Source organism: Sorex fumeus, unplaced genomic scaffold, assembly GCF_029834395.1.
Source record: "Sorex fumeus unplaced genomic scaffold, SorFum_2.1 ptg000265l, whole genome shotgun sequence".
Taxonomy (NCBI): domain Eukaryota; kingdom Metazoa; phylum Chordata; class Mammalia; order Eulipotyphla; family Soricidae; genus Sorex; species Sorex fumeus.
This window is the reverse complement of record NW_026606322.1, coordinates 23,858,208-23,960,091: the sequence shown is the minus strand read 5'-3', so window position 1 is coordinate 23,960,091 and position 101,884 is coordinate 23,858,208. Positions and strand designations below refer to the sequence as shown.

At 43.6% G+C, this 101,884-nt stretch overlaps 4 protein-coding genes across 7 annotated transcripts; 2 read left to right on the top strand and 2 right to left on the bottom strand.

The window, feature by feature from the left end:
- Window positions 1-1,521: 1,521 nt before the first annotated feature.
- TRMT10C (tRNA methyltransferase 10C, mitochondrial RNase P subunit) lies at window positions 1,522-6,663 on the top strand. 3 transcript variants are annotated; one of them, XM_056109237.1, is made up of 4 exons: window positions 1,586-1,606; window positions 2,554-2,690; window positions 3,008-3,073; window positions 5,344-6,663. In XM_056109237.1, exons 2-4 carry the CDS (start codon window positions 2,677-2,679, stop codon window positions 6,617-6,619), a joined length of 1,356 nt encoding a protein of 451 aa, XP_055965212.1. In that variant the 5' UTR covers window positions 1,586-1,606; window positions 2,554-2,676; the 3' UTR covers window positions 6,620-6,663. The 3 variants fall into 3 exon arrangements, with proteins under 3 accessions (XP_055965213.1, XP_055965214.1, XP_055965212.1); XM_056109238.1 differs by lacking the exon at window positions 2,554-2,690 and having other exon boundaries at window positions 1,522-1,606; XM_056109239.1 differs by lacking the exons at window positions 2,554-2,690; window positions 3,008-3,073 and having other exon boundaries at window positions 1,548-1,606.
- Window positions 6,664-14,410: 7,747 nt separating this feature from the next.
- PCNP (PEST proteolytic signal containing nuclear protein) lies at window positions 14,411-31,027 on the top strand. Of its 2 annotated transcripts, XM_056109242.1 has the most exons (6): window positions 14,490-14,547; window positions 17,952-18,014; window positions 20,517-20,679; window positions 24,213-24,287; window positions 26,020-26,075; window positions 29,246-31,027. In XM_056109242.1, exons 2-6 carry the CDS (start codon window positions 17,986-17,988, stop codon window positions 29,370-29,372), a joined length of 450 nt encoding a protein of 149 aa, XP_055965217.1. In that variant the 5' UTR covers window positions 14,490-14,547; window positions 17,952-17,985; the 3' UTR covers window positions 29,373-31,027. The 2 variants fall into 2 exon arrangements, with proteins under 2 accessions (XP_055965216.1, XP_055965217.1); XM_056109241.1 differs by lacking the exon at window positions 17,952-18,014 and having other exon boundaries at window positions 14,411-14,547; window positions 20,465-20,679.
- A 5,332-nt stretch (window positions 31,028-36,359) lies between these two features.
- ZBTB11 (zinc finger and BTB domain containing 11) lies at window positions 36,360-69,242 on the bottom strand. The gene is made up of 11 exons (XM_056109233.1): window positions 68,659-69,242; window positions 53,234-53,469; window positions 51,777-52,008; window positions 49,730-50,559; window positions 48,966-49,142; window positions 46,388-46,633; window positions 44,566-44,710; window positions 42,190-42,307; window positions 40,534-40,692; window positions 40,037-40,212; window positions 36,360-38,428 (listed from the first exon to the last, which is right to left on the bottom strand). The coding sequence occupies exons 1-11, from the start codon at window positions 68,966-68,968 to the stop codon at window positions 37,911-37,913; spliced, it is 3,147 nt and encodes a 1,048-aa protein (XP_055965208.1). The 5' UTR covers window positions 68,969-69,242; the 3' UTR covers window positions 36,360-37,910.
- A 4,348-nt stretch (window positions 69,243-73,590) lies between these two features.
- On the bottom strand, window positions 73,591-78,458 carry RPL24 (ribosomal protein L24). The gene is made up of 6 exons (XM_056109243.1): window positions 78,383-78,458; window positions 78,173-78,248; window positions 77,564-77,674; window positions 75,180-75,316; window positions 74,757-74,820; window positions 73,591-73,707 (listed from the first exon to the last, which is right to left on the bottom strand). Exons 1-6 carry the CDS (start codon window positions 78,385-78,387, stop codon window positions 73,627-73,629), a joined length of 474 nt encoding a protein of 157 aa, XP_055965218.1. The 5' UTR covers window positions 78,388-78,458; the 3' UTR covers window positions 73,591-73,626.
- Window positions 78,459-101,884: the final 23,426 nt, after the last annotated feature.

Here is a 101,884-nt window from a genome sequence, read left to right as displayed (position 1 = left end):
ATAAACTATCAACTATTCCTGAGGTTATGCAGGAAGGACAGAACAGTGTTATCCTACACCCAACTTTGTTACTTTGTTCAACACTTCTCATTTAAAAGACTGCCCTTTCCCCCATCACAGCATAATAGATGAAAACACTGCTGTCAAAACGCAGTCAAGGGGCTGGAGCAATAGCACAACGGGTAGGGTGTTTGCCTTGCATGCGGCCCACCCGGGTTCCATTCCCAGCATTCCATATGGTCCCCCGAGCACCGTCAGGGGTAATTCCTGAGCGCAGAGCTAGGAGTAACCCCTGTGCATTGCCAGGTGTGACCCAAAAAGAAAAAAAAAAGCAGTCAAAAAACTTTCAAAACACAGGCTGAAATCAGCCCCAGAGGCCATCGATTTACAGCCAAGCACCTTAACTTCGTTTTACAGCAAACTTCCTTTGGGGCAGGGGTGAAGGGGAAGGAAAGCCAGCAAGCAAGATTTAGCCTTGTGACTAGTTCCAACCTTTGCCACAAGTTCAGGTGGCAAATTGATAAAAAAAAAACCAGGGTAGTAAGTTAAATTCCGGCCAGAGCGACAGTACGTACAGCATTTAGGGCTTTTGCCTTGCACGGGGCCGACCCGGGTTCGATCCCCAGCATCCCATATGATCCCCCAAGCACCGCCAGGAGTACTTCCTAAGTGCAAAGCCAGGAGTGACCCCTGACCCAAAAGCAAAAACAAACAAACAAGTTAAATTCCTAGCAAAATGTAAATTCCTAGCATTCATTCATTCATTCATTCATCCTGTTATTCGTCGATTGCTTCGAGCAGGCCCCAGTAAGTCTCTTTCATCCTAGCCCTGTGATTATACTCAAGGCTCTTTAGGAGAATGAGACCCATCATTGTTACTGGTATTTGGCATATTTGGTACGCCATGGGAGTTTGCCAGACTCTGCCCTGTGGGCAGGCTACATTTGGTAGCCTGCAAGTTTGTCCAAAGTAGGAATGAGATAATAAGAATGAGATAATAAATTCCTAGCATAGAGGTGTTTAAAGCTGAGTGAGCCTATGAAAAACGTCATTTTGTACATGCTTGTTTTTTTTTTGTTTGTTTTGCTTTTTGGGTCACACCCGGCAATGCACAGGGCTTACTCCTGGCTCTGCACTCAGGAGTTACTCCTGGCGGTGCTCTGGGGACCATATGGGATGGTGGGAATCGAACCCGGGTCGGCCACGTGCAAGGCAAACGCCCTACCCGCTGTGCTATTGCTCCAGCCCCAGTTTGTACATGCTTGTAAATACCGAGACCGTCAGTGATTTCAGAGTAATAGGGGAACAGAAACACACGTGCTGGAAGTCTGTCAAGCTTAAGAGCAAAAGCCAGGGCTTGGGCACCAAATCAAGCCTCCGGCGGGACGGCGGTTCCTGCGCATGACGTCATCTGGCAGCGCCGGAGCGGGGAGGCGGGATTTCCAGGTGGCCGCGGGGTCACAGGTTAGAGAGCGTTGGCGCAGGGAGTTGATTGGTCAGCGTCCCTGCGGCGAGGGAGACTCCTGGGCCGCGCTTCCTGACGGTGCCTCGCTGGTTCAGGGGACCTTGCGGGGTGCACCGGTTGGAGCCTCGGCCTGCATTCCTGGTATGAGCGTGTCTCTTGTGGTCTCTTTGCTTGTTGGGCTGGGAGGACTCGAGTGAGACCCGGCCTCCCGGACTCTCGGCGGACCATGTGCTGTCATCCGGGCCCAGACCCGAGAGAGCCCCGTGCTTTCAGGACTAGCTGTCAAGCCGGGCCCAAGCAGTGTCTGCCGAAAGGAGATCTTCGTTTTCTCTTTTTCAATTGGGGTGGTGGTAGTTTCGTTTCTGTAACATCTTAAAAAGTCTCTACCAGTTTCAAAAACCTTTTGTTTTTCATATTGAAACTTAGAACCTAACTATTTCGGGGAGTCCAAAGGAAAAATGTAATTTTTCGTTAAGACGTTTGTTGAAGACAGACCGTACAGCGCTTAGCTTGCATGTACTGACCCGGTTCGATTCCTGGCACTGCAGTCCTACTAGAACTGCAATGTGTGACCTAAATCCTCCCCACCACCTACAAAATGTTTGAATTACACCGCCAGGAGTAACTTCTGAGTGCAGAGCCAGGAGTAATTTATTTTTTGTGTGTATGCCGAAAATTTTGGTACAGCATAGCTGCACCATCACGCTGCATCCCCAACCTGAGCATGATGAAACATGACCTTGAAAGATTACTGTGAGCCACCCCAAAACCCAAAAGGAGAGAGAGAACAAAAGGGAATGCCGTGCCACAGAGGCAGGGGGGGAGGGGGGGTGGGAGGGATACTGGGATCGGTGGTGGTGGGAAACGGGCACCGGTGGAGGGATGGGTATTTGATCATTGTATAATTGAAACCCAAGCACAAAAATTTGTAAGTCTACAACTGTACCTCATGGTGTCTCACTAATAAAAATTTTAAAAAATAATAAATAATTTTAAAAAAAGAAAGAAAGATTACTGTGAACCACATACAGATCAGCATAGGGTTCACTGTTAACACAGTCCTTGACCTGATCGCATTTACCATCTAGTGGGACAAATAAGTAACCAGGCAATTACAAGACAACACTACAAGTGCTGATAACAAGGCGCAGGATGCAGTAAGAGTTGAAAGGAGAAATGCTTGAGCTCCAGTATGAAGACTTAACCTAGAGATGCATATGATCAGGTAAACGGTGATTTCATGAAAAACATTATATGCCATATTTAACTTGGCAGCAAGTGAGCCTTTGAAAAGATAACAGGATATTAAATGTATTTGCACAGGCCCCATTTGGCTAAGAAATGGATAACGGGGCCAGAGCAATAGTACAGCAGGTAGGGCCTTGCATGTAGGCCTTGCATGTGATCCACCCAGGTTGGATTCCAGAATCCCTCCCTAAATCCCCCCCAACATACATACACCCCCAGGCCAGGTTGCACTCAGCCTATTGTACTATCTTCTGGTCTGTTTTTAAGATCTGCTTGTTTCTGTTATTTTTACAGTGGTGGGGATCAAACGCAGATCCTACATGCAAGGGCTCTACCACTGAGCTACTTTGAGCCACATTGGTATGTATGCAGAGGATACTCCCATCTTGGTGCTTGGAGGTGGGAGAATCACTCCCAGTGGTGCTGCAGTGTTGAACCTAGGCCTTCTGCATGCAATTCATCTGTTTCAGCCCTTTGAGCTATCTCCATGCCCCCCGTTTTGTTTTTAATCAGCTAATTACATCTTTGGGTCTCAAATTTATTCTTACAATGTAAGGAGGTTTAACTTTTCATTGTGTTTTTGTTGTTGTTATTTTTGTTTTGGGCCACACCTGACTGTGCCCAGAGCTTCTCACTCTGCAGTCAGCAATCATTCCTGCGGGCTCAGGGTATCCTATGGGGATGCCAGGGATTGAACCCGGGTTGGACATATTCAAGGTAACCACCCTACCCTGAGCATCACCAATTGGGGCCTAAAAACATATTGGGCTGGAGCAATAGTACAATGGATAGTGCTTTTGTCTTGTATGCAGCTGATCCAGGTTTGATCCCTGGCACCCCCCCCCCCCACCACCACCACCACCGCCAGCACCACCAGGAGTAATTCCTGAGTGCAGAGCCAGGAGTAACTCAAAAAGATCAAATAAAAGAAAAAAAAAGATAAATCATTAGTTCAGGATCAGAGAGATAGTACAGCAGTTTAGGTGCTTTCTTTGAATGCAGCTTACCTGGACTTAATGCCTGGCACCACATATGGTCCACCAAGCCCTGAAAGCAGTGATCTCAGAGCACAGAGTCAGAAGTGAGTCTTTAGCACTGCCAGTTGTGGTTTTAAAACAAAACAAAAAGAATTAAATCATAGTATAGCAGTTTCTAAGTCCTTTACATTAAGTTGCCTTCTAGTCTATAAGTTTTCTGTCATTTGGCTTCAAATATTGTTCATGTATAGAGTCTTGTCTTTTTGCCTGTATTCCAACGTAATACAGTTTGGAGAAGAATACAGGCAGCATCATAACTTTAGCCATTGGGGTGTTATGAAACTTTATTAGCACTACATTGATCTTTTAGGCCCCTCTTAACAATTTTTAGGGATGGGGCTAGAGCAATAGCACAGCAGGTAGGGGATTTGCCTTGCACGTGGCCAACCTGGGTTTGATTCCCAGCATCCCATAGGTCTCCTAAGCACTGCCAGGAGTAATTCCTGAGTACAAAACCAGGGTTAACCCCTGTGCTTCGCCAGGTATGACCCAAAAAGAAAAAAAATTTTTTTTCTAGTATACCTTTTGCCTAATAGTAAGAGAGGCCCTCCCGTTGATCATCGATTTGCTCCAGCGGGCCCAGTAACGTCTCCATTGGAGACTTTGTTGTTACTGTGTCTGGCATATCGAATACTCTCGGTAGCTTGCCGGGCTCTCCGAGAGGGGCGGAGGAATCGAACTCGGGTCGGCCATGTTGGCTGCGTGCAAGGCAGACGCCCTACCCACTGTGCTATCGCTCCAGCCCAATAGTAAGATTCATCTAAAATAAGAATGCAATTAAGTTTACTTTTTTTGTTTTTGTTTCTTTTGTTTGTTTGTTTTGTTTTTGGGTCACACCTGGCTACGCACAGGGATTACTCCTAGCTCATGCACTCAGGAATTGGTGCTTGGGGGACCATATAGGATGCTGGGAATTGAACCAAGGTCGGCCACATATGAGGCAAATGCCCAAATGCCCTACCCGCTGTGCTATTGCTCCAGCCCCAGAATACAATTAAGTTTAAAACTTAGTTTCATGAGTAAAATAAAATTTAAGGTGTGAGTCTAGGAAAATTAGTATTGCAGCAAATCGTAATAAGGATGCTATGAATATGACTCAGTGGAAAGTTGTACCAAAATTTCACTTTGTTGGGGCCAGAGTGATAGTACAATAGGCAAGGCATCCACCCTGCACACAGCCAACCCTGATTGGATCCCTGGCATACCTTATGGTCCCCCAAGCCCTGCCAGGAGTGATTCCTGAATGCAGAGCCTGAGCAAGCCTGAGCATGACTGGGTATAGCCCAAAAACAAAAACAAAAGTTTTACAGAGTGTTTCAGAAATTGCATTTTTGGGTCTCAAGTCTCAAATTCATTCTTGTACTGTTTTTTTTGTGGGGGTGGGGGTGTTACACCCAGTGATGCACAGGGGTCACTCCTGGTTTTGCACTCAGGAATTACTCCTGGTGATGCTCAGGGGACCATATGGGATGCTGGGAATCGAACCTGGGTCGGCCAGGTGGAAGGGAAACACCTTACCCGCTGTGCTATCGCTCCAGCCCCACGTTCTTGTACTGTTGAGAGATATAACTTTTCATTCTTTGTCTTTTACAGGCATTCTGTTGTGTTTTTTCTTAAAATGAGTGTCAGTTTTACTTTCTTAAGATCTTCTGCCAGACTTTTGGCTCCATTTTTTCTTCAAAAGAAAAAAAAGACCATATATTCAACAATCCTGCAAAGATACGTATCTTCCAGCACACCATCTGTGCCCTCTCCTAATAAGGAAAGCACATTACCCCCTGAAGAACTGGAGTTGGATAGGTGGAAAATTACAATGAAATCTAGCGTGCAAGAAGATGATGTTTCTGCAGTTTCAGGTAACAAGGAAGAAGATCCCCTAGCTGCTACCAGGGAATTAATTGAGATGTGGAGATTGCTTGGCAGAGAAGTACCAGAAGTCATCAGTGAAGAAGAGCTCAAAACGATTATGGAATGTCCTTCTAAATCAGCAAAGAAAAAATATTTGAAATACTTGTACATTAGAGAAAAGGCAAAAAAAGCTAAGCAAATTAAAAAGGAAATGAAAGCAGAAGCAATGGAAAAGGCAAGAAATGACAGGCTACTAGAAAGTGCTCAGGAAGATAAACAACAAAATTTTCTTTTTCTACGACTTTGGGATAGGAATATGAACATCGCAATGGGCTGGAAGGGTATCCAGGCCATGCAGTTTGGACAACCGTTGGTATTTGACATGGCTTACGATGAGTACATGAAACCAAGAGAAATGCAGCATACCATCTCCCAACTATTAGAAAGTGAAGGATGGAACAGAAGAAATATTGATCCTTTTCATATTCATTTCTGCAATCTTAAAGTAGATGGTGCTTATCATAGAGAGTTGGTTAAACGTTACGGAGAAAAATGGGATAAACTGCTTTTAACAACAACAGAAAAGTCTTTTGTAGATTTATTTCCAAAGGATAGTATCATATATTTAACTGCCGATTCTCCCAATGTTATGACTTCATTCAAGCATGACAAAGTTTATATAGTGGGATCTTTTGTTGATAAAAATATACACCCAGGCATGTCCCTAGCTAAGGCAAAACGATTGAATCTGGCAACAGAATGCCTTCCATTAGATAAGTATTTACAGTGGGAAACTGGTACCAAAAATCTCACCTTAGATCAAATGATACGGATTTTGTTATGTCTAAAAAACACTGGTAGTTGGAAAGAGGCTCTGAAGTTTGTTCCTATGAGAAAACACACTGGCTATATGGAGATTTCTCATCATTCTCAAGACCTGATAAACAGACTAAAGAAATTAAAGACTTTTAATAAATTTCCAAGAGGTTCTCTGAAAAGTCACACACGCAAAAATAGGTGATGTGAGAGGATTTGATAGTTTAAAAAGTAAATGGGTTGAATATACAGTCTTTTTTGGTCTGTTTCTTTCCTGTATGAAATTCACTTTCTTAAAAAAAAAGGAATTCACTTTCTTTTAAAGGTCTTCCAGTTAAGTATCTGTAAATCTTTGTAAATGCATTTTGTTTACTATTTTAAAAACTTGAAAATTAGAGTTGAAGTTCCTTTTAACCCAGTGTAACAATTATACCATTGGTATGACATTTCTGTGAATACTTAAGATTCTCAGACTTTTTCTAAATGTTTAGCCGATCAAACTGTAGCACTATAGCACTGTCCTCCCATAGTTCATCAATTTGCTTGAGCAGGCACCGGTAACATCTCCATTGTGAGACTTGTTACTGTTTTTGGCATATTGAATATGCCATAGGGAGCTTGCCAGGCTCTGCCGTGTGGGCCGGATACTCTCAGTAGCTTGCTGGGCTCTCTGAGAGGGGCAGAGGAATCTAACCTGTGTCGTCGCATATTGAAATTGAAGAGGGCTGGAGAGATGGTACATGGGCTAATGGGCTTGCCTTGCGTTCAGCTAACCTCAGTTCTATCTCTGGCACAGTCTGCCTCCTAAAATACACAGAAAAGATTCCTAAGCTTCAAGTTGAGAGACATTTATTAAAGTAACATTTGGTATTGTATTGGGCATAATACAGTCTCTAAGGTGTACTGTCTAGTTAAATCTTGGTTAAATAAAAGGCCAGGACATTGCTTGGCATGATTGTTATTTTTAAAAAATTAGTTTGAAGGTAAAACTCATGCTTATAAAACTGGGGGCCACACCTGGTGGTGTCACAGCTTACTTCTGGCTCTGCAGTCAGGGATCACTCTTTGAAGCTTGGGGGACCGTATCAGGTGCTGAGGGTTAACCCTGTTCAGCTGTGTGCAAAGGCAAGTACTTTACCCACAGTCCTGGACAACCGTACACTATTTTGTTATATTGGATAGGGAGCACAGCTGGTGATTCTAGACTTATTCCTGGCTCTGTGATCAGGGATCACTAGAATTCTAGAGAGGCTCAGTGGGACCATATGTGGAGCTAGGAACCAAACTCAAGTTGGCAGCATCAAAAACTTACTGTTGGTTTTTGTTTGGGGGCCACAACCAGTGGTGCTCAGGGAATCACTACTGGTGAGGATCAAGAGACCATTTTGGGTGCCAGGGATCAAACCCTTGACCACGGGCAAGGCTGCACCCTAACCTTTGTACTATCTGGTCTCAAAACTCATTTCTTGGCATGAGAAAAAATGAGGGCTTTTTTGATGAATACAGCAGTTTCCTATCAATGTAAATGAATTTCATGTTCTACAAAACTTTTCTCTGGCCATCTGATCTGAGTGAAAGCTGCACTGTTTAGAGATTGTGTCCCCAATCACAACTGATTACAACTAAATGAATGCTTCTCTTTCAAGCTTAGATATGGACATCTAAAGACAGGCCATGGGCTGGAGCGATAGCACAGCAGGTAGGGCATTTGCCTTGCAAGCGGCTGACCCGGGTTTGATTCCCAGCATCCCATATGGTCCCCTGAGCTGCCTCCAGGAGTAATTCCTGAGTATAGAGCCAGGAATAACTCTTGTCCATCGCCAGGTGTGACCTAAAAAGCCAAAAAAAAAAAAAAAAAAAAGGCCAGTCAATTCTTTATCAAGGTGTTTTGATTTAAGAACTAAAATTTGTCAGTCCCTTTCTGGTGTTGGGTTTTGACAAACAGAGAGTGGGGGTGGAGAGAATACAGAAGGGGAGGTGCTTGCTTTGTATGCTGTAAGTTATTGCTGAGCACAGAGCCAGGAATAGCCCCTAAGCATCACTGGGTATGGCCCCAACACCTAAAACATGGAAGAAACATGACTGTCTTTTTCTTTTAAGAAAATACAACCACAGGGCTGGAGAGAGTACAGCGGGTAGGGCGTTTGCCTTGCCTGCGGCCGACCTGGGTTTGATCCCGGCATCCCATATGGTCCCCCAAGCATCACAAGGAGTAATTCCTATGTGCAGAAGCAGGAGTAACCCTTGAGCATCTCTGGGTGTGGCCCAAAAAGAAAAAAATACAACCACAGTAAAACGGAAGGTTACACATAGAAGTGAACAATTTAGAAAGCTGTTCAAATTCCTGCTTTCAGTTATCCCCAAGGTCTCTCTATAGATTTGTCTTTAGCATTGACTACATACCTCAGGCAGTAACTTGATATCCCTGTAATAAAGAGTCCCTTTTGGTGGGTGGGAGTGGGGGTCTAAGCCAGTCTGAGATGGGCTTATGCCAGCTGCTATCGAGGTTTTTTTGTTTTGATTTGGTGCCACACGTGTCAATACTCGGGGTTAATCCTGGCAGTGTTCGGGGGACCATATGGGATGCCTGGACTCAAACCCAGGTTGATTATGTGCAAGGTAAATCCCCTACCCGCTGAACTATCACAACCATCCCAAGTCAATATACTTAGGAAAATAGGTACTTAGTAGTTTTCTAAAAAATTGGTAGTTTCCTAAGAAAATTAATTTTAGGAACCATATTAATTATATGGTTGCACTATTAGGATTTTTGAAAACATGGGAAATAGAACTATGTGGTCAAATAGTGTGATAAATGTTATCTGATACATTGCGGAGGACGGGCACACCTGGCAGTGCTTCGGGGACAGTGTGGTGCCAGAGATTGAATCCATATCCTTGACTACAAGGCATGTGTTAAAACCTTTAAAACAACTCCAACATGCCCCAAAAAGTTGGACCTAAAAAATTGGGGTTGGAGAGTTCCCCTAGCAGTGTTTATTGACTAGGGGTCACTTCTGGCAATACTTGGCCAGGTACTGAAAACCTAAAAGTTTGGTACTGAGACCCCGCAATGTGATGATGATTGGCCTCAGTGGTGCACAGGGCCATGTGGGGTCAGGGATTGAACTCAGCAAAGCATGTGCTCCAGATCTCTGAGATGATTTCCAAACCCATCCCTAATTTTTCTCTTGGTTTTGGGGCCACACACGGTGGTGCTCAGGGATAGTGTGTGGCTGGCTCAGGTTCAACTCCCAGTACCACACTGGGTCCCCTGAGCACCGCCAGGAGAGATCTCTGAGCATAGATCCAGAAGTAAGTCCTGAGCACTACTAAGTGTGGCCCCCAAACCAAAAATAATCTTAAAAGTACAAAAATGGAAAAATAAGGAATTTCTAATTTGAATTCAGATCAGAAAAGGCCTTTAGAAGGTTATACATATAGCTTAAAATACATGGAAGATAAAACAATGGTAAAGAATAAGGGATTCGGAGAGATGGCAAGTCAAGCTGCTAAAATTCACAAGTACACTCCTGTCCTAGGTGAAAACTCTGGAGCACCCCCACGTGGAGAGGCAGGCCAAGTCCTCACCTTGCTGAAGCCCTGCAGCCACATCCACACCCCAAAGCTGCTGCCATGCCAACAGCCCAGTTTCACTGCCCCCTACTTTTGGAAGCCCTGGCAGCCACACACACACATCCTACAGCATCTGCCATGTAAACTCATTGGCCCAGTTTTACAGATCCTGCAGTTCCTGGGGTGATAACTTCGAATTCCACAATACTGAAATTTCAGTAGAAGCACATCATATTAAATGGAAAAGTAACACAGAAGCCAACTAAGTTCAATAAACAAAAATAACACAGGAGCCTCTACTGGCAACAAATACCTTAGTAAATCCTCAGACAAGGACTTAAAGACCCCATGGTGAGATGCAACAATTTTTATAAGTTTTCATTTACTGAAATAGTTTTCAATAATTACAGCAGCCATTTAGTTGTACCCTGGGTGAGAGCGACAGCACAGCAGTAGGGCGTTCGCCTTACAAGCGGCCAACATGGCCAACCCGAGTTCGATTCCTCCGCCCCTCTCGGAGAGCCCGGCAAGCTACCGAGAGTATTCGATATGCCAAACACAGTAACAACAAAGTCTCCAATGGAGACGTTACTGGGCCCGCTCGAGCAAATCGACGATCAACGGGAGGGCCTTTACCTTTACCTTTTATTTAGTTGTACCAAGCAATATAAAATAATTTACTTTGTGCTTGCTATAAGGGCAGTAGGGGAGGGTGAGTGGAAAACTGGGGAAAATGGGGGAGGAAAGGTCACATTGGTGGTGGGACTGGTGTAAAACAAAAATTAAAAAAAGAAGGGCGTAAGGGATTAAGAGACATAGATAGAGCTCAATGGGCCAAGCACATGCTCCGCACACAGGAGACCCAGGCTCAGTCCCTTCCATTGCATAACTTTCATTTATGCCAATATTGGACATGGCACAAAAACCAGATTAAAACCCGAATGGGATGGGAGATCATCAGTGGGCTAGAGAATATGCTTTGTATGCTGGAGCCTGGGTTTGGGTCCTATCCCCAGCACCACTAAACACTGAGACCATTTTCTTTTCAAATAGCCAAACAGTAGTTGAAGGGAAGTGGGGGTGGGGATACCAGCTCTGTTCAGTGATCATTTCTGTGGGATTCTCGAAGTGCCAGGAATGGAACCCTGGTCAGCTGCATACAAGCAAGCTATGTTATCTGCTGTACTACTTCTCCAGCTCAGTATTTGTGTAAAGTAGCATGTTCTAGGCATTCAATGTTATTGTATCACATCCACCATCAAAGTGCCAATTTCCCTCCACCAATAAATTATTTCTAAGACTTATCTAATGTTTACAAACCACAGTGGCTATTATTTGAATAGGTCTTTTTTTCTGGGGGGGGGGGGAAGGGGGTTGGATCACACCCGGAGATGCTCAGGGGCTACTCCTGGCTCTGTACTCAGGAATTACTCCTGGTGATGCTCGAGGAACCATATGTGATGCCAGGGATCAAACCTGGGTTGACTGTGTGCAAGGCAAATGCCCTCTGCTGTACTGTCATTCCAGCCCCCTGAATAGCTCTTTAGAGACTACTAATAATATTTTCTCCTAAACAAGTGCCCATCATGAATCAGGCACTGTACTTACAATTTGTTCGTTTGTGGGCCACATCTAGTGATGTTCCTGGGCTCTCTCAACTGTGGTAGGGGTCACTCCTGGTAGTGCTTGGTATACTATATGGTGCTGGGATCAAACATGGGTATCCAGCACAGAAAGCATGTGCCCAGCCTGTTAGGCTCTCTCTTCAGTCCTGTATTTACAAGGTTTACCTGATTGATTTCACTTAGTATCATAAGCTTAGAAACATTAGTATATTTTTGTAGTTAAAACAAATTCAGACCTTGAGCACCACTAGTTTGTGTGGTTGTGGTCAACAACCCTCTCCCTCCTCCTGCCTGGGGGGAGAGGGGAATTCAGTCAGATTATAGTTCAAGTTCACAAATTAAGCAGATAAGTTATAATTTAATTTCAATAATGTTTAAGGCAGTATTACTGCCCTTTGCCCTGCACCATACTGCCTTTTCATTTCCTAACTCATTTATATGGGGTTACTGAAGGTTGCATTAATTATCTCAGTGGATGTTCATTGAGTTTGAGACAATTTAGGTTGGGAGAAAATGGGGAGAGAAAATAGGCATAATATGACCTAATGGAACCCTTAGGGAAACAGTATAATATCTTCCCTACTTCACCTCTACAAGTATAGTATACGTAACTTCACCTACTACTAAATGTATGCGACCTCTCTGAACTTCTTTTTCCTTATTTTAAAATACAGGCATCAGGCCGAAGTGATAGTACAGAGGGTAGGGCGCTTGCCTTGTAAGCAGTGGATGCCAGTTCAATCCCTGGCATCCCATATGGTCCCCCAAGTATCACCAGGAGTAATTCCTGAGTGCAGAGTCAGGATTAACACCTGAGCATCATGGGCTGTGACCCAAAAAGCAAAACAATAACAATAAAAATTTAAATATAGGTATGTCTAAAGTATAATTACACATCAAAATCTCAGGGGTTTTTATTTATTTATTTATTTATTTATTTATTTATTTATAGCCAGGAGTATGTTTCAAGAGGGTTCTTGGGCTGGAGTGATAGTACAGTGGGTAGGGCGTTTGCCTTGCATGCAGCTGATCCCGGTGGATTCCCAACATCCCATATGGTCCCCAGAGCACCGCTAGCTAGGAGTAATACCTAAGTGCAAAGCCAGGAGCAACCCCTGTGCATCGCTGGGTGTGGACCCCCCCAAAAGAAAAAGATTCTCATGAATAGGTTCAGGGTTCAATCACCCACACAATCTCAACTATAAGCATGAATCTTACTGATTAATTTGGAAGTCATATCTGGAGGAAATGAAACAAACAAGGACCTGCTTAATGTTTTAAAATATTTTCTGAGCATTTGACATACACCTTCATAAGTGATGGGGCACGACTTCAAATCATTACCAATTCACCCTGCCTATGGGAAACTTTTTCACTCCTCAGACTTGAAGCCTTTAATATCATCCAAAAATACCAAGAATCTTTCCTACATGAAATGCTCAGTACCAAGCACTATAAATACGATTTTTAACTGGTATTGCTACTAAAAATACTTCTGGGGCTGGAGCGATGATACAATGGGTAAAGTTCTTGCTTTGCACGTGGCCGACCAGGTGGCATCCCATATGGTCCCCAGAGCACCGCTAGGGGCAATTCCTCAGCACAATCAGGAATAACCCCTGAGCATCTCCAGGTGCAGCTCAAAAAGCAAAACCGAAACAAACAACTCCTAAGCCAATTAGGAAGGCAAACTTTTGTTTCATAAACGCAGGATGAAGGAAGTACAAAGAATGACATATCGAAGCCATCTCACATGAGGTCTGATAACCCCCTGAATGAGGTAATATTAATTTTATCTCACAGCACTCAAGGTTCATTCAGTCAGTCAAGGAAAGATCAGGCAGTCAAAGCCAAAGCGTGACTCGTTAAGACTAAATTCTCCAACACTGTATCTCACAGGTCAAACCTACAAATTTCCGGTTCTCCCAGCAAGGAATCAACATCGTACATGTGGCAAGGGGATGGCATCAATACAATGAAAAGGAAATGTGAGGCTTCAAAAGTAGAACAGCGATGGTGGTGGAGGGATGGGTATTCCATCATTGTATGACTGAAATGTAAGTACGAAAGTTTGCAAGTCTGTAGCTGTATCTCAGGGTGATTCATTAATTTAAAAAAAAATAATGGGGGGGGGAATAAAAATAAAATAAAATAAAAACAAAACAAAAAAATAGAACAGCGGCCAGTATAAGGCATTCTGCAAACCTTGGTAATCCCCTGAAGGTTTCCAAGTAAGGGAGGTGTAACTGCAGTTTTAAGTGACTTGATACAGAAATTTCGGGACGTCACAGGAATTTTATCTCTTAGTTGCGTAACCTCGGATAAGTATCTTTGGCCTCAAGTCTCTCACTGCCGAGTGAAGAACGGTTAGATGTTTTTCATTTTCTGAAAGGTTAACGATCGTGGAGAGTAAACGCGTGTCTGGCGGCAGAGGGCACTCCACAAAAGCCGATCTCCACAGAAGGGGGTGGGGGTGGTGAAGAATACGGAACTACATTTTTTGGAGTAGGCACACGGGCTCCAAGGAGAGGAAAGGTCCCGCCGGCTCCAGCGGCAACCCCACCCGGGACTGTGAGACCCCCTTGGCCAACCCGCATCCCACCCCCACCAGTGCCACCCTCACTTCTCCGCGCCGGCGACTCTCTCAAACGAGTCCTCCCGGGTGACCACGCAACCCTCTCCGCCCAGCGCCCGGAGACCGCCCCCCTCGATGACGTCGCCGCCAGGGCGGTTTCCGGCCGGGGCGGCGTCGCCTTCCGAAGGGCCCCTCTAGGCTGCCACCTCGCGGGCCCGCTCCGGTACTCCGTGGCCGCTGGGCGGGGCCGTGACGTCCTTGGCGTGGCTGCAGGGGAGGCCGCGGCGGGGAAAATGGCGGACGGGAAGGCGGGAGAAGACAAGCCCGAGAAGCCGCAGCGAGCTGGAGCCGCCGGAGGTGAACACAACCCCAGCGTCGCGGGCTGCGTGGGGGAGAGATTCGGGCGTTTCTTTTTGAGTTCCCGGGGTGGGGGTGGGGGGCGGCGGGGAGAAAACGGGCGTAGGTGCTGGGCCCTGACGAGCCTCGGGCGCGCCTGGCGCGGCCCGCGGGGATCCTCCGGGATCCGCCGCGCTCCCGGCCGCGGTGGGGGGCGGGGGGGGAGAGACGGCGTCTGCTCCCGGCCCCCGCGGAGGCCCCGCTTGTAGTAGACCCAGATAGGCGGCAGTTGAGGGGGAGGCAGAGGAGTCGGGGTGGGACCGGGGGAGCCGCCGCCGCCGCGGAGACCCGCCGCACACAAAACCCGCGCACGGACTCACGGTGCGAGCGAGCGAGCGACCGCCCGCCCGGCTGGCTCTGGCCGCTCGCCGAGTTTCCGAGGCCCGGCCCGGCCCTGCCCTCACACCTCGTCGGGGAGGAGCTGCCCCGCGCCCCCCGCGGGCCTTGGCTTTTTTGCAGTTTCTCTTTTTTTCCCCGTTTCCTTTCTTTCCAGGCCCGACTGCGAAGCCCTTGAACGAGGTGGCGGGCGGGGGGAGGGGGGCCGGATAGCGCGAGCGATGTTGGCCCGCGCGGGCTTGAGCTTTGCTAGGGCCTAAAAGGGGTTTTTTGTTGTTGTTGTTACCGTTGCCCACTCCCCCACCCCCCCGCCAAAGTTCAGCTGTCGCCATCCAGCCGCACGGCCAGCTAATTCGGACGAGGCTAGAGTGACTCTTCTTTTTTTTTTTTTTAATTAGGATTATTATAATCATTTTGGTCACGATGTGATTCGGACTCCCCCCCCCCACACACACACATACACACACACTCCCCCTCGCCCAGCAGACGTTGGGGACTTCTTGAGGGCGAAGGAAAAAAGAAAAAAAAAAAAAGAAACCTCAGCTCCGGGAGGGCCCCGAGGAGCGCATCCCGAAGGCCGGAGCCCCGCAGCACGCTTTCTGCGGTGGCCCGCGAGCGCCACAGTTCGAGCCCCGGCACCGCAAGGCCCTGGGGAGGACCGAGGCTGCAGGAGCACCTCCGGGTGTGGCCCCCCAAAACCGAACACTGCAAAAAAAAGGGAAGATTTTGCACGGCTTCCCGACTCCCTCCCCTTAGTCTGACCGAGGCCTGCGACTTAACACATGCGAGCCGCGGCCAATCAACGGCCTGAGAACGGTTTGAGTGTTAACTCTGTTCCAACTCCCTGAAAAGTGTCGAAACGGAGAAAAATACCGGGAGAATAACTATGTGAGGTCAACTCTTAGGACCTACTCCCAAAAGTGATAGCTACCCTTTTTTTTTTGCGGGTGGTGGGATTTGTTTATTTGGGGGGGGGGGCCCACACCAACCAGGGCTCAGGGCCAGCTCCTGGCTATGTGCCCAGGGGAACGGAAACATAAGGGGTGCCAGGAGTCAAACCCCGTTGGCCGAGTGCAAGGCAAGCGCTCTACACGCTGTATTATTGCTCCAGCGCTCAAACATGACATTTAATACGAATTGTCTTGGGAACAGAAACGGTAAATTTAAGCTGCTTTTGGTCCCCAAATTGCCCCCCTCACCCCCCTCCCCTTTTTTGATTCTGGGTCTCATTCAGCGGTGCTCACAGTGCTTCTGCCTCTGCACTCAGAAATTATTGCTGGTGGTGCTCGGGGGACCATATGGGGTGCCTGGGATCAAATGTAGGTTGGCCGCCTGCAAGGCCAGCGCCCTACCCCTCTAAGAATTTCCTTTAAAAAAAAAAAGCAGACATGTACAGGGCTGTCAGTTGAGCTGAATTCTTTCTGTACATACTTTAATGTGGTAGTTTATGAAACACTTGCAGCTCTCTTAGTATGATCTCTGTAAGGATTCTTTCTTTTTTCCTCGAATTTTTCGGGTGCGGGAGGTGTGGATATTTGCCTTGCATGTGTCAGGTGCCAAGTTACATCCCAGCATCACAGCAACAAAATCTTAGGGGGGTGGGAATTGTCAAGTTAAATCACATGGGGGGAAAAAGGAGTATTTTGAGTACAAACAGATGTGTGTTACAAAGAATCTTTTCTGGAGGTCAGGAAGATAGCTCCAAGGGCCAGAGCTGAAGGCACAGAAAGGCACTGAGTTCTGGGCACCAGTAGGATCTTGGCCAGCTCATCTGAGAGCACCCACTCCACTTCCCCCCGTGTCCAGCCTGGTAGCCCCCATCACCTTGGATGTTGCCCAAAACCCTTTGCCCAGAAAACACCAGAATGTAATATTGGGACTGGAGGGGTATTATCGTGGTAGGACTCCTGCCTTGTAGCCACCAATCTAGGTTTGAGGCCAGCACCCCCCTATATGATCCTTTCAGTGCGACCAGGAGTAACGACTGAGCAGTGTCAGATGTGGGCCCTCTGTCCCCCCAATATTTAATACTAAAGATCTAAATGATTTAGTAGTAAATAGGCACTGATTTTGAAACACTTTCAGGGATTTACCTAATATTTTTTTTAAATCCTTTCGAACCATTCATTAAATTATAAATACATTGTCATGAAATGACTTATGTAGTTAACATGAGTTTGTATTAATGAGAACCATGCTTTGCTTGTCAGTCATCGACCATCACCCCAAGCACTACAGTATGTGAGCCAGTTTGAGTAAATTTTGGGGTTTTTTTCCCCCCTTTTGCTAAATTTTTTGTAGCTCATTGAAGTCTTTTAGGAAGGTTTGCTAAAATATTTGTCACCTTGGGCTATTTTAGCTTACCTAAAATAGCTATTTTGTTTGTTTGGGGCCCACTTGGGTAGACCCCCATGCACACATTGATGCTGAGGGACAGAGTGGTGTCTGATGGAACTGGGGACTCCTGTGTGCTTTGTATGCCCTCTGACCTTTGAGTCATCTCCCTGATAGCTTGGGGTGTTTTTTTGAATTTTTTATTTTTTGCTTTTTGGGTCACACCTGGCAATGTTCAGGGATTACTCTTGGCTCTGCACTCAGGAATTACTCCTGGCAGTGCTCGGGAACCCATATTGGATGCTGGGAATCAAACCTGGTTCGGCCATGTGCAAGGCAAATGCCCTACCCGCTGTGCTATTGCTCCAGCCCCGATAGCTTGGGATTTTTTAATTTTTAAAAATTTTTTTGGCTTTTTGGGTCACACCCGGCGATGCTCAGGGATTACTCCTGGCTTTGCACTCAAGGAATTACTCCTGGTGGTTCTTAGGGGACCATATGGGGTGCTGGGAATCGAACCTGGGTCGGCCATGTGCAAGGCAAACACCCTACCCGCTGTGCTATCACTCCAGCCCCAATAGCTTGGGATTTTTAATAAAAATTTTACTATGCCGCATGCGAAGACCACTACTTCCTTATTTTAAGAGGCATAGTAGGCAGCCCTAATAATAAGGTACTTTCACACCCTTTTTCAGATGAATATGTTACCAGAATGTAAATGGATCACGAATGGTGCTCTTAGAGACAAATTATATTAGGTAATTTTTAAATTATATTTTTGGTTGTTAATGGCGTTGACTTTCATGGGATCTATCTAAATATTACTGCACACCGCCACCACCACCTCAAATGTGCTCATGACTTGCAGCAAGTATCCATCCCTATGTCACCTCCAGTGTAATCATCTTTCCCCTATAGGTATTGTTTTTCAGACGCTTGAGCACTGCAGAGCCCGCCTCCCTAATAACTCCATTAAAAAAAAATGCTAGTAATTTGATTTCATTACACATCTTTTTGCTTGGGAAGAGTGCAGATTAGATAAAATTCCTCTAAGGTATTTCTAGATAGAAATTCAGATAATCTGCTATAATCTGTTCTTATACATTAATGATTTTCTTAAAAATTGTTTTTAGGAGCCAGAGTGATAGTACAGTGGGTAAGATGCTTGCCTTGCACATGGCCAGTCTAGATTCTGTCTCCGGCATCTCCTATGCAGCACGAGGAGTGACTCCTGAGCATCAATGTGTGTAGCCAAAGAAGGGGGGAAACTTTGTTTTTAAATGGATGACCTTTATTTGTTCTTTACATTAAAGCATAGTACCTGGGAGATGGTTCAGAGGTCTGGAACGCAGGCTGAGGTTCTGTGTTTGATCCTTGGTACCATCTGATTCCCCAGCTCCTTGTGTGTGGCCCTGGTGGCCCTGGGTACCCCCACCCCCCTTATCACCAGTCAGAAGCAATACCCCATCTCTGCCAGATCGGCTAACTCCCCTGTGGCATTGTGGGGAGTGATCTGGGACCTTTCAGTACTGGGGAGGCCCACACAATTTTCAAAAAACTTTTTGAAATGTAAATTATAATTAACCTATTTCACATTTATTGATCCATGGTTATCCTGACATTTTTTTTCTATGACCCCATCCCAAAATATAGAATAGCTCTTTAAATTCCTGACTAAAAATCTGCAGATATTATAGTCTGTGTTGTGTTTAAAGGAAAACACTTAATGGACTTAGAAATTTTTCCTTTTTTTTTTTTTTGGCCACACCCAGTGGCCCAGGACTTATTCCTACTCTCCACTCAAGGATCACTCCTGGTGAGCTCAGGACCCTATACGATGTTGGGGATTGAACCCAGATTGTCCGAGTGCAAGGCAAACACCTTACCAGCTATACTATCTCTGGTCCCTAGATATAGGAATTAATGTTGATACTAATAATGTTGATGGTGTATTTCAAAACATACAAGATTAAAATAATTTTATTTTGGCTGTTGGGGATACACCCAGGATGCTCAGGGGTTCCTCCTTGGTCTGCACTCAGGAATTACTTCTGATGGTATTCAGGAGACCATACAACATGCCAGGGATTGAACTTGGATCAGCAAGCACCCTACCCACAGTAGCCCTATTTACTGTAGTAGCTCTCCAGCCCCTATGTTTTTGTTTGGTTTTGGGTCACTTCAGCTGTAAAGAGTGTCATAGAGCTTTCAGCTGTTTCCCTAGCCCAGACATAATGTGTTTAATCTTTACTGTAGAGGAATAGTAGGTGGTCTTAGCAGTTTGACTCTTCATAGACTATGAGGTATGAAAATTGAGCTGGTATTTATTTTGGGGCCACATCCAGTGTAGCCCAGAGGCTTCTCCTGGCATTGTGCTCAGGAGTGGTCCCTGGTGACGTTTGGGGAACCATATGTATTGCCAGGGATTTAAACCAGGGTCAACCACATACAAGACAAGTGCCTTCTGTTCTCATTCTCTGGCCCTTCTTTAAAAATTCTTTTTCTTTTTTTCCTCTTTTTAGTTGTGTTTTTTGTGTTGCCACTGGCTGTGCTTAGGGCTTACTCCTAGGTCTTTGCTCAGGGATCACTTCTGACAGGGTTCAGGACCATCTGTAATGCTGGGGATTGAACCTAGGTCAGCTACATGCAAGGCAAGCACCTTACCAGCTGTACTGTCTCTCTGGCCTCTAAAGTTCTTGGCCGCTCAATATTATGTCAGATGTACATTAAGGGCATGTTACTCAAGAAAGTTAAACTTAAGTAGAGTAATGATGGCTGTTCATAATTTGGTATTTTGTATAACTAAAATTGAATATTAGAATTTATTAATCAAATGTATTACAGTGTCACTAGTTACAAGCTTGATTGCATAGAATTTAATTTCCAGAAAGGAAAAGCTCTTAAATTATTGAACAGATTATTTGATAGTGTTAAATCGAAGGGGTTTTGATTTAATTTTTGTGAAATCTATATTTATAATTTTAAATTGCTCTGTATTTTATGCTAGTTAATTCATGGGAACCTCTTCTACTGCCACACAATCTCAGTTCCTGCTGTATACTCTAACAAACAGTGGAAGAGACTGTTGGGTCAGTAGGTGACAACTGCAGAGGTATCTTCCTTATAACGATGCTTTTTGAGGTTGCTGCTCCCATCAATCTGCTCAGTAAAAATAGCTCATCTTGGTAAGTTGTTTCGACTTCACCAGGACCTGAAGAAGAAGCAGAAAAACCTGTGAAAACTAAGACTGTTTCTTCCAGTAATGGAGGGGAAAGTTCCAGTCGCAGCGCTGAGAAGCGATCAGCTGAAGAAGAAGCTGCAGACCTCCCAACAAAGCCTACAAAGATCTCCAAGTTTGGATTTGCCATAGGTAGTCAGACGACAAAGAAAGCCTCAGCTATATCCATCAAACTTGGATCGAGTGTGAGTTGTTACTTTATATATCATGTTTATAAGGAGTCTTTAGAATTTTCGTTTTTGTTTCTTCAGGAAACCACCTTTTACCAAGAGAAAGTTAAAATTAAAAATTTGAATTGGTACTTCGATTTCTCTGCCCCTCTCGGAGAGCCCAGCAAGCTACTGAGAGTATCTCACCCACACGGCAAGCTACCCGTGACATATTTGATATGCCAAAAACAGTAACAGTAAGTCTCAAAATTTGTTGTGAGACGTTACTGGTGCCCGCTCGAGCAAATCGATGAACAACGGGAGGACAGGACAGAACTTGAACTTATTTGTATTTAAGACTATTCTGTTCAAGAGATGTCTGAATTGTATCTCAACATAACTTTTTAAAATTAAGTTCGAAAGATGAGAAGAATCAACTGTTATGGGGAGTATAGGATTTATTTTTTCTTTTAAGTAATAGCTTTGGGGCTAGAGCACATGGTTTGTATTCAGGAGTCAGGGTTCAGTCCTAGGTACCACATTGTACCTCCACAGTGACAGGGAAGACCTCAAGCACAGAGCTAGGTATAGCCTCTGATAACTGGGTATGTCCCGCTCTCCTCTCCCCCAAATAATTAAATAGAGTGATAGCATTTTTGTAACTTGAACAAAATTTGAAGTATTTTCAGAATTTCTTTCTTGGAGGGGGCTCTCCAGACAATGTTCAGGGGTTCCTGGGGCCACTCTATCTCTGGAAATAAGTTATCATAAAGGATAACTACTGCATGGCTTCCTAATATAGCAGAGTTACAAATGGATATTAAATGCTATGTATTGTCGGAAGCTCTTTACAGATCAACTTTTGAGCCCCTTTTTTTGCTGTACTGTTTTGACAATTTATCGTGACTTGGATTGAACTCAGATCCCATGAGTGGATGAAGTGGAATACCTATGCTTCACCACTTAGCTATGGCCCCGGACTATTGAGCCCTTGTTTTAAGATAGTGTTTGGCGGGGGAGGGTGCCACCTGATGATGCTTAGCTGTGAACCCTGGCAGTGCTTAGTAGGCACTATGTGAGGTGCTGAGGAGTCTTAAAAGGAATCAGACACATGTAACATAGTACATTGCCTCCTATATGGTGTCTCAGGCCCCTGAGATCATGTTTTTACCGCTTGAACTATTTTCCCTTGGCAGTGTTTGAGGTCTTCTCTTCCCCCTCCCCTGTTTTTGGGCCACACTAGTAGCGCTCAGGGATTACTCCTCATTGCTTGGGAGACCAGACCATATAGGGTTTTGAGGATCAAACCCGCTTGGCTGTGTTCAGGTCTACTCTTTTCTTCCTTCTTTGGGCATCACTCCCTTGCAGTGCTAAGGATACTGTGTGGTGTTGGGAATTGAACTTAGAACTCCTTCATGCAAAGCATTTGTTTCAGTCCTTTGAACCATCTCCCTAGTCCTTTTTTTTTTTGACCACAGAGGGCCCAGTTCTCAGGGGTCCAGTTCTCAGGGGTCATTCCTGGTGTGTTCAGGGAACCACAGAATGAATGTTGGGGACCAAACCCAGGGCCCACTCTTCCTAGGATTCTTAAGTCTCCTAAGGGTTATACATTTTTATGGTGAGGGTGGGGGTGTTGGGGACCACACCTAGTCGTGCTCGGGGCTTACACCTGGTGAAACTTGGAGACCTAAGTGCTAAGAATTAATGGCACTATTGATTGAACCTGGGTTGGACACATGTACTGCAAATGCCCTACCCGCAGTACTGTGACTCTTGCCAGGGCTTGCATCTTTTAAGCTGTCTCTCCCCTCAGGTTTCCCTTTTAGAAATATATCACCACTCTTGGGGCTGGAGAGGTAGTACATAGGATAGGACACTTGCCTTGCATGCAGCTGGTCCGAGTTTGATCCCCAGCATTCTATTTGGTCACCAGAGAACTTGCAGGAGTGCAGAGTCTAGAGTAACCCATGACCATTGCCTGGTGTCGCCCAAGAAATAAAAATATACCACTCTCGTACCAACATACAGAATTGGAGAAAAAACACAGAAGATGGGGAGATTGTTTGAGCAGTAGTTAGGATAAGTATTGCTAAACAACCTCAGAGATTGGTAGTATGGAACGCAGAGGGACATTAAGCTCTAGTTGATAGAACTGTAAAGTATAATGTGCAAGTTGATGAAAAGGTTTTCTGACACGGATATATCAGAACACCGCGAAGGGGCCTGAGAGATGGTATAGCAGGTGGAGTGCTTGACTTGCATGCATCTGATCCGGGTTCGATCCCTGGCATCCCTTATGGTCCTCCGAGCAACCCCTGAGTATCGCTGGGTGTGACCCAAAAAGAAAGCGGGGGGAAAAAGTAGTTACTAAAATCAGATGTAGTCCGCTAGTCACTTGTGACCTGACATAACAGGGTTGCTGGGGTCTAAGTAAGTGAGGGAACACTGGATAAAAGAAACTGTATGAAGCACTGGCCAGGCTAAAGAACAGAATTTTATCTAGTAGAAAGATGAGTCTCAGTGGCTTTTATGTTTTCAAGGCACACTGTACTTAATTTTAGTGCTAACATGAAGTTTTCTTATCTATACCTGCTAGCCTTAGCTCAGTTTTAATTTGTATTATTGAAGATTGTAACTTGAAAATATTTTGTAGGAGGAAAATAAATGGGACATTTACAATTACGTACTTTTTTCTTGTTTTGTTTTGTTTTTTGCTTTTTGGGGAACACCCGGTGATGCACAGCGTTTACTCCTGGCTCTGTACTCAGGAATTACTCCTGGCGGTGCTCAGGGTACCATATGGGATGCTGGGAATCGAACCTGGGTTGGCTGTGTGCAAGGCAAATGCCCTCCCTACCTGTTGTGCTATTGCACCAGCCCCAGTACTGAAAATTTTTAATGTTTTCCACCTCACCAAAGTGCCCACAATCTTTTCTTTTTTTTTTTTTTTTTGCTTTTTGGGTCACACCCGGTGGTGCTCAGGGGTTACTCTTGGCTCTGCACTCAGGAATTACTCCTGGCAGTGCACAGGGGACCATATGGTATGCTGGGAATCGAACCCGGGTCGGCCGCGTGCAAGGCAAATGCCCTACCCGCCTTGCTATGAATCCAGCCCCAGTGCCCACGGTCTTTCATCACTATCCTTATGGTATTTAAAGTCGATCTTTTCCTTCCCCAATTCCCTCCACTGCTTGGTGATTTCAGTTTTGTGCTCAAGAAGCCAAAGATTTGTCATTCAATAATGTTTTCTTGTTTTGTAATACCCACATTTTCTGCCCTTTGTTTTGTTTTAAATTTTGAAAAGATATGGACTAATCTGGCGCTGCTCCAGTGCTAGAAGAATCTGCAATGCTGGGTTCCACTAGGTCTCCTGTGTGCAAAGCAAACTGTTGGCCAGTGAGCTATCCTTTTATCCCAAACCCACATATTTTAGAAAGAGAATGAATTTTTTTCAGAATTCTGGGTTTCTTACTATATAAGTGCTTGTGGAAACAAATCAAATCCTTGAAGATAAATTATATCAATCAAGTTTATGTAAAATGTGATACTCTTCAATGTTTCTTCTTCAGAAGCCTAAAGAAACAGTTCCAACTCTTGCTCCAAAAACACTTTCAGTAGCAGCAGCTTTTAATGAAGATGAAGATGTAAGTCATACTTTTTATTTTATTTTAATCTTCTCATTTTTAAGGATTATATTATAGGTCATATTGATGGTTCTTGTGGATTTTATTTGTAACTCAGTAGGGTTTTTTGTGACAAAATTGGTTTTTTTAATTGTCTGATTAAACTATTAATTACCTATATATTTGGCTTCATTTCTGTGTTTTAGTGTATTACAAGGAAAAGATTTCCCATACCACTTTTTCATTTAAGGTTGGGGAGGAGTTGGGTAGCACTGGCTGGTACTTGAACTATTCCTGGGTATCTGCTCAGGAGTGTCCTCTGGTAATTTTATATCAGATGCTGGGACTATACCCTGCATGACAGGGCAGGCACCTTAACCCCTATGTTATCTCTTTGGCCTTATATTATTGTTAAATGGCTTTGGGGATTTGTTTTGTTTCTTTTGCTTTTGGGCCACACCCAGTGGTACTTGTGTGGGGAGCATACTGACTCTGCATTCTGGGGTCACTTTGGGTCATTAAATGGTTTTGGGAGTTGAACCCAGTTTGGCTACGTGCAAGCCTAGCACACTACCCATTGTACTATATCTCCGATCATTATTTTTATTTTATTTTTTTTCTTTTTGGGTCACACCTGGCGATACACAGGGGTTACTACTGGCTCTGCACTCAGGACTTACTCCTGGCAGTGCTCAGGGGACCATATGGATGCTGGGAATCGAACCCAGGTTGGCTGCGTGCAAGGCAAATGCCCTGCCTGCTGTGCTATCTCTCCAGCCCCCTATCTCTGATCATTATTTTTAAAATGGAAAGTATAGGTTCATGGTTTCTTTTTGGTTTTGGATTTCGGGTGACACACAGTAGTTGCTCAAGAGCTGTGCCTGCTCTGTGCTTTGGAGTCATTTTCATTGTTCAGAGGACCATGTGCTGGGATTGAACCCAGGCCTCTCTAATGCAAAAAGTGTGCACTCAAACTGCAACACCCAAGAGGAGAGAGAGAACAAAAGGGAATGCCCTGCCACAGAGGGAGGGATACTGGGACCCGTGGTAGTGGGAAACGGGCACTGGTGGAGGGATGGGTATTTGATCATTGTATAATTGAAACCCAAGCACAAAAATTTGTAAGTCTACAACTGTACCTCATGGTGTTTCACTAATAAAAATTTTTAAAAAAGAGGTAATTAATATTCACTTGGAACCTCTAGAATGCTAAAATTTCAGAGTAAGGTTTGTTATATATATTTGGTATATAATTTTGATCAGAAAAAAGTATCTTTCCTATTCTTGAAGCTTGAGGTTTTCTCGGTCCTATTTAGCACAATATTGTAATAAATTAATAAATAATAAGAAATATAATTAATAGCACAATATTTTAAAAAGCATGTACTCAGCTGGTTGTGCTCTTTTGCTGTTCCCTATTTTTATTTATTATTGGTATATATATATTTTTTTGCTTTTTTGAGTCACACCCAATGATCCTTGGCTTACTTCTGGCTCTGCACTCCGGAATTACTCCTGGCAGTGCTCTGGAGACCATGTGGGATGCCAAGGATCAAACCTGGGTTGGCCATGTGCAAGGCAAATGCCCTCCTGCTGTACTGTCACTCTGGCCCTTATTGTTTTTAGAGAGAGTGTATATTAAAACATTCAACCCGGTGTGTAACACATAGTAAACAAAATGGTTACCAGTATTTATACTGAAGGACTTAGAAATAAAAATAAAATTCATACTAGGTTTTCTTTTTCCCTCTAGAGTGAACCAGAGGAAATGCCTCCAGAAGCAAAGATGAGGATGAAGAATATTGGAAGGTATTAACATTTTTTCATAAATATTAGAGAATAATTAAGGAAGATGCAAAATCCAAGTAATCTTTCGTTGTTAAGACTTTTCTTGTTCATTTGGGTGGAACAGGTGTTATTCGTTTGGTTTTGGTTTGGGGGTCTACACTTGGCTGTGCCTCGGGGATCACTCCTGGTGGGGCTCAGGACCATATGAAATGCCAGGGATCGAACCCATGTTGGCCATATGCACAGCAAGTACTTCACTGGCTATATTATCTCTCCAGCCCCAAAACAATTTTTGTCTGCATGTTTTGTTGTACTGCACATTGAACTGAAGGTCTTACGTATAGAAGGCTTGTGCTTCACTGCTGTGCCATATCCCAATGCTAATAGTGGTAGTTTGTGAGCTGATCATTCTGGTAAGAGAAAGAAAAACTTGTTAAGAAAGAACAGTTCAGGGGCTGGGGCTGGAGAGATAGCACGGCAGGTAGGGTGTTTGCCTTGCATGCAGCTGACCCGGGTTCGATTCCCAGCATCCCATATGGTCTCCTGAGCACTGCCAGGAGTAAGTCCTGAATGCAGAGCCAGGAGTAACCCCTGTGCATCACTGGGTGTGACGCCAAAAAAAAAAATTTAATTTGTTTGTTTGGGTTTTTTTTCCCCCCCGCTTTTTGGGTCACACCTGGCGATGCACAGGGGTTACTCCTAGCTCTGCACTCAGGAGTTATCCTGGTGGTGCTCAAGGGACCATATGGGATGCTGGGAATTGAGCCTGGTCAGCCGCATGCAAGGCAAACGCCCTAATTGCTGTGCTATCTCTCCAGACCCAATCTGGGTTTGTTGTTGTTCCAGACACTTTTTAATGAGAAATAGCTAGGGGGGGGAAATGTCAGATTTTAAGTGTAAGTTTTGACTATAAAAGAAAAGGACTTTCACAGACATGAGTGTGATCCCTAGAGTTAAGCTTGCCTTTACCACCCCCCCAAAAAAAAATTGGATAATGGAGCTTCATTCATTTATGATAAAGTTTCTATCATTTTATCTTCTGTATTTGTACTTTGAACATAAATAACCCATACTTTTCACATTTCTATCAACTCTTAAATAATTGCTAAATTATTATACAATAATCTGTATTTAGGCTTTTAGTTATGGTTCAGTGGGAACATAGGCAATTGCTTTAATATTAAACATAGGCCATATGCTTTTTGGGGGGGTACTTTTTGGCTTTTTAGGTCACACCCGGGTTTAGGTCACATAACATCACTGAGTGATGCTCAGGGGACCATATGGGATGCCAGCAATCAAACCCGGGTCGGCTGCTTGCAAGGCAAACATCCTATCCGTTGTCCTATCGATCTGGCCCCATATGCCTTTCAATACTGAGACCGGTCTGATCCAAATTTTTATGAGTACTGATGGCAAGCCACCAACTTGATTTCATGATCTTATATGAATGGGGTGCAGTCAACAATGTTAAAAATTAAACTTAAAAATTAAATATTAAACAGTGGTTGGCCCAGAGTATAATTAATTTTTTTCCCAAAAATGTTTTAATAAGTTTTCTTTAAGTTCTGTTGTGGGGGCCGGAGCAATAGTACAGTGCGTAGGGTATTTGCCTTGTACACAAATGACCCAGGTTCAACCCCCAGCATCCCATGTGGTCCCCTGAGCACCTCTAGGAATAATTCCTGAGTGCATAGCCTGTTGTAATCCGAAAAGCCAAAAAAAAAAAAATACTTGTTGTGGTTGGCAACCTATTTGAAATTCTAGGACAGCATCTGTAGAAGATGTATTTAAGAAATTCATATGAGTTTCATGTGCTGTGATGTGCAGCCTATTTTTATAATGAGCACAAATGTAGATTCGGTATGGGCAAGGGTATAACTCAGTGGTAGAAAACATGCCTGAAGCTCTGAATTTAATCCCAAGCATTGTGAAACAGAATTTCGAAAACCCCCCCAGTAGGGGCCAAAGAGATCGTATAGCAGATAAAGCGCTGGTCTGACACACTCCCAACCCAAGTTCAATGCTAGAGTTCACTCCGAGTTCCATCAGGGATGATTCCTTAGTGCAGAGCCAGGAGTGTGCACTGTTGAGCGCTGCTTGGTATGACCCAAAACACAAAGATAAAGATAATACTGGGGGGGCGGGGTTGTGGGAGGGATATGGGGATCATTGGTGGTGGAGAATGGGCACTGGCGGAGAGATGGGTATTTGATCATTGTGTAACTGGAACCCAAGCACAAAATTTTTTAAGTCTACAACTGTACCTCATGGTGTTTCACTAATAAAAATTAAAATATATATATATACATTCATTTCATTTCATCATCCTGTTATTCGTCAATTGCCTCGAGCAGGCCCCAGTAACGTCTCTTTCATCTTAGCCCTGAGATTATATTCAACGCTCTTTAGGAGAATGAGACCCATCATTGTTACTGGTATTTGGCATATTGGGTACGCCACGGGGAGTTTGCCAGACTCTGCCCTGTGGGCAGGCTACATTCGATAGCCTGCAAGTTTGTCCAAAGTAGGAATGAGACAATAAGATGTCATAAAAAAGTTCTGATAAGATGTTGCGCGGCCGCGCAGTTCCAGAATCCGGATTTTATAGTCTCTGAGTCTTGGCCGCTGATGGGATTACACGGCGCCAGGGGGCCAGGTGGTGGGTGTGACCCCTGCCTACTGGAATTTGGAGGATCTGGGTGGAAGATGCTCGACTCCAATCCGAGTAGGCTTGGAGGTCTCGGCCCCGGAACCCGCGTGGCTTTGTCCCTCTGCCAGTACTTTCATGTGTGCGGAGAGTGGTCTCAGCTTGGTGGTGGCTGGTCCTGGAGGTCTTCGGCTGCCGGAGCCCTGGTCGGGGCGGGGAGGAAAGCTCAACCCGCTCCCCTCCAAGGGGCCCCGGGAAGGAACACCCAGGCGCGGGGGCAGAAGACTGCACTGTTCTCGTCCGGGATCTGGATTTTATTTTTATATATATACATATATATTTAAAAAGCACAGCGACTCATTCTCCCAGATCCTGGTATCGCAACCCATCTCTCGCTTGAGAAAAGTTGGTATAGTGCTATGAAGTTCAGGAAGTTACTTTCATAATAACTATAACAATACACTTTAAAGAAATGTATATTGAGTTAAATCCTACCACCACGAAGCCTTTAACTTTGAATGTACTTTCTCTTTTAAAACAGGGATACGCCAACATCAGCTGGACCAAACTCCTTCAATAAAGGAAAACATGGGTTTTCTGATAACCAGAAGCTCTGGGAGAGAAATATAAAGTCTCATCTTGGAAATGTCCATGACCAAGACAATTAAATGATGTGTTTTGAAATTGGGGTTATGGGGTGGGTGTAAAGTTAAAAGGAACAGTTTCCTTTTTTAAAGAATGGTATAAGACTATCTTTGGAGCCGCCTCTTTTTTTTTTCTCTTTTTTTTTTTTTAAAGATTGAGTGGTACACTAATAAATGAGAGTTTGAAATTAGAGGTAATTTATGTTTTATATGCAGATTTCAAGACATTTGCTAATTTTGTAGTTTCATGTGATTAGTTTCCAAAGGTTACATATAATAAAATCAGAAATGGTACCTTTTTAAGAATTACATATTTTTTTAGACACAATTATTAGCACACAAGAGGGAAGCAACAAGTTTTTGTCTATTTAAACTGTAAACAATTAATCTCTTAACTCCCTTATTAGCTAAACTGTCTGGCTCCCAGGAACAGCCTTATAAAGAGGGGAGTACTGTATTGGGAGGAAAATGTTATGACCTATTGACTGAACATAAATTAGATAAAATTAAATAATTAGCTTTTTTTTTTTTCCCCTAATGGACATTTGTTTTGTTTCAAGTCATCATAGGACTAGATATTGCATTGCTATCAGTGGATACAGATGCTTAGCTCTTTTTAAAAAAATAAATTTATGTCAACTTGAGTATTTGAAATAGCCCACTTCACCTTAATGGGTCTTGTCTGCCTTCATTAGTCTTCAAACAACATTTGCTACCAAAGTAAATCAGTATTTTGAATGTGCTTCTCTTGGTTTTTGTTATTAGCTAGTTTCTGTAAGCATTTCCACCAGAATTTGAGGAAAATCATAAGGAAGCTGTTTCTTTTAAATTACAGACCACCACCAAAAATTTAAATGTACATAAATACTTAAATATTAGGGTGTTTTTATTTTCAAAGAGGTAGAAACACCAAAAAAGGAAAAATCGGAAATGTATGGAGATGGAAAATGAGAAGATGCACTTTCCTGTAATTTTGTCAAAAACATTTAAGTTACTAACTTGCGAAATACATCTTGATTTGGGCTTAATACAGGTTTTATTTAATATAATAATGTGCTTCATTTTAAGTGTATACATGCCAGTGTCCTCTTAAAAGCACATTTTATTTACTGGAAGCAAAATAATGGCATCTTCAAGCATATTTTACGGATCTTGACCATATATACTTTGTTAGATTGTAGAGGGTTTTTTTTTTTTATATTTTTGTATTGTATATGGATTTTTTTTTATGTGACAGTTAAACATCTTTAAAACATAGTCACAGATAAAAGAAACATGTATAATGCTTAAAAACTACAATGTTAAATTTGGAGGCAGCTTCTGACTTGGATTGGTGGTAACTACTCACTGAACTCAAAATAGGTAATAACTCCAGAGAAGCAGCCTGTATATATTCCTAACACTTCTGTTCACTTACATTTAAGTTTAGTGTAAGCCCCAAGTAAAACAATGGAAATGTATATAGGACTATTCTTACATGATTTAATTTTATCAGGATTCATAAATTTAACTTGCTTTAATGTAGGCAAACTTTTTGTTTTAGTTCATTTCATTGTTAAAGTTTAACATCCTCTCCAACATGTTCTTTTGATTCAGATGAGTTACTAACCTAGGTTGGGAGAGAGAAATGACTGAAATGAATGTCTTTACTAAAATACCAATAAATTTGTCAAACTCCATTAGTGTTACTATTTTCTTACACCATTTCATTGTATGGATGTTTTTGCTTTGTTTGGGGGTCACATCCAGAAGTACCAATGGCTATTTCCAGTGAGATGCTCTGGGAGCAAGAGGTGTCAGCAGTCAAACCGAGGGTTCCCTCATGACAACATACACTCGAGCCCCAGCATTTGTTCTAGTCCACGTTGTTGGCCACAGTAATGGGAGATTGTAAGATTATATTCTGGCATCTCAATAAGCATGTAGTGGATCAGAGAACTAGTAACAACAGGTAGGGCACTTGCCTTGCCAGTATCCCAAAGGGTTCCCCCAAACGCTGCTGGGAATGATCACTGAGCACAGAGCCAGGAATAACTCCTGAGCATGCCAGGTGTGGCTCCAAAACTTTATTTTTTTTTTAAAGCACATTGAGTTAAAGTATCTCAGGCTGGAAAAGAATCTAAATCTCTACTGTCAACATGTCGTTTTTATGTTGTACTGTTTACTAGAAGAAATTTTGACTTGTCTACCATCCTTTAGCGCTTATAATTCCCCCCAGTAAGTCCTGTCACTGTCACTGTCCTCCCATTGTTCATAGATTTGCTTGAGCGGGCCCAGTAATGTCTCCATTGTGACAATTGTTACGTGTTTGGTATATCTAATACGTCACGGGTAGCTTGCCAGGCTCTCCAAGAGGGGCGGAAGAATCAAACTCGTCGGCCATGTTGGCTGCTTGCAAAGCAATCGCCCTACCCACTGTGCTATCGCTCCAGCCCAGTAAGTCCTATCTTAGTTAAATTAAAAGACTGAATTACACTAGAATTAAAGCTCATTCCTAGGGTCTGAAGGAGGCTGAAGTGATGCAATATATGCCTAATCCATATAAGGGCTTGAATTTGAATTTATCACCTAACGGCCTGTGGAGGCTACAGATACATACCAAACTGATGGGGCCTGCATATCTCAGTGTGAGAGTACTGCTGGGTGTGACTCATTTTTGAAACTCGATAAAATTATCACTAGAGTAATTACAAATAATGGCTAGGAGGTTCAAATACTTTTCATAATTATGCTACAGAGGGACAGGTAAGTGCCTGTTAAGTGAAGATAACTTTTAAATTGAATCACCTGAGGTAGTTACAAAGTTGTTCATGATTGAGTTTCAGTCATACAATATTCCAATACTCATTCTTTTTCCAGTACACATTTCCTGCCACCAATGTCTCCAATTTCCCTTCTGTCCCTGCAGCCTTCCTCTATGGCAGACCTCTCCCTCTTTCTCCCTTTCTCCCTCTCTCCCCCTACCTCCCTCTCTCCTTCTCCATCTTGCAGTAATTACTGAAAGGGTATCATGGATATCACTTTTCAGCACTCAGTTCTTGTGCAGAGCGATCGTTTTCCAACGATCATTGTGAATAGTGGGTGTTTTTGGTTTTTTGCTTTTTGGGTCACACAGCGATGCACAGAAGTTACTGCTGACTCATGCACGCAGGAATTACTTCTGGCCGTTCTCGGGGGACCATATGGGATGCTGGAAATTGAACCCGGGTTGGATGTGTGCAAGGCAAAAGCCCTACTCGCTGTGCTACTGCTCCAGCCCAATAGTGGTTTGTTTTCTGTACTCTTCTTCCCCTTGTGGCAAGCTTCTGCTGTCTTTGGGTGTACACATACTATGTTTTTAATCCTGCAAGCATTCTAAGCTTGTCCCTGTCTCTGACTCATTCAGCATGATTCTCTCCATGTCCATCCATGTATACACAAGTTTCATGACTTCATTTTTCCTAACAGCTGTGAAGTGTTTCATTGTGTAGATGTAGCAAAGTTTCTTAACTCATCTGTTCATGGGCACTTGGGTTGTTTCCAGATTCTGGTTATTGTGAACAGTGCTGCGGTGAACATAGTGCAGGTGGCTTTTTCTGCATGGTGTTTATGGGCCAGTAGGGTGGTATTACTGGGTCATATGGAAACTTAATTTCTAGTTTTTTGAGGTATGTCACATTACTTTCCAGAAAGATGGGGCCAATCAGCATTCCCACCAGCAGTTAATGAGTTCTCTACATCCACTCCAGTACTGGTTCTTTTTCATGTGTGCCAGTCTCTGGCTTGATATGGTTTCTTATTTTGATTTGCATCTCACCGATAAATAGTAATGTAGAGCACTTTTTTTGTTTTTCTTTTGGGGGGGCTCACACCCAGCGATACTCAGGGGTTACTCCTGGCTCTGCACTCAGGAATTATTTCTGGTGGTGCTTGGGGGAATCGTGGAATCCTGGGGATTGAACCTGGGTGGGCCACGTGCAAGGCAAATGCCCTACTCATGTACTATCGCTCCCAGCCCCTGTAGAACACTTTCATGTGCCTTTTGGCCATTTGTATTTCTTTGAGAAAGTTCCTGTTCATCTTTTCTCCCAGGAAGATCACTTTTTAGCATTTTATTTTGCAACTTTTCAGATATAAACACTGCAAAGACATTAAAGATAATACACTTCCCATATTCTCTGAATGTTAACATTGTATAGAACCACAGGACAACTGACAAAATCAGAAAATTTGATCAATTACAATGATGCTTGTGTCCAGGAATCAGAGATTTTTGTTTCAGGCTTCAGAGATGTGGGAAAGCACTTATCTTGCATGTCAGGCTCTGTGTTTTTTGAAAGAGCCAGAAAGAAGTGGGGAGAGAGGGGACGGCATAGTACTAATTTAAAAAAATTAGTAAGTTTTAACTTTTCAGTCTCATCTGGGATGCTTTAGTGTTTTAAAGTATAGGCTAATTATAAAAGATCTTTTAAGTCTTGCCATGTTTCTTCATGATTAGAAACCACAATGCCATCATCATCATCATCATCATAATAAGGCCCTCCCGTTGTTCATCGATTTGCTCGAGCGGGCCCAGTAACGTCTCCATTGGTGACTTTGTTGTTACTGTTTGGCATATCGAATATGTCACGGGGAGCTTGCCAGGCTCTGCCATTTTTTTTTTCATTTGGGGGACCCACCCGGTAGTGCTCAGAAGCTATTTCTAGCTCTGTTTAGAAGGTGACTCCTGGTGTGCTCAATGGGAACCATATGTCGCACCAGGGATTTGGAATCAGCTTCACACAAGCCAAGTGCCTTAAACAACTTATTTGTTCTAAGGGTATCATTAAACAGTATTAATTTATCTGTAGTAGTAATGTTAATTTTTTTTTCCACTTGGGATTTCCCACCATAAAAATCCTATTTCCAAGCAATACCACTTCTGAGAATATACCCTGGGGGCCCAAAACACACAGCACAAACATCATCTGCACTTCGATGTTCATTGCAGTATCATGAGTGAAATGAATTAGGAGAGGGATAGGAATAGAATGACAGCATTCATTTGTGGGATATAATAGTATTAGACTAATATTCAAGGTAAGGTGGTAAGGCCCAAAAGGAAAGAGACAGAGAGAAAAGTGTCTGCCATAGTGGGTGGGGGTGGGGGGGGTGGAAGGGAAACTGACCATTGGTGGAAAAAGTACACTGGTCAAAGGATGGGTGTTGGAACATTATGACTTAAATCCAATCATGAACAACTTTGTGAATGAGCAATAGCACAGCGGTAGGGCATTTGCCTTACAAGCGGCCAACATGACCCACCCGAGTTCGATTCCTCCGCCCCTCTCGGAGAGCCCGGCAAGCTACCGAGAGTATCTTGCCCACACGACAGAGCCTGGCAAGCTACCCGTGACGTATTCGATATGCCAAACACAGTAACAAGTCTCATGATGGAGACGTTACTGGGCCCGCTCGAGCAAATTGATGAACAATGGGAGGACCGTGACCGTGATCACTATGATTAAAAAGGAATGGGGAAATCCTGTTCCTTGGGCCAGAAAGATGGCACAGTGCATAGGGCACTTGCCTTGTGCCTTGCATGTGGCAAACCAAGGTACAATCCCTGACACCCAGTATGGTTCCCTTAACATTGACAGGAGTAAGCTCTGAGCACTGCCAGGTGTGTTCCAAAACCAAAAACTTGTTTCTCATCGTGCTTTTGTCCACTATAATTGTGCATGGCCTTTTCCTGAAACAATTGGTGTAGTAATTTGACAAATATTTTTACCTCATTCTTCTAGAAAAATTGTGGTTGAGGTAACATGGGTATAGTAGTGTTTACATTTGTTTTTGTTTGTTTGGTTTTTTTTTTTGGTCACACCCACCAAAACTCAGGCCTTACTCCTGGCTCTGCATTCAGGAATTATTCCTGGCAGAGCTTGGTGGACCTTATGGGATGTAGAGGATTGAACTCTGGTCAGTGCTTGCAAGGCAAACACCCTACCGAATGTGCAACCACTCCAGACCCTACATTTGTATTTGTGTACAAGTTACTCCTCTTTTTTTTTCCCCCCCTCCAGAAGTTTCTCTCATCCATTCTTTTCCCCAATAGTAGTACCAGAGTGGCGCGTTCAGGGGCCCAGGAAAAGGCCCAAGTGAACTGTTCAGCCTGTAGAATTGGCCTTGGGGTTGTATGGTGCCATGGCCAGGGGCCCTGTAGTGCTTGGCAAGTCAAGCACTGCCAAGAAACTCAGCCACGTATGCTATGCTTTGCTCTACACATGCACCATATCCCCTACTCCAAAGATTTCGGGGAGGGCATACCTGACCATGCTCATGGTTTCTAGCTCTGCTCAGTGGTCACTTCTGACAGTGCTCCAGGGACAATAAGTGGTGCTAGGAATCGAATCATGGTTGGCTATGTGCAAAGCAAATACCTTAACCCCAGTATTTTTTTCTCTGGTCCCAGAATTTAGTGGCTGGGATGGGGGTTCCCACAAGGCACTATTCATGTTTGTGTGCTCATGAGGAACAGCTGGAGGTGTTCAGAGAACTATATGGGATGCCAGAGATCTGACCAAAGATTTTTACTTTGTTCATACCTGGCAGTACTCAGATCTTAGTCCTCACTCTGTGCTCAGGGATCATTCCTGGTGGGCTCAGAGGGACCAAATGAGATGCTGGGGATTAAACCAGGGTCGGACATGTGCACTGCAAATGCCCTACCCACTGTTCTAACTCTGGCCCCTCAAAGATTATTTTTTAATGTATTCAATTCCTCCTTTAAAATATCAAGTAACAATTTATGAATTTAAAGTAATGGATTCCATGGGACGTCATAAGAATGCCTGGCCGCCCACCTACGAGATTGTCCGAGCTCTTGGTCAAGACCCTGAACGAACGGTTTGAGGCTCTTCGTGTTCCTGGAGCAAGCCATTGGGCTACACCAGCACACGACAGGGACGAATGGAGACATTACTGGTGCCCACTAGAGCAAATCAATGAGCAACTGGGCGACAGGTGATACAAGTGAAAGTAATGGCAGCTCAATGGCATTTAAACAAGATTCAACATGTTTTATTTACATATTTATGACATACATTTATGGTCTTAAACAACTAAATCTAACAATGGAGAGAATGGAACATAAAAGACACAATTTCATTTTTAATCAGGTTAAAGTATTTTCTCTATAAACAAGCAGCCGATTATAAAGTTAGACTGTCAACACGCTTGAAACAGAAAATCAGTCAGAGTTACTGAAACAATAGGAAATTTGCAAATTCAAAATTACATATGCAGGTATAGTGCATGCAAGGTGTCAGATTTATTCTTTCTCTTTTAAGCCATTTTTAAACTAAATTGGAAGAATTATCTTAATATATATACATCAAGGCACATTCTTTTCTTGTGCTTTAGGAATGATTTACATGTGAATTGCTAATATCTCAATTTTACACATTATAATAGCTTCTAATACTTGAAAGCCTAATTTTAACAATTATAGCTTGAGTGGTAGTTTCCCAGAGGAGAGAAATGTAGCAGCCCCCCAAAAGTTATTCTAAAAACCAGAAAATTGCATAACTTAAAGAGGTGGGCATTTAAAAATTAAATGCAAATAATGTAGAGTTTCAACAATTTGGTGGACCATAATCAATTTATTTTAGTATTTATAATGAGGGCTGTATTGAAGATTTTTTAATTCTGAAATTATTTGACAATTACATAGTATCTACAGGACCACTGTAGATGTCTATATTGCTATTTCTATTTCTAAATTGCAGTTTTTCAACAAAATCAAGCAGACATGATACAAAAGCTGCAAACATACCAAACCTAGTTTTAACTTACTCATTCTTTAGAATAAACTTTTTTTCCCTTTCATTTATTGTCCTACATTATCAAGGAGAAATTTCCCATCAACAATGTTTAATTACAACATTCTTTGCTCATGGTCAATTTACTTGCCTTGAAGAGATAGTATAATAAGGCTTTTGTAGGCATTTCATGCACTAACAGCATTTTAAAATTATTTATTTAAGGGTTCCCCATATGGGTAAGTACACTGTGCAAACTTGATCACAATATGTAACGCATTAAGTGCTTTAAAATAGAAAAATTCTTGACTTTATGGAATTAAGGAATTCAACAATCAAGAATCACAGACTTGAAGCATTTAAAAAAATGTAATATCCCTATGCATCCTACTAAAATGCTTTATATTAGAATTTTCTTTGTAGTCCATAAACAGGGAAAGTCACAGAACCTGTATATTTTGAGAATAAAAGAGTGGATTACTTTTAAACTCAAAATATATGTGAAAATGTAAATGAAACTAGTTTTTAATACAGTCCTTTATAAACATTAATTCATTAAAAAGTATACCATGATAATCTACTGCCATCATATAGATTTGTTTCAATTTTTTTTACACAAATAAACTTTTCTACAGCAGCCATGAGCCAAGCTGGAAATACTTCAACATCACCAAATAGCCCAGAGCCTTGCCATACACACCGAAGCAGATAGTCACACAGTATTGTAAACAAGTATTGTGATTTCAGTACATATCAGATGTCATTTTCCCCTCCATTACTATTTTCATTCCGCTTCTGAAATATGTGCCACCTCTACTTCAACAGTTTGAATAGCCTCTGCAACTTCAGAGAGCTTCTGTCCTTGCTGTTGTGCCAACACGTAATTCACCACTTGCATAATACTTTGGTCAGAAAGTGTAGACACTAACGGACACTCTTCAGTAGCTGCAACAGCTTCAAGAGCTTCCATAGTTTCTCCAGTCACTACGACAGTCTCAATTTCTTGAGGACCACTGTGTTCTTGTTCCTGCATGTCTGCCGTTAAGATACTGACAGCATGTTCCACTTGAGTTCCTTGGTCGTGAAACTGAAGAGTATCTTTTTGCAGCATAATTTTGCAAGGCACATAATCTCTGTGGAACTTCGTCATATGTTTACGGAGTGTTCGAGCATCTATGTAGGCCTCGCTACATACTGGACAAACGTAGGGCCGTTCACCGGTGTGTGTCCTGACGTGGCGTTTTAGAGATCGGGCATCTGCCCAAGCTACTCCACACGTTAAGCATTCAAATGGCTTAACTCCTATTGACCAAAATAAATAAATTAATAAATAATAAGTAAAGAAAGGAAGCTTCAGATTTATTTATAGTAGCCAATAAGCCAAGCTTGTTTGTGAAAACCCAGGATTTTCCAAGGGTGGTCACAGGGGAGAGAAGGGAGAGAACAACTGATCTCATAGGAAGGAAACAAGGTCAGAAGTGGGCCACAATCAAAGAGCTGAGAAACAACTGAGCCAGGATTTAATGGTTTGCGTCAGGAAGCAGGTTATTTCACTGAAAGCTCTGAAGACGTTCCCATGGACAGACGTTACTGAGATTAGGGGCCGGTCAGAAGTGGGCCACAATCAAAGAGTTGAGAAATAACTGAGCCAGGATTTAATGGTTTGCGTCTGGAAGCAGGTCCTTTCACTGAAAGCTCTGAAGACATTCCCAAGGACAGTCTCCATGAGACTGAGGGCCAGAACAGTAACAGAGGGGTAAAACAATTGCCTTGCACACAACCAACCTGGTTTCAATCCCTGGCACCCCAGATGGTTCCCCAAGCACCACCAGGAGTAATTCTCGAGTCAGAACCCATGATCATCACTCACCAAGTGTCACTCCTACCCCTCTCTCCCCCCAAAAAAAGTTACTGAGACAAATCTGAGTTTCTGGGTAGTCTTAGTTGACCTTCATAGCAACCCCTGGGTACAAAAATAACGGGACAGAGGTCCCATCAGGCCCGCTCAGCATATAAATATTGCAACAAAGGTTTGGAATACAGAATACATGCCTTGCAAAGTATGGACAAAGGTTTGATCTTGATTCTGGGTACCAAAAGGAAAACAGCTCACTGAAAGGCAATCAAGCTCTTCATTGCCAGTTCTGATTTCCTAGCAGGACTCCTAGAGGGACTCATAACTTTTAAAAGGTTTTAACACCAGGAGTAAATCCTGAGTACAGATCCACTAGTGACCCCTGAAAATAGCCATGTGTGGTAAAACAAAAGCAAAAACACCCAAACCAAAAAATAAAGGTTTTAAAATACATTTTATCTGTGTATTGTCTATTTTATGTACCAAAAATCTTGTAAAAATTTCTCAGGTGTGTGGAGTTCAAGCCCAATTCAATCAGCCTAATCAGTGGCTGAATAAATAGCAGTACTCCTACATTAATAAAAAGGAAAAAAAATTTCTCAGGTGAAAAAGGTTCAAGAGTGGAATAGATTTAAGAAGCCGTATCTAGGCAAGGGAGCTGGTAAAGAGAATTTCTTGGACTGGAGAGGTAATGGAGCAGGTAAGGTGTTTGCCTAATCTGGGTTTGAGCTCCAGTGCTCCATATGGTCCCTGAGCCCCACCAAGAGAGATCCCTGAGCACTGAACCAGGAGTAAGCTCTGAGTACCACTGTGTGTGGTCCCAAAACAAAAACAGGAAAGAAAAATCACCAAAAAACTGCCTTTTACTTTATATATGCTCAGTATTTTTTGTGTTGGGGCTATCTATAGTGGTGCTCTGGGATTTCTCCCAGCAGAGCTCAGAGGATCTTGCATTGCTGGGAAGCAAACCTGGGCCCCCAGAATATACAGCATGTGTCCAGTCCCTTGAGCTACTGCCCCAGCGATGTACATCTATACAGTATCAAGTGTAATACCTCCATGGTTGTTCATGTGTCTCCTATACTCTCTCAACTGTGTGAATTTTCTTCCACATTGTTCACATATCCGTTCCAGGTTTTGCTTTGCTCTTCCCTTTTTTCCATGGGTAGCTTTTTTCACATGTCTTCTGAACAACGCTTTTTCATAAAATTCTTTGCCACATATATTACACCTACAAAAGAATGGAAAAAGAATTATTTTCCAAAGTACTAGCATCCATAACAAATCCATTTAAGAAGCTGAAGGAAAAATAAAAAAGTAATCCAAGTACAGGGGCTGGAGCAATAGTACAGCGGGTAGGGCGTTTTCCTTGCATGCGGCTGACCCGGGTTCGATTCCCAGCATCCCATATGGTCCCCCGAGCACTGCCAGGAGTGATTCCTGAGTGTAATGCCAAAAGTAACCCCTGAGCATCGCCGGGTGTGACCCAAAAAGGAAAAAAAAAGCAATTAAAGTACAGACAGACAATTCAGTCCTCCTCAAATTTACTTACCTGTAAGGTTCAGTGACAGAATGAGATTTCACATGGGAATACCAATCTTTCTTCCAGCTATAGCATTTATCACAAAACTGACATTGGAACGGCTTTACACCAAGATGTTTATTCATGTGCTGGCGAAGATCTCTAGCTTCAAAGAAACTTTTTTCACATCTGCAATAATAAACCATGTAACTGTTAAACGTATTCTTTTAAAAACAAATTTTCAATGACTTGGCATATTCTTAAATTTCTAAAACTCCACTAGATTATGCCCCTAATTTGAGACACCAATACTGGCTTTGTAAATATCAGGTGGTGCTCAGGACTTACTCCTGGCTCATAACTCCTGCAGGGCTTGAGGGGATAATATTGGGAGCCAGGGATTGAACCCAGGTCAGCCACATGCAAGGCAAGCGCCCTACCCATTGTAATATAGCCCCTCTTTAATTATTTTAGCTCTAGAATAGCTCTAGAACAATAAACATTTTAAACAGCCATCCAGAGCTCCCAGAGGTGAGTCAGGAACAGTTCAAAGGCCTGGAGTACATGGCTGGCAAAAGAAACCTTGGGTTCAATTCTTTGGTATCACATGGTCCCCAAGCACTACTGGAGTGGTCCTGTTTATCCTCAGTACTGCTGGGCCTGAACAGCACTGGGTTATGTTATCACTGAGAGCTGTTCTTAGGACCCTTGAGACAACCCCATCTAAAAAAAGGCACATCTTAAAATGACTTTCTATGGCTTTCTATTAAAGGTATGTATAAATGTGGCTTATAGGCTTTAAAAAGTTAAAACAAACAAATAACAAAAACCAAAAAAAAACCAAACAAAAAACAAAGAACAAAAAACAAACAGAAAGGTTAAATAAAACACCAACTAGTAGCAAACAGTTCCCTCCACCAAAAGACACTGATTATAATCAAGAGTAAGCGAATAACAGTTTAAAATTTCCACGGGTGAGGGGGTGAAGGTGGGCACATGGACTCCAAGCAGTGCTCCGGAAGCCCAGGTCATGCCCAGTGATACTGAGCCCCGTTGTCTGGGCCCATGAATGAGTGCTCAAGCCCAGCAATGACAACGTGGTGTCGAGGAGGTGGAGGCTGTGCTGTGCAGGGTAAACCCATGGTCTTTGTGTTCAAAGAGTACATTGTCTCCCCAGCCAAATTTCACCTCACCTCATATATATAATCTGATATGTAATATTAACATTTATGTGGAAACATTATATATGCACATAAACATTTCACTTGTAAATTCATTTTTACTTGCGTATTTCAATTCTGCATTACAGAGATGAACTAGTCACCTCAATGTTTTTTCAGGTTCTGGATTTAACCTCGGGCTACACACATGGGAAGTATGTGCTCTACCAACTAAGTTATTCACCCCCTCAAACAGTATCTTTTAAAAATAATTATTTTGTTTGTTTGTTTTGTTTGTGGGTCACACCCAGTGATGCTCAGAGCTCACTCCTGGCCCTGCGCTTAGTAGTTAATCCTGATGTTACTTGGGAGAACCATTTGGGACACCAGAGACTAAATCCAGGTTGGCCACATTCAAGATAAGCACCCTCCTCACTATACTATTGCTTCTGTCCTGAAAATAACTTTTGAATAAATCAAGAACATAAAAATAAATGATTGAATGGGTCACATACTAAATACTTACTGAGTACAGTGATAACCTCGAACCTCAGGCTTTGGTTGATGTTTTTTCAGGTGCTTGCTCAGTCCAGAGCCCCTGTGAAAAGACTTTCCGCAAACTGAGCAAAGGTACTTTGACTCACCTATAAAAGATAAAAATCATGTCATAAATCCAGCAATCATGTATTCTTCCAACAGAATGTTTCTATGTCTTATTTCAGAAGTTATTTTCTAAAGGAATCATGGAAGCTGTACCATTTGCCAGCTACCTTCTAACAACAAACTGTTAAAAATCCCCTTTTCTGGGGACAGGGAGAGCACATGGATTAAGGCACTTGCCTTATATGCAGATGGTCCAGCTCAGTCCCTGGCACCACATAATCCCCATCACTACAGGGTCCACGAAGGTGCAGCCCAAGCTCCCCTCCCCTCAAAAACAAAAACAAAAAAAAACTTACAATAAAATGAATTCAAATCACAATTTCCATACTAGAGTACTGGCAAGATTACTACCCAGAGAATTTGTCATGCTTAAGCAATTATCTGAATTATAACAATATACAGTTGAAAACAAACTGCAAAGACAACTCTTCACTAAGTCCATATGACTGCTTTAAATATATGAAAATAATTATTTGTAAGCTAAAATTCCCAACAAAATTTTAAGGCACAAACACATGACCATTTCTTTAGGTAACTTAATCTAAATGATGTGTAATGCTGGGGATACTGGGGTAGAACACAAACCTTATATGTGTGAAGTCATGGGTATGAGCCCTAGGAACATATTAATAAAAATAAATTGTGCATGACGCTTATTCATTTTTCTACATGAGAGAAACAGTATTTCTGTGGTTTTGGGAAATGCTGTGGAACCATGCAGTAACAAGGACACTCAGATTAGGTCCACTCCTTGGAAGGCATGTGCTCCAGACCTTCGAGCTCGCTCGCCAGCCCTTTTTTTAAAAATACAAGTTAGCCGGTTGTGAGGGCCGAGGACACAGCTGACAGGCTGGCATGCATGCTTTCCTTAGGAGGCCCGAGTTCAGTCACCACATGCTCTTCCAGCATCACCAAGAGCAAGTCCCAAGCATGGAATCAGGCGTACGCCCTGCTCACTGACAGGCATGTCCCCCAAGCCAAAACTAAATTTAAAAAAAGACTAGTTTTAAGGCAAGCCCTTTTGGTTTTTTGTTTGTTTTGGAGACACACCTATCTGTATGTACTCAGGGCTAACTTCTGGCTTTGTGCTCAAGAAACACTTTTTTTTATTTTTTATTTTTATTTTGGCGGGGAGGAGGTCACACCTGGCGATGCTCAGGAGTTACTTCTGGCTCTGCACTCAGGAATTACTCCTGGTAGTGCACTGGTGGTCATATGGAATGGCGGGGATCGAACCCAGGTTGGCCGCGAGCAAGGCAAATGCTCTACCCACTGTGCTATCACTCCAGGAATCATTTCTGGTAGGCTTGGGGACCACATGGGGTGCTGGGGACCAAATGTGGGTTGTCCCATGCAAGACAAGTGCCATATTCATGGTACTATCTCTCCAATCCTTTAAGAAAAGCTTTAAGTTTACTCTTAATTTAAAATCTGTACATGCAGTCATCTCTGTATCACTATGGTTCTAAAAAATGATAGCTCCGTCCATTTTGAGGCAAAAGGAATTAAAAGGACCACCACGAAAGGAACTCTCAACACTACTTGTCAAAATAATCTCAAAACCAGGACATGGGAAAATCAGCCACAGTAGCCACACTGACAGGTTCTTGTTCCCAGACCCAAGTCCAGATGCGAGAGGCAGTCTGAACACATAAAGTAATAACCCAGAGGGGACAAAAAGACTCTTCCCATTTTCACTGGTTCCCAGGAGCCACTTTACAATTGTGACCTCAGAAGAAAATGGCCAACAAAGGGGAGGAAAGTGCATGTCGGCAATACTTCTCATAACGTTGGTCCAGCATATTTGACTATAAAGAATGCCTAGGCTCTTGGGCCAGAGCAGAGGTACAGCAGGTAGGGCTCTTGCCTTGCACACAGCTGAGCCAGGATCGATCCCTGGCATCCCCTACGTCCCCCAATCCCGTCAGGAGTACTCCCTGAGCACAGAGCCAGAAGTAAGCCCTGAGCCTCCCTGGGTGTCGCCCAAAACCAAAATCAACTATGAAAAAAGAAGCCTAGGTTTCATCTCTTGGGGCAGTGTGACAAACTTTGTCCTGCCTTCTCACCTTATTTCTCTCTACTGTGTGTTCTCCTAATAAACTCTTTTTGCCTAAAGAACTCCTGATGCATTCATTCTTTCACAAACTCATGTTTCTGGTAGCCAAAAACCCCCAAAAGCAAAAGCCATATTAATAGACAGTCATATAATACATGGCTGTCTATATTAGTTTATTATTACCTGTGTGAATACTCATATGTTCTTGAAGACTCCTTTTGGTAACAAATGATTTATCACAGAGTTCACACTGAAACTGCTTTTGAGACTGATGAAGACTCTGGTGTAATTTTAGACCATGTTTGTAGATGAATGTCTTTCCACAGACCTAAAACAACACAAATATTTTATTTTTCACCAAACCAGGAGGTGCTCGGGACTTACTCCTAGCTCTGAGCTCAAGGATTTCTCCTGGCAGTACTCAGGAGACCACATAGGCTGCCAAGGATTGTACCTGGGCTGCCCTTAGGCAAGTAAGTGCCTCGCTTGCTGTACTATCTCTCAAGCCCTTACACAGCACCAGCATTTAAAGCAGTGAAATAAAGGGAGGACAGAGAAATTAGTATGCTATTTCAGATTTTAAAATCTGTAAAGTGACAGTAAATACTGAAACAAGTATCATCAAATTAATTAGCTGATAATCTGATTCAAAACTTGCAATCAATTATTTTTCTAACAATCATGTGATCATTGGAGAAACAGTATCCCAAAACCCTGCTATCCATGTGAGATTAATAAAATAGACATGTAACAGAGAGTTTTACAAAGTATCAGAGCAATATTACATTGCCTTGACAATTTCTAAACACTTTTTTCCTTTTTTCTCCCTTATTGTCTATGGATCACACATTTTGAGTGGTGCTATAATAGGCAAGATACCCAAGTAAGTAAATAAATAATTTGTAAGTAACATGTTCAGGGAATCATCTAAATCCCAGCTCTAAGAACATAATCTCTCTTTTTGGTCTTTCTTGTCTCCATATTCATTCTCTCTCTCTCTCTCTCTCTCTCTCTCTCTCTCTCTCTAAGAATTGTGTATCAATTCCTATTGCCACTGACGGTTCCCTAAGTTCCTACAGGAGTGCTTCCTGAGCACAAAATCAGGAGCAAGTACTGAGCACAGCCAAATGTGGCCCCCCCCAAATGAACAAAACAACAAAAAACTCAAAACAGAATCAGTTGAAGAGTTCATTGTACACATTTATATTTTACTGATTATTATAAAAAGTTAAATACCCCAAAGCTCATTAATCAGTGGATGTTTTATGCAGAAATCATAGCTGAAATAATCTCAGTCTGCAGTTCTTGAAAAAGACACAAAGCTTGGGCAGGATTTCTGTTAAGGAGATCTGTTTAATACAGATCCTTTCCAGTTCAGACTGGTCCTGCTGAAGGTTAAAGGATAACAGGGAGGAGTAAGTAGCTGCTTATTCTCACCAGTTATCTTGTGAATACCCAACATTCCATTTCAAATTATAACTTTAGATAGCATATGACACAACTTCTGAATGACCCTTGACCTAGGCAAAAGACCTGAAGGCATATATAGTTCTCTGTATATTTTACAAAAGTGAAGCAGAACCAATCTTATCATCAGTTAAATTCCAATATTCTTTTCCCTCCCCCTGCTTTTTGGGTGACACCTGGTGATGCACAGGGGTTACTCCTGGCTCATGTTCTCAGGAAGTACGCCTGGCAGTGTTCAGGGAGACCATGTGGGATGCTGGGAATCAAACCCGGGTCAGCCACATGCAAGGCAAATGCCCTACTCACCGTGCTATTGCTCCAGCCCCCAAATTCCAATATTTAACTATAAAGTAAATACATGGAGCCAGAGTGACAGGACAGCAGGTAGAGCACTTGCCGATCCAGGTTTGATACCCCATATGGTTTCCCAAGCCCACCAGGAGTGATTCCTGAGTACAGAATCATCCTGAAAACTGGGTGTGCCCCCCCAAACAAAAAATGAAAACAACAACCACCAAAAGTAAATGTAAGGCTTTACCTGGCATGCATGTGGCTTCACACCCGTGTGCTTTAACATATGTATGCGAAGAGAATATAATTTAGGTAACGTTCTTCCACAGATGGAACATATAAATTCTCGTTTTGTTCTGCCCTTCTCAGATGATGTTCCTGATGCTTCATTAGATGTGGAATTAGAAGAGGATGAAGTTGATGCATCTTTTTTGGTATGTCGAATGAGGTGAGCTCGCAAGGAGGCACTGTATTGAAACTGCTTTTTACACAACTATAATAAAAAATATGAAAGCTCTGACTAAATAAACATTTACATTACAAATATAACATTGCCAATGTGAAACTGAACTTCACATTATTGAAACTCATTTAAACTCATATTCCAAATGTCCATTTCTTGTAATTTTTATACAAACCTTCATACTCTTTACACAAGCCACTAAATCTACATATGACATAAAACAGAGGGTTTTTTTAAAAAAAAAAACCACTGCTCTGTGAACCAGCGAGGATTTACATATATAAAAGGGTTGAAAACCAAAATAATAATAATAATAATAATAATAATAATAATAAATAATAATAAATTTTTAAAAAATGGTTGAAAACCACTGAGCAGATATGCTGGTCCCCAGATTTAAAATGCATATGCTAGGGGCTGGAGTGATAGCACAATGGGTAGGGCATTTGCCATGCACGCGGCCAAGCTGGGTTCGATTTCCAGCAGCCCATATGGTCCCCTGAGCACTGCCAGGAGTGATTCCTGAGTGCAAAAGCCAGGAGTAACCCTTATGCATCGTCGGGTGTGACCCAAAAAGCCAATAAATAAATAAATAAAATGCATATGCTAGGCGCTGGAGTGACAGTACAGCAGGTAGGGCATTTGCCTTGCATGCAGCCAAGCTGGGTTCGATTCCCAGAATCCCATGTGGTCCCCCAGCACCGCCAGGAGTAATTCCTGAATGCATGAGCCAAGAGTAACCCCTGAGCGTCACTGGGTATGACCCAAAAAGCAAAAAAAAAAAAAAGCATATGCTAGGTACCACATCAGAGATGAAAGGAATGGCCCAAAGGGAAGGATAACAATCTAACCAGAGGGAGAGGGCTTGTATGATTGGAAAAAAAAATTTTTTTTACATTTTTAAGCTATATGAGTATTCTCTTTGAACTTTGAACTTTGTTAAGTAGCATGAATGGAAAATGACTCTTAACTCCTTTACTTTCTAAGATTCCTATTATTCTACTTTCTCAATATACATTGAATCATAATTTTGATGAGAATAAAATCATTTTGCAGAGCCTGGCAAGCTACCCGTAACGTATTCGATATGCCAAACAGAGTAACCTATTTTTGCCACATAACACATGACATGCCCAAGATCATGTAATGATACTATTAGGTATTGGAATATGAAAATTTAGGGGCTGGAGAGTAGGATAGTGGGTAGCACATTTACCTTGCACACAGCAGTCCCTGGCAACCCATAAAGTACACTGAGCAACTCTAGGAGTAATTCCTAAGAGCTGAACCAGAATCAACCTCAAGCATCCCTGAATGTGGTCCAGAAACAATAGAACAAAAAAAGTTTATTAAAAACCCTATTTTTTATTTTCACCTTAGCATTAGCAAGTCATGAATTATTTCTCCTGTTTCCACAGGTCCTCAGGTTTAAAAGGCTGAAAACTACTGGTTTTATAACTAAATGTTTTTCCCGAGTTCTGTGGGCCATTTATTTGGCCACAAATAAATCAAATCTGAGAAGGGTTGTTCAGGAAATAATCTTATTTAGTCAGCCAAAGCACAATCATTTAGATTTCCCATGGACACTTAAAGTCTGAGGAGGGGGCTGGAATGACAGCACAGCAGGTAGGGCATTTGCCTTGCAAGCGGCTGACCCAGGTTCAATTCCCAGCAACCCGTATGGTCCCCCAAGCACCGCCAGGAATAATTCCTGAGTGTAGAACCAGGAGTAACCCCTGTGGGTCGCCGGGTGTGACCCAAAAAGATAAATAAATAAATTAATTAAATTAGATAAAGTCTGAGGAGGATGTCATTGGGACCTTTGGTTTATAGCCAGTTTGTCGAAAGCATGAATGGGTACTACTTTGGAGTATTCAACTGATGTATGAAGCTGAGGGTGGTTTTGGGAGACTAAGTCCTTCATTTGTGTAGTCTTGACAATGACAGAAAATGCCAGGAAATTTTAGCATCTTGCTGATGCTTGAGAATTGCCTGGCCTGAGAAAGTCTTCATATGCTTATTGGAGTGGCTTCCCCAATCTCACCAATGCCAACTCTTACAGAACTGGACCCGTTTCCCTTTTCCCACGTCTCATTTATTTTGGTGTAACACCACTGCCAACAGCCTCCTAAGAGAGAGAGTTTGGTAAAACTTTTGAAACCTTATAGATCAGAAAATGGTCTCATTCTACCATCACAAGTAACTGGTAAGTTTAACTGGTTACAGATACCAAGTTGAAAACAACATAAAATATTTGAAGACATTAGGGCTGTTACAATTTTAAGATAACAATGAAACGTGAAATTGGGCCCTGTCTTGAAATTAGAGCCATCTTCGATTAGCTTTCTTTCTAGATACCTACCGGACATTTGTAATCTCTCGTTCTTTCATGTTTCAGTGTGTGTGTTATAAGGGCATACCGTCTCTGAAAAACCATTCCACATTCTCCGCATTTATGGGACAATTCTTCAGAATTCTCTTTAGCATCTCTTTTGGGCTGTTTCATTTTTTTCCCTCTTTGAACTAATTTCTGAGCCACCTAAATAAAGAATGAGAAACACAATCCAAATATTTGTTTTGATTTTTAAAGTTATGAATCATGTTATAAAAAGTTCAAACTTACATCACCTTATCAATATTGTCGGTTATTTTTGGATCTATCCCCCCAACCCTTCCTCAGTTCCCAGTGCTGGGAATCGAACACAGGTATCACACATCTCAGGCATGACCTATTTACTCATCTTTTGAGTTTTGTTTCTGTCACGCTTCGCAATGCTGGTCACTGAACCAAGGTCAACCACATGTAAGGCAAGCACCTTAATCCCTGTACTATCTCTCTGGCCCTGGAATGAGCTATTTAAAGCATTAAGTTCTTTTCTACAACCACCCTCTACCACCACCACCATTAATACCACCCCGAAGAGAATTCACATTGAGCATGTGTTTTTTCTTAGGTTTGTTTTTTTTGTAGGGAATATGTTGGCAGTTACAGGAATATAACACAGGGCATCACACATGCAAGGCAAGCACTCTACCACTGAGCTATATCCCCTGCCTAAGAATATTTTTAAAGGCAATGCTTTGAACTTTACAGCTAAATCCACAAGAGTCAGTTCCTCACCATACCTGTTGAACTGCTGACTTGGGAATGGCTTTCCGCTTCTGTAATTTTTTCTCCATTCCTTTGTGTAGTCTGATATATCCCCCTTCATTAACAGAACGCTGCCGAAGCCTGCTCTTATAAGTATCATCCTCAGGGCCCGGCTCTGTTTTCACTGTTGGTACCAGACTGTCCTCATCTTTCGAAGGCTGTTGCTCAGTATCCTGCATGTGCTCTGTAATATCTTCAGCTGGTGCATCAACTCCCATTTCTCCATCTTCTAGAGAGCTTTTGATGACATTCTCTTTTGAAAGCTCAGGATTAATATTAGTGATCGTGCCATCTTCTCTACTATATGAGGTTTCCAGTTGTTCCTGGTTACTTTTTGTTACCACATCAATGGATTCTATTACAGGAGGGGACTCAGTTATACAGCCTACAGATGACAGAGCAGCTTCAGCCTCTGAAGAAACCTGGGGCTCAGGCTGTTGTACTAGTTCTCCATTTTGCTCAGCCTCAGGCAATTCTCCATTTACCAGTAATACAATTTCACAACCCCCAAGTTCTGTAGATAAAGTTGCCGTGGTTCCCTCAGCACTAGTCACAGAAGGCGCTGGACCCTCATTCTGTTCTGGCAAGTCTTGGGTAGATGCAACTGTCTGTACTTCACCCTTCTTATATACTGTTAGCTGTTTCTCTTCCATTAGTTTGTGTACACTTTCACAGATTTCTAAAACTTCTGACATGAAAAGATGGCGAGCCAAGATAGCTACATCGGCCATGCTACAGAAGTCAAAACTTAGCACAGAAGTATAGGCAAACTCCAGCAAAGGAAGGAAACTTGCCTTACAAAAACCTGTACGGAACAAGATAGGAACAAGAGAAGTCAACTGCTAATTAAAACAACTTATAAGGACAATACATGATTCTGACAATATGCAACATGATATTATGACTAATATGTCCATTTAATCTATGCATTGAAACTCTAGGTTTCTGTTGTGTTCTGCTTGCCTCTTAAACCTTGATCAGCTCATTTCTATGAGCTGAGCCTCTCAAAGCCTAAAACGGAAAATTACTTCAGATCACAGAATTATAAGGAGCAAAGAGATAGTACAGCAGGCAGAGCATTTGTTTTGCATGACAGATTTGATCCCTGTCTCCACTGATGGTCCCCAGAGCCCACCAGAAGGATCTGGAGCCCAGAACCAAGAATAGGTAGCACCAGGTGTGTCCACAAAACAAAAACAAACACATTAACAAAAAGAGCTGTTGGAGGCAGTCATTTCCAAACTATACCTCTTAAGAACCACGGGGCTTCCTCAAATTGCCCTCAAGAAACAGCTGCTGGAGAGCAGAGGGAGACAGACAGGGTTGCAGGGTTTGTAGGGTTCTGCCAACCTGTTCCCAAATCTCACTCAGTAAATAGCTATTCTACCTTTTTTATTTCCTGTGGATTAGGGTCACACCCACTAAGTGCTCAGGGGTTCCTTGCTGTGGTGCTCTATGGAACATGAGGTGCTGGGAACCAAACCTGGGTTTATATACTGCAAGCACTTCAGCTGCAATCTCCCTGGTTCCTAGCACTCTCTACTTAATGACATGCCTATACACAAGTTTTACTGTGAAGACTTCTGACTAAAATTTTAGAAGGAACGTAGAGGGGGGGTGGGGGGGCGGGGCAGTAGTAACATTTTGGTTTGAGGCCATACCTGGCAGTGCTCAGGGGTTACTCCTGGCTCTGCACTCAGGAATTACTCCTGGTGATGCTCAGGGGACCATGTGGGATGCTGGGTTGGCAGCATGCAAAGCAAAAGCCCTACCAGCTACAGAAGTCAAAACATAGCACAAAAGTGCTAAGTAAGAGGAATGTAAGTAAGACTTTTTCTAGATCTCTACCCTGGAATCTTACTAAAATGAAGGACCCTTTACAGTTTAGCTTAACATTATAAGTGGGCTCTTCCCAAGGTAGCGTGAAGGCTGAGTCTGTGATAAACACACTGCATGAGCACACAAACATATCCCTCTTACACTGCTTATTAGAAAAGAGCAAGAATATTAGAAAATTCTTACCAGAAAGATCCACCACTGCCTCATGACTGGAAACAGCTCCTTTCTCAATAAATAGATCTCGAAAATATTCACTATTAGCTGACAAAACAGATTTATGGGCTTTGTATTCTTCTCCTTCAATTAACAAAGTAACATCACAGAACTGGTTGGAGAGTCTCTGTTCATTCAGCTGTTTTAAGACAGCCTGACAATGTTTTGGAGAAGATCTTTTCACAACTCCTTTGGTATCAACCTATCAGAGTTTGAAACCAAGAGTTTATTATATACCACTGTATTTCTACTAATAACAAAACTTAAAACACACCTTTCCCATTTAAAAGATGCCACTAATAATAAAATACTCTTATATTCTTTTTTCTTATTACTTATGTATTTAAATGAAAGGCTGTTGTAGGGGCTAAGGGCTGGAGCCCCTGCTATGCATGTAGAAGGCAAGGATTTGATCTCTGGCACCATGTGCTCCCTCGTGCAGAATAACCTATGAGTACCAATAGGTGGCCCAAAAACAAAATGAAAGAGATGCGAACTCACTCCTCTCTAGGTTTAGTCTACTTGACCCCAATGAAGACCTACATGCCATTTCTTGCCCCTTCTTTCTCCAAAATCATGTATGTTGAAACAAATGCAGGTAAAAACTAAAGACCTAGCAATCTAGTTCTGCTACATTACCCAGAGATTTTGTCCAGACATATATTGTCTACTTATACCAAAATACCATTGAAAAAGAAGAGAGGAGGGGCTGGAGCAACAGCACAGCGGGTAGGGCGTTTGCCTTGCACGCAGCCGACCCGGGTTCGATTCCCAGCATCCCATATGATCCCTTGAGTACCGCCAGGGGTAATTCCTGAGCACAGCGCCAGGAGTAACCCCCGTGCATTGCCGGGTGTGACCCAAAAAATGCAAAAAAGAAAAAGAAAAAGAAGAGAGGAAATGTGAGAATAAGAAATGAACAGGAGCATTCCTGATCAAAATTAGTTTTTGATTTTGTTGTGTTGTTCCTCGCACCCGGTGGTGCTTCAGAGTCTGTGGGGGATCAACAAATTTAGGCCTCCCTCATGTAAGAGCACGCATTTAGTCCACTGAGTTACCTCCACAGGTTCAACATTGGCATATTTTGCTGTATGTAACACAATAATTTGGCATAAACCCACTTCAATTCTTCTGTATTAGTGCCAAGCGTCATGCAGTTTCAGTGGTCTAAGAAAAAGTCCAGAGCTAGAGAGACAGCTCAATGGGTTGAGCATATAATTTGGACATGAGCATCCAGATTCCATCCCTGGTACAGCATGGTTCCTCAGCACAGTCTGGAACAACCCCAAAACCATTAAGCTAGGAGTAGACCCTGAGCAGTTTCAGGTGAAACCCTGAAACCAAAAACTAAAAAAAAAAAAAAGCAAGACTACAAATACTAATGCACTAATACAACATTCAAACGGAACCAAAAAAAGGTCACTCACAAATACAAGTTCATGTTTGGATACTGGCTTCTTTTTTGTAGATCTGGAGGCTGAACTTGGAGGTGAAGTAAAGTTGCTTAGGTCATCCTCCGATTCATTACTTTCTTCTCCAGATTCAAGGTCCAGTCCCAATTCTTCCAACATTTCTGAAGTATCTGATATTGGACGGGAGCGATCCAGTTTCTCCTGGCACTTGCTACACTGTTTAATGTAATCTTTTACTTGCTTCAATATGCCTATAATGAAAATAAAAATTAGTAAGTCAAATTTATCTCCAAGGAGATACAAGCCAAGCAGCTAAAATTCATAGACATTCCGGTCCCCGTGGCTGAAAACTCTGGGGAGCCCTTGGGAGGTGAGCGGCCAAGTACCTGCCCTGCTGAAATCTTGCCCCGGCAGCCGTGCCCAAACCTCATGCCGTACTGTGCCAAGGGCCCGACTCCATTGCTTCACTAATGGCCAAAACCACAGATCCTCAAGTCTCTGGACCATGGCTATGACACCTTCTAATTCCTCAATACTGACATTCCGGTAGGGGCACACCAAATTAAATGGGAAAGTCACAGAAGCCAACCAAACTCAACAAACAAAAACAATAATACAGAAAGCTCAACTAGCAATAAACAGCTTGGTGAATTCTTAGACAAGGGCTTAATCTTGTGATGAGATATAACAATTTTCACATAAAATTTGATTTTTGTATATTTATCGATTTTTATATTAGAGCTTTCTTATCTAGTCAATTTCAATTTAGAATTGTATTAACAGCTATGTCTTTTGTCTACATTTAAATTAAAAAATTAAAAGAAAAAATACCAGACTTATCTCCAAAGAAAAAAGAAACTTATTTTTATTTATTTTTTGCTTTTTGGGTCATACCTGGCAATGCACAGGGGTTACTTCTGGCTCTGCATTCAAGAATTACCCCTGGCAGCGCTCAGGGGGCTCTATGGGATGCTGGCAATCGAACCCGGGTCGGCAGCGTGCAAGGCAAACACTCTACCCACTGTGCTATCACTCCAGCCCCAGAAAAGAGAAATGTAAACCTACGCTTACTTTGGAAAATTGACCAGATTATAGTAATTTACACACTGAAGTATGTCTGAGTGTGTATGTTTGAGTATGTGTATGCAGACACACAGAAGGTGCACGAAGTATATGAACTTGGAGCTTTAAAATTTAAGATACCCCCTCCACCAATTAAGAGTATAGATTAGTGGACCAGAGCTATCTCAGACTCTGGAACTCATGCTTTGCAAACAGGAACACTGAGATCAATTCCCACTACCACATGGTGCCTGGAACACTTCCAGGACTGAAACCCCCGACCCCACAATAATAAGCCAAGAATAATCCTCGAGCAACAACCCCTCAAAAAAATATTACAAAGGACCCAAAGAACTGTTTTCCTGTGATCTGTTAGCTGTTCTGGAACCTCACCAAGAATGGCTATTTCATTTGGAAGAAACAACCCATATCTTCTCCCATTGGGAAAATCTCATGAATGACTTCTGGCTGGACTGGAGCAATAGCACAGCGGGTAGGGCATTTGCCTTGCATGCAGCCAACATGGCCGACCCAAGTTCGATTCCTCCGCCCCTCTCGGAGAGCCCGGCAAGCTACCGAGAGTATCTCACCCGCACGGCAGAGCCTGGCAAGCTGCCCGTGACGTATTTGATATGCCAAAAACACAGTAACAAGTCCCACAATGATACAGGGCCCCCTTGAGCAAATCGATGAACAACCGAGGACAGTGATACAGTGACTTCTGGCTAAAGGAACCAAATTAAAATTTTTTTAAGCACATCAAAAAAAAAATATTACAAATGGTATATTTTTCATTCCCATTTACTTATTTACTTTTATAATCATATAAAATTATATACTCTGACTTCCATATAAGTTACAACTCATTTATGCAGCAATAATGTGAAATTGCCTACATTCAAGTTCTGTTTTTGTTTTTCGAGTGTTAGGTTTTGGTGACACCCAGGGATGGTCAGGGGCTATTTCTGGCTCTATCTTCAGGACTATCTCATGGCCTGCATTAGTAAGTATCAAGAACAGAGATGGATATAAAGATATAAAATTAAACCATATTCCTCTTACTTTCAACCTTTATGTGTTATTCAACAATATTTCTTTAATTCTATTATACTGAATCTCTCTGTTGTATTGTCATTCAAAAATGTATGCATCTGAAATTAAATTCAGAAAACTGTTAAAAATTTGTTTTGCATTGTTTTTTGGGCCATGCCCAGTAGAGCTCAATGGGTTGCTAGGTATCAAACAGCACATCAGCTGCAAGCAAGGCAAGCAAGCACCGGACCGTACCATTTCTCCAACCCCCAACAGTATTACCATTTTAGAAGTTCTCAATGCCACTATAAAGAAATATTTCGGGGACTAAAGACAGAATAGGGGTTAAGGCACTTGCCTTGTATTCAGCTGACCCTGGTTCATCCCCAGCAGTGCAATATGCACCCCCCAGGCACAAGGCACGGCGTATGCGCTGAGCATCACCTACTGTGGCCCCAAAACAAAGCAAAACAAATTCTGGTGTTTTTTTTTTTAATTTGCCAAATATGTTTAGATTTCCTTTGGTTCACAACATAATTTAGGAAATAGTAGGCTATACAACTATCATTAAAAAGAAAATTACACAATATGGAGATTCCTCAAAAAAAGAACAGAATTCCCACATAACCCAGTCATTCTACTTATTGGCTTCTAATACTAAAAGACAAAAATTATCAAAAGGATATAATGCACACCTATGTTCACTGCAGCACTCAGTAATAGCCACAATGTGGAAACAACCCAAAAGTCTGACTATAGATTAATGGACCAAGAAGTTGTGGTGTATATTCACAATGGATACTACACAGCTGTAAAAAAAAAAAGGGGGGGAGATTAAATCATCAAATTTGCTGCAATGTGGATGAAATTGGTAATATTGTGTCAAATGAAGTCAAATACTCATCTGTGGAATAAAGAGACACAAAACAAGATAACAGAATCAAACAAACAATTCATATTGGAATACAAAACAAATTAATAAACTGGCATAAGTAAGGGAAGATGATCAGACTAGAGGTGATGCAGGGGCAGTGCTGGAGGGTAGTGGGCATGTTGGTGGTGGCTGAATGGAGTAGTTTTGTTTGATTATATTGTAAAAAATACTACTATTGTAATTTTCTAAACTACAATAAAAACTTAAAATTAAAGGTATTTACATTGTGTATAGATTTAGAAATTAAGATTATATTCTAGTTTCTAATAATAGTAAAGTTAGTAACAAGTCTGTATCACTAAGAGGAAGAGTGAGAGATTTCTAAATAATGATAGAAGGGAGTGGGAAGTTAACTCATAGGCCTGGAGCACAAGTGGGAGTCCTGCATTTAAAACTGGCACTGCATGGTGCCCTGAACACTGGGTCTTGTGCCAGGTATATCCCTCCCACAAACCCCCACCCCACCCGGAACTCATGGAAAGGCAGAATGGTCAGGGTATAGACCTCAGTGGCAGAATATGTTTTACATACATGAAGTCCTAAGCTCAATCCCTGGTACATGTGCACACATACACAAACAAAAGCAAGAAGACAGAGAAGGGACCACCAAGTAAAGGCTGCTAGGGGGGCCCACTTGGAATGAGAAATGTGGCCTGAAAGTAGACTATAGACCGAATATGATGGCCACTTAATACCTCTATTGCAAACCACAACACCCAAAAGGAGAGAGCAAAATGGAATGCCCTGCCAGAGGCGGGGTGAGGGGGATGGGGTGGTGGTGGTGGGAGGGATGTTGGGACTATTGGTGGTAAAAATGGGCACTGGTGGAGGGATGGGTACTCGATTATCATATGACTGAAACACAAGCACGAAAGTTTCTTTTTTGCTTTTTGGGTCACACCCAGAGATGCACAGGAGTTACTCTTGGTTCAAGCACTCAGGAATTACTCTTGGCGGTGCTCGGGGGACCATATGGGATGCTGGGAGTTGAACCTAGGTTGGCTATGGCTACGTGCAAGGCAAGCGCCCTACCCACTGTGCTATCTCTGCAGCCCCCAAGCATGAAAGTTTCTAAGTCTGTAACTGTACCTCATGGTGATTCACTAATAAATTAAAAAAAAAAAGCCGGAAGATAAACATTTCTAAAGACAAACAATGGTGACTGCACACAAAGTCAATGTACTTAGGGCCAGAGAGGTAGCTTAAAAGGATGAGCACATACAGAAAATGCAGAAAATACAGGGATGCTTTTCTGTATGCATCCCTGTTCAATTGTTGTTGGATTACACTGGTTGTCCTTGCTCCTCTTCACGGAGCTTAGGTTTACTGAGACGCTCCCACAACAGTGCCCGAGGCACACCCAGTTCCATCGAGCACTAATACTCCTATATTGCTTTTCTCTTTTCCTTATATCTTTTGCTTGGCTTAGCAATGTCCTTTTTGTATAGACACAAGAAGACAGTGGATGCTATGCTTTGCAACATGGGAGTTAGTTGACTCAAATATTTCCTCCTGAGCATCCATCATATTTACCTGATTTAAGCCTCAGTTGCCCTCACTTTCTAACACCCTCAAAAGGAGGATCCTGAGAAGGGACTGGATAGACCTGGGGCAAGTTGTTAGCTACGCTGGCATCGAAAGAGAACAAGCTAAGCACCATAAGCATAATAAGAGCATGGTTATGGGCCAAACTCTGTCATGACCCCAAAAAGAAGTAACTGAATTAAGGACCCTGCTGGGGTTAAGAAAGACTAACTTGAGGGTCGTAGTCTAGGATATATAGCGAGATATCCCCAGGAAGAGCCAACCTTTAAACTTAAAATAACTAGAAATATTAGAAGTAAATTTACATGATTGCTTAAATGGATTACTAGCTGAGGAAAGGATAAAGCAATACACCCTAGGTGGAAACCCATCCTTTAGCAGATCTCCTAGTAATCTGGAGTGTTTGAACCCTCAGATGAGATTTTGTCCTTGAGTTAATCTCCTAGAACTTCCCCTGAAGGAGTGGCTTTTACCTCTATTGTTTTTTTTGTTTTGTTTTGTTTTTAACTTTTTGGGTCACACTCAGTGATGCTCAAGGGTTATTCCTGGCTCTGCACTCAGGAATCACCACTCCTGGTGGTGCTCGGGGGACCAAATGGGATGCTGGGAATCGAACCGGGTAGGCTACGTGCACCACATGCAAGGCAAGCGCCCTACCCTCTGTACTATTGCACCAGCCCTCACCTCTGTTGTTATGACAATGTTCAACCCCACCTATGTGTACCTCAGTCCTTCATGACTGCTATATACTATGTTGTAAGTATATATACATTGGCAACTATCGCCCAATCTGCCTATTGTCTGTCATCTACAAACTATTCACTCGAGTCATCCTGAATAGGATTAGCAGAACACTAGATGAAGGACAATCATGTGAACAAGCTGGATTCCGAAAAGGATTCAGTACCATCGACCATATCCACACAGTAACCAAACTCATTGAGGTATCTCGGGAGTTCAAGATGCCACTCTGTCTAACGTTCATTGATTTAAAGAAGGCCTTTGATTCTGTTGAGACGGAAGCGGTCATAGAAGCCCTAGCCAATCAGGGCGTACAAACTCAATACATCAGGATCCTTCGTGAGCTCTATTGCCAAGGCCATGCTGGGAGCACTCTCCACACACTTGGATGAGCCTCACGCATAAAAGAACTGACAGAGGAACCCAGGTGTGTGGGACCCGGGGCTGAGATCTCCAAGCCTGCACAGTTTGGGACTGGACCTGCCAGTAACTAGACAGTTACACCCACCAACTGCCGTGTAACTCCAACAACGGCCAGGATCCAGAGATCATCACACTCAGCTTCTGGGAGAGAACAAGACAGAGTCTCCTACCCTATGCCTGACTGTCTCCACCAGGGCCCAACAGCTGAAGACCACCGAGGCCCAGCCAAGGCCATGCTGGGAGCACTCTCCACACACTTGGATGAGCCTCACGCATAAAAGAACTGACAGAGGAACCCAGGTGTGTGGGACCCGGGGCTGAGATCTCCAAGCCTGTACAGTTTGGGACTGGACCTGCCAGTAACTAGACAGTTACACCCACCAACTGCCGTGTAACTCCAACAACGGCCAGGATCCAGAGATTATCACACTCAGCTCCCGGAAGCGCGCGGCCGCGCAACATCTTATCATCTCATTCCTAATTCAGTCAAACTGGCAGGCTACCAAATGTAACATGCCCACACGGCAGAGTCTGGCAAACTCCCCGTGGTATACCCAATATGCCAAATACCAGTAACAATGATGGGTCTCATTCTCCTAACCCTGAAAAAGCCTTGAATATGGCACTTTAAAAAAAAAAAATCTCAGGGCTAGGACGAAGAAGACGTTACTGGCACCTGCTCGAGGCAATCGACGAACAACAGGGTGGTCGTGATCGTGATCGTGAAGGGGAAAGAAGAGACTAAAAGACTATGACTAGATGAGGAAGGATATAACGAAGGAGGATACTAGGATGATGTAACTATGATGACTGGGACTATGACCAAAATTTACAATGCTTGTGCAGTAAGGAGAGAGACTGGAATATGCCGGGGAGTAGAGAGAAATAAATTGACTACCAGTCAGCCTGAGGCCCCGTTTTTCTGTTCCTCCCTGTCCTTCGCTTTGTCCGTCCTTCGCTGTGGGTCAGCCAGGGGAATGGTTCTCGGTCACACTTGAGTCCCTTGCATGCCCCCATGCTTTTTCTTGGGAACTCAAATTCCCTTGTACCACATGGTCCCCCAGCACCCTCGGATACAGAGAGCTGGAATAGTCCCTGAATGACTAGACATGGCCCCAAAACAAAAACAAAGTTCGCTCTTCCCTCCTACTCCCAAGTAAAGCCAATGTGAATATACTTAATTGTATATTCCACCTAATTGTATACTTAGAATGGTTAAAATGATACATTTTATCATTATGGATATTTTACCATTATAAATTATAAGTAGGCATTTTAAATAGGCATGTGAACAGCAGAGAAAACATAAGAATAAAAAATTATGTGTTCACATGAGTAAAAACATTAAAAGAATAAAAGTGTTGTTAGGAAAAACTCTGTCCAAAATAAATAAGAAAACAAAAGGATTCATCAATTTTGGCAGTATTTCTAAACGGTTTGTCTACAGACAGTTTAGCATATTCTGCATGCATAGGGCTAAAGAGACTTTTAGCTGTTTTAGAGGCTGGGAATGTGACTGAGTGGTAGAATACTTGTCTGGAATCCATGAGCTGGGTTCTATTTATTATTAATAAACAAGCTATTAACTGGTGTTCAAGTGATATTGAAAAAAAAAACATTTGAACAAAGATAAAAAATAGGAAAATTACATAAAAATACTAATAAAAAATACTAAATACTAATGCATGATAACTGGTCAGCTGTCACTTATCATCCTTCAGCTTTTTTATTATTAAGGGGGCTCTTGACATATTCAGTAGGTGCTCAGGGGCTATTCCTGGCTCTGTGCTCAGAAATGACCACTGGGCAATGCTCAGAAGATCACATGTGATATTAGGGATTCAAACCATAGGCCACCACTCCTATGCTGTTTCTCCAACCCTGATAGCATCCTTAAAACAAACAAAATGCCTGGGGGGTTAAAGAGATAGTGCAGGGAGTAGGAGCTGGCCTTGCTCGTGGCCAACCCAGGTTCTAGCTCCAGCATCCCATATGATTCCCCAGGTCTGCCAGGAGTAATCCTTGAGCACAGAGCCATATGTAAACTCTGAGCATTGCAAAGTATGGCCCAAAAACAAAACCAAGGAAACAAAATGTGTCCTCCAAGTGGTACTGAAGGATATGTGTGACATGTGGTGTTAGGACTGAAATCAGGGGTGGCCTCATGCATCCAGCCTTTTGAGCTATCTTCGTATCTTCCACTCTTTTCCTTTTAAATCTAGATTTACAGATACAGATAGTCAAACTCCTTATTTCACCCAATGTTGATTCAAGTGTAACAATCTGACTTGGGTTAACTGAATTACTCAAAGGACATCAATGTGTAAATATAGTTAATTTTCTTTTTCCAAGTGGGAAGTTACTGCAACAGACTGAAATTATTCTTGCAGCAAATTCTGAGTTCACTAACCACTAACCAGTTTTGTCACCACAAAGTGCTCTCTGAGCATATGTAACTATAAAATGGGGTTAACAGTAACGGTCTTCCCTCATCCACTGTTTTTTCCCCCCATGGACTATAGAGGCCTGAAAAATATCACTTACAATAAAATATCTGAAAAGGTCAGAGAGATAGTACAATAGATAGGGAGTTTGCAATGCATGTGATAGACCGTGGTTCTAATCCAGGCATCCCATAAGGTTCCTTGAGCCCTGCCTGGCAGGAGTGAAAGAAAAAAACAAACCAGGGTCAGAGTGATGATACAGCAGATAGGGCATTTGCTTTGAATGCAGCTGACCAGGGTTCAGTCCCCGGCATCTCATATGGTCCCCCCAAGCACCGCTAGGAGTAATTCCCGAGTACAGAGCCAGTAGTAACCCCTGAACATTACTGAGAGTGACCCAAAAAGAAATATATATATACATATATAGCCCGGCAAGCTACCGAGAGTATTCGATATGCCAGACACAGTAACAACAAAGTCTCCAATGGAGACGTTACTGGGCCCGCTCTAGCAAATCGATGATCAACGGGAGGGCCTTTACCTTTACCTTTACCTATATATATATATGTATACACACACACACATGCACATGTCTGTTTTAAGAGGGGTATCACATTCACCAATATTTTTGTTGCTCTTGTTTTATTTTGAGGATAATTGTGTTGCTCAAGGGCTACTCCTAACTCAGCTCTGAGCTCTGGAGTCACTCCTGAGCTTTGAGATTACCGCTGGTGGGGATCCAACCCCAGGCTGCCCAGGGATCCATGCAAAGCCCCAAGTCCCTAACGAAACTTCTTTCTTCCTAGTCCCTAACAAAACTTTTTTACCATTATAACACCTATTTTAGTTATTACTGTCAATCTTTATTGTAACTTATTGCCTCTTTTTTTTTTTTTGTCTTTGGGCCACACTGGTGATGTTCAGGGGTCACTCCTGGCTCTGTACTCAGGAATTACTGTTAGCAGTGCTCAGGGACCGTATTGGATGCCAGAATCAAACCCAGGTCAGCTGCATGCAGGGCAAGTGCCCTACCCGCTGGATTACTATCCCTCTGGCCCCTATGCTGACCTTTTGGATAAGATGGATCAGATGATTCTTGGTAATTAAAGGAAGACTGCCCCATGCACTGAAGAATGTTTAGGAGCATTTCTGACCTCTATACAAGCAGCTCTCAACCACTCTACCCACACTACCTCAACCTACCTCAAATGTGGAAACAAAACCTGTAACAGTGATCATCCTTTAGGTACTATTTGGTCTTGTTGAAAGATACTGAAAGTAGTAACAGCAGCAGCATTAATTTATTTTTCCCCATAATCTAAATAAAAATAAATCAGTGGAGAGGTTTTGTTAAGTGCTTAAGAAATTGTTTCTTAAATTCTTCTACAGTCAACTATTACATGACTTCGCTTGGCTGATATTTGTCTACTTAAAAAAAATTTTACTTTTGTTTGTTTACTTAAAAATTTTTTTTGCTTTCTTTTGGCAGTTCTGAGGACCTAACCAATATCCTTCACTTGTATGGCATGGTTCTACCAGAGTCAGGTTTCTAGATCTCTCCTAATTTATTTGGAGGGAGAGGTTGTTGGGGCCATACCCAAGAGGTTCAGGACTAACTCCCAGCTCTGTGCTTAGGGGATAGTATTAAATGCCAGGGATTAAACCAGGCTAGGCCCTGTACTATCTCTCTAGTCCTCTTCTAATCTAATCTAATCTAATCTAATCTTTAAGAACCTGTAAAGAATCTGGCCAGAGGGTAGGGCTGATCTTCCTTCCCCAGCAAAAAGTAATTCCTGTCTGTTTTGTCTTGAGGCCACACCCGGTAGTGCTCAGGCGTTACTCCTTGCTCTGCACTCAGGGCTCACTCCTCACAGTCCTCAGGAACCATATGAATGCCAAGGATCAAATACAGATTGGCTGCATGCAGGACAAAATGCCATCTTCCCGAACTATCTCTCTGACCCACAAAGAGCAATTCTTCACTCCAGCCTGAATTTCATCACTCCTGAGAAATGGGGTGAGAAGGATTCATTCTGTGTCATGATCTCAAATGGGACTCAAGCACAGTCTGACACCTGCCAAGTAGAGCTGGTAGCACACAAGTGTTTGTGCTACAGTGGTGCTCACAGCATATGTTATCAATCCTGATGCTCCCAGGCACTTCCCTGGGTGACCAAGGTGGACAGAAAGGAAGACACAAGACTCCCCTTTAGAGACAACTACCTTCTTATCCACTTCACAAAAGTCACCTGCAACAGCAGCATTAGCTAGTTATGAAAAATGCTGTGGTGATTAAAGACCTTTAATATGGGTGCCTTATGTAACGTCAATGCTGCAAAACAGAAAAACCATCAGGGAAGTATGAATCAATTTGCAGTCTCAGTGAACCTGTCCTGGATCTTACAAATGCTAATACAGAATTAGATGCAGGACCAAGAGAATAAGAGGTGGAGGGGAGAATCAAGGACTCTTCCAATTTTGTAAAGACTTTAAACACTTAAAAAAAAAATATATATATATATATATAGGGGCCGGAGCGATAGTACAACGGGTAGGGCATTTGTCCTGCATGCGGCCGACCTGGGTCTGATCCCTGGCATCACATATGGTTCCCCGAGCACCGCCAGGAGTGATTCCTGAGTGAAGAGCCAGGAGTAACCCCCAAGCATTGCAAAGCCATACACATATATATGGCTTTGGGGGCCATACCCATACCAGTAAATAAGGTAAATCATGGTGGCATAAACTTTTGCCTAGCAACCACAATTAAACCCTGGTATTGCCCACAAATGGTGAGGCACTATCTCGAAGACCCTTAGATAGAAAGGGCCAGAAAGCTGGCCCTAGGCCAAGAGAAGGCCATGTCCCAGTGCTGTGTATGTACAGAGGCGATCCTGGCTGCCCCACACCAGTCTGAGGAGGGAGGGAGGGAGGGAAGAAGTAAGAATGGTAGGAAGAGAGAGAGGAAGGACGAAGAAGGACAGATTCTTGAAAGAGCTGTCATATAACCTAGCAATTTCATTTCTTGCTATCTACCTTCAGGACACACAGAAAAATTCTTGTGCAAGGACATATGCATGTCATTAGTCATTGCAGCAATCAGCACAATAGATAGGATATGAAATCAAACTAGGTGTCCAATGAGGACTATTTGAGCAGATAATGAAAGTGTGATATATATATACACAATAGAATACTATATAGTTACAAGGAAGGATGAAATGATGAAATTTACTGTAACTGGTTTGGAACTTGAGGATATCATTTAACTGAAGCCACAAGAAGACAAACATGACCTCACTTATCTGCGGTATGTAGAAAAACAGAACAAGGGGGTCCAAGCAATAGTACAGTAGGTAGGGTATCTGTCTTGCACCTGCCAATCCAGGTTCAATCACTGTAACCCCATAAATGGTGGCTCCCAGGGCCCACAAGGGAGTAAACTCTGAGCAGCGTCAAGTGTGACAACCCCACACACACACACAAATTTTTTTAAATAAAAAAAATAAAAATAACAGGACAAGGGACTGCAAGGTATCAAAGTGGTGATACCTGTAATTACCCTGGTCACTAGAATATAGAAATGAAAAGGACAGGGAAGGAAAGAAACTGAGGAGACGAAGAGGCAGGCAGGAGATAAGAGGGACAGGAAGCAGGGAACTCGGACACACCGGCAGTATAGAGAGCTGAGTTCAGATATAGTATATCTGAACCAGAGTCAACAACACTGAAAGCATGAGATCCTAAGTGCAATGACCAAACTTTAAAATCCATCCATCAAGGATGATGGGAGGGCATCTAGGGACTTAAGAGAAACTAACAGAGGGAAGTTGACACAGGTTATGGGACTGCTGCTGGAACCTTGTATGGCTGAAATTCAACTACAAAAAATTTTGTAAATCATGGTGCCTTCATAAAAAATTGTTTTTAGGGTTGGAGAGCTAGTACAGCAAGCAGGGGACTTGCCTTGCACATGGCCAACTCAGTTTTAATTCTGGGGATTCCATAAGGTGCCCCAAGCACCACCAGTATTAACTCCTGAGCACAGAGCCAGGAGTATGCCCCCTGAGTATTGACATGTGTGGCACCCCCACACACACAAAAAAAGTTTTTAAAAAGAAAAACAAAAATTTTCCAAACAAAAATTAAAATATGGGACAGAGCAGGTAAGGCACTTGTATTACATACTACCAAGCAGAGTTTGACCCCAGGCAATCCATTCTGTTGCCCAAGCCCTGCCTGAAGCCTCCACATTCCTGAGGGCAGAACCAGGTTAAGTCCTGAGCACCACTGGTGTGATCCAGAAACAAAACAAAAAAATCACTGCCACTGTCATCCTGCTGTTCATCGATTTACCCGAGCGGGGCACAAGTAACGTCTCCATTTGTCCAAGCCCTAATTTTTTTTTTCATTTTGTGCTCATCTTTTTTTTTTTTAATTTTTATTAGTGAGACATCATGAGGTACAGTTGTAGACTTACAAATTTTTGTGCTTGGGTTTCAATTACACAATGATCAAATACCCATCCCTCCACCAGTGCCAAGCCCTAATTTTTAAAAAATTAGAACACTAGGGGCTGGAGTGATACAGCAGAGAGGGTATTTGCCTTGCACACGGCGGACCTGGGTTCAATCCCCGGCATCCCATATGGTCCCCCAAGCACCGCCAGGAATAATTCCTGAGTGCAGAGCCAGGAGTAACCTCTGAGCATCACTGGGTGTGACCCAAAAGGCAAAAAAAAAAAAAAAGAAGAAGAAAAGGAAAGAAAAGGAACTTCCACTAACATTTTTGGGGGTGGGGGTGCTTTGAACTTCACCTGGCAGTACTCAGGGCTTATTCCTGACTCTGCACTCAGGGATCACTCCTGGGACTCTCTTGGGAGCCCAAGCAGGATGCCAAGGATTGAACCCAGGTCAGCCACCTCCAAGATTTGGTCCCTGTAACTACGTATGGTTTCCTGAAATCAGCTAGGAGTGATCCTTGAACGCAGTGTGAGAAGTAAGCTCTAAGACATGCTGGGTGCACCTCCCTACCCAAAAAGAAGGCCCAAAAGGGCAGTCTTAATTTTTTCCTCAAGATATATAATACTAAAGAATAAATCAGAATTGAGGATGTGGCTAAAGCAGGAGTGAATTGCATGCTAAGACATGATTGAGGCCCCAGGTTTGATGCCTAAAGCAGTAATAACAAAAAGTGGATTGGATATTACCCACAGATTGCCAATGCTGGGAAGTAAAATTCTGAACACTAAACCTCATATATCACCACTAAACAGTGGTTGATAATAAGAGAAATGAGGCTGGGGAGATAGGTCAATCTGCTAAGGTCAGGGTTCCATTCCCATGACATGGTCCCCTAAGCACAGTAGGGCCTAGTTCCTGAAGCACTCACTAAGCCTGGAGTAGCCCCTGAACACCAGAAAATGTGGTCTAAAAACAAAATTTAAAGACAGTGTGTAAGGCTGGGGCAATAGCACAGCGGGTAGGGCATTTGCCTTGCATGCGAGTGACCCGGGTTCAATTCCCAGCACCCCATAAGGTCCCCTGAGCACTGCCAGGGGTAATTCCTGAGTGCAGAGCCAAGAGTAACCCCTGAGCATCGCGGGGAGTGACCCAAAAAGAAAAAAAAATTTAAAAAATAAAATAAAGACAGTGTGTAACTATCAGCTGTGTGATCATTATTATTTAATGATGCTTGGTGCTTTTGGTTCTCCCGTCTGTAAAATAAATGTCTCCATCTCACAAGGATTTCGAATAAACATGTGCAAAAACTTGAGTAACGTTAATTTTAGCATGGTAGTGGGATCGGTGTTGAAATACTGAATGTAATCAACGTGAACAACCTTCTGAAAATAAAATTTAAAAAAAAAGTTAACCTTAACTTGATGCTAAGGTCATAATGTATTGGTCCTGTTTAACAAAACAACACAGGACCAATGCTAATAAAAAGCGGCAATTGGCACATTTCACAAGATATCCTTGAAGGAACTTAATTTGTAATACCTTGAAAACAGGAAAAAAAAAAAAAGGAGGGGCTATTTAATCATGGAGCTACACTGCCCTTTTTTTTGTTGTTGCTGTTGTGGTAATGAGGTTATCAAACCTAAGGCTTCCCATGGCATCCCTGATCCTGCGCTGATTTTGAAAGCCACGCAATTTTCTTTTGCAGCCACACCAGGCAGGGCTAGGGACTAGGACGTTGGGGGGAAACACGCAGAGCCGAGATTCCAACCCGGGCCTCCCGCATGAAAAGCATCGGCTCTAGCCAGCCCTCTGAGCCAAATCCCCCATCTCCACAGCCGGAAAAGCACCGTGGGAGGAAAAATAGGAAGAACCATAAAACAGTTTGTCCGAGACAAGCCTCCATAAAGAAGTTCAAGAACCGACGGGGGGGGGGGGGGGAGGACGTGGGGCGCAGAGGGGTGTGAATGAGAAAGCAAGGAAACAGGAAGCCAGGACATGTGCATTTCCTGATTCCCAACAATCACTGTAACAAGTTATCTCTTCGGGGTGGGGTGGTGTTGCCGGCACTGCATAGTAACCACGAGCTGTTCACTGTGTCAAGAGGAAACCACTGGCAACTGAACATCTGCCTCCCTTTTGCGCTTAATCCCGGCCCTCAAAAATTAAAATAATAATAATAATAATAAACGAGGTTCCAGGAGACGATGTGCACAGTCACTGAACTTAATAATCACCCCCAAGAGCCCGCAGTCGTGCCATTAAAGGATCATCCGTGCTTGCGGAGCTAGAAAACCTGGAAGCCGCGGGCCAAACCCTTAACGGAACGCGGGGCAACAGGCAGTCGGGTGGGCAGGGACCCTCCCCTCCCCACCACCCCCCCAAACCGTCAACCCAAACTGGTTCCGAAACAGCACAAAAGGCTCCGCTCCCCCTCCGCCTCCGGAACCGAAGGAAGGAGCCGCAGCGGCTGCAGCAGGCTGAAGGCTGCAGCAGGATGCAGGCGGCGGCGGCGGCGGCCGAGCCAGCGCCCCGCACCTCCCCGCCCCTCCCCGCGGCTGGCCCGGCCCCCGGGGGAAGCCCCCTTCGCCCCACCCCGGGCCAGGGCCCGCCCCCAGCTTCCCGGCCTCCTTCCTGTGGGAAGTGCGGCTCCTTTCGCGTCCCCCACCCAGCGCGCGGCGCCGGCGTGTGGGGGCGCGCGGCGAGTGCGGGCCGGGAGCCGCCGGGCTGCTGCGGCCGCATGCACCTCGCCCGCCTCGGCGACAGGTCCCCGCGACAGGTCCCCGCGGCCAGCCTCACCTCGCCACCAGTAGGTCTTGGACAGGTCGTGCCAGGTCTGATGCCGGGTGTGGTGGGTCCCGCCGGGGCCCAGGTGCGCCGCCTCGATGAGCCCCCGGCGCCGCTCGGGCTGCAGCACCACCTCGAGCTCCGCGAAGGTCTTGCGGTGGCGCTGCCGCCGCTGGTAGTACAGGGTCCCGCCGCGCACCACGTAGCAGGCGGCCGCCTTGCGGATTTTACGCTTGACATTGCCCTCGGTGCCCGGCGCGTACGGCTCGCGCTCGTTCGTCAGGTAGCGCAGGATGGCCCGGTAGCTCTCCTCGCTGGACATCGCTGCCGGGCGGCTCCCCGCGGGCGCCTGTCAGTGGCAGCGCGGGACACGGAAGACAGCGCCCGGGACCGAGGCGGCTGCAGCGGCAGCGCTGACACTGGAGGGGAGGAGCGGCACCGGCGGTGGCGAGCGCTCTTCGACGGCGCCGGCCACACGGAGGGGCGAACGGAGGAGTTGGTAACCGGGGGAACTGCACTTCTGCAGCGCGCGGGATCCGCAGGCGACTGACAAAATGGCTGCTGCACCACCGGAAGTGACGCGAACCAAGGGCACTGGGTGAGGCGCCCGGGCCCTGATTGGAGCGCATTGGTTTTCTGGCTTGCTGAAGCCGGGGGAGTGACGTCAGGACTCCGGGCAGACATTTTGGAAGCGGGTAGACCTTTCCCGGGAGGTCCAACTGCCTTGGGGCAGACATCTTAAGTCCTGGCAGCTTCCCTCTAGTAGGTTTCCCTTCTCGCCCGTGTTCTCCGCGCACGTGTACGAAGGAGCTGGTGGTCGGCTGTTAACCGGTCTTAGACACCCAGGCTCGGAAGGAAATCTACACTTTTTTTTTTTTTTACCCGACGACGCAAAAACGCCACATTTTGGGCATCTGACTTACTATATTCTAGTAAGCTAATATATTCCCGTGATGTTAGCCAGTGGACCCAAGATCAAAGGAAGCTCAATTCACCTGGATATGTAGGTTCCAGTTTACAAGTCTTATAAAATTTTAAGCCTCGTGATGGTAGGAATTACTGTCATTTCTACGGGTCAACCACTTGCTCCACAAACCAACAGAATAGGACATTTTGCTTTTTGGGTCACTCCCTGCGATGCACAGTACTCCTGGCTCATGCACTCAGGAATTACTCCTGGCAGTGCTGGGGGGGAAGAGGGGGAGCATATGGGATGCTGGAAATCGAACCCAGGTCGGCCACGTGCAAGGCAAACGCCCTACCCTCTGTGCTATCGCTCCAACCCCCAGAATAGGATTTTTCTGGAAGAATCCATTTAGAGGCGTGTGTTTTTGTTTTTTTTCTTTTTTTTTTTACAAAGGAAGGCGATCTTGTTTGGAATGGAGTAAGTAGCATTTCTCTTGTAGTTTATAGTTTAATTTACATGTTTGCATGGAGAAAGTTACCAGATTTACCTTACTAAGGTATAATGAACGTAGAGAAAGCATAAGAGACTTGAATTGCGTATTCAGTGTGTAATCGGGGTCCCATTTCAGAACCGGATGGAAGGCGTTTGGCCTCTTCTCTAGAATAAATCCCATCCAATGAAGTTTCCGCCAAAATTAAAATCACACAAGAGCTACATAGGGTGTGGGCCCTGGCAGTAGGTGTGTTTCCAGGCCTTGAGACCCCTCCTCTTACTTAGCCCTGGAATTTGCAGTCTGCAGGTAAATGGAGCAAACAGCAGGGTCACCATGATCATGCACCCTAAGGGAACTTTGTAGGAATTTTAACTGAGTAGGTACTGTCATAGGATGGGAGGGGGGGGGGGTAGGGCACAGCATGAGATAGTACAGCAGTCAGGGCATTTGCCTTGCACACTGCCAACCCAGGTTCTGTCCCTGGTACCCTGTATGGTCCTCCAAGTCCCTCCAGAAATGATCCCTGAGCACAGGACCAAGAGTTGATTCCTGAGCACAGACAGGTGTGAACCAAAAAGACAGCTACCAGGCCTGGGATAAGGCCCCATATACTATTGTTAGGGGGAAGGTGGAGGGGGTAGAAGTGACAGAACCGCCACTCCCCACATAGCACATCATAGATGGCCAGATCCAGTCTGCGCTGAACCAGCACCACCATTCTGCTTTTTAAATAAACTAAAAACTAAACATAAGGCCAGGAATAGGGCTAAAGTGGTCCCTGTTGTTTGATGCTCACACCACCACCACTTGCCAGCTGATTGAATGGTATATACAGATCCTTAAACGCATTAGGGGCAGGTTATAGTACAGGCACTTGCCTTGCATGCGAGGTGGCAGATCATAGTTCTATTCTCAGCACCAAATATGGTCCAAAGCACTGCTGGACATGAACCTCCCCAGAGCCCCCAAAGAAGTTTTAAGCAAACATGTAAAAAATACTCATGCGGAAGGAGGTGTGTTCATGGACTCCCCAGGTGGCTGTCACCCTGTCACCGCCTGAGTTTGGTGCTCTCCAGCTGAGTGTGTGGGCTGAATTGGGATGGCTGTTGGCAATGGGCAGGCAAAGGAAAAATGAGGACCAAGCTGGTTGCTTATTAGTTGCCATTTATTCAATCCCTTGCCCACACTAGGGCAAAATCAACATAAGAAAGCCCTTCCTGACTGCCCATCAGGCTCAGGGCCGAAATACCACCTAGGGGTATTCCAAAGTCCTTTCTGACTGCTTGCAGACAAAATACCTCTTAAGGTGTTTTTCTCCTTTCCTTAGTCCAATAACTCAACATCTTAATACTAGTTATTTCACTGTGGACACAGTAAGAGATACATTGAGGCTTGTAGGGCAGCTCTCCTGGGAACATCTTGCCACAGACTCAGACTCAGGACTATTGCGCTCAGGCCACACTTCAAGCAAAATCTTTATATATAGATATATGTTTCAGGGCCATACCCAGCAATGCTCAGATACTACTCTGGCTCTGCACTCAAGGGTTACTTACTCCAGGCAGACTCAGGGAACCATAGAGGACACCAGTGATTGAACTTGGAGCAGCAACATGCAAGACATTACCCACTGTACTCTCTGGCCCCTTAGGGTTTAATGAGTAAAAGCTTGTCAACCTTGCTTGCTCTAAAACTAAGTTAGAGTTATTAGTTGGGGGGGGGGGGGGGGATTGGTGCTAAAGATTGGCACTCAGTCTCACAAATAAGGTAAGCACTCTACACCTAGTTTTAACTAAAATATTAAACGAGTTTTAGTCATGCTATTTCTTATGTAAAAATAAAGCCAAAATTTTATTGTAATCTGAGTCTTAGGGCTGGAAATAGTTCAGGGGGTACTTGCCTTGCATGCAGCCAAGCTGGGTTCTATCCCTGCATCCCATATGGTCCCCAAGCACTGCCTGGAGTAACCTCTGAGCATCACTTGATGTGGTCCTAAATCAAAACCCCAGATATTGGTGTGCAAGATGTACTTTACCATTCCTTTGGTGCGTCTCCAGCCCAGCAAGGCCTGATTTTAAAATACCAATTCCATCACTCATAAAATGAAGGTATACTTCATAAAATGAAGGTATAAAGTCTAGGGGATTTCTGGTTGTTTGGGAGCCATACCAGAGGTGCTCAGGGCTCCCTCCTAGCAGGGCTCAAAGGAAGACACGAATTGCTGAGTAATGAAAGAACAAGTTATTTGTTCAACTACCATTGCTACGAAAAGGCATGCTCCTTGAAAGATGTGCCTTGGGGGCATAAAGACAGGAGAGAGAAAGGACCAATATGACAAGTTAGTAATGATCACTCTGGACAAGAACTGAGTGTTGAAAGTAAGTAAAGGGGTACATAGGACAACCTTTCAGTTATCTGTATTGCAAACCATAATGCTCAAAAGCAAAAAGTGCCTGCCAGAGGCAGGTGGGGTTGAGGGAGGAGTGGAACATTAACTGGAGACTTTGGTGGTGGGAAATGTACACTGGTGAAGGGACGTGTTAGATTATATCACTGAAACCCAATCATGAACAACCTTGTAACTATGTGCTTTCTCTGTTACTCAATTAAAAAAAAAGATAGATAGATGTGGGTCATGACCTGGGTTCTGTCCCTGGTATCCCATAGGGTCAGCCGCCGAACACTGCCAGGAATGATAATTCCTGAGTGCCAAGCCAGGAGTAAGACCTGAGTGAGCACCGCCAAGCGTGGCCCAAAAACCCAAAATAATAATAAACAGATGACTTGCTCGTTGCATCCTGCAACTTGACACAGTATGGTACTTAAGCATGTGCTCTACTATTTGAGCAATCTTCTTGGCCAATATACACTCCTTAAACATTAGGCAACATACACATGCACATTCTAAATTAATTCGAAAGTTTAGGTGATCTATTTCAGTAACAGTACTATGTCAAACTAGTTCAATCAGATACTTGTGGAACGTTAGGTAAACTACTCAAAAGTTGTGTTCTTTAAATCAGGGTTATGATTCTGGCAGGGTACACACTTTGCATACTTGAGTTTGATCCCCCACCCAGGAGAAAAATGTTACGTCTATTTCCTGAATTCAAGAGCAGATTAGATGAGTCCAACTGTGGCTTTTGTATGTATGATGCTAGAGATTTAACCCAGGGCCTCATTCAGGCAAAGCTAGCTTTAACACTGTGCCACACTGTGGTCCCAATGGATAGTTTTAACCTACTTGACTATCAGCTAAACTTAAAGTGCTGACAACCATGAACAAAAAGCAAATTCTATGTGGAGAAGGTAAATCACCAAGAAATTAATGCTAAGTTTTACCACATGTAGAGATAGTAGAGGAAAAAAATGCATCTTTTTTTGTGACCAAGTTGGATCAATTTATGTACCATCCAATGTAATACAGCCATAATAAAACAAGAACTTAAAAGGCAGTAAAGTCTATGTCATCACCCCTCTACTGTCAAGTAAAAGGTTACATTATTCCTGAGTTTTGCATTAAAAAAAAAAACACAATTTATTATAGTCAGATGTTTATTTAAAATTTGTATTGGTCAACTTAGCGTTTTCCACCAACTCGGGGAGCAGAAACCTTCACAGGCTTCACAATCTTTTGCTTAGGGGCTGCCTTTGTGGGAGCCTGTAAAAGAAAAAATGTTACATTAGCATCGAATCTTAACATATCCAAATAAAACCACCTTAATAATGAAAGTTATTATATATATAACGGGGGCCCAAAGGGCTGGAGCACATATACTGCATGTGGGAGACAGGTCTCACCCAAACAAGTGACAACAGGCGTTAATCACTGGGCATGAAAACCAACACCTCCTCCAGGACCCCACCCCCAATAAAAGGTGAAAAAAAGATACAAACTGACCCGTAGGCTAGGAATAACAACAAAAAGCCCATTTCTGGGGACCTGAGCACTCGTATGGTCCTTTCACATGGCTGACCTAGATGCGATCTCTGGCATCCCATACAGTCGCCAGAGCACTGCCAGGAATTACTCCTGAGTGCAAAATCAGGAATAACTCCTGAGCATCATCAGGCATAACCCAAAAAGCCAGTGTGTGTGTGTCGGGGGAAGAGCCAATTTCTTCATAGTATGGAACTAATAGGCTTAAAATTTCCACTTCGTTATTCTAAACTGACATAACAGTGAGAGAGACTGAGTACTGTCACTAAGACCAAATCTACTTTGCATGCCTTTCACATGGGAGCTCATAGCTGGCACCACACAGTCCTCTCAGCACCAAAGAGTCATCCTGCCTCCCATCACCCTTTATCCTTCTGGTTAGGACTGGCACCCAAAACCTGGGGAGTGGAGGAGGAAGACTCCACAAAAACCAAACCAAACCTAAGGACCCAGAGAGAAGAGATTTCAAGGGCCTAGGTACATGCTTTGACTGCAGGAGCCCAGGCCTAAGTAACCGGATGGGAGAACTCAGCACCGTCAGGTGCCCAAAAACAAGGGGCTAAGATACTCGGGCTGGAGAAGGTAGTCCCTAACACATGGGTAGGGTGTCTGCCTTGCACACGGCCAACCTGGGTTTGATGACAACTTCACCAAATATGCTGTCCCCAAATTACATTTTATCATTATCTGGAGTTACAGTAAAATCTTGCATTACAACTTATTAAATGCAACCCCCCCCCCCCCCCAAAAAAAAACCATGCAAAACTTACCTTAGCAGCAGCCATTGCTGTCTTTTTAGATGCCTGCTTTGCTTTCTTTGCTTCCTTGGCAGCCCTGTGGGTTTAAAAGGCAAAAGCACTTTGCTCCTTAAGAGTGCAAATTAACAAAGACCTAGTGTTTGTGGAAAGTGAAATTATATTCCTTACCCATCTCCATTATTTGTAAAACATTCAAAGCCCAAAGCTTGTCAATATATTTCATTAGGCTATGTAACTAGTTGGTAGCTGTAGTTTCACATAGAACTTAAGCAGATCATTTAGGTTATAAATCTGTATTTTAAAGTCTAAATATTTCTATCAAACCCCTACAAATATTATCAAAACACAACATACCAAATTAGGTTCTGTGCCTATACCCCTACACATACCCTCCCACCCCAACAGCTGAAGTCCTTGTAATGAAAGATTCCACACCTGATAGCTTGTTCCCGTTGGGCCTTTCTAACTTCAGGTTTCTGATTCCTCTTGGCCATTATATCAGCAAGAGATGCACCAGTGATGGCCCTTTGGAACTTGACTGCCCGACGAGTTCTTTTCTTCTGAATTTCTTCCTACAAAGCAAAAAAAACAAAAGCATACTCTAAATCTTGCTTTACCAATTTGAGGGAGAAATAAATTCAGAAGGATCTCTAATTGTCTTTAGCTCTTGGGCCACAGCAATGTAGTCTGTGACAGAGTACTTGCCTTGAATTGTGAAGCCCAGGATTAGACCCCTCGCCCCCAAGATCTCAAACAGTAGAAAACACCAGAGCAATAGCTTATAAATTATTCTGCACAGCCTGGCAAGCTACACGTGACATATTCGACATGCCAAACACAGTAACAAGAAGTCTCACAATAGAGACATTACTGGGCCTGCTCAAGCAAATCGATGAACAACGGGAGAACAGTGCGACAGTACTGGAGGTTAGAAAGTTGGCACCAGCCATTATCAGGCAAGGTCCCCTTTCCGTTTGTATCCTCACATGGCATAAAGGGAAGCCTCTATGGTGCTCTGCTAATAGGGGCATAATTCCAAAAGGGCTCTGCCCCTTTAGGTATCTTTGCCCAAAAGATCCCACCTCCCTTGGGACTGGAGTGATAGCACAGTGGGCAGGGTGTTTGCCTTGCACAAGGCTGACCCGAGTTTGACTCCCAGCATCCCATATGGCCCCCGCAGCACCACTAGGAGTAATTCCTGAGTGCAGAGGCAGGAGCAATCCCTGTGCATTGCCGGGTGTGACCCAAAAAGCCGGGGGGGGGGGGGGGGTCCAAATGATTCCACCTCCCAATATCAATGACATTAGGATTAAATTTCAACATGAACTGGGGGTTGGAGATGAAATAGACAAAACTCAACAGTCCTGTTTCTCTCCCCCCACTCCGGGGCATATTTATAAAAAACATACATTAAATACTGCAAAAAAGATTTTTTTTTTGCTTTTTGGGTCACACCTGGCGATGCTCAAGGGGTTACTCCTGGCTCTGCATTCAGGAATCACTACTGGCGGTGCTGGGGGAACCATATGGGATGCTGGGAATCAAACCTGGGTTGGCCATGTGCAAGGCAAACACCCTACCCACTGTGCTATCGCTCCAGCCCCAAATTCTGCAAATCTTAACACCTCCACTTATGAAGTGGTTAAACCATTTACTACAATTCTGGCCATTTTTCAGTTAATGGCCATTAAACATACGGTAACTACAAAAAAAGAAAAGGGGTTTGGAGGAAATCGTGAAAGGCACTTGCAGGTAGGCCATCAGTTTAAAGATGAATATCCCATCATATATTATCCACTGGCATATGTGAAATTTGGGTTATTTCAACTTTTTAGCCATTGTGAATGATGCTATGAACACTGGGCAAAGTCATCACAGCTTGAGCCCCTGCTCTGAACTCTTAAATATCTAAAAGCGCAATTCTTAGATCATGCATAACGTACATTTACCTCTAAACAAGACCAACTCTTCCTCCCCCCCCCCCTCCAGCACCACCTTACATGAAAGCTACTAACAAGGGTTGATTTCTCCACGGCCTTACAAACTGTGATCAAGTCCCCTTCCCAAAAAACAACGGCTAGTCTTCCCTAATGAGTGTGAAGTACACTCAAATAAAGTTAAATATAAAATTTTTCCTTCCTCTACTTTTCCATGTCCTTTCACTCAGGAAACATTCACTAAATATCCCTAACACTTCATAGGGTTCCCAAGCCTGCCAGGAGTGATCCCTGATAAAGGTCTCTCACCCAGATGCTCAATATTCTAAGTTTCCTTAATGTTGTTGCTAGTTGTCAAAATACTCAAACTCCCCCCCCCCCCCAAATAGTTCAGGTTAGGTGCCAGAGAGACAGTATAGCACATAAGGTACTTGCCTCTTACACTGCTGACCCAGATTGGACAACAGCACCTCATTAAGGTCCCCACAGATCCCTTAACACAGAGCCAGGAGTAGGTCCTAAACACCAGAGGGTATGCCCCCAAAACAAAACACAGTACCTCTAGCCAAAAGAGCACTCCAAAATCAAGTCTGGCAAAATGAGTTACTATTTTACTTTTGTCGCACCAATACCAGTATCTTAAGCACTTCCACGCTGCCAGATAATCCAAGTGTGTTTAAAAGAAAATAAATCTGACCTGCAGAGGGTTCCTTCCAAATTTCAATTCATTATTTACTATGAGTCAGCCGTTACTAATAACTGACATCAGTAATTTCCTTTCCTCATCAAGTGTATTTTCACACTTACTCATTTAAACGCATCAGCTTTACAGAGCAGCTAACAACCCCGTGAAAATCAGCGTGCATAACTTATTTCTCTTACCGACTGTCCTTTTTTGTGCTTTCTTCTGTAGAGGACAGTCCAGTTTATTTGCCGAGGATTTCTCTTGGAAAGGAATGCAGACTCGCATTTTGCATTAAGAAACTGGAAAACCTGGAAAACGTTCAAAGTAGTTACCGATTCAATTATACGATGTATAAGAGGCTGCAACTGGAAAAGCACCTGTAACATTATGGCAGCTAAATGAACTTTAGTTATGCCAAAGTCATACAACTGCCACCAAGATCTTTTTGCATTTGGTTCTGTCTTTTCCCCAAAGCACGCAAACTTAAGCTCACATAGCACAGGAATAAATGGGATGAGTATAACGTATATGTGTATATATACACATATAAAATTCCTTTTCCTTTCCCTTAGAGGCTTAATAGCCACAAATAAACCAGATCTCGGGAAACCATTCCCCACCCCACCCCCACCGGAATACTTAAGCCCCACGCCTTACTTCCGGTCTCACCCGGGATCCGAGCTCCAGAACGGCCTCACTTAGAAACTCCCGACCCAAACACGCGGGGCGAACGGAACCCCCCTGGCCCGAATCGCAGTGGGCTCTCCTTTGAGGCCCACTGGCAGCATCTTGGCGCGGCTCGTTACCTTTCCGTCGGTCCTGGCGTAACGCCTCCCGTGTCCGGGGTAGATCTTGTACCCGCTGAAACTGCACAGCTCGACCCTATCAAAGCAAAAAACGAAAACCGAAAACCCGTTAGAGAAGGTGTCGACGGCCTAAGGAAGCCACGTCCGGGGCTCGGGAGCGGGCCCCAGACCGACGATGGACACGGATTGAACATCAGGGGAGCAGCTTACTTCATGGTTGCAGCTCCCGGGAAGGACGAAAGATGGCGAAGAGAAGGAGAGGATCATGGGAAGAGACCTTATAAGACGAGGGGTGGGGTCAAGCCCTTCCTCCAATTCCCTCGGGGAGCCGCGGCGCACGGTGATGACGCAACGACCACAGCCCGCTGCGCTCATTGGCCGCCGCGGTCTTTGGCTAGAGGAGGAGGAGGAACATCCGTGGCCACGCGGTGGGGTCTTTCCAGCTGTCAGATCAGCTGTGGGCTTTGGAGTTACTCTGTATCCCGCTGCATTCGCTTGTCCCAGAGCCGTCGCCCCGCTGCAGGAAAAGCGAAGCCGCCAGGGTCCCTCCTGTCTTATAATTTTTGTGACCCGCCGTCTGGTACCCCGCAGGTTAAACTTAAAGACACATTTTTGCGACACATTTTTGCGCGACACATTTTTGCGCGAAAAGGATGTCCAAACTGTCTCAGGTCCTGCAAATCCGGTTGAGTGTGATGGCTCTTTGCATTAATTATAAATGACGTGCACGGGATGCTTTCTTGCGGCCAGGAATGATGCTAGAGCGTTTACAAGCATTAATAAGTTGCGTTTACAAAATCTGCGCTAAACGCCCAAACCGAGCACATTATGAGGGGCTGGGGAGGAGGTGGAGCGAGGGGAGAGATGATCAATGGAACGCAGGGCCACTTCTCTGCTCCTAGAGCAAAGACTGCCTGGAGGCCTTGGAAAATGGAGCTCTGGTTTAGCCCACTGGACCACCAAGCCTCCATCTCTTGATTTTTATCTACGGTGCTACCTAGATACTTGAGCATTATGGAATGGGGCAAGAGGCAATTCTTTTTTTTTTTTTACTATTGTTTTCTGCTTTTGGGGTCACAACCGTCGATACACAAGGGGTTACTCCTGGCTCTGCACTCAGGAATTACTCCTGGTGGTGTTCGGAGACTGTATGGGATGCTGGGAATCGAACCTGGGTTGGCCCGTGCAAGGCGAATGACCTACCCGCTGTGCTATCGCTCCAGCCCTAAGAGGTAATTATTTAATTTTTCTAGGGAACTAGAGGACTAGGAAGGGAAACTGAAATGTGAATTGGTTTATGCTCTCTGTATAAGCTGCCCTAAATAGGCCTTTTTATTTTTAACGACTGGAGAGATACAATGGAGTAGGGTGTTTGTCTTGCACGTGGCCAACGTGGTTCAATCCCTGGCACCCCATATGCTTCCCAAATTTTCCAGTAGTGATCCAGGAGTATAGACCCAGGAATAAAATCTAAGCACCACCAGATGTGCTCCCCCCACCACCACCACCTTTTCAGATGGGAGATTTAGTATTGGTTGAAGAGATTATGCACTAATGTGAGTGGGCAGACAGGTCTTTTTTTTTTTAATTGAATCACTGAATTACAGTTACAAAATTATTCATAATTTAGTTTCAGGTGTAGAGTAGTTCAATACCAAATCCTCCAGTGTCCACTTTGCTCCACCAATGTCCCCAGGATCCTTTCATTCCACCAGCCTTTCTTTATGGAAACAGTTCTTTTTTCTATCAGACCTGGTGGTTTACAATACTGTTAGTGATAGGGTATCACACATACCATTTTATCAACTTTCAGCACCCAAATTGGAGGTCAGTTGTTTTTATTTGGGGGCCACGCCTGGTTATACTCAGGGATTATTCCTGATAGGGTTTACAGGAACCAAATGAGATGCTGGGAACAGAACCTGGGCTGGCCCCGTGCAAGGCAAGCACACCCTGCCTGCTGTACTATTGCTCCCATCCCCTCATTTTAAGAAGCAGGGATGCTTGCCTTGCAAGCAGCTAACCTGGGTTTGAACTCTGGCAACCCAAATGGTCCTCCGAGTCCTGACAGGAGTGCTCCCTGAGTGTTTAGTCTCCCTGGGGTGGCCTGGGAGAGGCCCCCCAGGACTCTCCCCCTTGTAGCCCGCCTGGGTTCACATGGACCCGGGCCACTCCCCCGACCCAGGGCGGCCCAGGCCATGGGGCAAATGGAGGAGGAAACAAGAGCCAAGTCCGTTGGTTGATCAGTTTCATTTATTCCATTCTCCCCATGCCTGTTCCAGTCTCTCTGAGCCTCCCATCCTAGTCTCAAACCGCCCCTCATTTCTGGCTCCTCCTGTCTCTCCTGCTCATCTCTCTCTCTCTCTCTCTCTCTCTCTCTCTCTCTCTCTCTCTCTCTCTCTCTCTCTCTCCCCTCAATCCAAAATCTCAATCAACATCTTAATACTTAATACTAGTTATTTGGAGCTGGAGAGATAGCACAGTGGGTAGGGCGTTTGCCTTGCACGCGGCCAACCCAGATTCGATTCCCAGCATCCCATATGGTCCCCTGAGCACCGCCAGGAGTGACTCCTGTGTGCAGAGCCAAGAGTAACCCGTGCATCGCCAGGTGTGACCCAAAAAGCAAAATAATAAATACTAGTTATTTTTGTATGGACACAGTAAGAGATATATTGAGGCTTGTAGGACAGCTCTCCTGGGAACGTCCTTCCACAGACTCATACTACAGTGCTTAGGCCAGATTCACAAATCACAATCACAAATCATCCTGTTAATCGTCGATTACCTCGAGCAGGCCCCAGTAACGTCTCCTTCATCCTAGCCCTGAGATTATATTCAAGGCTCTTTAGGAGAATGAGACCCATTATTGTTACTGGTCATTCCTAACCCTAGCAGGGTCCAAATCTAGTTATTACTTTTTGGATCATGACAGCATTTGTCCATGACCAAGCTCTTAACTTATAGTAAAGCATTAGGTACTTTGGCCAGGCCCACCTTGATGCTAGGGTAGCACATAGCGCACTGCTTACCCTGGATCCATCCAGTCCCTCATTGGGACCCTGCCTTTGGGGGTGCTAGGAAGTAAGGGCAGCTGAGGCATAGGTAGAGAGAACAGATGCCCAGGAGGAAAATATCGTTTAGAGTCAAAGGGCTCCCACAGAAGCATAGCATTTGCTACTGTCTTCCTGTGCCCATACAAAAAGGACTTTGCTCTGAATAAACTATGCAAAAGACTTAAGAAGAGAAAAACAATATTTACAAGTCAACAGAGAACAAAGAAAGAAGTTACAGATGAACATAGGAATGGGAGCACTGTGACGGAAACAACCCAATGAACCTTAACCACCTGAGGCTATGCAGGAAGGACAAACCAATGTTCTACACCTGAACATCCGTAGGTGTGGTCCAAACACAAAACAAACCCCCCAAAATGATATAGTGGAGATCAGCAAGAAAATTTAAAGCAAGGCAAAGAGGGATTTGACAGATTTGTCAGTAGGGTTGGCCCCTTGACAGTAAACTTTAGAGAAAGAAAGCCCTAAAACAATCAAAAAATGTTCAGAGAAACAAAAAGTCATAACATAATTAAAGATGTTTGAAGAGACTAGATCTATTTTGAAAAAAGGAGTAACTTGCTCGCAACTCTAGACCTATTCAGAGCTGACCAGGAGTTGCACTCTTGTAAGAACAAACCCCCCACCCTGCCAAAACCCGAAAATCCTCTTCCCAAAGATGCTTGACATTTTCCTCCTGGAGCTGCTCAGATCCCAGCACGGTGTACGTATTCTTTACTCTCTACTCTGGAGTTTCCTATGCCTTCCTTTAGGGTATAACTGTATTGTTGTAGTTCTGGTCCCTCTCATATTTCTTTATTGTTTGGGGGCCACATCTGGCAGTGCTCAAAGCTTAGTCCTGGCTCTGCTCTCAGGGATCACTTCTAGGAGGGCTCAGAGGACCATATGGGGTGCCAGGAATCGAACCCAAGTCTGCTGCATGCAAGGCAAGCACCATACACACTTTACTATTACTCTGTCCTCCTCCTCCCATATTTCTTAAATAAAACTCATTTTATTTATGCCCTATCCTGAAATTATTTTCTGCAACATAAAGCCAAGAGCCTAAACCCAGAATCTGGAGTTGGTTCTGTTGGTTCTTTTACTGTCCTGATCTCAACCCCCACACACCTTGCTGACATATGCCAACAGCTGTCGAGAACACTTGGTACATTTGATATATTTGTCCAAACATACAGACAGATAGGGTTTCATCTAACTCTGTTTTATATCACAGATGGTTAAACAAATGTTTTTTTTCTTTTTTTTCCCCCTCCATTTTTTTTCTTCTTTTTCTTTCTTCTTTCTTTTTTTTTCCTTCTTTCTTGGTTAAACAAATGTTTGATCGTTGAAGAAGAAAAAAAACTATATTAGTCCTGCATTTAAGTTCCAAGAAAAAGACTGATGCGAGTTGAGGGTGGAGTCAGTCCTACCTTCAGGAATTTAATCTTGCAGAATTCAGAGTCCTTTCCTAAACATTTTAGGAAACTTTTTGTTTCATTGAATTTAGAAATTTTGGGGGCGGGAGAAGTGGAGGTTTAGACAACACCTGGCAATGCTCAGGATTCACTCTTAGCTACATATTCACCCTGGAGCTATTTGGTGCTCTGGGGAGCATGCCAGGGATCAAATTGGATCAGCCTTGGGCAAGGCAAGTGCCCTGTCCACTGTACTGTCTCTCCAGCCTCTTGAAATTGAAAACTAGCTCCGTAGAAGAAAAGCAGGAAGCTGTGTCTTGGGAGTTTTGCTCTGTTGTAGTACATTCTTTGGCTGGTTGTCAGTGTTCTTTAGAATATATTATATGGAGGCTGAAGAGAAAGTATGTGTGTGGGGTGGGGGGTATTTGCCTTGTACATTGCTTGACCCAGGTTTGATCCCTGGCACACTCTATGGTCCCTGGAGCCCCTCCAGGATGTGATCCTGAGCACAGAGCCACAACTAAGCCCTGAGAACTGCTGGTTATGGCCAGAAACCCTCAAAAAATACAATGTATTGTGTATATCCTATTTTAAATTGTATGCTGCATTAAAATAAGAAAAAAATGAAAAGCAAGAGAAGTAATACAGGGATTATGGAGCTTGCATTGCATGCTGCTGACTCTGATTTGATCCCCAGCACTGTATGTGGTCCCCCCAGCACTGCCAGGAGTAAGCCCTGCCATGTATGACCCTAACCCCTCCCCCCATGTCAGCAAAAACAGCAACAAAAACAGTTTACATAGTGTCATAAAGGAATATTTCCAAAAACATCCATCTAACTTTATGTTTACTTTTTCTTTAGCAGGCAAAAGATTCTGAGTTTGAAGTAACTCGGTGGTAGAATTCTTGCTTGACCTGTGTGATGAAACCTGGCATCTAACCCCAGCACTGAAAAAAAATAAAAAGATTCAGCTGTACACCATTTTCTCTTGCTCATTTAAGGAGCAATGTGCCAAAATTGGTGCTGTTGTCAGCCTCTCTGTACCTAGGAACAGAGTATTCTCTTCATTGCTTCACCAGTTTGTATGTGCTCAGCTTGTTATGTTGGTTTCCTGTGGTCATTTAACACGTTATCACTATTTCAGTAACTTAAGTCAACAGAGTTTTGTTTTTTAAATGTTTGAAACTTTATTTAAGATCAGGATTTATAAAGTTGTTCACAATACCATTGTTTCAGGTATTCAATGTTCCAACATTAATCCTACCACCAGTGGGATCCCTTCTCCACCAATATCCTTAGTGTCCCACCAATCCCTCAAGCCTGCTCCCTTCCAGGAAGATTGCTCCATGGTTGACAGCCTATCTTATAAGCTGGGAGAGAAGGCAGCTGGGATAGAGAAGGGATCACTAAGTCAACGATGTTTAGAGGGATTGTTCAAAATGGGAGATGGGTGCTAAAAGTAGGTAAAGGACTGAACATGATGGCCTCTCATGCATGCTGAGAGTAGACTCTAGACCGAACATGATTGCCACTCAATGCCTCTTTTGCAAACCACAGCACCCAAAAGGAGAGAGAGAACAAGGGGGAATGCCCTGCCGCAGAGGCAGGGTGGGATGAGGGGGACAGGGTGGGGGGGAGGGATACTGGGATCAGTGGTGGTGGAGAATGGGCACTGGTGGAGGGATGGGTACTCGATCATTGTATAACTGAAACCCAAGCACAAAAATTTGTAAATCTACAACTGTACCTCACGGTGTTTCGCTAATAAAAAACTAAATAAATAAAATGATGGCCTCTCAGTATCTGTATTACAAATCATAATGCCCCAAAATAGAGAGTATGGGGGAAATTGTCTGCCATAGAGGTAGGGGGAGGGCGGGGAGGGAGGGAGGGATACTGGGGGCATTGGTGGTGGAGAAAATGTATACTGGTGGAGGGATGGGTGTTTGATCAGTGTGTGACTGAAACTCAAACATGAAAGTTTGTAACTATAGCTTACGGTGATTTAATTAAAAAAATAATTAAAAAAAAAAAGCCTGCTCCCTTGTGGCAGGCACAGAATCATTCGCTTTAGGCCTATGCACACCTTCAGCTTATTGTGCAGGCTGAGTGAACCCCCCTCCCCTCACTTTCTCATGGAAACCCAGGACAAAATTGCAATTAAAATTTTTTTTAAAAAGCTGGAGTGATAATTCTGCGGGGAGGGCATTTGCATTGCACCGACTGACCCAGGTTCGATTCCCAGCATCCCATATGGCCCCTTGAGCACTGCCAGGAGTAATTCCTGGGTGCAGAGCCAGGAAGAAGCCCTGAACATTGCTGGTTGTGACCCTAAAAAGAAAAGAAAAAGCTTGTGTCTTTGGGCTCAATCACACACACAAAAATTTGTGTTGCTTCTTCCAACAATGTATTTCACAATGGTGTTACTAAAGTTATTGTCTGAGGATTTTCTGAGCTGTTTGGTGCTGGTTGAGCCATCTGTCTTATTTTTGCTCACTGAGTCTAGAGGAGACTTCTACAAAACTTTCCCAGCTAATTTTCTGTCCTCCTACTGGGCTGTCATTACTGTGAAATTTGGAGGTGTCTCAAATATGGAACCAGGTCAATTCAACAGCTTTCTTCGAGATGAGTCATGGAGTTGTGAAGAGGACCCATTTATGTGCCAAAGCATGGAGGTGTGGGTGGGGTGCTGGGCCTCTCAGCAGAGCAGCCACTCAGCCTGTCTCGTCCCCAGAAGGCTCCAGCATCTCTGCTCTGACCCCAGGCCACCCGGGATGATTCAGCAGCAGTGTCTCTGGGAGATTCGCCCTGTTAGATTTTCTTTTCCTGAAAGTTCTGGGGGGCCAGAAGTGTGTAATCGATATTATTGAATTAAAATGAGCTTCTTCAAAATCTCTGGAGGCCAGAGATTTTTTTGGGGTGGGGAGAGAGCTGAATAGGCTGGCGCAGCGGCTTTATCGCTGGCACCACGTGGTCTCCTGAACTCTGCTGGGGGTATCCAGAGCACTGAGCTGGGAATCACCGCCAGCACTCCCTGATGTGGCCCTAAAATCCAAAAAGAGAAGAAAAGACCCAAAATACTGATGCACAATATGCTCCTTATTATTTTGGTTTCCATCTAGACAGAAACCTTTTGACTTTCTAATTCATTAAAACTATGAAATCTGGGGCTGGACCGATAGCATAGCGGGTAGGGCGTTTGCCTTGCACGCAGCCAACATGACCGACACAGCACCCCATATGGTCCCCCGAGCACCGCCAGGAGCAATTCCTGAGTGCATGAGCCAGGAGCAACCCCTGAGCATCGCCGGGTGTGACCCAAAAACCAAAAAAAAAAAAAAAAAAAAAAAAAACAACTATGAAATCTAAGGGCCCGAATGATAGTACAGCGAATAGGGTATTTTCCTTGAACCTGGTTAGACTATCCGGGTTGATCTCCAGCAGCCCATATGGTTCCCCCAGCTCTTCTAGGAGTGATTCCTGTGTACCAAGCCAGGAGTAACCCCTGAGCATTGCTAGATGTGGCCAAAAAGCAAAATAAATACAATTCGGAGATAAAAGTTTTTTTAACTTTTAATGAAACAACATGAGATAGAATTACAGACTTACACACTTTTGTGATTACATTTCAGTCATGTAGGCAGGGGTCACACCCACCAACTGGCCCCCTGGTGCAGTGTAATCCCATCAACGGCCAAGACTCAGAGACATAAAATCCAGCTCCCGGAAGAGAGCAGCGCAGAGCCTCCTGCCCCCACGCCTGGCTATCCTCACCGGGGCCCCTTGGAGGGGAGCGGGTTGAGCTTTCCTCCCCGCCCCGACCAGGGCTCCGGCAGCCGAAGACCTCCAGAACCAGCCACCACCATGCTGAGACCACTCTCCGCACACATGAAGGTACCGGCAGAGGAACAAAGGCAAGCGGGTCCCGGGGCTGAGATCTCCAAGTCTACTCGGATCGGGGCTGAGCATCCCCCACCCAGATCCTCCAAATTCCAGTAGGCGGGGGTCACACCCAACAACTGGCCCCCTGGTGCCATGTAATCCCATCAACGGCCAAGACTCAGAGACTATAAAACCCAGCTCCCGGAACATCTTAATATCTCATTCCTACTTTGGACAAACTGGCAGGCTATCGAATGTAACCTGCCCACACAGCAGAGTCTGGCAAACTCCCCGTGTTGTACCCAATATGCCAAATACCAGTAACAATGATGGGTCTCATTCTCCTAACTCTGAAAGAGCCTTGAATATAGCACTTTTTAAAAAATCTCAGGGCTAGGATGAAGGAGACGTTACTGGGGCCTGCTCGAGGCAATCGACGAATAACAGGATGGTCGTGATCGTGATTTCAGTCATACAGTGGTCGAGTACCCATCCCTCCACCAGCGCCCAGTCTCTACCACCAATGTTCTCAGTATCCCTCCTGCCACCCCCACCCCTTTCACCCCCCTGCTTCTGTGGCAGGCACATTTCCTTTGACTCTCTCTCTCTCTCTTTGGATGTTATAGTTTGCAATTCAGGTAGTAAGTGGCCATCGTGTTTAGTCGATAGTCTACTTTCAGCACACTTCTCCCATCCCGAGTGAAGCCTCCAAGTATCCTTTGCTTGGTAGTCCCTTCTCTAGAAAGATAAATATTTTGTTTCAAACTATCATGTTTGGGGAATAAATTGTTAATATGTCAGTCGACATACAGGCGGTAAGGAGACCATTGTGAAGATGGGATCTTAGTGAATCTTGGTATCAATTGTCAAAGGAAGACAGAGAAGAAGAAGGTACATATTTGTGAGGGAAAGGGTCCCTTTGGAAATGTGGAATTCAGGCTTTCCATAGGGCTGAGAATGCAGATCAGTGACAGAGCATTTGCATTGCAAATGTAATGCATCTGCATTGCATTGCGAATGGGAAGCTCTGGGCTCTGGGCTCAACCTTGACAGCATAATTCGAAAGAAAGGGAAAGGGAAAAGACATCATAGAAAGACATTATAGAATGGTGAGGTGGATGTACCATTGTAAGGTAAATAAGTTCATAGTAATTGGGATAGGATATTTTTTTGGGCAATAGAGCTGAAAGTAGAACATGTGGGAAAGCATCATCTAGTGTCATAGACTTGTTCTCAAGAAGCACTAAGACATATTAGAGTGCAAGGTATTTGTCAGGTTTGACTTCTGTGAAAGAAGAGGAAGAAAGCAGTATTGGAAGTTAAATATATTACTGACCCCATTAAACCCCAGTCAATCCTGCCAGAATCTCTGGAATTTGCCAGAGTAGCCCTTCCAGGGCCCAATGATCAACCATAATTTTTAAAAAAACAATTTGGTGAGGGGAGGGGGACATACCCAGTGGTGCCCAGGGTGACTCCTGGCTCTGTGCTCAGGGGACTGTATGTGTTGCTGGGGACCAAACCGGGATTAGCCTCATTCAAGGCAAGTGCCTTCACTCCTGTGAAGGCCGCCCCATACTAACCTTCTTTGAACCTCCATCTTGCTTAGTTGACTGATGTGGGTTCCTCCCAGGAGGCCATGATCTAAGAGTTGCATCTCAGCAACTGAGCTGGGCCTTAATGCCAGCTGAAGGATGCTACTGACCATGAAACCCCAACATTGGACCCTCAGCATTTGTTTGAAGAAGGATCTACACGTGCATTTCTGTGTATCACCCACAGAAAATATGACTGAATGGACCAGAGAGAAAGTACAGTGGGCAGGGTGCTAGCCTTCCATGCGGTTGACCAATTCCCTGGTACCCCTTTTAGTCCTCCAAGCACCGCCAGGAGTGATTGGTCTCTGGATTCAGAGCCAGGAGTAAGCCTGAGCAGTGCTGGGTGTGGCTCCAAAGCAAAACTGAAAACTGAAAAATCCACGACTGGAATCAGCCTAAAAGAATCAGGAACTCTCAATTTGAAAGATTCTGTGAAACAGAGCAAGAGACTAAAGGCTGAGTGGGTGAGGGAGTCGTCTGGAGTGCACCGTCTGCATGCTGGAGTCCGGGGTTGGAGCCTCAGCACTCTGGTCTCCTGAGCACCCCAATAAGTGTCCCCTCCTCCCAATAAACCAAAGGACATTGGGCCAATGTGATCAAAGGAAGTGAGAGATCCATGACAGCCACTTGCTGCAGCCTGAGTTTTGATCGCTCCTGGCTTATAGCACAGAGGTTCCCCATAGCGTTGTGATGGGGGGTGGGGGTCAGGTGTTGAGCCCACCCCCTGCCATGGGCTCCAGCCCTTTGAGCTATCTCTTAAGTTCACCCTGAAGTGTTCTGAAAGTGCGGAAAGTCACATGAAGGCCACGTAAGACAATGACAGGAATACATAAACTGCTGCGGAAATGACCCTCATTGTTTTTGTTTTCCTTGAATCGAGTGCTCTTAGGAGTGGAAGGGGTCCCGGCTGTACCTCCATAATTCCCAGCGGGTTGGTCAGTTTAAGATTCTTAGGAATTGACTTCAGGGAGGACTTGGAGGGGTTGCGATGGTTTTTTTTACTGTGGAGCTACATGTGAACCTTGCATGTTATATCCTGAGTTCCTTTTCTGGCATTGCAAAACGAACAATAATAATAATAATAATAATTTTTTCCCCCTTCCAGAGAAGACTGTGTTCTCTATTGAACATGTGTGTCTCTCTCTACCTTTCCTCTCACATTTCTCTAGGTAAGTTTATTTCAATAAATTACTGTGTTCATTAAACAATGCTTATTGGGCCCAGAGGATGGTACAAAAGGCAGGGCATTTCATCACATGGGTGACTCGATTAGATCCTTGGCATTCCATATGATTCCCTGAACCCTCCAGGAGTGAGCCCTGAGCACAGAGCCAGGAGTAAGCACTGAGCACTGCAGGTGTGTCTCAAAAAAAAACTTAAAAAAATCCCAAAAAATAAAAAATAAAAGAAAGTATATAAATAGGACCTTTTTTTTACTCTGATTTTTTTTCTTTTTTTCTTTTTTTAAATGAACGTTTTTTTGGCAAGTAGGGCTCAAAAGATGCAGCTCGGCGCTGGCCCTGCCAAGGGCAATAGGGAGGACTTTTAAAGGAGTAACTTGTTAACAAGAGCAGAAAATAACCAGACTTAAAAATTATGCAGCAGGGGCCAGAGCTATAGTACAGCAGGTAGGATATTTGCCTTGCACACAACTAACCAGAGTTCAATCCCAGGCATTCCCAACAATCCCCCAAGCACCTCCAGGAGTAATCCCTGAGCATCACTGGATGTGACCCAAAAAGCAAAAAAAGAAAAAAAATTATGCAGCATTGGACTGGAGCGATAGTACAGTGGATAAGGTGATTGCCTTGCATGCAGCCAATCCGGATTTGGTCTGCCAGATGTGCCATCCTTAAAAAATTATGAAGCATTAAAAAAATATGTCGAAGCTTTATGAAAATTGTGGAGTTATGTGTTGTGTGTGTGTGTGTGTTGCAATCAAACCAGGGTCCCACACATGCAAAGCAAATGTTTGACTGCTGAAATGCATCTTTGACACTGAAATATTCTTAAAATGGAAGATCAGGGCTGGGGAAATAGCTCAAAGAGCTGGAGCATATACAGGCCTTGCATGAGTGAAGTCCAGAATTTTATTCTCAGTATTTCATGATCCCCAGAACCGTTGGACCCAAGCACTGAATCATCAGATCTACACAATCCTGTCAAGTATGGCTGGGACTTGCCTCTGCCACTTTGGGAACCCCTACACTTTCCCCTCAAAAATCATAAGGCAATTTTTCTTGAGGAATCATACCCGATGGTGCTCAAGGCTTACTCCTGGGTCTGTGCTCAGAGATCTCTTCTGACAGTGCTCAGAGGCCCATATAAGGTGCTAGGGATTGAACCTGGGTCAACCACATACAAGGCAAGCACCCTACCCATTTCACTATCTCCCTAGCTCTCATTCTTTTTTTTTTTAATGTAGGAGTACTGATATTTATTCAGCCACTGATTAGCTGATTGAATTGTGCATGAACTCCACCTTACTTTTTTTTCATTTTTTATAATTTTATTTATTGAATCACCATGAGAACAGTTACAAAGCTTTTGGGTCTATGTCTCAGTCATACAATGAAACACCCGTACCTTCACCAGTGCCCATTCTCCACCACCAAACACCCAGTATACCCCCACCCTACACCCTCCCCCTACCTGTGGGGCAGATGATTTCCACATTACTCTCTCTCTACTTTGATCACATTCAATATTTCGACACCAGACCCACCATTATTATTTGAGCCACGTGACATCTAGCTCTCATTCTTAAATCTAAATCCAACCAAGCTTTTTTAACAGTTACATGAAATAAAGGGTAAAAAGGAACATGAAATGACTCAACAGGGTTGTAATTGGCATCTGCAGTATGACTTAATTTCTTTAAAAGCATGTAAATTGAGAGCCAGAGCAATAGTACAATGAGTAGGGCACTTGCCTTGCACATAGAAAACCAAAGTTTGATTCCCAGCATCCCATATGGTCCCCTGAGCAGTGCCAGGAGTAGTTCCTGATTGAAGAGCCAGGAGTAACTCCTGAGCATTGCTGGTTGTGGCTCAAAAAAAAATTTTTTTTAAATAACCAGTGAATTGGAAGGAAAGCAGACAAGCAAATAAGAAAGATTTGAACTTATCAACAGGACCTGGTACATAATTTTCAGGGCTCAACGTAAAATGAAGTTGTGAGGGTACAGGACTGGAGCTATTTGCTGGGGGCCCAGGTTAGACCCCCAGCACTATGTGGTCCTCCAAGCACCATGGAAGCAGCCCTCAAACTAGTATGAGGGCCTCTTTTTGAAAGAGCACAGAAAAGGATCCTATTGGAAGTTATAAAATTATTAAGCTATTTTTTTTCTTTTTGTGTCACACCCAGCGGTGCTCAGGAGTTACTCCTGGCTCTGCACTCAGGAATTACTCCTGGCGGTGCTTGGGGGACCATATGGGATACTGGGGATCGAACCCAGGTCGGCTGCATGCAAGGTAAATGCCCTACCCACTGTACTATCGCTCTGGCCCCTATTAAGCTATTTTCTTTCTTCTACAATCTTAAAATCTCTTTTAACTTTTTATGGTAATTTTAAAATTGCTTTTTATTTTTAGGTTTTTTTTTTTTTAGGTGGGGAGTCCAGACCTGGTTGTGCTCAGGGCGTACTCCTGGCTTCGCACTCAGTGATCACTGCTGCGGTGCTTGGGGGACTTTGTGGGTGCTGGGGATGGAATCCAGAAAGCCGTGTACAGGCAAGCGCATTAACTGTTCTATTATCTCTCCAGCCCTGGAATTGGCTATTTGATGTCAAGCTTTTCAGGTGAGCTCATTTGCAAAATACCTCCAGCCCACACAGGTACCCAGAAGCCGGCTCTTGACTTGGCACATCAGTAGAACATGCCATGCCTACCCACCACTTCTCAAGGACCCCTCCTTAGAGTTGCTGGACCAACACCCTACACCTCATGAGAAGTAAAGAAATTGAGTCAGCCTTCTCTTTATTGCTTCCTTTTGGCCCAACCTATAGCATTGGTCAATTCCCTAGGATATTTTGTAGACCTTAATTACAGATGGGGAAGAACATCAAGCCACCGTCAGTAATGCAATGTGGTGACACCAGCTTTAGAGTTGTGGAGAAGGAGAGAAAGGGACTGATGTCATAGGAGTACAGGATCAGCAATCCTCTAGAACCCATCCCTCAAAAGTAAGAAAGCAGTAGAAAGTGGACCTGTAGGGATAGAGCACAAAGGGCTGGGGTATACACTTTTCTTTCAGGACCCCTGAATTTGATCCCAGCACTTTATAGTCTCTGAAAGAACTCAAGCACAGTTGGGTAGGCACCCCCCATCGTCACCCAAAAGAGAAAGATATTGAATATTAATTACTTAAGCATATGGACAGAGAGATGTTGATCCATTAAAAAGATAAATGGAGAGACATGTTATAAAAATTAAATTTTTATAAAGAATGTGGTGGATTTGTGAATATTCTATCTTTCAAAGTTTCTGCATAGTGGACACTTTTCATAGTAGAATTTTTGGAAGCTAATGTGAGACACCTCCTGGAAGAAACTGGTATTACAGAATGTCTCAACAGGGCAAGCGGAAAGAATGGTGTTTGTATGATTAAATAGGTAATATTATTATTATTATTATTATTATTATTATTATTATTGTTTTGCTTTTGGGGCCACACCCGGCGATGCTCAGGGGTTACTCCTAGCTCATGCACTCAGGAATTGCTCCTGGCGGTGCTCGGGGGACCATATGGGATGCTGGGAATAGAACCTGTGTTGGCCATGTTGGCTGCGTGCCCTACCCGCTGTGCTATCGCTCCAGCCCCGTTAATATTATTTTTTACATACACTATTTGTCCTCATTCACATGCCCCAGTTGTCTTTTTTTTTTTTTTTTGCCTTGTGGGTCACACCGGGCGAAGCTCACGGGTTACTCCTGGCTCTGCACTCAGGAATTACTCCTGGCAGTGCTCGGGGAACCACATGGGATGCTGGGAATCAAACCCTGGGGCTACCCCATGCAAGGCAAATGCCCTACCCGCTGTGCTATCGCTCCAGCCCCAATACCAGCTCTCTTTTTAACTAGAAATATTTCCTCTCTTTCACTGGCCAGCTTCATATTCAGAATGTACTTTGTTTTTCCCTTTTTGGGTCACACCCAGCAATGCTCAGGGGTTACTCCTGGCTTTGCACTCAGGAATTACTCCTGGCAGTGCTGAGGCGACCATATGGGATGCTGGAGATAGAACCTGGGTTGACCCCGTGTAAGGCCCTACCCGCTGTCCTATCGCTTCGGTCCCTTAGAATGTATTTTTTTTTATTAAAAATTTTTTTAATAGTGAGACATCATGAGGTACAGTTGCAGACTTACACATTTTTGTGCTTGGGTTTCAATTATACAATGATCAAATACCCATCCCTCCACCGGTGCCCATTTCCCACCACCACAGATCCCAGTATGCCTCCCACCCCCCATCCCCCCCATCCCACCCTGCCTCTGTGGCAGGGCATTCCCTTTTGTTCTCTCTCTCTTATTGGGTGTTGTGGTTTGCAAAAGAGGCAATGGGTGACAATCATGCTTGGTCTATAGTCTACTTTCCGCATGCTTCTCCTATTCTGGGAAGATCCTCCCAACACCTTTATTTGGTGTTCCCTTCTTTATCTGAGCTCCCTTTTCCCCTAGTATGTGTGGTTGGCCTCCAAGCCATGGAGTAAAATTCCTGGTACTAATCTCGGCCATTCTTGGGTGTTATTTTCCTATTTTGTTACTATATGTTCCCCAGATGAATGCAATCTTTCTATGTCTATCCCTTTCTTTCTGAGTCATTTCGCTTAACATGATACTTTCCATGTTGTACCACTTGCATGTAAATTTCGTGACTTCATCTTTTCTAACAGCTACGTAGTACTCCATTGTGTAAATGTACCAAAGTTAGAATATATTTTTAGAAAAGAGATCTACAAACTTTTTTCGGTAAAGGGCCAGAAGGTTAAATATTTAGCTCTATAATCTGAGGCAAAATTGAGGATATGATACAGGTATTTGTCTAAAAAGAAAAATTCAAAATTTTCAATAGTGAAATTAAAGATGCAAGTTTTTTTTTAATATTTTTTCCCCTTTATTTTATTTTATTTTTTTAAAGTTGTAGATTTACAATTTTTTGTGCTTTGGTTTCAATTATACAATGATCAGATACCCATCCCTCCACCAGTGCCCATTTTCCACCACCATGGATAATATCCCTCCCACCCCCATCCCCCCATCCCCCCTGTCTCTGTGGCAGGGCAATCCCCTGTGTTCTCTCTCTCCTTTTGGGTGTTGTGGTCTGCAAAAGAGGCATTGAGTGGCAAACATGTTCAGTCCATAGTCTACTTTCGACATGCAAAAGATGCAAGTTTTTAATAACTTGTCTACTTAAAAAAAGAAAAGCATTTTGGAGAGGAGAGAGGTGAGAATAACATGTTAATTAAGGTCTATACATAATTAGTCCTTATTAGACACTCAAAGAACACGCAGAAAACCTGGGTTCGACACCTGTTACTGCATGATCCCCCTCCCAAGCACCTCTGTGAGCAACCTCAACTACAGTCAGGAGTAAGCCCTGAGAACAGCAAGGTGTGGCCCCAAAAACAAGTATAAAAAGTAAATGGGACTGATTGGATCCTGCGCAAGGAATGGGAAAGTATATGCATCAAGGAGAGATGAGCAGGGTCTTACATGGTGAGGAAGAGATGATTTAATATCATAAAACCTTGCCTGCACATTTTTCCTGCCTTTGGAGAGGCAGCTCTGGGGCACGAGAGTTGCAAGAACTGGAATGTATGCTTTGCAGAAGGCCCAGGTTTGAAACCTGCACTACATGGTTCCCTGAACACCACCAAGAGTGACTCCTGAGCACTGAGTCATAAGGAACTCCCGAGTACTGTCAGGTATGCCCACATCCAAAAAAAGATGGATAGGTCTGATTAGAAATGAGAAGACCACGACTGAAGTGATAGTGCAGTGGGTAGGATTCTTGTCTTGCATGCAGCTGACCTGAGTTCAATTCCCAGCATTCCATATGGTTCCCTCTGAGCACTATTGGAGTAATTCCTGGGTGCAGAGAGGGAGTAACCCCTAGGCACCGCTGGATGTGGTCACAAAACAAAACAAAATTAAATAAAAAATAAAACAGAGATGATCTTGAGTAATAGTCATTCTTTGAATTTGACCACATCTGGAAGTCCTTGTGGCCACTCCACCTTAGAGATCAGGCCATCCTGGGGCTCCAGCCTTTGAGCCATCTCCCCAGACTTTTGTTTTGCTTTTATTTTTATTTTTTTGCTTTTTGGGCTCACACCTGACGATGCTCAGGGCTTACTACTGACTCTGCACTCAGGAATTACTCCTGGCATTGCTCAGGGTTATGGGATGCTGGGGATCGAACCCAGGTCAGCTGTGTGCAAGACAAACGTCCTAGCCCCTGTACTATTTCTCCTGCCCCAAGTTTTGGTTTTGTTTGATGGTTACACTCCATGGTGCTGTACTATCTCTGGCCCCTCCCCGGACTTTTAAATTTATAGTAATCTTCTCTCTAGAGGCCTGGGCCTCTATTGATCTTAGTTGCACTTGTCAAAGTGACAAATATTTGAAAAAAAAAAACTTATCTGAATATCATAGGAAAAGTCTATATGAATACTTCCAGGAAAGCTAATCCTAAATTATAAATCCAAGATCACACAATTAGTTAAGTATGTTCAATACTAGGATTTATCTGTATTCTGACTTTGGGATTCATTCCATTTGCTAAATAGCTTTGTTTCTGAAGCCTTTGTGATTCAGAGATAATTGAAATTTCCCATTATTTTCTTCATATGTAATTGCCTTTTATGGAGAGGGGGATTAGGTCACATTTGGTGGTGCTCAAAGCTTACTCCTCGCTCTGTACTCAGGGATAAATCCTGGTGGAGCTCAGGGAACCACAATGTGTGCCAGGGATCAAACCCGATTAGACGCATGCCAGGCAAGAGGTTTAATCGCTATACTATCACTCTGGCCCCTATAATTTGTTTAAAACAATTTGGATGGGGGGGCATCAGGAATCCAAACTAGAGCTTATACATGCTTAAATATTCACTCCAACCTCAAGCCAAATCCCTGACCAATACGTAATTTAAAAAAAAAAACTGAGATTATAGTATAGTTTCTTTTTAACAACTTACTTCAGTAAAAAACATGCCTCAGAATGGGAGATATAAATCACTTTTCTCTGTGAAAGCTGGGATCTACTTGTATGAATTTTGTGAAATTGAGAGCTAATATATATTAGTTATCACAAAAATCAGCATATAGCAAGATAATAATAACAAAGTAAATAAAAGTAAATCATGAAGGGCTGGAGCGATAGCACAGCGGAAAGGGCTTTTGCCTTGAATGCAGCTGACCTGGGTTCGATTCCCAGCATTCCAGATGGTCCACTGAGCACTGTCAGGAGTAATTCCTGAGTGCAGAGCCAGGAGGAACGCTGGGTGTGACCCAAAAAGCAAAAAGCAAAAAAAAAAAAAAAAAAAAAAAAGTAAGTCTTAAGGAATCTTGGGATGAACCTCTGGAAAAATCAATTGCCTTATTTATGTGAGAGCCTGAGTTCAACTGTAGCAGGGAAATTAAGAGCTCCTAGGCCCCATGTATAATCCCCAGCACCAGCAAAAGTCACCCTTCACCTCTGCGAGTGTGACACTCTTCCCTACCCCAAAAAAGTGCCATTTGTTTTTACAATTAAAAAAACGTGGGCCAGAAACTGAAGGAATAATATACTAGGTAGGGCACTTGCCTTGCAAGAGGCAGGACCTCTGAGTGCCCCATCCTAAAAACTGAACAGAAGAGGTGAACAAAGCCAGTCAGGTTGCTTGAGCAGGAACTGGAACAGGGTCACAAAAACAATGAGTAAATATCTACACGGGACTTAGAAACTAATTGTACTAATCACTGATTGAACCAACTACGCATACCATGTTAGCAACCATTGTGTACGTTAGATGAGAAAAATGTTTTCTGGGAGCATCGGTGGAAGGAAGTGGACACTGACCAAGGGATTGGTGTTGGAACACTGTATGTCTGAAACCCAATCATGAATTTGTAATGCAGGGTGATTCAATTAAAACATTTGAAAACAATGAAAGAGGAAAATGTTTCTCTAGAAATGATATAACCTGTATCTAGCCTATAAAAACTCCTTATTAACTGTGCTTGAGGCTGGGCTTGTTTTGGCAATAGCCAGATCAAGTCTGTATGTGTAAGTTTTTTCCCCCTTTGTTTTTTAAACCACACCCGCTTACTCTTGGCTGTGTGTTTAGGAATCAGGATTCACTCCTGGCCAGGATTGGAGTGGAGGGGAGTCATCTATGTATAAGGCAAATCTCTGCCCTATTGTTCTGGCCCCACAGGCATTATTGCAGCTGTCTCTCCCTCTAATCTCTCAAGAGTTTGTACCTGTTTCACTCAATCATTGTATAACTGAAACCCAAGCACAAAAATTTGTAAGTCTACAACTGTACCTCATGATGTTTCACTAATAAAAATTAAAAAAAAAAGAATTTGTACCTGTTTCTTGGTCAGATTTCTGTAACACAATCATTAGAACCACAAATACTAATAACAATATATTATATTTATAACAAAATATTTATATATATGAAAATATAGTTTTCATTGGGACTTCTATAAAGCAGGGTGTATAGATATTTTATAGTGACTGCTTGTCTTTCTATGTGACACAGATAAGTGAGTAAGGCCTTAAAAATCTATCATTACCAGGAGGTCTGCTCCACGGCTTGGAAGCCGGCCTCACATGCTGGGTGAAAAGGCAGCTCAGATAGAGAAGGGAACACCAAGTAAGGGATATTTGGAAGATTTGCTCAGGATGTGAGATGTGTGCTGAAAGTAGACGATAGACTGAACACAATGGTCACTCAATACCTCTATTGCAAACCACAACACCCTAAAGGAAACAGAGAGCAAAAGGGAATGCCCTGTCACAGAGAGAGGGTGAGGTGGGAGGGGGCCGGGGTGTGGTGGAAGGGCTACTGGGATCATTGGTGATGGAGAATGGGCACTGGTGAAGGTATGGGTACTCCATCATTGTATAACTGAAACGCAAACACAGAAGTTTGTAAGTCTACAATTGTAACTCATGATGTTTCACTTGTAGCATTGTAGCACCGTCCTCCTGTTGTTCATAGCTTTGCTAGAGCAGGCCCAGTAATACCTCCATTGTGAGACTTGTTGTTACTGTGCTTGGCATATCGAATACATCATGGGTAACTTGCCAGGGGGCGAGATACTCTCGGTAGCCAGGTCAGCCCAGGTTCGATGTTTCACTAATAATAATAAAAAAATCTATCACTAAAAATTAGCTTTTTTTTTTTAAAAAAAACAAACAAGAAGTTTAAATAACAAGACACTTGGCTTAAAGGGAACACTATCTAGTATACATTTCTTTTAATTTTTCCCTACTTAAAAACACAATGCCCGACATATAAAGCTGCAAGCAAAAAAGCTATAAAATTGTCCTTGGTTTTACAATGATGAATGAAAAACATTAAAACTCTCCAATCAAACAAGGTATGCAAGAATTTTTATGTTGTTCCTTTTTGTTAAACATTGAGAGCAAAAAATAACCTTCTGGAATATAAACATAAAAGGTGAATGACCATTAAGCTAATGGAGAAAGGGGATATTTCCACACAACTAATATTTTCCTCATCCCATTTCTAACTAGTGTCAATCAAAATATACTATTGGTCATTTAGTTTAAAAAAATGCAATGCTTGTGCGCATACACCGGTTACTTTATGAAGTAACGGGGAAGGGGAAAATGAAAGAATAAAGAAAACGATAGTTAGTAGTCAGAATGTGGTAGAACCAATTTTCGGTTTTCTAATTGCGAATGTCTTGGTCAGGAGTGAAGTAGCAGGTTCCAGGGCCAGAGCAATAGATCAGGAGTGGATAGGGCACTTGCCTTCACATGTCCGACCCAGGGTTTGATTCCTGGCATCTCATGTGATCTCCCTAGCACCGGCAGGAGTGATTCCCGAGTGCAGAGCCAGGAGCACCCCTGAGCATCCTTGGGTGTGGACCCAACACAAACAAACAAAAAGTAACAGGTCTCCTGTCTGCTGTTGGAATACAGCAATGGTATCTTCATCCGCCACGTTCCACTGTGCAGGGTTGCGCATCACGTTGGAATCTGACCTGCTTCGTTGACCCACGCTGCGTTCCCAGTTGGCGTTGGTTAGTTCACTAAGTGGTGTATGCTTCATCTTCACCTGCATCTCAAACGCATCCTGACCTGCCTCCTTAAATTAATATGGTCCTTGTTCTCGGCCTTGACATCTTCTTTGTCTTTTTTTTTTTTTTGGTCGACGCTGGAAGGCTGGAAATCTCTTCAATCACTTCTCAAAAGAGGTACCAGGTTAACGGAGAACCAGCACACAAACCGCAGAAGCCACAGAAGAGAGGTCGGTCTGGGTGGAGAGGGAGAGGGCCGACAGAGTCACATTTCAAAAAAGAAAGCATTTTATTTCTCTCACAACACGAGAAGGTATTGAATCTTATTATTTAATTTTATTTTATTTTCATAAAGTTGTTCACAACAATTTACTCAATATTCCAACACCAATCCCACCATCATTAGATCTTTCTATCACCATTACCACCATTATTTTGAATTTTCTCACACCACCCAGGCCTGCCCCCAAAGCAGTTCCTAATTAATTTTTTTGGTATTGCTTGCTATGAATAATTCGCTAGGTATTTAATTGTATACATCTAAACCTTTACATAAATATTTTCATGTTGCAATAGCACTTACATCTTTTATTAGAGAATATGGTATTAGAGGGAATGTTTATAAACTAACCTTGGGTAGAATTCATAAATTATATAAAATTTGCAATGAGTAAAGTTAGATTTTTTTTTGGTTGTTGTTTTGGGACCACACCCAGCTCAGGGGTTACTCCTGAAGCGGCTTGGGGACCCTATGGAATGTCCAGAATCAAACACAAGTTTCTGCATGCAAGGCAAGTGCCCTACCTACTGTGTTATTGCTCCAGCCCCTGTTGGATAATTTTTATTTTTATTCATTTATTTATTTTTATTTATTTATTTTTTGGGTTTTGGGTCACACCCAGCGATGCTCAGGGGTTACTCCTGGCTCTGCACTCAGGAATTACTCCTGGTGGTGCTTGGGGACCATATGGGATGCTGGGAATTGAACCCAGGTCGGCCGCGTGCAAGGCAAATGCCCTGCCTGCTGTGCTATTGTTCCAGTTCCCAGATAATTTCTATTTTATCTTTTAGTTTCGTCGATTTGCTCGAGCAAATCGATAGCAGAGCGGGTAGGGCGTTTGCCTTACAAGCGGCCAACATGGCCGACCCGAGTTCGATTCCTCCGCCCCTCTCGGAGAGCCCGGCAAGCTACCGAGAGTATTCGATATGCCAGACACAGTAACAACAAAGTCTCCAATGGAGACGTTACTGGGCCCGCTCGAGCAAATCGACGATCAACGGGAGGGCCTTTACCTTTTACCTTTACCTTTTAGTTTCTTTTCACTTTTTGTTGTTGTTTTGTGACCACCCCTAGTGGTACTCAGGGCTTAGTCCTGTCTCTGTGTTCAGGGGCAACTCTTCGTGGTGCTCAGGGGACCATATGGGATGCTGGGGATCTAACCCAGGTTGGCTGCGTGTAAGGTCAGCACTTTCCCCGCTGTGCTCTCTCAGGCCTACTGTTAGATACTTAAAAAAAATTTTTAATTTGGGGCTGCAGTGCTATATGCTACTCTTAGCGTGGGGCTTACACGCATGGTTGTCAGAAGTCTTACTCTTAGTTGAGGCACACAAGCTATATTTGTGCTCACTGTGCTCATCAGAATCAGAGGTCAATGTTATAGCACAATAATTGTGCTGCAACAGTGCTCACACCTGTGCTCATCGTGGGTTACACTTCTGGGTATGGTACTTATCACTGTCCTCCCGTTGTTGATCAATTTCCTCGAGCGGGCCCAGTAACGTCTCCATTGGAGACTTTGTTGTTACTGTGTCTGGCATATCGAATACGTCACGGGGAGCTTGCCAGGCTCTGCCGTGCGGGCGAGATACTCTCGGTAGCATGCCGGGCTCTCCGAGAGGGGCGGAGGAATCGAACTCGGGTCGGCCATGTTGGCTGCGTGCAAGGCAAACGCCGTACCGCTGTGCTATCGCTCCAGCCCATGGTACTTATGCATCCTTTTAATTTTTAGTTGTGGTGCTCAACCAGGGCCACACCTTTTTTTTTTTTTTAATGGTACTGATACACCTGACTATGGTGCAGCTGAAATCTGGTGAGGCACCAGGGATGACCGATAGATAGCTGGACTGCCGGACTCAAACTACAGGTCTGCCAGGATCATATTTGGCACAGATGGGAAACCAGGAATCTGAATTTGTGATCATATGCTCTTAAGGCAGGGACTTAGAGTCACTTTGCCATGTCCTCCAGGCTAAAAGTGTTTTTTGTTTGTTTAGGGCCACACCAGGAGTGCACAGATGCTTAGGAATCAATCCTGCTGCTGCTTAGGGAACAGTATGCAGTGCTGGAAATTCACCCTGGGTTGGCCCTGTAAAAGGCAGGTGCCTGGCCTCAGGGTCAAGATTTTATTAATTGTAAAAACAAATGGCACTTTTTTTGATGGGGGACAGTGTCACACTCAGTGAAGTTCAGGGTTTATTCCTGGCTCTGTGCTCAGGGGT

Excerpts from the sequence above, each read along its gene's own strand:
- RPL24 (XM_056109243.1), bottom strand. Across the intron at positions 77,675-78,172 it reads ACGCCAGGACCGACGGAAAG|GTTTTCCAGTTTCTTAATGC; the intron begins GTAACGAGCCGC and ends AACGTTTTCCAG. Across the intron at positions 73,708-74,756 it reads CAGCAATGGCTGCTGCTAAG|GCTCCCACAAAGGCAGCCCC; the intron begins GTAAGTTTTGCA and ends TTTCTTTTACAG.
- ZBTB11 (XM_056109233.1), bottom strand. The coding sequence starts at position 68,968 with ATGTCCAGCGAGGAGAGCTACCGGGCCATCCTGCGCTACCTGACGAAC. Across the intron at positions 46,634-48,965 it reads CGAGAGATTACAAATGTCCG|TTGTGTAAAAAGCAGTTTCA; the intron begins GTAGGTATCTAG and ends TTTTTATTATAG. Across the intron at positions 40,693-42,189 it reads CGAGGTTATCACTGTACTCA|ATGTGAAAAAAGTTTCTTTG; the intron begins GTAAGTATTTAG and ends TTATTATTGCAG.
- TRMT10C (XM_056109237.1), top strand. Across the intron at positions 3,074-5,343 it reads AGCTACTTTGAGCCACATTG|GCATTCTGTTGTGTTTTTTC; the intron begins GTATGTATGCAG and ends TGTCTTTTACAG.
- PCNP (XM_056109241.1), top strand. The coding sequence starts at position 14,484 with ATGGCGGACGGGAAGGCGGGAGAAGACAAGCCCGAGAAGCCGCAGCGA. Across the intron at positions 14,548-20,464 it reads GCGAGCTGGAGCCGCCGGAG|GACCTGAAGAAGAAGCAGAA; the intron begins GTGAACACAACC and ends CGACTTCACCAG. Across the intron at positions 26,076-29,245 it reads AGGATGAAGAATATTGGAAG|GGATACGCCAACATCAGCTG; the intron begins GTATTAACATTT and ends CTTTTAAAACAG.